We start from the raw sequence: 144179 nt of genomic DNA on the forward strand, positions 1-144179 counted from the left end.
AATTTTGGTTAAATCAATAATCAGTGTTTATATTTTTAAGGATATGTAAAAATAGTTCAACGATGAGCCAGAAGGGTATCATTACATGCCTCCCTCCTCCCCACTTTATATTTTGGCCACGCCATGCAGCATGCAGTATCTTGGTCCCCCACCAGGAATTGAACGTGTGCCCCCTGCATTGAAAGTGTGGTGCCTTAACCACTGGACCACCAGGCAAGTCCCCTCCCTCCCCTTTTTGATAACTTCTAGTTATTCTGCTAATGATTGCCTTGTATTTACATTTACACTGTTTTGGTTTTTTATAAAAATTTTTTCCTAAATTCTCCAACAGATCCTTCAAATACCTATCAATATAATATTTTCAAACCACTTAAATGCAGTGGGTCAACTATTAATTTCCTGGCATCCTCCTTCCCACAACCTCGTATCCTTCTGCTCCAACCTAGCCCTGCCACACATTCTGGGAATTCTTTTCCTGCTTTCCTGGGCTAGAATCCTTGCTTCCTAGATCACGTGTCTTCCTCTTTCTTGGTGTAGCCCCTAGTTTTGCAGAAGCACATTCTCCAGGGACGTGGCAAACACTAGTGAGGATGCTGGTGGGAGTGTCAGCTGGCGCAGCTGTTCTGGACGGCCATCTGGAAGTGTCCATCAAAGGAAGACTATGTGAACCCTGTGACCCAGCAATCTTGTTCCCGAGCACTCCTCCAAGGGAAGTGGTCATGTGGGCCCATAAGAGGATACACGTGAGGATGCTCACTGTAATGCCTTTGTGTATTTGTGCGTATGAAGTTTTCTGACCTCTGTAGATAATTTATACCCTATCACTTCACTGAACTCACTTAATAGCAGTTTTTTAGCTGATTCTCTTGGGTTTTCTAAGCATTTGATCATACTATCAACAAAGAGTAAATATTTTACTTCCTTTTTTCTAATTTTTTTTTTTTTTTGCGGTACGCGGGCTTCTCACTGCTGTGGCCTCTCCCGTTGCTGAGCACAGGCTCCGGACGCGCAGGCTCAGCGGCCATGGCTCACGGGCCCAGCCACTCCGCGGCATGTGGGATCTTCCCGGGCCAGGGCACGAACCCGTGTCCCCTGCATTGGCAGGCGGACTCTCAACCACTGCGCCACCAGGGAAGCCCCCTCTTTTCTAATTTTTATACATCTGATTTCTTCCTCTTGTCTGATTGCTTTTGTTAATACCTTTAGTACAATGGTAATGGTAGTAGAGTCGATGGCCATTCTTGTCTTGCCCTGACTTTAATATGTTTTATTTATTTTATTTTTATTAGACAATTGGATTTCTTTACTTTTTTTTTATTAAAGTAAACGTACATAAAGCGCTCAAATCCTAAGTGTAGAGCTTGATAAAGTTTTTCAAATGTACACACCCAGATAAAAACATAGAATTTCCAGCACCCCAGAAGGGTCCCTGTATCCTCTCTCAATCATTATCTCTCTCAAAGATAACCACTATTCTGATACTATTCATGAGTTTTGTCTGTTTTGTCTGTTTGTTTGTTTAAAATTTTATCTTATTTGTTTTGGTTGCACCAGCTCTTAGCTGCGGAAGGTAGGCTCCCTAGTTGCGGCTCACTGTCTCCTTTAGTTACGACATGTGCTCCTTAGTTGTGGCACGTGTGCTTCTTCGTTATGGCATGCGAACTCTTAGTTGCAGCATGCACGTGGGATCCAGTTCCCTGACCAGGGATCGAACCCGCATTCCCTGCATTGGAAGGCGGATCCTTAACCACTGTGCCACCAGGGAAGTCCCGAGTTTGGTTTGTTTTTAAACTTCATATAAATGGAATTATATAGTATGTACTCTTATGCTGGGTACTTCCACTCAACATGTGGGATTCACCCATGTTGTGTGTGTAACAGTAGTTATTTTTTCATTTGTGCGTGGTATTCCACAGAAATATATGAATATACCACAACCCGTTTAACCATTCTACTGCTGATAGACTTTGGGTTATTTCCAGTTTGGGCTATTATAAATAAAGCTACTTTAAAAATGTTCGTATACATTTTTTTGTTGAACATAGTATGCATCTCAATTAGGTCTAAACCCAGGAGAGGAATCGCTAGGTCATAGGACATATGTGTTTTAGCTCATGCTTGCGCTTAGTTTCGTAGATGTTGCAGAACCATCTTCCAAAGTGGTTGTAACCAATTTACACTTTCAGTTGTTCCATTTCCTCACCAGCAGTTGGTTTTTCAGTCCTTTTAATTTTAGCCATTCTGTTGCGAGTGCAAGGGTATTACGGTGCCTTTATTTCATATTTCCCTGATGAGTGATGACATTTAGCACCGTTTCATATGATTATTGGCCATTGGAATGTTATCTTTTGTGAAGTGTCTGTTCAAGTCTTTGGCTAATTTAAAAAATTGAGTTGTCTTTCTCTTGTTGATTTGCTCTGTAGATTTAAATTTTTCATAGATAATGTAAAATTATACCCCAAAAAGTTTAGATCAATTTACATTCCTATCGAAATTTATGAAGATGCTAGTTTTGCCACACACTCTCCAATGTTGGATATTATCAAACTTTTTAATGTTTGCCAATATGGCAAGGGTCAAATGGTATTTCATTATTACTCTATTTTTAACTTTTTAAAATTGTGGGATGATTCATACATGCATATATACATACAAAAGTGTGTGTGTGTGTTTAAAAGAATAAGAATAAAACCAGTCAATACTACTGTACCCATCACTCAGGTTAAAAACCAGAATATCTTTGGATCTTAGAAGCTCCCTGTGTGCCTCTCCCTGAGGTAGCTACCACCTTGTCTTTTGTGTTATCATTTTGTATTAGTTGGGGGATGGAGAGGATAAAGTGCTGAAATAAAGATATTCAACATTGCATTAAGAAATAAAGAAGTTCTGGGGACTTCCCTGGTGGTGCAGTGGGTAAGACTCTGTGCTCCCAATGCAGGGGGCCCAGGTTCGATCCCTGGTTGGGGAACTAGATCCTGCATGCAGGCTGCAACTAAGAAGCCGCAACTAAAAAAAAAAAACAAGAAAGATCCCGCAGGCCGCAATGAAGATTCCGCATCCCGCAACTAAGACCTGGCGCAGCCTAAATAAATAAATATTTTTTTAAAAAAAGTTTTTCCCATGCCAGTCCGATGTGAACAGTTCAGGTTGGTGGGGCAGCTCTTATTTTATGTGGTCATTCTGGGAACCTGATTCCTTACATCTTTGTTTTCCGCTATCACTAGGGCATTTCACCATCTGTATGGTTGAAGCTGTCACTGGCACTTGTAGGTGCCAGCGGCAGGAATGGTAAAAAAGATGGGGGCGGGGTGCCCGAAAGTCTTAGACCCAGACCCAGAAGCAGCACGTCACTTCTACTAGGCCCCATAAGCAAGACCGTAGTCACATACTTAGCACCTCAGAAATGCAGTCCACCTGGACAGCCCTGTGCCCAATCACAACTCTGTTACCAGGAGAGAAGGGGAGAACACGTTTTGTGATTTTATCACCTTGGTGCATACCTTGCAACAATATCTTCCAGTAAATAAAACAAAGAGAAAACTAAATGGCAAGAAGATACCTAGCTGTGTAAAGAAAGGACAATGTTACCATGATCCGATGGAAGGTTTCCAGGAAAATATAAACTAAAGAGAGGTTCCAGGTCATAGCCTGGCTTCAGCTTCCGGAATTGTTTACAGGAGCCCCTCTTGGGTAAGATCAGTGGGCAATTATGCAGAAAAGAGTTCACAGAGCAGGCCTGAGACTGCTTTCCTTAGAAAGGTTGGCCCTTGCAACGTTGACCCTTGGCCGGCATCTGGGAACTTGGATTTCAGGAGGGTTTCCACCAGTTCCTAAGTGATAAGTGTGGTTCCTTGTGCGTAAACTATTTATGCAAACAATATGGCTTGTGTTGAACACCAGCTTTCCTTCTGGGACTCTGGAAGTTTGGTGTGTGCTAGGTGGAGGGTGACTCCAGTCACGAGTCTGGGTACTAAGTCTCTGACGAGCTGCCATGGTTGACATGCTTCACATGCGCTGTCACAATTTGATGCTGGAGGAATTAAGGTAGCCTCTGTGACTCCACTTGGAGAGGACTCTTGGCTCATGCCTGGTTTCCTCTGGACTATGCCCATTCCTTTTTTCTTTTGCTGATTCTGCTTTGTATCCTTTTGCTGTAATAAATCACAGCCTCGAGTACGACATTATGCTGAGCCCTGTGAGTCCTCCTAGTGAATCCCCAAACATGGGGGTGGTCTTGGGGAACCTGACGCAGTAGGGTTATGAAAGTATGCTGGGAAACCCAAGTGTCACCGAGGTTGGAGCATCTGACTGGACTATAGGGTGGGTCAGTTTCAGGATGTCTCTCGTGACCGATGTCAAGATGAATGGGATTTGCTGTATTTTTCTGCTTCTTAGTTCGTCTTGGCCGACCTCCAACTCTCAGGAGTAGTTCAGAGAAGAGTATTTCTATGGAGTGAAATGAATGCTCTCAGTTCATTCAGGTGGCAGGGGATGGGAGGGAGGGCGGGAACTTCATCAGTGCATGGTCCAGGCAGCCAAGTACAGATAACAATCTGGGTCAAGATAACCAGAGCACTTCGTTCTCAGGCAAAATGGTACTACAATGGCAGTGGGCATCTCGGAGGCTGCTCCCATCTGAACTGGTTGTCCTTTACATCAGATGCAGAGCTATTCATCCTGGGATCTCTTTTCACGTCTTCCTAGGGGCTTCCCATGTCTCTCTCCCAGCGTTAGGTCTCCTATTTCCTGTACTGTTTGCCTTTCTATGGTTACTCTCTTCTTTTGGTGGACATATCCTCTCATTGCTTCCTGAGAGAGGGCACAGGGAGGGTAAATCCCATGTCCAAAAATGTCTTTATTCTGCTCTCATACTGGATTGATATTTGGCGTGGGTTTAGTTACAGGCTGGAAGAAGTATTTCCTCAGAATTTTGAAAGTATTTCTCCACTGTTCTCCTTCATTCAACACACTTATTTTCCGAAATATTTATTTATTTATCTAGGCTGCACTGGGTCTTAGTTGCAGCATGCAGGTTCTTTTAGTTGTGGCATGCGGACTCTTAGTTGTGGCATGCATGCGCGATCTAGTTCCCCGACCAGGGATGAACCCAGGCCCCCTGCCTCGAGAGCGTAGAGTCTTAAGCACTGGACCACCAGGGAAGTCCCAAAACATTTTTTAAAAAATAAATTTATTTCTTTTATTTGTTTTATTTTTGGCTGCGTTGGGTCTTCATTTCAGGCTTCACTGCAGGCTTTCTCTAGTTGCAGCGAGCAGGGGCTACCCTTCGCTGTGGTGCGTGGGCTTCTCATCACGGTGGCTTCTCTTGTTGCGGAGCATGGGCTCTAGGAGCGTGGGCTTCAGTAGTTGTGGCATGAGGATTCAGTAGTTGTGGCTCGCGGGCTCTAGAGCGCAGGCTCAGTTGTTGTGGCGCAAGGGCTTAGTTGCACCGCGACATGTGGGATCTTAGTTCCTTGACCAAGCATCTAACCCTCATGCCCTGCATTGCAAGGCAGATTCTTTAACATTGGACCTCCAGGGAAGTCCCTTATTTTCTGAAGTTTCTTACAAAAAAGGTCATCCTGGTTTTGATTCATGGATACAGTATCTATTTACCTGAGAATACTAGCATTTGTTTTCAAATTTCATCTCTTTGCATGACCTGTTTTCTCCAACAATGCTTCTTTTTGTTCATTTGTTTCTCGGATGTATGGATAATCCTTGGTGGTCTGCTCACGATTAAGAGACAGAGATTAAAAAGCTGGTAGGTCTAAGCACATGGTCTTTAGGACTTTCAGAGTTTGGGGTTCACTGCAGGATAATCGGCATGGGCCATTTCTTGGGGGAAGCTTTTATGCCTGTATCTCGGGAGCTGCCAGATTCTCCAGAAAAGAATCTTCTAAAATTTCTGTATTGAGAGTAAAGGCTTGGTGGCCAATATCCTGGGAGCCTAGTGGGGAGAAAGAGGGTTCAGCATATTCAGTAGTCACATGCTCACTTAATCCTCATATTCAAGACACTACTTGTGACCTTAATTTGGCTTAGAATCTCCTGTACAGAAACTCTTTGTTTTGCCTTTTCCAGAGAATAAACTTTCAGATTTCTGCTAGGAGGGGGAATCTAGATTTGCAAGGGTATATGTAGGATAAACTCCAAGAAGTGGGATTGCTGGATTGAAGAGTACATAAGTTTTAGATTTGTATTAGTCATTGCCAAATTATTCTCTATTGAGCTTGTACCAATTTACACCACGACCAGCAAGATATGAGAGTATCTGTTTCTTCAGACCTTGTAAACAGCAAACTTTTTCACTTTGAAAACAGATGGAAACTATTTTATCTATGCTATTTATTTATTATTATTTTTTTTTGTGGTACGTGGGTCTCTCACTGTTGTGGCCTCTCCCGTTGTGGAGCACAGGCTCCGGACGCGCAGGCTCAGCGGCCATGGCTCACGGGTCCAGCCACTCCGCGGCATGTGGGATCTTCCCGGACCGGGGCATGAACCCGTGTCCCCTGCATCGGCAGGCGGACTCTCAACCACTGCGCCACCAGGGAAGCCCTATCTATGCTATTTTAATTTACATTTTTCTTAAGTCTGAGATTATCTTTTCATGCTTGAGACATACTTCCATTTTGTTTCCTCTTAAATGTTTGCTCACATCCTTTTGCCCACTGGATTGTTAGCCTTTCTTTGATTTCTAGGAGCTCTTTACTTTTTCCAGTTTCTTGTTTGTTGATTTTGCTTACAGTGGTTTATCAAAAGGAAAACTTTTTTTTTTAAATAAAGCAAACACTTTTCTCTGCAAAGGTGATTCAGAGAATTCATATAAAGGCAGGAGAGGGGCAGCTGACCGGGAGGTTTCCAGTGCAGCTTGCGTGATATAGCCGTGGGATCAGGCACACCTGCTGGGCCTTCTGTTTTCCCTGGTGGGAGTGGCCGACTGGATGGGCAACCTCAGTCTCCACCGTGCCTGCCCTTCCCTAGGTGCCCAGTTAGCAGGGCTTTGGGCCTAGCCTGAGCTCTATCTATCACATCTGAATTTGGGGGTATTAGATACAGGGGGAGCAGAAGAAAACTGCCTGTGCTGAATCATGTCTTTCCTTGTTTTTTTTTCGTTTATTTTGTTTTGGAGGGAAAGGTCCCTGCAAGTCCCCTTCCTGGGCTGGGAAGGGACCAAAATGCCATAATAGCAGCAGGGATGACAGCGTCCACTACAGATGACCTTTAAAGAACACAGGTCTGAATTGGGCCGGTCCACTTATGAGATTTTTTTTCAATAAATACCTACTACAGTACTACACAATCTGTGGTTGGTTGAATCCAAGGATGCAGATCTGGCAATACAGAGGGCCGACTGTAAAGTTATACTGAATTTTTGACTGTGCAGAGGGTCAGCAAACCCCTGAATTGTTTAAGCGTCAACTGTATTGAGGGGGAAAAGCATTTTTTAATGTGGTCAAATTTCTTCTATGGCTTCCAAGTCTTGTGTCATATTGAGAAAGATCTTCTACTTCTGAGATTAAAATTGCCTCCCCTCATTGCTTCTATTATTTTTTCTTTCTTTTGGCCACACCTGACAGCATGTGGGATCTTAGTCTCCCAACCAGGGATCGAACCTGCGACCCTGCATTGGAAGCATGGAGTTTTAACCCCTGGACCTCCAGGGAAGTCCCTATTTTTTCTTTTTTATATTTTAGTTTTTCATCCATTTGGACTTTTTTCTCCCAGATGGCTACCCAGTTGTCCTAATTCTCTTTATCAAACATTCATCTTTTACTTACAGATTTTAAATATTTTTTTTAAAAACATACAAAATTTTTACGTGTATTTGTGTTTATTTCTGGAATTCTTGTTCTGCTCCGTTGATCATGTGCCTTGCTACATTATTTTATTATAGTTTTATCAAACTTTTAATATTTGATAAGGCTGATTCCCCATTTATTCTCTCTTTTAGAACTTTCATGGGTCTCCTTGTTTGGTTTTTTACTTTTTCCACTTGAATGGTGAAATCATCTTGTCTAGTTTCCAAATACAGTTTGGAATTTTGGAATCACATTAAATTTATAGATTAATTTAGGAAGAACGAATACCCTTATCATGTCGAGTCTTTCTGTTCAAGAACATTGTGTGCCTTTCCACTTGTTCAATTGTTCTTTGGAGTCCTTCTGTAGCATTTTAAAGTTTCTAACACAAAGATCTTGCAGTTCTTATTAAGTATATTTCTAGGTGTTTTATCTTATTCATAACTATTGTAAATAAAGCCGTTTATATCTCTGCTAACTGGTGTGGCTTGTGTACATAATGACTTCTGTACAGTAATTTTGTACCTAGCTACCTTACTGAAATTGCTTACTGTTTGTAATGGTTTCTCCATTCATTTTCTTGCATTTTCCAAACAAATATCATTTGTAAATAATGATAACTTTACCTTTTTCCCTAATTTGTGAGTTTTTCATATCTGAAATTCACTTGTTTTTAGATATCCTGATTACCTCTAGCATCTGTATTCGTCTCTTACGGCTGCTGCAACAAAGTACCACAAACTGGGTGATTTAAACCATTTATCGTCTCACAGTTGTGGAAGCTAGAAGTTTCAAATCAAGGTACAGGCAGGGCCATGCTCTCTCTGAAACTTGCAGGGGAGAATCCTTCCTGCCTCTTCCAACCTTTTGGGGTTTGCTGGCAATCCTGGGGTTCCTTGAATTGCAGCTGCAGCACTTTGCTCACTGCCTGTCTCACGCGGTGTTCTCCCTCCCCTGACTCTGTCTCTTCTTCTCATGAGAACAGCAGTCATTTTGGATCTGGGCCCACCCTAACAGTGTCATCTTGATTTAAGTACATTTGCAAAGGCTGTATTTCCAAGAAAGATCATATCCACAAGCACCGAGGGCTAGAACTTTAACATCTCTTTAGGGAGGACACGAGTCAACCCATAACAGCATTGAAATGTTTTCCTCTTTTTTTTTTTTTTTATAAATGCATTTATCTTATTTATTTTGGGCTGCGTTGGGCTTCCTCTAGTTGCGGCGAGTGGGGCTACTCTTTGTTGCAGTGCACCAGCTTCTCACTGTGGTGGCTTCTCTTGTTGCGGAGCATGGGCTCTAGGCACGCGGGCTCAGTAATTGTGGTGCAAGGGCTTAGTTGCTCTGCAGCACGTGGGATCTTCCCGGACCAGGGCTCGAACCCGTGTCCCCTGAATCGGCAGGCGCATTCTTAACCACTGCGCCACAAGGGAAGTCCTACGTATTTGTTTTTTAACAGCTGCTATGTATGGCATTTCCATATTTTATTTATCTAATTCCTTACTGATGGCTATTTAGGGAATTTCCAATTTTTCACTATTAAGAACAATGCTTCAGTGAAAATCCTAATATAAACTTTGCACATTTGTGCAGGTAAATTCCTAAAGTTGGAGTTGTTGAGTCCAATCACATAACTACAACAGATATTTTGATAGTGATTAACAAACTGTCCCCCAGATAATAGCAATCTACATTCCTACCAACGGCGACTATAAGTGCCTTTTTCTTAATAGTTTTGCCAACACAAAAATCTGTGGCAACGCTATTATCAAGTTTTTATTGATAATTTATATTTTCCAATGTGACAGTAAAGAAATTTTTGTTTTAATTTGCATTTCTTTCATTATTAGAAAAGTTGAGCATCTTGGAGCAGGGAAGTTCTTTCTAGGCATGACAGGAAACTCAGAAGTCATAAACAAAAAGTCTGACAAATGCAACTTTTGTGAATTGCTTACTTACGTCCTTTGCCTATTTTTTAAACTGTGTTATTTTTCCTTTCTCATTGACTTAAAGAAGCATTTTTATTTTTAGGGACATTATCCCCTTGCCATATGTGTTACAAATATTTTTCCCAAGTTTGTTATCTTTTTAAGTGGTGTTTTGCGCCATGCAAAATATAGAATAAAAATAGACTAAGACTTGTGAGTTTGGGGTGATGTTCAGACAAGACTTCCCTATTTCGCGATTACCAATATATTTATTGAAGTAGTTTCTTTTTGGACTCGTGGTTAATTTTTATATTTAAATCTTTGATCCATCTGGAGCATATTTTGGATTGAGGAAGGAATTAGGAATCCATATTTATTTCATTATAAATGGCTAGTTGGTTGTTCCAGTACCTTTTATTAAATTAACCCTGCCAACTCTATTATATGTCTTTTTTGTTGTTGTTGTTGTTGTGTTGGGTCTGCGTTGCTTCATGCAGGCTTTCTCTGGTTGCAGGAGCGGGGGCTGCTCTTCGTTGTGGTGCGCAGGCTTCTCGTTGCAGTGGCTTCTCTTGTTGCGGAGCACGGGCTCTAGGCGTGCGGGCTTCAGTAGATGTGGCACATGGGCTCAGTAGTTGTAGCACGCAGGCTCAGTAGCTGTGGCTTGCGGGCTCTAGAGCACAGGCTCAGTATTTGTGGCGCACGGGCTTAGTTGCTTCGCAGCATGTGGGATCTTCCCGGACCAGGGCTCGAACTGGTGTCCCCTGCATTGGCAGGCGGATTCTTAACCACCGCACCACCAGGGTAAGCCCCAAAACAGATTTTTAACTTAACAAATGCATCTTACTTCCTATCACAGGCCCCCAACCACTACTCTACAGAAGCTTATGGCGAGAAATCACTCAACTTTACTGGCTGCTTCTCAACAGCCCAGTAATGTTACCCCAGAGAGTAGCTCAGAAGTTCTACTAATCACGTATAAGCAGCTTGTTAATTTTTTCTTTACATACAGCATACCAACTCTTTTGTTTTCAATCTCCTTCTCTCTCTTTCCTGTTTAAGGTTCTCAGACAAAAAGTTAGAAATTGTTACTGAGGCTATTAAGCTTGAAGGTCCTCACTCTAATCTCTAAAGAGATAAAACCCACAAAGTTCATTGGGCTGCTTGGACAGGCTGTCATTGAATCTGTAACTGGAGGAGGTTCACAATGAAAAACAAAGCTAGCACAAGTTCTAGCCATGAAAAGCGATGTCTTAATTTGGGTGCAGTTCTAAGAATACTCTAAGAAATAATTCAACTGGTTCTGTGTCTGTGAGTGACAGAATGTCACAGCCTTGTGATGACCGGTTCTCTCATTCTCTTCCTATATTTCTTCCTTCATTACTATGGTTTGGAGCCCACATTTCTGTCTTATCTCTAGAGTCTAAGATAATTAAAACAGCACACATGGAATTGTATCTATATGAGGTGGGGGAGACAGCTGTGAGTCTTTTAAGGCTGGGAGTAGAGAGACTGGGCAATAGATAGAGGTGTTTCATTTTTAAGTGGAGAAAAAGAGCACTTCTGTTGACTAGCATTCCTTGCTTAGCACATTTGCACTGCATGGAAGGAAGCAGTGGAGCAGCAGTGTGGGAACTTGTCTAGGAGACAGGGAATATCACTGCTGAAGCATGCTGTCCTGGAGCGCACAAGAGGGACTCACTACCAGAGCATGGTGGAGAAATTTGTTTTGAAAAGAAGAGATGCCTCTTCCTTTGATTCTTGAAGAAAAGAGTAAGAATGTGTTCAGAGAGAGATAAAAATGCGGGTACAACTTGGAAATTGAGGGAGGTTCATGCCTCATGGCAGATTCCCAAATTTTCTTGTTTCTCAGAGCCCTTAACGTCTCAGTAATTTCTTCACGTCACCCCTAGACCAAAAGAACACCTAACAGTTCTGTTTATCGTTTATTAGATGTGTCCAAACAACCCAATACGTAAGTATTTATTCCTAATAATTTAGAGGCTGTTCGAAAAATAAACTGGGCCCTGTGTAGTTTGCTCTAGTTTTGATTTAATAGCACATACAACTCACTCATTTAAAGTGTATAGGGACTTCCCTGGTGGCGCAGTGGTTAAGAATCCGCCTGCCAATGCAGGGGACACAGGTTCCAGCCCTGGTCCAGGAAGATCCCACATGCTGTGGAGCAACTAAGCCTGTGCGCTACAACTACTGAGCCTGCGCTCTAGAGCCCGCAAGCCACAACTACGAAGCCTGCATGCCACAACTACTGAAGCCAACGCACCTAGAGCCCATGCTCCGCAACAAGAGAAGCCACCGCAATGAGAAGCCTACACACCACAGCGAAGAGTGGCCCCCACTTGCTGCAACTAGAGAAAGCCCGCGCACAGCAATGAAGATCCAATGCAGCCAAAAATAAAATAATAAAATAAATAAAGTGTATAAAATTCAGTGGTTTTTAGTATATTCAGAATTGTATGGGACTTCCCTGGTGGTCCAGTGGTTAAGAATACACCTTCCGATGCAGGGGACACAGGTTCGATCTCTGGTCAGGGAACTAAGATCCCACATGCCCTGGGGCAACTAAGCCCATGTGCCATAACTAATGAGCCCATGTGCCACAACTAGAGAGCCCACGCACTGCAACTAAGATCCCACGTGCAGCAACCAAGACCCGATGCAGCCAAATAAATAATTAAAAAAAAAAAGAATCGTGCAACGATTGCAATCAATGTTAGAACATTTCTGTCACTTTAAAAAGAAAGCCTGTACACATTAACAGTCAGTTCTCCTTCCCCCTCACCCTTCCAGCTCTAGGCAACGACTAACCTATTTTCTGTCTCTATAGATTTGCCTGTTCCTGACATTTCATATAAATGGAATCACATGATATGCGGCCTTTTGTGTCAGCCTTCTTTCACTAGGCATGTTTTCAAGGTTTATCCATGTCGTAGCATGCATTGGTACTTCATTCCTTTTTGTGGCTGAATAATATTCGACTGTGTGGATAGACCACATTTTGTTTATTAATTTATCAGTCAGCGGACATCTGGACTGTTTCTACTTTTTGGCTATTATGACCAATGCTGCTATGAACACTTGTGTACAAGTTTTTGTGTGGACATGTTTTTACCTCTCTTGGGTATAATATACCTAAGAGTGTAATTGCTAGGTCATTGGTAACTGTTTAAACTTTTGAGGAATACCAGACTATTTTCCAAAGTGGCTGCACTGTTTCACATTCCCACCAGCAGATATGAGGGTTTGAATTTCTCCACATATTCATCACTTGGTATTATCTGTCTTTTTTTTTTTTTTTTTTGCCATATGCGGGCCTCTCACTGTTGTGGCCTCTCCCGTTGCGGAGCACAGGCTCCAGACGCGCAGGCCCAGCGGCTATGGCTCACGGGCCCAGCCGCTCTGCGGCATGTGGGATCCTCCCGGACCGGGACACAAACCCGTGTCCCCCGCATCGGCAGGCGGACCCTCAACCACTGCGCCACCAGGGAAGCCCTATCTTTTTGATTATAGCCATCCTAGTGGGTGTGAAGTGGGATCTCATTGTGGTTTTGATTTGCATTTCTCTGATGACAATGATGCTGAGCATCTTTTCATGTGCTTACTGGCCATTTGTATATCTTCTTGGAGAAATGTCTATTCAAGTCCTTTGCCCGTTTAAAAGCTAGGTTGTTTTTCGAGTTGTAGGAGTTGTCTATACATTCTACATACAAGTATCTTATCAGATATATGATTTGCAAACATTTTCTCCCATTCTCTGGGTTGTGTTTTCTAGTTTTGAATTTTTTAAAAAAAAAACCTTTGAATTAAAAGAAAATACGTTTGCTAGAGAACAGACTTGTGGTTGCCAAGGGGGAGGGGGGTGGGAGAGAGATGGAGTGGGAGGTTAGGGTTAGCAGATGTAAGCTACTATATATAGAATGGATAAACAACAACGTCCTACTGTATAGCACAGGGAACTATATTCACTATCCTGTGATAAACCATAATGGAAAAGAATATAAAAAAGAATACATATAGATGTATAACTGAATCACTTTGCTGTACAGCAGAAATTAACACATTGTAAATAAACTATACTTCAAAAAATTTTTTTTAATTTAAAAATACATGTTTGAGGGGCTTCCCTGGTGGCGCAGTGGTTGAGAGTCCGCCTGCCGATGCAGGGGACATGGGTTCGTGCCTCGGTCCGGGGAGATCCCACATGCCGCGGAGCGGCTAGGCCCATGAGCCATGGCCGCTAAGCCTGCGCGTCTGGAGCCTGTGCCCCGCAACGGGAGAGGTCACAACAGTGAGAAGCCCACGTACCGCAAAAAAACCAAAAAAAATGTTTGCTTCATCTGAATTGCTATTCTTCCCCTTTTAGTAATGTATAGTTTAAAAATGAGCATATTGGAAAAAAAGAAAAAGAGCATACTGGGACTTCCCTGGTGGCGCAGTGGTTAAGAATCCGCCTGACAATGCACGGGACATGGGTTTGAGCCCTGATCCGGGAAGATCCCACATGCCGCGGAGCAACTAAACCCGTGCGCCACAACTACTGAGCCTGCGCTCTAGAGCCCGCGAGCCACAACTACTGAGCCTGTGTCCCAGATCCCACGAGCCACAACTACTGAGACCTCATGCCACAACTACTGAAGCCCTCGCGCCTACAGCCCGCGCACCGCAACAAAGAGTGGCCCCCGCTCGCTGCAACTAGAGAATGCCTGGGCACAGCAATGAAGACCCAATGCAGCCAAATTAATTAATTTTAAAAAACAGTATATTTTGTTACTTTACTCCAACAAGTTTCTCTTTTGAGACCTGAATTCGAATTTTGTTTCTGCTAATAGCTAACTCTAGGGTAGTAACTTGGACAAGTCACTTCATCACTCTCTTTTCTCACGTGTGGACAGGAGATAAGGGTACCTCCTTCACCAGCTTGTGCATGAAGACCAGAGGCTGCGTGAGCACTTGGCATAATACCCATATAGTAGGCGCTCCCCAAACGAGCTGTATTGGAAAACCCTAAAAGAGCTCTTTAAAAAGCACTTTTATTGCAAGACATGTGAAATATTAAGTATTGCATCCACTTAATAATGATTATTTAAGAAAGAATAAGATGCTTTATACAAGATCAATTTGTACATACCATAACTGAACAATCCCAGTGGTGTGTCAGTTTAACCATTCTGCAAATCTGAAGCAGAAAGCTGGAGTGCTCTATTAAGGACACTATATTATCCGATGTTTTCCAAATTTGTTTTCAAGTCTCACAATGGTGTTATAAGGAAGTACCAAGTCACTATGTACTAATAGAATAAACTCATCCAAAAAGATAAATCTGGGAGATTGGTTATGTACATAGTGAGTCAGTAAAGAAGTCGAATGTGGTTCCTAAAGATACCCGTCTATGTGGTTATGTACACAGTGAGTCAGTGAAGAAGTCAAATGTGGTTCCTAAAGACACCCGTCTATGCCCGTTTCTCTTTATAAGGTCACTGTGGCAAACACTATTTCTCTTCAAGGTTAAAAAAAAAAAAAAGCTTTTCAGCATCTTAATGAATTAATCTCTGAATCAGAAAAACAGTAAGTTTGGTCTAAAGTGAATACTCCGTATGCATACTAAGCTGCAAAAAAATCGTATTTTTTCATCAACAAATATTCCTCCTCTTCTCCTCCACCTCCTGGATTGTCCCACTGTTCCCACTCGCTCCCTTGGTGACCAGATCCAGGCTTTAGAGACCATCAGCTAAGGACTGCCAAATACTTGCCGGCGGGCCAGACTTCTCTCCAGACCCGGTTATTCAACTGCCTGCCGGACATTTCCTGTAAATGCCTAATAGACGCTCCACACCCAACACGCTCAAAACTGAACTCCTGGTCCGCCTTTCAAGACCTACTCTTCTCCAGCCTTTTCATCTCAGTTCATGGCACTTCCATCCTCCAGCTGCTTATGTGTATTGTGGAGTCACTCTTGACTCCCCCATTTCTCCCACGAGGTCTTCTGGGAAATTCCATTGGCTTTGGCCAACTACGATTCTCTAGCCCTTTTTCTGGGGGCCAGGGGGGGGGGGCGCGCCTGCACTGTGTGGCCTGTGGGATTTTAGTTCCCCGACCAGGGATCGAACCTGGCAGTGAAGCTCAGAGTCCTAACCACTGGACGGCCAGGGGATTCCTTCTTTAGACTTTCTTAACCTCAACTGCTACCACTCCCTGAGCAAGCCTCCATCGCCCTTGGCCTGGATGAACACCGCTAACCTCTGAAGTGGATTCCCCATCCACTCGTGCCTCCTTTAGTCTACACTCAAGCCAGCAAACAAATGGATTCTTTTTTATTTTTTTATTTTTGGCTTCGCTGGGTCTTCGTTGCTGCGCGCGGGCCTTCTCTAGTTGCGGCGAGGGGGGCTACTCTTCGTTGCGGTGCACGGGCTTCTCATCGCTATGGCTTCTCTTGTTGTGGAGCAGGGGCTCTAGGTGCGTGGGCCTCAGTAGTTGTGGCACACAGGCTCAGTAGTTGTGGTGCACGGGCTTAGTTGCTCCGCGGCTTGTGGGATCTTCCCGGACCAGGGCTCGAACCCGTATTCCCTGGATTGGCAGGAGGATTCGTAACCACTGTGCCACCAGGGAAGTCCACAAATGGATTCTTAAACCCTGCAATGGCTTCCCTGCTCACTCTGCTCTAGCCACACTGGCTGTTTCGCGATTCCTTAACATGCTATGCACACTCTTGCCTTGGGGGCCCTGGGGGGCTTTTTCCTCTGCTTGGTCAGCTCTTTCCCCAGATCTTCCCATGGCCCACTCCGTCACCTCTTTCAAGTCTTTGCTGAAATGTCACCTCTCAAGGAGACTTATCTTGGCCACCACATTTTAAACTGCGAGCTAGTCAGCACACTCCCAACCCCCCTTATCTCGCTCTACTTCTTTTTCCTAGCACAATCACGGCATGATTTACTTATTCATGTTGATTGTTTATCTTATGTCTTCTCCTTACAAGAATATAAACTCCATGAGTGAGGGATTTATGTTTTCTGATGTATCCCAAAGGCTACAACAGAGTGGCATACGTAGGCGCTCAAATACATATTCGAGGAGACAAAGAATTTTAACAAGGTCCCTCATATGTTGGAGTGTGCATAACAATCTTGCTGAAAGGCAGCAGTGCATCCTAAAAGATAAACATCAATACAATTAGCATATGTTGATAAGTACCAAAAGAAGATAACATTTTAGTATAGTACACAGGACAAATGAAAGCTCAGAGAAGTGCCAAAGAAGTTTAGAGTGGTAATTTTTAAATTTGGGGGGAAGGTGGTCACACCTCTTTGAAAATCTGATGAAAGCTACAGACTCCGATGATATAATGAACATGTAACAAAATTTTGAATACTATTACAAGAGGTTCAAACACTCCCTGATGCCAGCTATGAATCCTGAATGGAGAACCCTTGGTTTCAAGGATTGTTTTATCACCCAGGGCTTGGGAAAGGCTTGGTGAAGATGGGACTCAAACTAGTTCTTAAAGAATAGGCTATGAAGAGGAAACAAGAGGAAGGTCTTTTCAAGCAAGAGAAAGGGCTAAGGGTGATGGTAGAAGAGTCTGACTGGAATGGAGGATTCATGCAAAACGTAAGGACAGGCTGAGAATTGCTTGGTGTATGACTTAAATGACATGGATATTCAAAGTCTTTGAGAGTGTTTGGGCAAAAGAATGTAATGTCTAAAGCATTGTTTTAAGAAAATTAATTTGGTAGTTGTTTATAGGACGAAAGTTGAGAGAAAAAAGTGAAATTAAGGAAATACTCATGAAGCTATAATGATTCAACTTTGAAGATGTGGAAAGGGAACTGATAAGGTTTAGAGGCGGATGAATTTGAGGCACGAATCCATGTAGAAATGCCTGGTTTGAAACTGAAAATCAGAAATAAACTTTAGGTCAGGCCCAGTTATATAAATTTGGTGTTATTTATTGAATCTATGAGTGTGGGGGGGAAAATGACAAGAGAAAAAGTATTAAGAACAGAGATTATTCAGAGGCTTTGGACAGGACAAAGTGAACAGCCTATTATTACTGTGATCTCAATAAAATGTTAAATCTATGTAGAATAAAACCTTAAGAGAAGACTAAGGTATACAGGTATTATGGGTAATTGAAAGTTGGTAGTTAATTTGAGGGCTGCTAATATAATTTTTATGTTTTTGCGGTACGTGGGCCTCTCACTGTTGTGGCCTCTCCCGTTGCGGAGCACAGGCTCTGGACGCGCAGGCTCAGTGGCCATGGCTCACAGGCCCAGCCGCTCCGCAGCATGTGGGATCTTCCCGGACCGGGGCACGAACCCGTGTCCCCTGCATCGGCAGGCGGACTCTCAACCACTGCGCCACCAGGGAAGCCCTAATTTTTATGTTTTAATTTTTGCTTGCTGAGTTTTTTTTTTCCCTCCAAAATGTATTATTACGCTTTTTTCTCCTTGATAACTAGGGAACACAGCTGACTTATTTTTAGATGATTCAGGATGTCACTATTCCTCAAGGAGAGTATACACATTTCCAATGTAAAATAACATGGTTATAGGAAATTTGAATAAATCCATGGGACCGCAGAATACATCCTGGTCATTTTAAAAGGGTTCTGATATCTTTTTGACCTTTAGCAGAAGACAGATAACATCAAAACAACTGTAACACAAAATTTTAGGTGCTTTAGGTATCTATTCTTTTTTAAAAATTTACTTATGTATTAATTTTGGCTGCATTGGGTCTCCGTTGATGCGCGCTGGCTTTCTCTAGTTGCGGGCGGGGCTCCTTTTCGTTGCGGTCAGCGGTCTGGTTACTGCGGTGATTTCCTTGTTGCGGAGCACGGGCTCTAGGCGCGCGGGCTCAGTAGTTGTGGTGCACAGGCTTAACTGCTCTGTGGCATGTGGGATCTTCCCAGACCTGAGCTCGAATCCGTATCCCCTGCATTGGCAGGTGGATTCTTAACAACTGCGCCACCAGGGAAGCCCGTAGGTATCTCTTCTTTAAGTAGGATTTACTCCACTGCTTTTTTGCCAGCATGTACAAAGGATACAGGATGTTACTGTCAAATGCATTATTACATCATTGGCACAGTTTCCACTATCATTACCTGCTTATGTATATAAGATGTTTAGGATTCAGACTCCTCTTTAGAACCTACCTCCCTCTACTTCTTTTGTGACCCTCCAGCTATGATTTGTACTTAGAGGGATAAATCATTCTTGGTGTAACAGATGTTGGCTCCCCATCACCCCCACCTGAAATTCTATCAGGATGTTTCTGTCACTTTAGAAACTTTCGTATTCTACTGCAACATGCCAAGAAACCCAGCTACAAAACGGTGATTGTTTAATCTGCAACACGTGTGCCGGCCTTAAATTTGTTTTTCTGCCTTACAATCTAGACCTAGTACAGTATATCCACACAACTATGCCTAGTGAACAATTCTGCAGATTCCACTTGAGCCTTAAAAAAAAGAAAATCAACAGCCTCAAACTTTACTAAGAACTCTTCATAAACTGTTGAGCAAGAGAAGTGAACCATGCTTAGATTCAGCCTCTGGTTCCCAAAGCCATTTCCCGACCTGACCCGACCCTCCCTTCTCTAAACACCTGGTGGAGACAAACTTAAGAAACAGAAGCGCCAACACAACCTGCTTTCCTTAAAATTAGCCAATGCTCACTACAGATAGGTAGGTATTCAGATATTTGACTTGCAAACACAGATGCTGTGTAATCTATACGCTCCTCTCCCCTCCACCCCACCTTAAAAAAAAACCAAAACAAAACAGGGTGAAGCGGCAAACTGAGGTCCTTCAGTACCTTCTCGGAAATTGACTCGGGGAGGTGCACAGGGGTTTCCTGACCCGGGCATCCAGACGACTGTGCGGGGTGGCCGAGGGGAGACCCCAGAACAGGGGGACCGGCCCTCTCCCGGACTCGGGGCTCCCCCGCACCCTCCTGCCGGTGTAACACTGGGGCTTGAGCGCTCGGTTCACGGCACCCCACGTGCTGACCCCGAATCTGCGTTGGCAGAGGCGGCTCTCTCCTCCGCTCCTCGGGGTCCCGGGACCTTTCAGGACAGGGCACGAGGCAGCCGAGGAGGCCGCTGCGAGCTCCCTTCAGCGGCGCCGACCGCAACCCCGCTGCGGCTTCCCCTTGCCGGCTCAGCCCGGCCGGGGCGGCGGAGTAGGCGGCACCACTAGGCAGCCCTCGGACCCCGGACAGCAACACCTGCGCCGCAGCGGGGTGGCCCGGAGGCCCCGCCCGCGGGAGGAGCCTGCGGACACCCTGCAGCGCGGAGTGCGCCAGGTGAGCACGCCTGCGCAGTCGGGCCGTAAACAAGCCCGCCCCTTCTCCTCGCTGGCCTCCGCGGGGCCGGCTCACGGGTGGGAGGGGCCAGGAGGAAGGGGCGGGGGGGAGGGCGAGAGCCCGGGACGGCGCCTGCGCGGTGGGCGTGATCCGGGCACTTAGGGCAGGATGAACGCTGCTTTCCAAGATGGCGACGGAGGGAGGAGGGAAGGAGATGAACGAGATTAAGACCCAATTCACCACCCGGGAAGGTCTGTACAAGCTGCTGCCGCACTCGGAGTACAGCCGGCCCAACCGGGTGCCCTTCAACTCGCAGGGATCCAACCCTGTCCGCGTCTCCTTCGTAAACCTCAACGACCAGTCTGGCAACGGCGACCGCCTCTGCTTCAATGTGGGCCGGGAGCTCTACTTCTATATCTACAAGGGGGTCCGCAAGGTACCGACCCGGGCGTCACCGGGGCTCGCCAGCGGCGTGAGCAGAGGCCAGGAGCAGGGCGGTGACAGCGGGGGCCAGGGTGACCGATGGGCTGGCCGTCGCTCTTACTTTTGAGTGGGCCGGTAACTCCACTGGAGTGCTCCTGAGGAAGGGGGATTCGGGAGTGAGGAGGGTGGTGGCGGTGGTGTTTCGGGGGGAGGGGGTGGAACGGGACCGCGGGGCGCGGGGCTGCGGCTGGAAGGCCCCAGAAAGGGCCGGCTGCCGCCCCTGAGGGTCCGTCAGGCTCTGACACGGCCCGGGAGCGGGCCTGCGAGTCCCCGGAAGAGGTGGGGTGGCCGTCTGGTCTGCTGAGACCGCCTCGCCTCCCAGGAGGGTGGAGAGTCTCGCTCTGGGTTAGAGACCAGGGGCGCGGGGCGGCTTGGGAAAATCTGTAAGGCGGAACCGGGTCTGGGCAGCAGAGGACTTGAGACTAGGTCAGAAAGGACCTGCTCGGCACGAAGGGCTACTCCACCTGCTGCCACACTGACACTTCCTAGGAGCCTCTCCTTCTGGTGTTAACACTTTGTTTCCAAAAACATCCGAGGGAGGACGGCTGTCACTGCCTCCTCGAAGGGAACCTTCTCCTGAGAGAATGTTAAAGAGGGTCCTTCTGTTCCTTATAGGTATGGGAAGGGCTGAGTACTACTACAGTTAAGAGGTCCAAACGATGTTGCCAGTGGACTGGGCTGGTTCATAGGGGTTGTGTGTGAGCGTGCCCAGATCAGTCTTGTCCAACAAGTCAGACTGTGTCACAAACAGGGAGGGATATGCCTTAAAAGCTGCTTCACAAGAACCATTATTCTGGGCGGGCGATTTAACAGGAATGCTGTCAAGCATGTAATCATCCTTTAAAAATATCTCTTTAAAAGAAGCAACTTATTAGAGCTGTTCTTTCATTGGCTACGTAACTTTGTTCTCATTGAGAACTGCTTACTTCTGAGATATGTGGTCTTTGAGTTGACTCTTGGAAGAGTGAGGGAATTAATGCCCTCCACAGTACCTGGGCGTGGGAGAAGGTGATAACAGATTAATTTATAAATAGTCAGTTAGCGTGAAAATAAATTGTGTACATTGAAGAGTGGACATTTTCCAGGATTTACTATATCCAGAAGCAGTAGGTTTTTGCTTGGTTACAGGAACTAGGGATGTGACGGTGGTATCTAAATGTAACAAGTTGTCTCATTTGTTCGAGGTGAGTCTTTTTGTTAGTGTTTATAAGTGTACTACTGTGTTTGAGGTATCTTGACATAAATTACTGAAAGTAAATCTCTTGACTTCACTTTTTCAGAATTGGAAAAGTGTGAAGTAATTAGTAGTCCAGGAGCTGAAGTTTTAGTCCTATCCCCAACTTTGTCACTGACTTGTTCCGTGGCCTTGGAGGAGTTGCTTAACTTCTATCTGCAGCTCTTTAGAAAGAGAATATTGCGATGCACCCGTTGTGATTAATAGCATAATGACTGTAATGAACTTTAAAGCCCCGAAACACTCAGTAGATGTAAAATATAGTTAAAATAGTCATTAAGAGCATCTGTCAAACGGGAGCTGCTATCTTGACATTGATACAAGGACTGAAAGGATCAGCTTTTTCTCTGGTAACAAGTTTAAAATTTTAAGTTATTAAATGGATTTACATAAAAATTTAAAAGTGCATAAAAACTAAATATATTAACGATTACTAGTGTAGATGTTACCTTTTTAAACAAGTTTTCTTTTAAAGTATATTATTTCTGAAGCATTCTAGTGGCAAACCTTATCTGGATCTGGTAGCTCTGGTTTGCATCATAAAAACACGTCTCTTGCCTGGAAGGATCATAATAGTGTCCTCTTTTAGTGGGATACTATTGAATGAAGAATAAACTAGGAGAGCTTTTCAAAGCTACAGCAAAAAATTATTTTAAACAAGACAAATCTTAAACATGTAGATTTGCCTTCAGCTGCATAATTTACTTGAGCACATTAACTTTTTTGTAAAATTTCATGGTAGTATCTTGTAGATATATTTGCATTATATGGTGGACGTTTCAACTGTCTCCTAGCCACTGTAATTTTTTTAAAAATTCGTTTTCCATGAATGAGTTTGCATTTATTTTTTGTTATTTCTGAATACAAGTGATTGTTTTTGTGACTTTTTTTCTGATTTTAAAACAGCAGATACTTTTCCTTAATCAAAAAACCAAATTTTACTTTTTGGGGTTAGGAGTTATAAATCCGTTTTTGACATTTGGTCGTTTTGACTCTTTAAAATGTTTTTTTCTTTGGGGCATATAAAGTTTTACAACAATTAATCAGATTATTTAGAACATTCAGAAGGTTTAAATTGGATGAATACATTCAACTTAAATCTGCATGTGAAATGAGTGGAAACTAGGTCTTTTTATTCTTTTATTAAAGTATAGTTGATTTACAATATGATATTAGTTTCAGGTGTACAGCATGATGATTCAGTATTTTTACAGATTATACTCCATTAAATGTATAAGATAATGGCTATAATTCCCCATTTTATGCAATATATCCTTGTTGCTTATCTGTCTTACACATAATAGTTTGTATCTCTTAATCCCAGATTTAGGAGGTAGTCTAAAATCTAAGCTAAGGAGTGTAATCTTCGTCCCTTTAAAACACTTACAGGTCAGTTTCTAGAGCTAGAAGGCACCTTCAGTTTATGGAGTCTCACCCTTCAGAGAAAGCCAAGGCTAGAGAGCGTGTGCAAACCTGTGATGCAGTTTCTTTCTCATGGTAAAGAATTCATGGTAAAGAAGCACAACTGAATCTAAAGAACTGTCTTAGAAGAGACTGATCTAGCTTTTTGGTTACACAGATAACCGTATACTCCAAGCACTTCAGAATTTACCCCAGCGTTTTACCCTATGTTATCTCATTGAATCTTGCAATCCTGTGAGGTAGATGAAAGCATCTTCTTTTCTTTTTCTTTTTTTTGAATTTTATTTTATTTATTTTTTTATACAGCAGGTTCTTATTAGTTATCCATTTTATACATATTAGTGTATATATGTCAATCCCAATCTCCCAATTCATCACGCATCTTCTTTTCAAAACTGAAGTTCGGAGTAGGGTTTCTTGTGTGAGGACATCTAGTTTTGTGAATTTGTTTTGCTGAGCTAAAAATAATATGAACATTGATTTAATATGGAGGTGAACTCAGCATTTCAGCAAAGATTTGAGTGACTACCAAGGGGATGTGGGGTAACCAAAGATGAGTGAGACACTGCCCCTCCTCCCAAAGAACTTTCAGCTACTAGCTTTCAGATCTCTTTATAGCATACTTTGCTTTCCTCTTTTTAAAAAAGAGGTGGTTTTAGGATAAAGATGCCAAAGGTACTGGGCTTATTGTACCAACCCTTTCATTTTATGGAGATCTGTTTTTACGTAAATGCAAATGGCTACCATTCAGATCTAAGTTTAAACATCACTTCCTCAGCATGTCCTTCTTTGAATTCGCAGGCTAGATCAGTTTTCCCTGTTACACGTTTTTATAGCATCCTGTACTTTGCCTTTCTAGCACTTTTCTCAATTTGTAATTCTCTGTCTCTTCTGTAAACAAAGCTCCCTTAGAATAGGATGTCTTTTCTGCTTTCTCTGTCTTCCTAGTGCCCAGCACAGCATCCAGCATAGAGTAGACCCCTACTGTTAATTTTTTGAGTGAATGACTGGATAAAGCATCTCTGTCCACCTATGTCTTACTTTAAAAAGATCTTTAGGAGCTAAAAATCTGTTCAATTTTGGGCCCAAAAGTAACAGGTATTTTTAGTAGCTCACATCTTTTAAAAGACATTTTTATTTAATTAAAAAAAATTTTTTTTTGGCTGTGCTGCATGGCTTGTGGGATCTTAGTTCCCCAACCAGGGATTGAACCCAGGCCCCTGGCAGTGAAAGCACCAAGTCCTAACCTCTGGACTGCCAGGGAATTCACAAAAGACATTTAAAATTATTGGTAACAAATTTAGCTTCTTATAACTGGGAAATTATGTAGCAAGAGACAGTGAAGTAGTGGAAAGTAGGCAAATGATGAGGATTACTTTTGATCTACTTCTGTCAAACTGTGCTACCTCCCAGATCTATGTACTGTCAAACAGCTTTTCAAATTTAAAAAAATTGTTTTATTGAAGTATAGTTGATTTATAATGAATTCGTTTCTGGTGTACAGCAAAGTAATTCAGTTATACATATATATATACATATCCTTTTCATATTGTTTCCCATTATGGTTTATTACAGGATACTGAATACAGTTCCTTGTGCTATACAGTAGGACCTTGTTGTTTATCTATTGTATATATAGTAGTTTGTATCTGCTAATCCCAAACTCCTAATTTAACCCTCCATGACCCCACCTTTTTTTTAATTGAATCAAGAAACTTTTTAAAGCTATACTCAGAATTACTTAACATTCAAATCAAAGAGCCTTTACTTTTTTCCCCCCATCTTAACATTCTAGGCCACAAGTATACTGTCCAGAGATTGAAGCAATTCCTACAATAGATGAAAGGTAGAATTGGATGGTGTCCAGGGCCTTTTCAACCCTTAAGGTTGTATAATTCTGTGCTCAGTAATTTTTAAATGAAAATGCATCTTTGTACTGGGGAGATGTCTTCATGTCTTGGATTCTTTGCCTACTTCTCTGAATGGGAATTGGGAAGAGTGAGGTGTGTTGTGAAAGCAAGTTGAACACATAGTGACTCTAGGTCTTTGTGCTAGAAAAAGCTCGGGTACTCACCAGGCTGAGATGAAGCTGGGGCCAGAAGTCAGTTAAGAATAACAGCTAAAGGGCCTTCCCTGGCGGTCCAGTGGAAGCAGACTCCGCGCTTCCACTGCAGGGGGTGCGGGTTCAATCCCTGGTCCGGAAACTAAGATCCCACATGCCGCAAGATGCGGCCAAGAAGTAAATAAATAAAAATTTAAAAAAAAAATAGCAGCTAGAATATTTTTAGAGCTGGAGTTATCCAGGAGGGTAATGGGTTGACTTGAGAGAGAATGAGCATTCCATATAGGAAATATTCTGTCTCTTTATCAATGACTGCAGGACTACCTGTTGGTGACTGAGGGATTCATGCTTTGTGTGGGAGGGTGAACTTAAATGCCTTTTAAAGGTTTTTACCCACAGACTAGTTTTAGATACTGGATTGCTCCAGAGAGGATCATGTTCTCACCCTTCTCCCCATTTGTTATTTTCACATCTCTCTGCTCTCCATTTATTATTTAGAAAAAGGCTTAGAAGTCTAGAATTTTTTATATCAAATTTACTTTAAGAAATTTTGTACTTAATTTAGTAGGGCATATGTGGAATTGGATGGGAATCTGTTTTGTTTTTTGGTTTTGTTTTTCCCCATTAAGGGCCACTTAATGACTTCTGAAGTATTGATATAAAGATTCAGTTATTTGACTATAGCATCTTCTATACTGAGGGAAAAGCATGTTAATTTATCCCTTAAAGCAGGCTTGAGAAACTTTCATATGATACCTTGGTTCTCTTTACCTTGAAGAGGAGGATGGTGATGAGATTTTGAGAGACTCCATGGATGGATGTAAGCAATGGTAAACTCCCAGAGTGCGTCAGGGAGATCCATAGCTAGTCATGAATGTCATTTTTTCAGCAAATATTTGTGGGGCACACCTACCAGATATGAGGTACTAGATATGTTTTAGATGCTGGGTATAGACAAAGTCTTGCCCTCAAGAGACTTGTCACCTATATTTATTAACATTCAGTTAATCATCTAGTGCCTTTATTTGTTTATTGTGCTCTGGTAGAAAACTTGAGCAAGAATCAAAACATAGTTAGTGGATTTTGTCACTGAGTACTTTGGCTATATGCCTAAAGAACCTTATTTTAAAATTAATGTAGGGCTTCCCTGGTGGTGCAGTGGTTAAGAATCCGCCTCCCAATGCAGGGGACACGGGTTCAAGCCCTGGTCCGGGAAGATCCCACATGCTGCGGGGCAACTAAGCCCTTGCACCACAGCTACTGAGCCTGCCCTCTGGAGTCCGCGTGCCGCAACTACTGAAGCCCGCGTGCCTAGAGCCAGTGCTCCGCAACGAGAGAAGCCCGTGCACCGCAATGAAGAGTAGCCCCCAGTCGCTGCAACTACAGAAAGCCCGTGCGCAGCAACGAAGACCCAGTGTGGCCAAAAATATATAAATAAAATAAATAAATTGAAAAAAAATTTTTTTAATAAAAGTAAATGTAAAGATTTTTGTAGTTTGATATTTGATGTCTTAGAGAACAGTTTTATTTGTATTTCAGCTAGGTTAGTTTGTGCAGAAATATCAAATGTCCTATTTGTTTATTTAGGAATAGATATCAAAAACAGAAATAAATTGGCAGACATTCTCAGTTTTAATTTTCAGGACATTTAAAATTCAGAATATCAATGACAAGTTATCCTCTGAACATTTGGCATCTATTTTTCATAATAGAGTGCAAGATGCGTCTTGCTTTGAAAAAAGTAATCCTCATTCATTAAGTGTTTATTGCTGAATTGTTACATACAAGTTACTACTGTCTGCTGTGGGTGATGTGAGGGTAAATTAAGAACACTCCCTGTCTGTAAGGAGCTTGTATTTTTGTCTTGATAATTGTAAGGTAAAGTAGGTGTGTGCTCAGCACATGGCATAAGCAGTATAGGCATCAGGTGGAATTAAGGAGTAAAGGTGAAATGAAGAGGTATTTCTCTGCCTAGTGGAAGAATTTTGGGTTGGATTTCAACTAGATGATTTGTCCCAAAATGTTGTGTACAGATCACATTTTCGTAAATTTCCAAATGGGTAGCCTTGTATTTTTCTTTTTTTTAAAAATAGATTTATTTATTTATTCAGTTAGTTAGTTTTGGCAGCGTTGGGTCTTCGTTGCTGCCCGTGGGCTTTCTCTAGTTGCAGCGAGCGGGGGTTGCTCTTCGTTGCGGTGCACGGGCTTCTCATTGCGGTGGCCTCTCTTGTTGCCGAGTACGAGCTTTAGGCACACGGGCTTCAACAGTTGGAGCGTGGGCTCAGTAGTTGTGGCTTGTGGGCTCTAGAGCACAGGCTAAGTAGTTGCTGAACTCGGGCTTAGTTGCTCCGCAGCACGTGGGATCTTCCTGGACCAGGGCTCGAACCCCTGTCCCCTGCATTGGCAGGCGGATTCTTAACCACTGCACCACCAGGGAAGCCCAGCCTTGTATTTCTAATTTCAGAAATGTTTTATCTTCATTTCTGATTAAGCCTTACTTGGCAGTTACTCTTACCTGCCCCCACTTTCCATTTATTTATTTATTTATATTGGACTGTAGTTGATTTACAATGTTGTGTTAGTTTCAGGTATACAGCTAAGTGAATCTGTTATACATATATCCACCTTTTTTAGATTTTTTTCCCATCTAGGCCATTACAGAGTATTGAGTAGAGTTCCCTGTGCTATACAGTACGTCCTTATTAGTTATCTTTTTTTAAAATTAATTAATTTATTTTTGGCTGTGTTGGGTCTTCATTGCTGCACGCAGGCTTTCTCTAATTGCGGCGAGCCGGGGTTACCCTTCGTTGCAGTGTGCGGGCTGCTCATTGTGGTGGCTTCTCTTGTTGCGCAGCATGGGCTGTAGGTGCGCAGGCTTCAATAGTTGTGACTCGTGGGCTCGGTAGTTGTGGGTCACGGGCTCTAGAGCGCAGGCTCAGTAGTTGTGGCGCTTGGGCTTAGTTGCTCCGCAGCATGTGGGATCTTCCCGGACCAGGGCTCGAACCCATGTCCCCTGCATTGGCAGGCAGATTCTTAACCACTGTGCCACCAGGGAAGTCCTATTTTACGTATAGTAGTGTGTATATGTCAGTCCCAATCTTCCAATTTATCCCTCCCCCCAACTCTTATAGCATTTTTCTCAACTTCACAGCTTCTCTTCCAATTGGTAATTTGTAAACTGAGTAATGTTTTGCATTGTCAATTCTATTTGGTAGTATGGAATTTTTAAAATTAGGGTATATTGTACTAAAAACAGGCCAAATCAGTCTGTGCTACATTTTATCTTGTTTTGTAGCAGTAGGAAAATGTGCTTGAAACTATAGAATTTATGAGAAAGGAGCAAGAACCATTCACGAGGAAGGAATTTTTAAGGTTTTTGTATTTTAAAGTAAGAATAGGAATATTTTAATATATTTTCAAGTAACCAAATTGTAGGTTATCCCTGTGACCTTAAGCTGTTTTTCCTTTGGTTGGTTCACAGCCAGCTCACTGTTGGGCTGTGTGTGTTTTTTGTTTTCCCGCTACAGCAAAACTGGTACAGGTGCTCATTCTCTACTTACTTTGATCTTCGTTTCAGAGGCTCTGTCATGTCTTAATGATTCATTTAATAGATATTTGAGTGGTTTTATGTGAAAAGCAGTATACTAGACTATGGGAAATCGAAGAAGTATAAGACATCCCTGACCTTAAGAGGATATCTTCTAACCAAGGAGGCAAGATATCCACACACTCATTTATTCTACAAGATTCGAGTGCCTGCTCTATATTGTTGTTGAGACAGAATCTCAGCCATCAGGGAGTTCACAGTCCAGTAGAATAATAAATGGCTTGTCCATCCACCTAACATTTATTGGACCTATAGGCCTAAAGACAAATAAGACAGTCCCTGGCCTAAGGTGACTACAATCTAGTGGGAAGATGGATGAGTAAATAGTGGCGAGATGTACGGTGTCTGCTATTTTAGACAGTATTCACTTCTTAGGGCTTTTTTTTTTTTTTTTTTTTTTGCCACACCATGCGGCTTGTGGGATCTTAGTTCCCTGACCAGGGATTGAACCCGGGCCCTCCACAGTGAGAGCACCGAGTCCTAACCACTGGACTGCCGGGAATTCCCTAGGACTTCTTAATCTGATTAGAATTTAGGAGGTATGTCAACCTAGATGGAAAGAAATATTTTACATCCTTATTTTTAACTGAACTTCTAACTGAATTTTAACATGTTCTTCAATTATGAATATAGGCAACAAATCACAGTAGTAACAGACCTGTGACTTTATCACCAGTGAAAATCACAGATGTTTGCATATCACATTATGGTTGTTGCAGACATATCAAATATCATTTGTACTCATCACTGCTTTGAAATTACAGTAGTTAGTGGATCTGCTGCTAGAGCCTTTCAATGTGAAATAAACTTTAAAAAATCCTAAATTTGTTTAATGTAGTACAACTGTATTTTAATATAATTGATCTCCTTTGTATTTAAAAACATTATTTTGAGAAGGAGTCCATGCACAGAAAGTTTCAGCACCCTGGTTAGATGTCTTGGCTTACCTTCTTTAGTGTCATGTGTGTGATTGAATGCGAGGAGGGTAACTGTTTCTTCTGTCAGGTGAAACTTTTAGCTCCGTGGAGAGGTCTTTGTGGTGCTTGTGGTGGTGTAATATTTTACAAAGCAGTTGAATATGTAGAATTCTGAGTTGGTTGTGCCATGTGCTTCCTTTCGTTTTCCTCCTCATCATTCTTTGCCCTTGCTGTACTAAATAGAGGGAGAAATACAAGAACTGCTCTACCAGATTGACTCTGTGTTCCTTTTGGTTCAGATGATTGATTACATTGTAATGTTTGTTTGTCTCAAACGCAGTGGGAACTTAGGTTTTAACAAGGTGACCTTTGAACTGAATTCTTATGGGTGGGTGCACTGAAGGGGGAGAGGATTCTGAACTAGGGAACTAGAAGCCCAAGGCGTAAGGATGTGGCATTTGATGGCTCCTCCTGAAAGTCGTGAGCTGCTCTATGAGGTTTGAAGCTTGTGCAAGTCTTGGGAGGATAAGATTATCTTCCTTGGGGCTTCCCTGGTGGCGCAGTGGTTGGGAGTCCGCCTGCCGATGCAGGGGACACGGGATCGTGCCCTGGTCCGGGAGGATGCCGCAGAGCGGCTGGGCCCGTGAGCCGTGGCCGCTGAGCCTGCGCGTCCGGAGCCTGTGCTCCGCAATGGGAGAGGCCACAACAGTGAGAGGCCTGCATACTGCAAAAAAAAAAAAAAGATTATCTTCGTTAGTGGTGATCGTTTAACTGTTGGCTATATCCTAGCTTCTAAAACTTTCAGTATGATTTTTTAAAAGATACTTTTTAATGTATTTTCTTTCTTTTGGTACTACTTCTGAGGTGATGTACTATGTTAGTGTATTATCCTCCTTCAGGACTCAGCCTATCAGACTGTGTCACCACCACCTGTCATGGGACCCTCATCACTTTCCTTCAGTTCTCCTGCCACCCACTGCTGTCTCCAGCACACTCCTGTCTTAAATGCTGTGGCTAATCACTTTAACTTCCTTTGCGCACACTCTCTGTTCTAGCCCTGACTGAATCAAATTTTACAGCAATCATGTTGTTATTCCCTCCATCTTAAGAAAGGAAGGGAGAACCCTTTTCTGGCCCCCACCCACTCCCTACAGGTCCTTTGTCTGGGGCAGCTACTGCCCCATTTCTCAGCAGTTGCTTAGAGCAAAGCTCCTCTAGTTGTCTGGACCCTTCGAAGTGTGGTCCACAGACAAGCACCATCAGCGTCGTCACCTGGGAGCTTGTTGGAAGTTCAGAACTGGGCCCCACTCCAGACTTACTGAATCCAAATCCACCTTCTAGGAGGGTCCCCAGCTGACTCATGTGCTCACTAAAGTTGGAGAGGCGGTGGTCTTTACAGCTTTCTCTCTTTTACTGCCTCTTCAGACTTAATCCAGTCAAATTATTGTACCTTCCTGCCCTCTATTGTAAGTGTCCAATTCATTTTTTTTTGTTTAGTAAATTTACCAAGTCGTGCAACTGTTACTGTAATCCAGTTTTAGTATGTGAGAGATCTTTTTAGAGTTTAATTTTGTGTAAGTTCAGTTATGCTAGATGCATGAATTCTAGAGATCTGCTGTATGGCATAGTGCCTGTAGTTAGCACTACAGTATGTGTACATCACAATTTGTTAAGAGGGTAGATCTCTTTAAGTGTTCTTACTACAAAAAACAAAAACAAAAATGAAGGGACACAAGGGAACTTTGAGAGGTGTTAGGTATGCCTGTTACCTTGATTGTGGTTATGGTGTCATGGGTGCTTGCATATGTCCAGACTCATCACATCGTACACATTTAACATGTGCAGTTCTTTGTATATCATTATACCTTTATAAAGCTGTCAAAAATACATTTTTTGTGTGTTTTAATTATGTAAAACATTTATGTGGCTCTAACATCGGAACTATAAAACAAGGTGATATTCAGAGACCTCAAGTTTCCATTTCTGTCCGACCCCTCACTCAGTTCCCTTCCTCTCCCTGTAGTCATTTTATTTGTTTCTGACTCATCCTTCTCTTATTATAAGAATAAGATGATATTTGAGCAGAGATTTGAAGGAATTGAAGGAGCATACTGTGTATGGTATTTTGCATCTTCTTTTCTTCTGCTTAATGGTATATACTGAAGATCTTTCCATATTAGTAAATAGAGGGCTTCTTCACTCTTTCTTATAATTGCTTTATACTCCATGCTGTGCATGTACCACAATTTATTTAACCAGATGACTCTCGACTTAATATTCTTTAAATTACAAATAATGCTGCAGTGAATAGCTTTGCGTGTATATTATTTTGCACAGCAGCAGGTATATCTGTCGTACGTATTTCCAGAGGAGATACTGCTGAGTCAAAGGGTAAATGTGTATATGTTTTCAATAGATATCATCAAACTGCCCTCCACAGGGAGGGGTTATACTAATTTGTGTTGCATCACAGCCACAGCCTCACCAACAGTGTGTCACCAGACTTTTGCATTTGATCTGATAGGTGAGAAATTAGTGTAAGTTTGGTTTTTTCCTTGTACCAAATGAGATTCCGCATCTTTCTATATATTAAGAGTGAAACGTACTTCTTTTTCTATGAACTGTTTCGTATCCCTTACCCATTTTTCTGTTGGGTTTTTGGACATCTTGGGTGGGTTTTTTTGTTTTTAAGGAGCCCTTTATACATTAGGGAGATGAGTCCTTTGTGATAATGAATTAACAGATTTTTTTCTTCTCAATTTGTCCCCTGTCTTGTAACTTTGCTTAGGGGTGTGCATGTGTAGGTATGTTTGTGCTTGCTTGTTTTTGCTATGAAGAAGTTTCATATTTTTATAGTTAAGTTTATAAATTTGTAAATTTCCTTTTATAATTTTTTCATAATTTTGAGCCACAGTTTTATTATTTAGGTGTTAACCAGTTGCCCTTCTCCAAGGTTTAAATAAGAGGGAAAAGATTTACATTTTAAAATTTAGCCTTAACAGACTTCTCTGGAAGCAAGAGATGAACATTAGAATGTGCTATACAGCAGCTGGTGGGCAGTGATTCACTAGTGGTTTGGGGATTTAGCACACCTTGAATATATTATAATGTTAGGTATGTTTTGGTTTGCAAGTAACAGGAAACCCAACTCAAACAAGTTTAAACTTTATAGGGGATGCGTTGACTTATGATATTGAAAATTCCGGAGGTAAGGTGAGCTTCAGATGTGGATTGATTGTGACACCAGCTCTGTTTTGCTGAGAGTCTCCGGGTTTTGCTTTCTACTGTGTATCAACCTGTCTTCGGTGGCAGAATAGTGGTGGGGTGCTAGGCTTCACATTTCTGTGCCACTGGACCACATTGAGAGCCAGTACCCAGGATGAGAATGAACAGTTCTTCTAATCACTTTCTCAGAAGAATAAAGAAGATTGTTTCATAGAAGCACCCAGCAAACCTCCTTTGACTCATTGCCCCAAACTGGATTACCAGCCCATTCTTGTGGCCAAGGAAATTTGCAGTGTTTGACCGGGAGTCTTGACTAACCCACACCTTTAGCATGGGGATTGGATTATCTGATATCCTGATTGCTCTGGAGCTCATGCTGGAGCTGCAGTGTGGGTAGATACCAGCCCGGAGAATAGATCTGTAGATCAATACTGGGTGGGCAACCAAGAGATGCAAACTACCCTGAACGTCTTACACTGCGTTAGGTATTGGGGATCCAGACATAGTAGACACAGCTCTTTCCTCAAGAGAAGAGCTCATGGTGAGATGAATCAGTAAAGCAAGGAAGGAATACAGCACACTGCAGCTGCACACTGAGCACAGCTTGGGCTGAGTGGTCTTCTGCGTGGCTTAGAAACTTCTCTTTCCCTTGCTCTTGCTGTTGGACTATTATGAATGTCCTCCCACCTTTTCACAGTGTTGGAATTTTTTGTTTGAATCTTTGTCTCCTCCACAAAACGGTGAATCTTGAGGGCAGAAATCATCTTATTCATGTTATATCCATTGCAGTGCCTGTTCATAGTAGGCATATTGTGTTTGATTTTAAATGAATGAATTGGTTGAACTTAGAGTCCCCTAAGGATTTACTGGAGTAAATTCAGTAATCTCTCAAAATCCCTGTCACAAGACAAACATGGTTAGTGTTTGTTACTAAAGCTCATAGAGCTAGGCTTGCCAGCCCCTTTTCATTGGTTGAGAGGCTCTTAGAAGTTAGTCACAGCCTCAAATCTTGTGCTGTTAGAGTTCTTCTGGGCTAACCCAGGAGGCAGCTTCATCTGGTGTCTTGATTGCCTGGTGCTAGCTTTGTTCAGAAGCGACATCTTCCTTTTCCTGGTGTCCTGGAAAAAAGTGCTCAAACTCTCCCTTCCAGTCCCTTCTTACTTCCCACTTAATTCTAGGAATTGTACAACTCCTTACACTTTTCCCCCCTCTGGATTTTGGAATAGGTGTACATGTAGCTGGCAAGACTGAGGGCGATATTAGCTCAGCTAATTAAAAATTGGTAGGTGTTATGCTCAGGACTTTACTTGGTGTGGCCACAGTTTGCAGTCCCAGAGAGCTCAGAGGGCGGGGTGCGTGCGGGCTGCGCTGGAAAGGCTCCGCCAAGCCCTGACTACCACGCCGCACAGTGCGCAACAGTAGACAAGGAGTAGGTCCGCTTGCCACTGCTCCTGGCGTCCCTCTGGAGCCTCTGCCCTTAGACTCGTGCCACCTTTCTCTTTCTTCCTCACGGCCATGAGCCGACTTCCTAGCCACCTCTACTCATTGAACACCTTGGTACCTGCCTCACAGCCTTCCTTTCCACTCCAGTTCCTGCCACCGTCCTGGGTGGTTTCCTATCCACTGCATAACCCATCAAACACCTTGGCATCTCGATTTCTTGTCCTCCATGTCCACCCCAAGTGACCTCCTGTAGTCCACCTCTGGCGCTCTCTTCTCTGGTGACACTCTGGGTCTTGTCGTCAGCTGACATGGCTTCAGCTCCACAATTACTAATTCGGATGGAAACAGTTGTCCCCCCGCTCCAGTGTGTCCTTGGCTCCCACTGCTCTAATTTCTTCAGGATACAGGTCACTCAGCGTCACACTGCCAGATCCATTGGGCACCATGCAGCCCACAACTTCCTTGACCTCTCAGCAGCATTTGACACAGCTGATCATCTTCTCTTTATTGAAACCCTCCTTGTCGTGACGCTTTAACCTTGACTTCCTTTCTCCCTCTCTGGTCCACGTGCCTCTGGCCACTCTCTACTTCACCTCTGTCCGTTCCTTCTGCTCTACCTAGTCTGTAACTGGATTTCCCTAGGCTCAGTCCTATTCCCTTTTGTTTTCTTACTCCCATTATATGGAGTAGAGATACTCCTCTGTATCTGTATCTTTTGTACCTAACATTGTTTGCTTGTGCCTTTTCTCACCGCCCCAAAGGAAAAAGTATTTATTGCAGCAGATTAATCCAGCGGGTATTCCCCTGAAAGCATACATCCGTTTGTTAGGGCAATTAAAACTCACACTACATGCGCTCCAGCAAAGCTCCGTCTCTGTCACTGTCTGCTCTAGAGCTTCCTTCTTGATAGTGACTTTTGCCAGTTCCTTCTTCTGCTCCTGTTGTCTTTTGCTTTCTGGAGCATCTGTCAGCCATCATGTATGTGGCCATCTCTGGGTTGGAACTGTGGCCCCCTCTGCAGAGGGACCTGCTGTGGAGTCACTGGGACACTCATGTTTCTGCCATTCTTAGGCAGCTACTGGCCTCAGTCACCAGCTTGAGCTTCACCCCTCATTCATATTTTAATTTTTTCTTGAACAGACTTGTAAGAATTTGTCAATTAAAATTTTGTTTCACAGAATCAGCTGTTTCTTTGTTTTCTGTTTTGTAATATCTGTTATCTTTACTTCCTTTGTTTTCTTTAGATTTACTCTATTCTTTTAATAGCTTTCTGAATTGAAAACATAGGTTATTAGACTTTCTTGCTTTTTTTTTTTTTTGCGGTACGCGGGCCTCTCACTGTTGTGGCCTCTCCCGTTGCGGAGACGCGCAGGCTCAGTGGCCATGGCTCACGGGCCCAGCCGCTCCGCGGCATGTGGGATCTTCCTGGACCGGGGCACAAACCCGTGTCCCCTGCATCGGCAGGCGGACTCTCAACCACTGCGCCACCAGGGAAGCCCGACTTTCTTGCTTTTTAACGCTGTGCTCAAGGCTGTAGAAATCCCTCTTATGTATTGCCTTAACAGTCACCCATATGTTACACATGTGGTAATATCATTGTCATGAAGATCTAAATATTTTGTAATTTCCATTTTTTTCCCTCTTTAACCCTGAATTTCTAAACAAGCATTTTTTTTTGTTTCTATTCATGGTGTTTAGTTTTGTTATTGATTAACTTATTCACATGGTATGGTCATAGAGTATGTTTTTTTGATACCAGTTACTTGATCTTTTTCCTTGTAACCTAGTTAAAATGTTCCATGTGTTTTTTTTAAAAAAAAATTATTATTTATTTATTTTTTGAGCCACACTTTCATTTATTTATTTATTTTAATTAATTAATTAATTTTTGGCCACATTGGGTCTTTGTTGCTGAGTGCGGGCTTTCTCTAGGTGTTGTGATCAGGGGCTACTCTTCACTGAGTGCGCGGACTTCTCATTGTGGTGGCTTCTCTTGTTGCAGAGAACGAGCTCTAGGTGCGAGGGCTTCAGTAGTTGTGGCACGCAGGTTCAGTAGTTGTGGCATGCAGGTTCAGTAGTTGTGGCACGCAGGCTTAGTAGTTGTGGTGCACGGGCTTAGTTGCTCCGTGGCATGTGGGATCTTCCTGGGCCAGGGCTTGAACCGGTGTTCCCTGCGTTGGCAGGTGGATTCTTAACCAGTGCGCCACCAGGGAAGTCCTATTTATTTAATTTTTGGCCGTGTGGCATGTGGGATCTTAGTTCCCCGACCAGGGATCAAATCTGTGCTCCCTGCATTGGAAGAGTTCAGTCTTAACCACTGGACAGCCAGGGAACGCAACGGTGAGAGGCCCGCGTACCGCAAAAAAAAGAAAAAAAGGTTTTCTTAGAAGGAGAGTCTGCCGATCATTCAAATTACTAATAAGCTTGCCCTGTAGGAATTTTTCCTTCATTGGCAGCAGTAAAAAGGAGAGATTTTTTTCCTCCTTAAAGTTAAAAGTAAGTTATGTTTATGGTAGAAAATTTGGAAAATTCAAGGAAGAAAAAAAACCTGTATGCCACAGCTATTAATATTTTGGTGTTTTTCCTCCCAATCCTTTTATGGTGCTCAGTTATATAATTTAGGTCTCTAGTACCTAATACTGTGCCTGGCACAGTGTAAATGCTCATTAAGTATTTAGAGAATGGACCCAGGTGTATGTTCTATTTAGTATGTAGATAAGCATTGCTTTTTTTTTAAGCATTGCTTTTTGTTGATGGTATTTATAACCCATTTTAGAGTAGCTGAGCTTTGTATGAAGGTGTGACTTTTTTTTTTTTTAAATGAACCTATTAGATCATTGTAAAAAGTTGCTTGGGTAAATACTTTGGAGTCACCTTTGACTTCTTTCTTTTTCTTAGTCTACTTGCAACCGTTCAGTAAAGCCTGTTGGCCCTGCCTTAAATTATATCCAGGACCTGATCACTTCCCACCTCCACCCACTACCTTGCTAGTTTGAGGAAGCACCATCTCTCACTTGGATTGTTACAGTGAGCTCCATGGGCTCCCTGCATCTACCCTTGCCTCTTATGGTCTCTTCTCCTGATGGCAGCCAGAGGGATCTTTTAAATAATACAGGTCACAACACATTTCTCCACTGTTTAAAAATTTCTAGGGACTTCCCTGATGGCGCAGTGGTTAAGACTCCGCACTCCCAATGCAGGGGACACGGGTTCAATCCCTGGCCAGGGAACTAGATCCCACATGCATGCCACAACTAAGAGTTTGCATGCCACAACTAAGAATTTGCATGCCACAACTAAGGAGCCCACGTGCCGCAGCTAAAGGGGTCCGCCTGCTGCAACTAAGACCCGGTGCAACCAAATAAATAAGTATTTTTTAAAAAATTTCTAATGCTTTTCCATATCACTTAGAATAAGACCTAAATTCCTTATTATGATCTGGTACCTCCCGCCCGCCCCCAGTGAGATTTTCTGCCACGCTCTCTCTCACTCCCTCCATTCTCCTCCTTGAAGGGGAGTACATCCCACCCTCAGTGCCATTATGCGTGCTGTTGCGTGCATTATGCATTCCTTCTGACAAGAATCCTTTCCCTGGGCAGCCAACAGGGCTGGCTTCCTCACTGCTTCATATTTCTGCCGTGTGTCCCTGTCAAAGAAGCTTTCCGACACCTCTACCCAGAAAGGCTCTATAATCACCCTTCCACCTCAGTCCCACAACTCCCTTTTCCTGACTGAATTTTCTTCATAGCCCTTTCCACTCTGATGCTCAGTCGATTATTTGTTTACTGGCTGCATCCCTCCTAAGTCCATGAGAGGAGGGTTTATCTGTCTTCCCTGCTGGGATGCAGTGCCTACAACAGTGCTTGGCACACGTAGAACTCAATAAGTATTGAGTGGGTAGTGAAAGGAACTTATTATCTCAGGTAACCTAGTGAGAAAATCTTCATTTAGAACATAGGTATTATCACCCCAAAGTTCATAGCAGCACTATTCACAATAACCAAAACCTGGAAGCAACCTATATGTCTGTCGACAGATGAATGGGTAAAGAAGATGTGGTACATATATATAATGGAATAGTACTCAGCCATAAAAAAGAATGAAATAATGCCATTTACAGCAACATGGATGGACCTAGAGATTATCATACTAAGTGAAGTAAGTCGGAAAGAGAAAGACAAGTATCATATTATGATATCACTTACATGTGGAATCTAAAAAAATGATACAAATGAACTTATTTACAAACCAGAAACAGACTCACAGACTCAGAAAACAAAGTTATGCTTACCAAAGGGGAAGGGGGGAGTGGGGGTGGATAAATTAGGGGTTTGGGGTTAACATATACACACTACTATATATAAAATAGATAATCAACAAGGACCTACTGTATGGCACAGGGAACTCTATTCAGTACTCTGTAATAACCTAAATGGGCAGAGAATCTGAAAAAGAGTAGATATATGTATATACATATAAACTGAATCTCTTTGCTGTACACCTGAAACTAACACAACATTGGAAATCAACTATACTCCACTATAAAGTAAAAATTTAAAAAAGAACATAGGTATTCTGACTTCTCATAGGCATATTGTATTTTTTAAACAGGTAATACATGCATGTGGTTCAAAGTTCAAATGGCATGCAGTGAAACGTCTGTCATACCCTGTCCCCTAGCCACCCTGTAACCAGGGTTATGTTCATGTGTATATTTCCAGAGACAGGCTATGGTTCTACACATAAAATCACAGATATATTCCTCCCTCCTTTAAAAAAAAAATGTAAGTTTTAGCATCTGTACTGTTTTGTACCTTATTTCTGTTTTGTTTTATAAAATATATTTTGGAGATTATTCTTTGTCAGTGTGTAAAGAGCTCTTTATTTTGTGAATAGCTGCACAATATCCCATTGTATGACTGTACGATAGTTCCTTCTTTGATGAACATTGAAGTTTCCAGTCTTTAGCTGTTACAGACTATGCTGCAGTAAATAACCTTGTACACATATCACTTTGCCCTGTTGCTAGTATATCTGAGGAATAAATTCCTATGAGTGGAATTACTGCGTCAAAGGAATGTGCATTTGTACTTTTGATAGACACAGTCAGATTATCTTACACGGGTTGTACCAATTTATACTTCTGGCTTCTAGCTAACAGTGTGCTATTAGTTGATCTTTGCCAGTTTGATAAATGAAAAGTGATATAAGCATCATTTCATATATTTAAGAGCCATTTATATTTTCTGTGAGTTGTCAATATCCTGTGCACATTTTTCTACTAGGATTTTGGTCTTTCTTTCTTTCTTTTTTTTTTTTTTAACTTGTAGGAGCTCTCCTTTATGTAAATTAGCCCTTAATTTGTGATCTGAGTTGCAGACATTTGGTTCCATTTGTCATTTGTTTTCTGATTTTGCTCGTGGTGGTTTTTCCTAGGTAGAAATTTTATTTTTTAGAGGAAAACGTATTAGTCTTTTCCCTTTTGGCTGTGGGTTTGGGGTCATACTTATTAGCCCTTCTAATTTTATTTTTTAAAATCCTCATGGTTTCTTCTTGTACTTCTGAAGTTTCATTAGTTACATTTGACATCTCTGATACTGCTGAGATTTATTCGGGAATAAGATGTGAGATGGAGTTTCAACCCCCCCTTATTATTATTATTTTTTACAACAATCTTAGCTTTTTTTATTTCTTATGTCTTATGTGGAAAATAATCTGTCAGCAGTTTTCTGCTGAACTCTGAGTAGATCATGATGTCCTGTGTATTTTTTCATTATAAGTTATAGTTATCTTTTTTTTCTTTTTTTTTTTTTGTGGCACTGCATGGCTTACAGGATCTTAGTTCCCCAACCAGGGATTAAACCTGGGCCATGGCAGTGAAAGCACCAAGTCCTAAGCACTGGACCACCAGGGAATTCCCAAGTTGTAGTTATCTTTATCTTACCACTGTTGACTTAAAAATAATGATTGAAGTATAGTCTATTGGTGAGCATTGTTTTGAGATAAATTTTGTAGGATTTTCAGTTGGTAAATTAAGATTAGTTGGACATATATACACTACCAAATGTAAAATAGCTAGCTAGTGGGAAGCAGCCGCATAGCACAGAGATCAGCTTGGTGCCTTGTGTTCCCCTAGAGGGTGGGATGGAGACGCAAGAGGGAGGAGATATGGGCATATATGTGTATGTATAGCTGATTCACTTTGTTATGCAGCAGAAACTAACACACCATTGTAAAGCAGTTATACTCCAATAAAGATGTTTAAAAAAAAAGATTAGTAATAATAGGTATAATGATAGCTAATTAATATTATGTACTACACTAAAGGAACATGTTTAGTAAATGATATAAAACTAAAGAAATAAGAGATTTTACCCTCTCATTTGAGTGAATCGTGTTTGAGGTCTCTTGGCTTCCTTGATTAATGCGTGGCTGTGCTACGTTAATAAATAGGGTTTACTGGGGCTTGATTCTCATGTCTAGTAGGCTCCCTTTATGGGTGATCATCTCGCAGACTGAAGGCTCTGAAGGTCCTGGCTGTAAGTGAAGGAGGATGCTTTGGGATCACCTGCATAGACTCAATGGTGGTCCTTCACTGCTTTTGTTCTTTTCTTCCTATTTCTATGCCACCTTGCCTGGCCTTATCTATTGTTGCATCTCTGCTTGAAGTTGCCATTTTCACCATGTGGTTAACTTTTTCAACGTTTGTAAATGGCTCACTTTACTAAACTATCAAAAATCCAAGCTGAGCCTAGTAAGAAATTTAGCCTACCAATGGCCTCTTCAAAATCTTTCTGACAGTTCTCGTAATGAGATACTTAACTGGCCAAGCTGACACCTTGTTGTCCCTGTACATTTGTTTTGTCTGTCTGTCTGTCTTGGTCGTTTCTCAAGTGCCATCCCACACCTTTTTGCTCAACTATACCATTGCCTAAATATTTGACTTGTCACATTTTCAAAAACAGAAGGGTTCCTCTTCTCTCTTCTCTTACATCAGAGGTTCTCTTACATGTGGTCCTCAACTAGCAGCATCAGCATCTCCTCAGAACTTGTGGAAATGCAGATCTCTGCCCTCCCCCTTGACCAACTGAATCAGATACTCTAGGGGTGGGGCCCAGCACTCTGTTTAACTAGCAGGTGATTCTGATGTGCTAGTTTTGTTTTTTTAAAAAATAATTAATTAATTAATTTGGCTGCATCGGGTCTTAGTTACAGCATGCGGAAACTTCGTTGTGGCGTGCAGCTTCTCTCTAGTTGAGGTGCGCAGGCTCAGTAGTTGTGGTGCGTGGGCTTAGTTGCCCCAGGGCATGTGGGATCTTAGTTCCCCGACCTGGGATTGAACCCGCGTTCCCTGCATTGGAAGGTAGATTCTTAACCACTGGACTGCCAGGGAAGTCCCTGATGCACTAAAGTTTGAGAACCACTGCCTTATGGGATCTAATTCAGGGCTCTCCTCATAGCTTTAACACTCAGTTAAAGCTTATTGGCCATTTAATTTGTGGAGTATATTAATAGCCATTGATTAATTTGTTTATCATCACAGTTATCATTTATTGAACACCTACTCGGTGCTGGGCACTAAACTAGGTGCTTTCACATACATTGTCTCATCCTCACAAACACTTTGCAAAATAGGGAGTGGTGTTTCCCACTTTATATATAGATGAGAAAGGGGAGGCTCTGAGGAATGCAGTAACTTGCCAAGGCGGCTGGCTACACAGCTGGTAAGTGGCAGCGTGAGATTTCAGTGGGTCTGTCAGACTCCTAAGCCTATGTCCTTTCTGGCACATCACACTGCCTTTCATATAAAACCTTGTTCCCAGAGAGTACATGCGAGTCTGTGGCTGTCATGTCATATAACAAATGGTTGTAATACACATGATTCTGGACTTCTCCCCTCACATTCTTTTTTTTTTATATAACTTTATTTTATTTATTTATTTTGGGCTGCATTGGGTCTTCGTTGCTGCATGTGGGCTTTCTCTAGTTGTGGAGAGCAGGGGCTACTCTTCGTTGCAGTGCGCAGGCTCCTCATTGCAGTGGCTTCTCTTGTTGCGGAGCACGGGCTCTAGGTGCACAGGCTTCAGTAGTTGTGACACGGGTTCTAGAGCGCAGGCTCAATAGTTGCAGCGCGTGGGCTTAGTTGCTCTGCAGCATGTGGGATCCTCCCGGACCAGGGCCCAAACCTGTGTCCCCTGCATTGGCAGGCGGACTCCCAACCACTGCGCCACCAGGGAAGCCCTCCCCTCACATTCTTAACCCGATCTACTAAGCAACAACCTTCTAGCTTTTTTTTTTTTTTTTTTTTTTTTTTCGGTATGCGGGCCTCTCACTGTTGTGGCCTCTCCCGTTGCGGAGCACAGGCTCCGGACGCGCAGGCTCAGCGGCCATGGCTCACAGGCCCAGCCGTTCCTTGGCATGTGGGATCTTCCCGGACCGGGGCACGAACCTGTGTCCCCTGAAGCGGCAGGCGGACTCTCAACCACTGTACCACCAGGGAAGCCCTAGCTTTTTTTAAATAGAAACACAGACTTTTATTTCCTTTTCTTAATATTCATTTACTTAACAGTATATCAGAGAATTGGGAGGTAAAAGAGACTTTGAGATCATAGTCCAGCCTCTATGTTTTCACACATCTAGTCATTACATTATATGTGCTACTCAGTATTTTTGTCTCAGAAATCAACTTGTATTTTCGTTGAGGTATAAATTGGTATACGACACAAATCTGGCCTGTGCACTTGTATTATTTTTGCAACTTAAAAAAATATGTTACATTGAACTTAGAAAAATTTTAGTTGGTTGGGAAAAGTAATTTTGCTGGCTTTGCTTTAGTCCAGCTGTGTTAACGAAAGTGAAGTGAACACGTGTTAGCAGATTGAGCACCGCTTTGACCCAGGGGACAGCTGCCGTCTCTGGTGAGGGGAGAGGCCTTGTTATTTAGGCTCTGTTTGCTCCTCTCACCTCTTTGACCTTTGCTCCCTCACTTCCAAACCCCCACCCCTCCAAACACATTTTTGGACAGGCAGTTAAATAGAAAAATACATTTATTTTTAAAATTCCTACAAGGAATTAAGTGCTTATTTCCAAGCTTACTCACTGTACTTCTTGGTTTGAATGTATTTATCAAATGTGAATTGATATTATTTACTTAATAATGATAATAGCTAATACTTGGGTAGCTTTTTGAGTGAGCACTATTCCAGTCGCTTTACATATTTTAACTCCCTAATCCTCAAACATTGTATATAGTAGGAACTATTGTATTATCCCCATTTCCCCATTTTGTGGAAACAGTAGTGTGGAAAACTAAATAACTTGTCCAAGCTCACAGCGCTAGGAATGGCAGAACCCAAATCAAACCCAGGCATCCTAGCTCCGCAGTCTGCGCTCCTAATCACTCCTCAAAGTGTAGTGCAGGTTTTCAGCCAGAGCTTTCTCTGTAACATGTCACTTTACATTTTTGAAATGGTACCCTATTCAGTGTTTTTGTTTTCCTGCGTTAGGACCTGTGTGGAGGATGGGATTGATGTGTGAGCTTCCATAGAGAAATAATTTAGGCCCTTCAAAAATGTCAAATAATTGAGGTGTTTGCTAGGGACACAGGCAGAAGACCTGTGCTGAAGGCAGGTGGCCTTCTGGAGTGGGACACACCAGGCTTGAAAACAGTCTCCCAGTGCCTTTCTCAGCCTCGTCCTGCACCAGGACAGGCCCTGGCTGGCTCTCTGTGCTTTGCCATGCTCTCCCTCCTTTGGGGTCTTGAGTGTGCCGTGGTTTTTCGCCGCCCGACGAGCATGTATGTGCTTGAGGTCTGAGAATTTTGTGAGAACAGCACAAGTACTCAGACCTGCTGTGGACAACAAGAAAATTCGGGGATGTCATGTTACTGTGTGTCTCTTCTAAGTTAAAGACAAATCTAGCGGCAGTACTCTACATGGAGGAGAGATGAGATTTTTCCATACCACCCTGAAGACTGCCTTTTAGTTTATGGCCGCTTATAAATGCTGCTTATTGGACCTGCTGGTATTTGGAGCCTCAGCCTTTGTCATAACCATGGGTACCACCAAGCTGAGCTCCTGGCCTGCATTTCTTAGCTTTCAGTGTCTATGCAGCCTAGCTTAAAATTGCTGTCTATTTCTGCCATCCTTCTTGTATTTGCATACAAAATTTTGGTATATCCCTGCTGGCCAGAATTTTATTAGTGGGCATTTGGCCTGGCTGCAGAGGGAAGATTTTCTGGAAGACAGGGGCTTTGGAAAGAGCTGTGGGAGTGGGTATTGGCCTTAGTTGCTCAGGACACAGCAGCTCCAGAGCTTTGACTTATCAAGAGGAAAGCAGCTCCCTTTCTCCCTCCTCCCTTCTCAGCCTGGAGAAGGCTCGCAGCAGTTGGAACTTGGTGCCAACTAAATGAGCGTCATTTGGTTATGCTAAGCTTAATGAGTTTTGAGAAGTCTTGTGTATTTCTTCACTCTATGTTACAAATAATGTAATTTCAAGTTCTGACAGCTAGTTGTTACATCTGATGTAGAAGCAAGAAGACCACAGGTGAAAGGAAAGGAGACGGAAATGAGGGCTTTGGGTTAGGCTACTCTAGTGCTTTTCCTGAGTTTACTGGGTATAGAGCTCCACGTTCAGCTGCGGTATGAATTGATTTTGTGATTTTAGACAATTTACTTCCTCGGTCTTAAGTTGTAACATCTTGAGAGCAAATGTGACTTTTTTAAAGCTCCGCTCCAGCTGTTTGTCTGTCTTCTGATTCCGTGAATGTGAGACTTAGGTTACCTATGTTCACATAAGACCATTGTCTATAGAGATATGTTACAGAATTATTCATGCTGGGAAATAAATGAGTTGCTTCTTCAGTCCACTTCTTTGTGAATAGCTTCATATTTAACTTTTTAAGCTAGTAGGTGCAAGTTTTAAATTATGTTTTATTACGTGCGATGATGAATGATAGGTGCTTAGAGTGAAGCAGATGTGCGATTGTCGCCAAGTGCTACCTTTTGGATTATGGTTGATTTCAGGCTTCAGTTTGAAACTGCTTATTCAGCTGGTTGGCCTGCTAACCTACATTTAAAATGCAGTACTGTCCCCATGGAGACTACAAATACAATACTGTCCCTCTTGAGCCTAATATTTTTATTTCAGGCCTCCAGATTTTAAATGTTAAAATATTGCCGAATACCAAAGGAGAAATTCTACTGTGTAACCCTTTTAGCTATTTCTTCTGGATTGAGGATAATTTAGGGCCTAGAATCTCTAGAAAAGCATGGGATTGATGATAAATTTGCAGTTCAATTCTTGTGAGAAAGATGGGGATTCAATTTTAGACCTACATTAGAGGCAAAATTGGGAAGTAAACTTGGAACAGATTGAATTTCCCAAAGAGGACTCTGGGAAAAGTTATCTGTATTTGCCACTGTAGCAAATTAGGAGCACACAGTAAATGCTTCTCACACTGTAGTACTATTTGAAGAGTGAAACAATAGAACCAGCCACCGCCTCCTTATCTGTCCCCTGAATGGTTGGCTTCTTTAAAGAATTTTCCTGTCCTGTCTCATCTCATTGAGTGACATCACTGGTGCCACAGAAACATTATTAACAGACACCAGCAGTCGTAATTGGTGTGAAACTTACGATCTGGCCAGTTCAAAATATATCATCACCTCTTGGCGATATATCATCGCTGCTCATACATTTACTTCGTGTAACCGTAGGCTTCCTTTTATGGTGAATTTTACTGTTTGTTCACAAGGCATGTATTTTCCTGTGACTCTCTGCTAGGCCATGACATGCTTTTAAACTACCAGAATAATTTTCAAATAGTTTCAGTTGGTTTTTTGGCCTGTGTTTTCTTCTTTTTCTATTTAAAAAATTACACAAGTAATATATAATTATTGAGGAAAAGTTAGAAATTAAGATAGGCAAAAAATTGCCATCTAAGTACTACCCTCCCCTTTAATAACCACTTTTAATACTTTACTGAATATCTTTTCAAATTGTTCTCTTTGCAAACATATACATCTCAAACTGAATGAAACTTTTTTAATTACGGAAAATTTACAACTTACACAGAAGTAGAGGGAATGTCTCCCGGCTTCACCAGTTGTCGACATATGGCTAGTCTCATTTCATCTATTATCTCACCCTTACTGCATTATTTTAAAGCAAACCCCAAACATCATCTGTTTTCTTCTGTACTTTTTCTACAATTCATAGACTGGAGAAATAAAACCATATTTTCACATGTAAAAAATTTACATTCGATCAAAGTCTGTTCTTTGACAGATTCATAAATATTTTTTACAGTTGGTTTCTTGATACATAAGGATCTTTTAATTATTTTATTTATTTTTTAATTTGAAATATAGATTCATGGGAGCTGGCAAAAAATGTGCAAGGAGGTCCCATGTACCCTTCACCTAGTTTCCCCCAAATGGTAATATTTTGCATAACTATAGTATAATATCAAAACCAGGAAATTGACATTGGTGAAGTCTACAGAGCGCATTTGGATTTCACTAGGATCGTGTGTGTGTGTGTGTGTGTGTGTGTCTGTCTGTCTGTCTGTCTGTGTATATTCCATGCGGTGTTATCCCACGTGTAGATTCATGTAACCACTGCCACAAATAAGTGTTGTTTCATAATCAGTTTATTCAAATTAATTTTGTAATTGGTTTGTTTAAATTTGTTTCCAAGCAAGGACCACACATTGCAGTTAGTGTCCATGCCTCTTAAATCTCTTTTTAATAAAAAATTAGTTGGTTGTAATTTCACTTACAGAAAATGACAATCATAGTACAAAGAACCCTCAGATGGACTAATTATTTAAAATTTGCCTATTTGTTTTATCATTTGTATTTTCCCTCCCCCTCTTCTCCTCCATTCCTCCTCCCTTCCCTCCATGTGTATGTATGTACATATATAATATAAATCATTTGAGAGTAATTTGTAGACATCATGTCCATTTATTCATATAAACCTCAGTTTCTATTTCCCAAGAACAAGATTTTCTCTTACATAACCCCAGTACTGTACATTTATCAGAATCTAAATATAACTGATCTGATCTGCAGTTCACATTAAAATTTCACTAGTTATCTCCATGCTGTCCTTTAAGAACCATTTTCCCCTGGTTTGGGAGCCAGTCCAGGTTCACAGACTACAGGTAGTTGCAGGCTCTTTAGTCTCATTCAGTGTTCAGTAGTTTCTTCTTTGTTTTCACGACCTTGACGTCTTGAAGGGTTCAGACCAGTTATTTTGTAGAATCTCTCAGTTTAGATTTGTCTGATATTTTTGTGATTAGATTCATAGTCTACAGTTGGGGGGGGCACCACAGAACCACTGTTGTGTCTTTCTTGGAGCAGCAGGTCAGGAGACACAGGACGCTGCTTTGTTCTGGTCACAGTGGTGATGTGAACATTGACTAAGGTTGTGTTTGCTAAATTAATCCATGGTCAGGTTCCACTTTTCTCTTTGTAATTGGTATGTAATTTGTGAGGGGATACTTTGGGACTACATAAATACCGTTTTTCTCCTCAGACCTTTATCCACTAGTTTTAGCATCCATTGATGATTTTTGGCTGAATTGGTTATTACTGTATTACTGTGATGGTTATAAAATGGTGATTTTCAAACTCCATTATTTTTTCCTTCTACATTTATTAGGCGTTAGTCTACTGTAGAGGAAAGCTTTTTTTTCTCCCCATTTATTGATATTAGCGTGAACTCAGATTCTTATTTTATTCCATGATAATTCTGTAGTATTGTTTTTATGTGTAAATTGTCCCATCATTGACCAATGATAGTCCCTCTGCTTTGCCCCCTTAGTCTTTTTTTTTGGCCACACTGTGTGGCATGTGGGATCTTCCCCGACCAGGGATCGAACTAACGCCCCCTGCAGTAGAAGCGCAGAGTCTTAACCACTGCACCACCAGGGAAGTCCAGCCCCTGAATCTTTTGGACACAACTTCAGTAGTCTTTGATAGCTTTCTTGCTCAGCGGTACAGAAAGATGTTCCAGATTCATCTGTGCACTTCCTGCCCCATACCTGGTATCAAGTATATCGGAGCCTTGATGACTTTGAAAAATAGCATTCGTGACACAGTCTGGGCACTAGGATTTCCTATTGTCATTTGGTCATTGCTTCTATACATTTAATACATCTTATGTGGAAAATCTGAATTCCTAATGACATTCACATAATTAATTTTTTGTTTTATTCTACAAGACATTGAGAATGACAATATACTGGGACTTCCCTGATGGTGCAGTGGTTAAGACTCTATGCTCCCAGCGCAGCGGGCACGGGTTCCATCCCTGGGCAGGGAACTGAGATCCTGCATGCTGCACGGCACAGCCAAAATAAAAGAGTAACAATGTACTCTTATTGCTAACAATATGATTACAGTATGAATACAGTTTTAAGATTTCTTTATAACTCTTTTAATCTTTTGAATCCTATTTTTTTATTGTTGCATTTTTCACTTAATGCTATACCATATAACATCCTTCTTTGCTGGTAAGTAAATGTCTTCATTTTAAATGGCTGCATGATATATTTACCCATTTCATTTTTCAAACACGTAAGATGTTAATAATGTTTTGTTAGAAACAAAGCTGAGTTGACTGTCTTTGTATGTGTGTTTGATCATTAAAATTATTTATTTATTTATTTATTTATTGCGGTACGCGGGCCTCTCACTGCTGTGGCTTCTCCCGTTGCGGAGCACAGGCTCCGGACGCGCAGGCTCAGCGGCCATGGCCCACGGGCCCAGCTGCTCCGCGGCATGTGGGATCCTCCCGGACTGGGACATGAACCCGTGTCCCCTGTATCGGCAGGCGGACTCACAACCACTGCGCCACCAGGAAAGCCCAAAATTATTTTTTAACTTAAGGATAGCATCCAAACAAATGTGTACAAATGTGAAGTTCTATTAGTTTTTCACAAAGTAGAACCAACCCCAGGTTAAGAAACAGCATTCCTAGCCACCTGGAGCCTCCCTGTGACCCCTTCCCACACTCCTGAAGGGGTAGCCACCGTCCTCACTTCCAGCATCACATGAGTTTTCCTTATTTTTGAACTTTATATAAGTAGAATTATTTAGTATATGCTCTGCTTCTTTTATATCTGGCTTCTTTCACTCAAGATTATTTTTTGAGGTTTTTCCATGTTTTTTCTCAGCGCATGTCTTCCATGGGTAGTATTCCATGTATAGCCTGCTATTCACCTAGCCTACTGTGGATGGGCATTTGTGTTGGGCCAGCTCTGGGCTATTACAGATAGATTACACAGTTGGAAAATATTTTCTAAGGACAGATTCCTAGGCGTTGAATTTGTGTTTAAAGGAAGGGAGGCTTTTGCTCCGTGCTGCCGAATTGCTCTGCATGAAGGCTGGCCAGTTTACACTCCCGTCATAGTTAGGTGAGGCCTGCCCCTCCACATTCGTGTATGTGCTAGTCTTAACTGGTCCACATTTTGAAACTCGCTGCTATTGCATTACTAGTGCTGTACCAGTGCATGGTACATTTCAGGTGCCTAAAAAGGCATTTTTAATCTGGTAGGGGAAGAAACATCAGAAATGCCTGAGTGGCTGTCATTGAGGTAGCCTATAAGACAGTTAATGTCCCCCCAAAATTTGACTTAGCTGGGGAGATAAGACATGACAGAATGACAAACAACAGAAGTGCCAAGTGAACAGTAGTTCCAGTGATACTATAAAACTTTAGATGAAGGAAAGAGCAAAGCTTTTCTTCATAGTAGTATTTAGAAATCGGTCAGCTCTCTGTAACTGTCATTGAATTGAGTCTGCTTTCTTCACCTGAGGCCTGGCTGGATCAGAAAATAACTATTTGAATTACAGAGGCCAAATCCAGTGTTTTGGCCGTCGATTTTAGTGGCTGGTCTCCTTTCATTGTAAGATAAGTTTAATGTGCTCTCTGGCTCTCTTGCTTCCTATTTGAAAACCCAGCAATGTACTGGCTCCAAAGTACTGTCATTTGGTGTAAAATTACTGGTACACATCAGTGCCATTTTTTGAAATTTCATATATTACAGATTCAGTAGTTCATTGTTCCACCTGAAGTTGGGTGATTGAAAAGGTAGCAACTTGATGTGACTGAAAGCACAGTTCTAAGGTCTGTGCAACCTTGGGCAGATCACCACCCCTCCCTGGGCCTCAGTTTCAATGTAGGGTAAGGAAATGAGTGTCAGAAAATTGCAGGGCCTCTACACAATTGGAGATCTAGGGCATTTCCCCCTTCGAACGGGATCTCCTCTGCAGAGCGCTGCTTGTGTTGCTCAGCACCTTGATTGAGAAAATTGAAAAATCATCTGTGTGCCGCGCCAAACATAATAAGCTCATGGGCATATAAATGCCAGGAAGGCAGTGGGATAGCAGCTAAGCAGCATACAGGAACTACTCACTGCCTTGGAGTGGTCTTTACTTTACCAGTGTTGTCACAGCACTTTTAGAAGGTCACAGAATTTCTCCCCACCCCCACCCCTTTTAGGGAAAACTTTAAAAATACCTATTTTCTAAGAATTTGAAATGAGTATCTTTTGCAGAAACGAAAGCCCCTTGCCTTTTCTTCCACTTGAGATGTTGGTATTCCCTTGGGAATAGGAATGCATATGTCTGTGCATATTTAACAGAAGGGTTTAATAAAAATAGGTCATTTGAATATGTCAGCATTTTAGTGGGGTGAGATCTGGTGTTAGAATGTGTGCAAATTGATTTTATCTAATGTTTATTCATAGTTTTTCTTTAATGAAGAAATCAGTATCTCATTAGCCTAAATGAAGCACCAGGACAACCATTTGTAGCGTTTTGCATTGTGATAAGAGCCTTAACCTGAATGTGGAGTGCAACATAAGAAAACGAAGAGATGGCGAAGATGTTGCAGTTTAGTAGCTTATCAAGTTCATTTTTGAAAAATCACTCTGGGGGAAGAGGAGTAGAGTTTACATAGCTAACAGTTTTTAAGTAACAGACTGCCTTGGGAAAAAATGGCATGTGATAACAACAGAAGTTTATTATTTCAGCAGACACTTGGCTGACAGTGCTGGGCCAGGGGAGAAGAAGACGCTTCACATAATCTCAGCCCTGCTTCCTCTGGGTGGCTGCTCCCACCCCGCCCGAAACAGAGTTCCAAAGGAGGAGCCTTCTCTGGCTCCTGTGAGAAGTATTTCTTTGGTGAACAGTATGCAATTCCACAGATCGTTGCTGTGAATGAACACATTTTATGCATTTTGTGACTATGCATCTCTTCCCATTTTGGAATGACCTAAAGGTGGCGCCCCTCGCATTTTACGTCTTGTTATTTGCCTGTATTCTGATGGTGGATGGCATTGTTCGTCCCTTCTCTCTCCTTGGAGTTCCCTGCCCCACTTCTCATGGCCTTGCTGCTGCTGTCGTGCACAGGAGAGGAGCTCTGGAATGTGAGCGCTGGGTGCTCATTCGGGGGTCAGGACTGGCAGAAGACTGCTGGCAGACGACTGACAGTTGTTTTCGGTAAAGGGAGTGGGTCTGGTGTGCCAATGCAAGTGTGGGCGTGTGCTAGTATGTCTGACAATGAAGGAGGAATAGAGACTAAGGAAGGGAAGGTACTGTCTTGTTTTGGAAAATTATATTGGAAGGAAAACATGCTCTAAACTTGGCTTCTGCTGTTTTTCTCCGGGAAATTTAGGGCAGGAAGAAATATCCCTGTTTTTCCTTATTTAGATTTCTTTGAAAGTATTAACGAATGATGAGGATTTTCAAAGCCTCTCTGATAAGCAGCAAGTCCTTATGTATTCAAAAGGAGAAATATGAGTTTTCACTAAGTTTTCTAAAGTGCCTTTTAAGTGTCAGGTATTATGCTTGGGATTATCTCCATTTTAAGAAAACGGCCCTGCAAGGCAAATGCGTTGAGAAGGTGGGTCTGGAATCTGGGCCAAACTGAGCAAGGCTGGAATATTCGATTGCCACTTCAGCAAGGATAGGAGCATGGAGTCACACAGTAATAGAATTTTAGACTAAGTGCTACCTCTGATGTTATCTTGTCAACTTCCTGTCATAGCACCATGATGCAGTAGAAGGAACACAGGGGCTGGAATTTAGAGGCCTAAACTCCACCACTTGCTGCTGCTTGACAGCTGATTCTGTTTCTCTGTTTATAAAATGGGAGTGGCCATAGTTCTTATGTGCACAGGTTCGTAATGATGGTCAGAAGAATTGATGCTTGAGGGTGCACCCTCTTGAGGGTGCTCTGTAAACCGTCAAGTGACTTTCCGGTATTTGCTAATGGAGGTTGTTTTCTTTCATAGATGGGCGCCCAAGAAGGCATTAGTTGTTAGTTAGGCTTTTGGTCAGCAGAAGGATTATATATTTGCTTTTATATATATGTCTGCCTCTGAGTTTCTTCTGGTTCCCATCACTTTACTTTTCTTTCCTGTTTTCGGAATTGTTTCATTTCTACGGCAGATACTTAACAACGTCTTCTGTGTGTCGGGAGCTTTATTAGGCATTGGAGGTAGAGTGGCGAGTAAGACAGACATGCTTCTGGCCTTTTTGAAACGCTGGAACGGTACAGTTGAGTGACCTTTTTTTTTCCTACTGGGATAAGTTATCCCAAACCTGACTTCCTAATACCCCTGATATATCTTTTTTTAATGTGTTAGACTCTAAATACCATTAATGCCAATTATGCAGCTATTTCGAATGTAACTATTGAACTGAAGAAACTATGAGAAAGATGAGTCGTGGGGCTATTTCACAAGATTAGCCTGGTTTTGTGTCTACTTCAAGGGCAGGTGGCTTGGACGGTGGAATCAGCATCTGTGCAGTGCCTTACAACTGACTGTTACCTGAGTGTTAAACTGCTCACCTGGGCAGTGAAGATGTTTGAAAATCACTGTTTGGTATTTTGGTCATTAGAGCCCCAGGTTATTTTCCACTGTGCTGAAGAAGATTTGTATTAAATAGTACCTTGGTCTTTGTTCACAAAGCAAATACCACAGCTCAGAGTGGTCTGAGTCTCATTTCATTCACTCTTGTGACCGGGAGGCGTTTCCCCAGGATGACCAGCTAGGTGTGGTCCAGCCCCAGGCTGTGGACAAATCCCTCGCAGGCATTAGAAACCCCACGCCTGACTAGGTTAAAAGTCTCCCCCAGGAAAAACTGTGGAACAGTCTTTATAATGTGGTTTATTCTGGATCCCAGGTCTTGAGATAGGACTCCAGTTGTTCCTCCTCTTTCCAACTCGGTGATCTTCTGGGGCACTGGGAAGTAATCCCCTGTCCACTTCTGGCTCCTGTTTTGGTTGTCTGAGATGTGGTCAAAAGGAACGGTAAAAAAGAAAGCACTACAGCAGTTCTTTTTTGATTTTCAAATGGCATAATGGAGACCTTTGATGCTCCTGGAGCTGCTCCTGCTATTTTGGGTTAATCCATTCAGGCAGTCAGTGACTGAGCAGCCTCCTGACTTTTTTGTTGTTTTTGAAAGGACTTTCACAATATATGGAGTACAGTTCACATATTACCGCTAATAAATGTGGCACATGGGGATAGGCACTCAGTGGAGGCCCAGTGAAAGCCTGCCTCCCGGGGTGAGATCAGGAGGAAATGACACTGGCGCTGCGGTGAGCAGCATTTGTGTGATGGAGGGGGGAGGGGGAAGGGAGTATTGTAAGTGAAGGGGGAAATGTAAGGAAAGGCAGGAAGGTGCAAAGAGCGCAGGCAGCGTGTGAACACGTGCTGCCCTTGCGGGTAGTGTGTGTGAAGGGGCAGGGGATGGTGAGGCCTGTAAGAGGAAGGCCTGTGGATGCCAACTTAGCAGTTTAGCCGTCGGTACGGCCGGGCAGAGCCGAGGAGGTTTGGAGTGGGAGAGTGACCTAAGTCTTCATGAGGATTAATCTGGCAAGTGTGGGGGAAGAATGGCAGGTGTGTAGAAATGGGTGGAAGGAGCCTGGTGCTAAACCCATAAGCTGCCCCTAGGCTAGGAGGGGGCCTGGAGGAGGACAGGCTGCTAGCAGGGCTCTGAGCTGGCATGGGGGGTGCCAGGCGGGGGACCCAACCAAGGCGACAGGCTTAAAGCTCGGGAGAGGGGCTGCGGAGGGAAGAGAGTGATTTCTGGTGTAGACGGGGTGAGCTTCTTGTCTGGGTGGACATTTGGCAGCTTTTAGATAGACCAGTAAAAGGAGTCTCTTCTGGCAAGTTCTGTGAGACGGTTCTCTCTGAGGTGATTCTCTAAAGGGGAGGGAGAATGTGACATTTAGGGAAAATAAAGCCCCCCTTTAGTACCTACATGCCTCCCACATACCATCATCTGGCATACATTTTTCAGAAGAGGTCTTTCTGAGATTATTTTCCACATCACATCAAATGCTTCTGGGCACTCAAGAGTATCAAGTAGCAGGTTCCCATGACAAGGGCTCGGCCCGGGCCCACCGTGTGCCTTCTCTGAGCTCCTGGAATGGCTGTGACAGGGCGCCTGTGGGAGCCCATGCCCTACTGGTTCAGTCCCTCCTCCATGTTCCTGTCGGCTCACCAGCATTCCCTGGGACCGGGCAGGGATCTGCGGTGAAGGTGTGAGCTGCAACAGCTTGGTTTCTTTTGCAGACCTTTGTGATAAATGTTCGTTAATTCCATGCTAAACCCACCGAGCTGACTTCATGTCTTGACAGTATTCGTCATGAAGAGAATTCCAGGGATTTTAAGGATCAAAAGTCCAAGGAAAAAAGAAACATGACATTTTAAAGTTTGTACTTATTGACAGGATTTTGGTTAACCAGCTCTGTTTCTGTAGTAGGAATTTTTAAACCATCATTTAAATTTTTTCTGTTGAGAATGAGACATTGACAAATTAATTGTAATCGTAACTCCTTATGCAGAAACTAATGAGCATAATGATGAAATTTAATTGAAAAGTTTGGAACAATCGCAGTTTCATTTGTTAAACAGATATTGAGCATTTATGACAAACTGGATGCTCTGTGGGGCTGGATAACCAGATATTCTTACCAGTTCTTAAAATTCTTGTCAATTCTTAAAATTGGTAAGACTTTTAAATAAATTGGTTCTGCTGTAAATTCACATTTAAGAATTTAGATAATTGGCAATAATTAGGATGCAAAAGCACTAAAAAAATACCAAAGTGTCTGTAGCCTGTCTATGCAGGATTTACCAGAAAGCTGAGAAACAGAAGTAGTTTTGTGGAATAACAATAGTAACTGTTTAATAAAGAAGTTCTGCATTTAAGGAAGTTTCTGTTGTAATTTTAGTTGTAATTCTAATTGATGATAACAGACATAAAACAATACTGTGATCACGTAAGTGATTAAATACTAAATTTTGTGCAACGAACTAAGTACTTGAGAATTGTGTTAAAGGAGCCAGCTCAGGAAACGGTAGTTGGGAAAATGCTTGCTGGAGGTGGCGGGACTTGAACTGATGGGTAATACTCCTGGGAACAGGGGCAGAGGAGACTATCCCAACCAAGGGGGCGACTTAATGAAGCCAGGAAGAGAGGACGTCTGCCTGCAACAGACTCAACACACCTGGTTGGAGGCGAGGATGGGTGGGACGGTAGAACAAGGTGGAGTGGTGGGACATGGCCCTCGACCCCTTAATTCCTTCCCAGGTTCCTCAGCCGTAAAACATGGATGGTATTAGTGCCGACTCTGAGGGGCGGACTGTGAGATTAAACGAGATGATAAGTGTGAACGTCCTGGTGCATAGAAAGTGTTCAACGGACAGAAGTTGCTGTTGCTGTTAGGGGAGATGGCTGGGGCCCAACCACGAAGGGCAGGACTGCTTGGGAGTTGTCCTGTTCTGATGTGATGGAAATTAGGAAGCCACTGAGACATTTGCCCCCAGGTAGGATGTGACAGGGATAAATTAATAGTGGTAGCTACCGTTTGAGTGCTGATGCGTGCTCTGTGCTTTATATCCATTACCTGCGGGCCTTTCCGTGACCCTGCAGTGGAGCTAGGGGACTTTGTTCTCTGCGGCTCTGGGAGAGGTGACAAGCACCTTGGCCAGGGCCACCTAGCTACCAAGAGGGAAGGCGAGGTTTGAACCCAGGCCTGCCTGGTTCCAAAGTCTGGGCTCTTTCTCCTCCTACCAGACTGCCTTGACCTGGGAAGCCATCTGTCAGGGGGCTGACGACCCCACGGGGAAGGAGTGGCTGGCTCAGGTCGTTGTTACTGCTACTGAAACGGGGGTGGGTTCAGGATTCCCAGTGGCACACCCCCACCCCACCTCCTAGGAAAATAGGAGGAGGAGGAAGAGGAAAGAAGACAGCGGCACAGCAATGGAAAAAGAGACAGGACTCGGTGATTGGCTGTAAAAGGAAAGAGGACGAGATGAGCTGGAGGTGACGGTGCTGTTAGAAATGAAGGCAGGCACTGGTGGACCCACCTTTCCCTGCACCTGGGGTCGGGCTCCAAAAAGCCCAGGCACCGCTGGGGGAGTCCCCAGGCTTCTCGGAAGAATAACTTCCTGTGGGTACACCCCTCGCAGTCACTACAGGGCTCACAGTAGGTCTTGCTGGGTGTAAGTGGCATGTTGCTTGGCTAACGTTCTGCTCTTGTAGTGCCATCAGGGCCATTGGGGGTTTGCGGGGGAAGGAGTGACCTTAGGTAAGAGATATTTTTGTGTTCCTTGGGCCTAGGTCTACTTTTATGCCTTCTAGGACAGTGTTTCTCCCACCAGTACTGAAAGACCAGTTCTTAAAATTTCCAGTCTATCTGGGCTGATACTTTTGTAAAATAAAAGAAGGATTACTAGAAAACCTGAAAAAGACATGGAGAATGCAAACTTGAATTTTTTGTTATTGGGTTCAACAGGTATAAAATCACTCTGTCACGTTGCCGTAAAAGTTTCTAAATGCGTATTCTCAATCTGTGTACTTAATGTGTGTGTGTGTGTGTGTGTGTGTGTGTGTGTGTACTTAATTTTGACTGCAGGCTAGCAGACTGTTCATGGTCTGGTACACCTTGAGAGCAATGATCTAGGGAGAAACTTTGTTAAGCAAATTAGTAACAGGACGTTTTTGGAATAGATACATGATTCAAGAGTAAAAATTGTCTTTCAGTTGGCATTTAAAATACTTTAGATGTGTGTTCCTGTGTGATCCAATGACATCTGTGACAAATGACATCTTTTCAGTAAAGTTCCATATTAGGGGGCAGGAATGTGAAAGAAATATACCAAGAACTGAGGCTAACATTGTTATTGTAAGGGATCCATAAGTTTAAAACTAGTAGCAATAATTGGAAAAATTGGTGCTTTAAACTTTCTCTGTTGTTCTGAGAATCGTTGTATTTCTTTTGCTCATTTAAGTTATATTTGTTCTCTCTATTAATGTTTGGTTTGCCTTTGAATTGATTTTTATATTTTGGTGCATAATTTTATGTATATTCTTTCACGGGGTAGTTTCTTTTTTTAATATAAATTTATTATTATTTTTTTCGCTGCGTTGGGTCTTCGTTGCTGCGCGTGGTCTTTCTCTAGTTGCGGTGAGCGGGGGCTACTCTTGGTTGCAGTGCGCGGGCTTCTCATAGTGGTGGCTTCTCTTGTTGTGGAGCAGAGGCTCTAGGCACATGGGCTTCAGTATTTGTGGCACACAGGCTCAGTAGTTGTGGCTCACGGGCTCTAGAGCGCAGGCTCAGTAGTTGTGGCGCATGGGCTTAGTTGCTCCGCCGCATGTGGGATCTTCCTGGACCAGGGTTCGAACCCGTGTCCCCTGCATTGGCAGGTTGATTCTTAACCACTGCACCACCAGGGAAGTCCACGGGGTAGTTGCTTAAGCAAACTAAAAAGAAAAAGTCTCGAGTTAACATATGCCGATATAGAGATCATATAATAATTTAGTTCATATTTCAAATTTGATTTTTGACTCTATCTTATATTTTGAGCATTTTTACTTTCGCTGCTGTTTCCTTGCACTGAGATCATTTGCTGTGTTGTTCCCTTAGCCTAGACTTCTCTTTCCCTGCCCTTAGGGCCCAGCCCAGGAGCTGCTTCCCTCCAGGCAGACTGTCAGCAGTGAAGAGGCTCCTGTCTCTGGCATCCGACTTCTGCTGAGTACCCGCTTCCTTGCCCACTGTCCCTTTTCTCCTTGCTCCCAAGTCAGGACTTCCTTTTGTTTTGCATCATACTATATATTACACTTTTCAAGGCTGTTTCATGTATATGTTCTCTTATTTCATCCTCCAGACAGTACCATGAGGTTGGTAGAACGGATTCTCATCCCCATTTTAACTGAGGTGAGGCAGGGAGAGTGTCCACATGGCATGAATCTTCATTCCTTTGCCAGGGCTCCCAGGGTCACTTGTGCCACTCAGGTCCAGACTGCCAAATGCTCAGGTTTTGAGCCTGTCATTTTGAGGTCCTCTTTTTTTTTTTTTTTTTTTTTTTTTTGCGATACGCGGGCCTCTCACTGTTGTGGCCTCTCCCGTTGCGGAGCACAGGCTCCGGACGCGCAGGCTCAGCGGCCATGGCTCACGGGCCCAGCCGCTCCACGGCATGTGGTACCTTCCCTGACTGGGGCACGAACCCGTGTCCCCTGCATCGGCAGGCAGACTCTCAACCACTGTGCCACCAGGGAAGCCCTTGAGGTCCTCTTTTTTTACACTGTACTTGTTATCTGAAAAATCTAGAATTCTCAGTGCAGTGTCACAGGCCTCTTTGGAAGAAAATAATCTTCAGAACCTAACCCTGGGGATGGTCCGTAGAGAGCCAGAGCTGTGAACCCAGGAACTGCACACAGGGCCAAAGTGGGTGTTTTAAAGGATGTGTTCAGTTGTCTCCACCTGTGATTTTCAAATGACAGTGGGAGGTGTTGGGTTTCCTTTATTTCAACAATAACAGCCAGCCCAGCATTTTGGATTGCACAGAAGGTTTCTCATGAAGAGAAGATCCTGCTTTAAAAGGGGTGAGGCACTTTGAAAACTCACATTTAGCCCAAGTCAGGAGTCAGAATTTGCAGTGTGGGGGGTGTTTCCTCCCCATCCCTTTTACGGTAAAACCGACCTGTGTTCCAGATCCAGCCCTTCCACTTACTAGGTAGGTATGGTGACCTCGGCTGAGTTATTTAACTTCCCTAAACTTGTTTTCTCATCTGTAAAATGGGGAAAATACTATCTATTTTGAAGGATCATTGTAAGGATTAAAGATGATGCATGTACCAGACTTGGGGTGCGGGCTCGACGAGTGAGAGTTACTTGGAAGCTGGTGCAGAAGAGAGAATGTGACCCAGTACAGGAGTCACTGCCTGTGTACAACTGGCCATAGTAGTGGTTCTCAGCCTGGGTAGGTGTCAGAATCACCTGGAAGACTGTTTTAACTACAGCTTGCTGGGTCCACCCTGCCTGCCCCCTGTAGTTTGATTCATTTGGTGTGGTGTGGGCCTTGAGAATTTGCATCTCTTGAGTTTCCAGGTGATGCTGCTGCTGCTACCGCTGGTCTGGGGACCACGCTTTGAGAATGACTGGGCTGCAGGTGAACTCACCGATGAGCATTTAGGTGCTGTAGCTGTATTTGAAAGCCGAGCTTTTATGTGGTTAAAGTTAACTTTGTTAGAAAGTGCTCGGAATGCATTTCGCAAATACTGAATTTGGTATCTCAAGGATTTTTCCTCCTGAAGTCCAGGAGTCTTTGTTAAATATACTTGAAGAAGAATAAGTTACGAGAGTAACAGTTATAAACATATTATGGATAGTCAAACAATACCAGATTGGCTGAGGTATGTGAAAGTGCTTTTATAAAATGCTAAAAACCGCAAAAATATTTTAATACTTTTTATTTTTAAGATTGAACATCATAATGGAGTATAAAATAGTGTAACTTAGATTTCTCATCTCAACGTGCTGTTTACCGTGTGTATTTTTCTCTTTCTCCTCCAGGCTGCTGACTTGAGTAAACCAATAGATAAAAGGATATACAAAGGAACACAGCCTACTTGTCATGACTTCAACCACCTAACAGCCACAGCAGAAAGTGTCTCTCTCCTAGTGGGCTTTTCCGCAGGCCAAGTCCAGCTTATAGACCCAATCAAAAAAGAAACTAGCAAACTATTTAATGAGGAAGTAAGTAGCACCCTGTCTTAGCTGTTAAGAATCCCTTTAAGAATGTATACGTTCTTACCGAGGGTAGTGGGCCTTATTTCACACTGTGAGCGAAGCCCGTTTTCCATTCTCAGATGTCCTACCTAGTATTACCCAAGTTTAAATGTGGTGCGTTACCTTGTTGACTTTTACCTGTTCTTCCTTGGGCTAACTGTTCTGTGCATTTTTTATGGAGATGCTCAGGTGTCTATAGCAGGTGCTTTAAAAATTTTTTTATAATGGAGATAGGGATGAGACTTGTAGCTTGATATTTATAATTTAAATAAGAAAATAAAGAATTTATTCACATCACCAGAAAATGTCATGAAGATCAAAGAACTTGATAATATTTCCTTAGGTTGCTTCAGTTGTAGCTAAAATTTGGTGTGTATGTTTGACAGGCGTTTGACTGAGAATTTGTTCCCTTGCTCTTGTAAATGTTTGCTATTAAATCACCTTTGACATGGTTAGAAATCCTGGCACTTAAAATTGGATCCTATGACATAGCTTTTGCCAGTGTTGTAGCATGTGCTGGGGTTTCTAGTGTCTTCAGTTTCATTCTGGCAGGAGCCTGAGATATCTGAGCTGTCCATTCAGGAACATGTCAACCATTAAACATAGTAGATGTAAGTTGCCAAATAGATTATATTTTTATAAGCGATTGAAGTGGCTTTTCAGCCCCAAGTATTGCCATTACATATTTGACGTACTTCCTCCTCTGTGTCTGTATGACTTTCCTAGTAAATGGAAGAGATGAGGCAGTCTTGCTGAGTTAGAAGCCCTGGGTTGCAGTCTACTTGTGACCTCAACCCTGGTGTGACAAGGGCCAGGTCACATGGATTCCTCTCAGGAAGGGCAAGTGGTTTTGATTGTTGCATGGTTTTAAAGTCATTAACTTGGAACAGAAGTGCATTATAAATTCTGATTTTTAAGAAATAATTTTGCTTGGGGAAGAATACTCCACAAATTGCAGTTAAAATTCTGACTCTTTTTGCAGTCCCCGTGGTATATGCTGTCCATGCATATCCAGTCTCCAGTCACAGTGCTCCTGGTTGGCATTGCCAGTGGATTTGGTGAAATCCTTTGAACCGTGCCATCTCTTCTTCTAGTTTCATCTGGGTTGACTGGAAACAAAACTTGCCGTCTGGATTGACAGAAGTATTTAAACCCATTTTCTGTTCAAAAAAAAAAAATCTTAAGCAGAAAATTATTCTATTTACCTAAACATTTTATTAACATCATTTGACGGAGTGACTTCTAAGTAGCTGGACGATCTTTTTGGGGGGTAGTGGTGGGGGGCGTGAGGGCACAAAACTAGACTGCTCTGCATTCTTAATAGAAATTGTGAATTTGGCGTCACTGTGGGGTTTTATTTGTGGTTAGGTAGGGGACGTGTTTTTGAGGGGGAAGGGATTGGAGCCATGTAAAGGGCTGTTGGTAAACAAGGCCGGGAGGCTGATCGCTGAGGACGGCACAGAATGCCACTGAGAACAAGGAGGGTTTGTGTGTCGTCGCTGGGGGAGGGCGCAGCAGAGGCCGCAGGGCCCTGAGAGCGCGCGGACGCATCAGCTAGACCCATTCCTTACTCGGGACAGCTGGGAGTCACGGGCCGGAAAGCAGCTCCTCACTCTTAATGAGTGAAGCATGAGTTACCTCCTACTCTTTTTACATTTTATTTGAAAAATGGCTGTTCACAGTTCTAGGATTGTGTATGGTTTAATACCAACTTGGCATTTACAACTTGGGGCAGACATGATTGCCCTTCGCAGTAAGGACATTCTTTGGCTTGTATGGGTAACATTCTCATCGGATTTTGCTCAGGATGTCTAAGAGAAAGGGTCATCAGGGGTTTGTTTCTCAGAGAGTGCCAGGGATGGTGGTCGAAGCTGTCGTTAGGCTGTGCTTTGCATTGGTATGGGACGTGGAGGTTTCAAAGTGTTTTGTCTCTTTCCTCGGCTTGGGAGGGTGGGTTGCTGTCTCCATTGTGCACAGATGAGGAGATAGTCAAAGAGAAGGTACGTGAATCGTCCACATCAGGTAGCAACTTGATGATGGAGCTGGATCCAGAAATTAATTCCACGAGCTCTTATTGGTCATAGATTGTAAGCCCCACCATGTGTGGTTGCCAGATGGGCTCTTGCCTCCTCAGGAGCTCACAGTTTAGTGAGATGGACCGAAAGGATACTGGAACGTGTGTTATCCCAGTGTTATGAACAGAGTACCAAGGGATAATGTATTAATTGCATTCCTCAGTGTGTATCAAATATCATAAAATAAAAACAAAAGTTAAGTTCAGTGGGGACAGTTCGAGAAAGCTTCCAGAAGGTGACATTTGACCTGGGTTTGAAAGATGCATAAGAGTTGGAGGAGGATGAGAAAGGCCTTCAAAGCTGGAGAAAACAGCTTAGCATGTGGAGGCCAAGGGTGGCCACACCACAGCATGTGGGTCTTGGAGTGGCAGAAGTTAAAGCCAGACAGATGAGCTGGAACCAGATTGTAAAAGCCCTTTGATTACATGCTGGGAGATTTGGATCTGACACTGGATGCTGTGGGGGACCTTTGGGCTTTCATTTAATCAAGGGAGTGACAGGATTAAATGTGTTTTTTTAGAACTCTTGTCAGCACTTGTGGAAGGTGGATTGGAATGAAGAAAGAGAGAATGAAGGTAGCAAGACCAGTGAGGAGGCTCTAGTAACTGTCCAGGTGAGAGCTGAGGACTTGAACTAGGGTTGTGGCCATTTTCTCATCCATTTGACAGACCTTGATAGCCTACCACGTGCCCGGCACTGGGTCTGCAGCGGCAGGTAACAGCTGCCCTGTGTCTCCCCTCCAGAGAGAGGGGAGAGAAGTGTGAACAGCACCACACACACACACACACACAATTACGGCAGATGGCGGTGACCTGTTGTGATGTCAGAGGAGATAGAGGGCCTGAAGGAGAGGCAGACATGGAGGCCTGCTTTACGGGGACGTGGGGAGCGTCCGTCTCTCGGAGGAAGTGAAGTGCTTTGAGCCTCACCTCGCCTGAGGAGGCCCCCAGTTAAGGAGCTGGAGGTAGAGAGTCCCTGCAGAGGGAGAGCCGGTGAAGGCCCCTGGAGGGAAGACCTTGGGGCCAAGAGACCTGAGAGAGGACGGTGGACCTGGGAGGGCGTTGTGAAGTGAGAGGGCATGAGTTTGGAGGCCCTGCCACTCAGGGCCTGAGCCGGGTTTGCTTCTTCGAGCCGTGGGATCTCACAGACGGGAGCAAGAGGTGGTCAGATCGATGTTTTTGAAAATAACCCTGGCTGCTTCTTGGAGACGGAATTGGAGAGACGAGGGAACAAATCTTGAGATTCTGGCTCACTTACTACACTGGGTAAGGTGGGGAAGGAGCAGGTGCTGGGAACAGAGGTAAAGATCAGAGTTCCGTTCTGTACTTGTTAAGCTTGAGAGGCCAGTAGGTGGTTGGATACATGGATATGGAGCACAAAACTAGAGGTGAATTTTGGGAGCTGTCCGCATATAAATAGTAATCATGTCCCTGAGATTAGATGGCAGGTCTGTGGAGAAGGCACAGTAGAGCAAAGGCGAGTCTTTGCTAACTCCTAGACGTGTCTGGGGCTGAGCCCTGTTTATACTCCAAGATTCTGGTCATCTGCTCATGGCCCGCAAAGGAGCACTTACAACCATCAGTGTATTACCATGAAATTTACAGACTCCCAGCCCAGTGGCTAAGAACATAGACCCTTGAACCCGAATGCCTAGAGCTCAGACACCCTTCTGCCACTTACTGCCTGCAGGATGTGGTCTTTACTTCATCTCTTCTCCTCAGCCAGAAAGTGGATAAGGGCGGTCCCCGCCTGGAGGTGTGGTGAGGATGAGATGTTAGCAGAGGGCCTGGAGAGCAAGCCCTGGGGAGAAAAGTTCCAGGTGGAGGGGAAACTCAGAGGGTTTCTTTCACTAGGGGTTGGAGGAAAGGCTTCTTGGGAGGTGAGATACCAGCAGTTTTGAAGGAGAAGCACAAATGATTTTCCAGGACAAGAAGGTAAGAGCACGGCAACCCAGACAGAGAAGCAACATGAGTAAGGCAGACGATGGGGACTGTTTATCATGACTGTTTGGTGTCTGTCTGTCTTACTCACCAGAGAGCTCCTCAGCCTCCCATTACACACATGCACGTGTGCGTGCACACACTCCACTATTGATTACTCTGACCTTTGCTCCTTTTTGGAGGTGTCTGGTGCATGAAAGTATAGTAAATGTTTGGATGGACGGATAGGTGGGTAAGTGAATGGAAAAGAAATTATAAGTTCCAGAAATCCACACTAGACCGAAGATAGGTGAAAATTTCTATCTGGGAATAGAGTGTATCTTAAAAGGTGATTTCCCCCCCCCCATTGATTAAAAAACTTAAAATACTTGTTTATAGAAAAAATTGGGACATAGAGAAATGGGACAAAGAAGATGGGAAAACATCACCTAGAAATCCCATTGCTCACTGTTAACTTTATTGTCTTTGTAATTTTTTATGTTTTTAATGAGGCAGAACTGTCAGATTCACACCTTCCATTAGAGCTGCTGGCAACCTTCACCTCCTGGTCTGGCCCTCAGTCCATCCAGTTCATGTCAGATAGCAGAGGCGAGCCCTGCTCCCCGGGCCGTCCCAGTCATACTGAGACCCTGGCCGCTGCACCAGTTCAGCCCCGGAAGAAGGCTGGTCCTTGCTAGCGTCCCTTGGGGAATGATAGCCTAGATCCCCTGAGACACTGCTTTCTCTCAAGCCTTAGAGTAGACTTGAGGTCTCTGTGTGTAGTGTTCTGTATGTTTTATGCCCTTGATGGTATCTAACGGCACATCTGATGAGCTCCCAGACCGTGGAGCCTACCTTCATGGTAAGGGTCACCAGGGAGGGAGAGGTGCCCTGGTCAGCACCCGGAAGGGGTGAGGAGTGCACTTTTCATCACTAACGGTTACGATGTACTGGGGAGAAAGTCATAAAGGGGCAGTTTCTGTGTGGTAATGAACTCAGCCTTGTTTGCCTTTGTAAAAATTCTGATTATATCTGGGTTGTATCCATAGAACAGTAACTTCAAAGGATTTTTAGGTATGTTTGGTTATTGGGTGGATGTAAAATCTAAGAAGAACTTGTCGTTTCAGCTTCTTCATCCCTGGCGTGTAATGAGCCCCCCTGTTCTTGACTTTCTCCTCTCTCGCAGGCTGTGAGGCCAGGGCAGCGCACTGGGTAGGCTGTAGGCTCCTCGTGGACGCCTGTCCCTGCTGCTGCCTGAGGCTGTGTCTGCTCTTTCATCCCAGGCTGCAGGCTCCCTCTGCACGCAGCGCCCCCAGGAGTGGGGAGGAGAGGAGGCCCAGCTTCGCAATATTCTGTCTAGTCCTCTAAGGAGAGAGTGGCTCTGGGCATCTTGTTAGTTTTGTTTTTGTTGTTGCTTTTTTTAATCAAAGGAAGGAAATGAGCACTTAATGATCTACTCCTTAAAGTTTTGACATTGGTAAAAATGACATCTGATCCTCTTTCACAGGGCTTTGAAATACCTTTCCCTAATACTTCCTGAGGGAAGAAGCAGCTGTCTTCAAATGCCTTTACAGAATCAAAGCCCTTAGTCACCGTTTTTGCTTGTGGCTGCATTACTCTGTGGCTGCATTACTTTGTGGCTACGTTACTCTGTGGCTACGTTACTCTGTGGCTGCGTTACTTTGTGGCTGCGTTACTTTGTGGCTGCGTTACTTTGTGGCTGCGTTACTCTGGCTGCGTTACTCTGTGGCTGCGTTACTCTGTGGCTGCGTTACTCTGTGGCTGCGTTACTTTGTGGCTGCGTTACTCTGTGCCTGCGTTACTTTGTGGCTGCGTTACGGCTTTTCCAGCAGCTGCTGTGGTTTTGGAATTGTGTGTTTTTAGTACTTCTGTTGTAAATTAATATCTGCATTGTAAAATGCATACCCAGCGGCCCCCCAAGAATTTTTTCCTGCTTATCATGTTGATAGCAGTGAAAAAAAGAAAATTAAAAAGTATGTGCTTTGGAAAGCTTCATTTTAGCAGTGGTGCTTTAATGTGGTTACGGATTTATTTTTATTCTTGCTTCCTCTAAACTAGTTTAGTATAGTTAGAAAGTCTTGTTTGTGAATGCCATTAAGGACGGTAGTTTTGGTGTTTGTTGGACTTTGACTGGATTGATGTTAGAAATGAGGCAGTGTCTTCTGCATTCAGAAGGGGGAATGTGGGAGCCATGGTGATTACCAGGGAGAGAAGTGGGTGTGGGAGCCCGCTTCCTGGGTAGGTGGCTTGACGTACAGACCTGGCATAGTAATACCCAGATTTTGGTTTTGGTTTTTATGGAAGTGATTTTAAAAGTAGGCCTTTGAGCGTTATGGAATTTCCCTCTTTAATGGAAAGCTCAGTGGTCCTGCCAGATGACCTGAGCGCCTGTCTTTCCCTGAGACCTGCCCCGCTCTCCTCTCCTTGCCCTTCCTGCCAGGGCGGCCTCACCTCAGCCTCGGAGCAAGGGGCTTTCTTCTCCTGGACCCCCGCCCAGCTCCCTCACTGCCTCCCCTCCTGGCCTGTAGCACAGAGCCGCCCCCAGAGACCCTGTGACGGGATGGAGGGAATCGTGATGCAGGGAGCAGAGCCCCTGGCCTGTCAGACATTCACTCAGTGTCAGTTCCTTCCTCTCCTCATGGGACTTCTGGCTGGTTTTCTCGGCTTTCCTTCTGCTTTCCTGACTCTTGTCCTGCTCCCTATAAGTAATCTTTTCCCAAAGTTGCACACTCTCCTCCTCTTCCTTGTACACCTTCTGCCTTGGAGAGCTCAGGATGTCACAGATCTGGCTCTTACTGTTCACAGCCCATTTCCTCGTCTTCCACAGTCGTTTTCATCGGCTGCCTACTCGATGAGGACACTTGAACTTCTCCCCAGCATAGTCACCCCTCCTCTCTTTTCTGTCACCCCCCTTCCCAGTCACTCAAGCTCAAAACCTAGGAGTCTGTTCACACCCCTCCTTCACCCCCACCCCACCTCCTACTCCATCCAGCCTAGCCCACTGTTAAACAGTCCATCCTGCCACACCACCGCTGGTCAAGTTTAAGACCTTTTTGTCCACGGACAATTGTCATAGCTTCCTAACTGGTCTCTCTTCACCCGCACCATTCTGTACCTGCTGACGGGAGACTTCACTTCATTCTGTTGCTTCCCTTTTCAGAAATCTTCAGTGCCCCTACTGTCTGCAGCAGTACAGCCAGCAGAAATATATTGTGAGCCACAAATTCAATTTAAAATGTCTAATAGCCACATTACATCAATTTAAAAATAGGTGAAGTTAAGATACTTTATCTTGGGACTTCCCTGGTGGCGCAGTGGTTAAGAATCCGCCTGCCAGTGCAGGGGACATGGGTTCAATCCCTCGTCCAGGAAGATCCCACATGCCGCAGAGTAACTAAGCCCGAGCGCCACAACTCCTGAGCCCTCGTGCCACAACTCCTGAAGCCCGTGTGCCGCAACTACTGAGCCTATGCGCTGTAACTGCTGAAGCCCACGTGCCTAGAGCTGATGCTCCGCAGCAAGAGAAGCCACCACAATGAGAAGCCCGCGCACCGCAACAAAGAGTAGCCCCCGCTCGCCGCAACTAGACAGAGCCCGTGCGCAGCAACGAGGACCCAACGCAGACCAAAAAAAAAAATGTATTACTTTATCTAATACATCCAAACATTATTTCAACATAAAATCAATATAAAATTATGAATGAGATACTTTCCATAATTTTTCAGGTCTTCAGGATCTAGTGTGTAATTTACACTCACAGCATGTCTCACTTTGGACCAGTCACTTTCAAGTGCTTGGGGCTGTGGGATTGGTCAGCACAGGGATCCAAGGTCACAGCCCAGACCCCTTAGCCTGGCACTGCATGTCCTTGAGTCCCAGCTCACGATTCCAGACCTAATTTCCTGCCCCTGCTCAGGGGCTCCAGCCAAAACGGTTACCGTGCACACCCGCAGACCCGACTGCACTGTGCTGAGCCTTGACCTGGCCGCCCGCCCCCAGCACAGGCCCGGCCCCACCTGTACTCGGGAGCTCCTCAGGGGGCCTGGGCTTTCGCCAAGGGTGTTTTTTCAACATACTCAAACGCATCATCCAGAGCACGGCCCCACTGACACTGGAGAGGTCAAGCCCGGCGGGGAAATCCTGTTAGTTAGCTCTGAGAACTGACCAAGATGCCTTATTTTTTTATTAGACATTTTCTGGAACAAAAATATACCCTTATGGTGCAGAAAGTGGTTTGCATTCTTTATATTTATTGAATAAGATGTTCTAGGTATTTGTTTTTTAATTTCTGTTCTCTAACTTTTTTGCTAAACCCAAACCAAGTGATAGCCCAGGGCAGTTTACTTCAGTGACTCCGAACTAGCTCTGAAGTTGTGCCTCCCACTGCCCGGGGTCTGCAGGAGGGGCGCCCTGGTTTATTGACGTTTGTCGGTGGCACAGAAGGCGCCTTTGGGGCTGACGGGCCTGTGCTGGGTGTCATCTTACCCGCTCCATTCCCCTTGCACCAGTGCCTTCCGTGTCTCTAGGATGAAGAGCGTTTGGTTTGCTCCCCCATCAGCGCCCCCACCATTGTCCCCTCTGTGAGGATGCTCTGACCTGCTTCCTCCCAGCCCGCTTCTTCTGCTGCCCCTTTACCTCTTTGCTCAGCGCGCCCTCATCCCAGAGATAGAGGCCTTTCTAGGCCTTCCTCCTTGAGACTGGAATCACTCTAATCCTCCTGCCCTTTGTCTTCTTTCCCTGGTTGGGGTTTGCTCACAGTACAGCACTCCTTACCGTCAGATCCTGTCAATTTCACTACCTTTTCATCCCACTTGAACATCAGTTCCACTCAGGAAGGGATGTCTGTCTGTTGGTGCTGTCAGTGCCTGGCGTGTAGTGTACATTCAGTAAAGGATGGAAGGAGGAATGAACGAAACATGAGTGAGTGGTGAGCGGGAGGGACCACAGGCGAGTTTGCGGACCTCTCTGATCCTGTTTCTTGGTGGGTAACATGGCAATAACACCTACCTTCCTATGGGGAAATGAGCACACATACTTACACTGCTGGTGGGAATATAAATTGTTACATCCTGTATGGGAGGTAATTTGGCGATATCTATAAAAGATTATAAATGTATGTACCTCCTGAGCCAGCTATTCCAATGGGAATTTATCCTGCAGTTATATTTATACATGTGAAAATTGCCATATGCGCAGGTTATTCTTTGCTATACAATGTCCTTCAGTGGGGGACTTCTCAAATAAACCACAGTATATCCATATAATTGAGTACTCTGCAGCTGTAGAAAAGAATGAGGAAGCTGTCTTCATACCAGTCCAGAGAGACGCACGTGTGTGACTGCATGAGAAAGCAGAGGCGCAGACAGTGAAAAAAAGGAGTGTGGATAAACTTGTATCTGTGTTTGTCTTGTCCACACAGGAAGACACTTGCAGAGATGAACAAGAAGCTAATGACAGTAATTCTGGGGGCAAGGGATCTGGGATGGAGGAAAGGGGTGTGAGTGAGGCTTTCTACTGGATACTTTTATTAATATATATGAATTATGACTGTATTACCTATTAAAAAACTAAAAGCTTACGTTGCGGGGTTATTTTGAGGATGAAACAGCATGTGTGCAGAGCCACTGCTCAGTGCTTGGCCACAGAGTAGATCCTCAGGTTGGAAGTTAGCACGGCTGTCCTGATATGCCTGCCACGTACCCCAAGATGAAGCAGACGTTTTCCCTGCACTTGAGCACACAATCTGGTAGGGAAAACTGATGGTGTAGAACAACTGAGAAAGCCTTCCCACGCTAGAGTTGGATATGTGGTCCGTTAATGGTTTTGGTTTGCAGTTGCTTAAGCTGCTGTACCTGCTTCCCAAGTGCTGAGGTGTGACGTGTCTACGTGGGGGCCCCAGCAGGGGCACAGAAGGTGGGCTCAGGTTTTTGTCCGTAAGTTACATCCACGTGTCTACTTACAGCAGGCTCAATGCACCTTTTGAACGTGGAGTAAAGTCTTTAAATGTGTCTCGTCACCCCAGTAACATGTATTTTAATAATGGTGCTATGATTATTTATCTCCATTCCTCACAGTTGCAGGGAAATACCGTTTTTACTTGACAGTATTCCAGTTTTGAGTTCTAATGGAATTATTTTTGTTTTGCCTTTTTAAGCCAAAAATAAAATTTTTCTCCTAACCATAGTGCTAGTTTTTATGTCCATCCTTAAAATTTTCCACACATGATAGAGTAACGGTGGAGAGCTGTTGGGAAAATTGAGATTAGATTTGGTTGTGGTGAAATGTGAGGTGCAGGGGTTGAAAGCCACACACCGTGCCAGGGCACGGCCAGCAGCCTGGCTTCTCAGCCTGAGGTCGCTTCTGTAGCCGCCCAGTGAGGCCACCAATGGGGGTGAACCGGCACCACCCTTGGACACTAGGCCAGCAGACCAGTCCCGGTTAAGGGATCAGGAGTGCTGGGGCAGCCTGAGCCCGGTGGGTACAGCAAGGTCTGCTGGGTGGGGGTAGGCTCCCCCAAGACCAAAGCCCTGACCTGGCCTCGTAAGGTGCCTCTGACCTCTGTGGAAGAAATGGTGACGGTCTCGTGGAAACCCTGACAGAGCAGCGCTGGGCTTCCAGGTTGTTGGCGTTAGCATAGGTCAGCTGCCATATACAGGAAGGTCACCGGGCAGGAGAGGAAAGAGGCAGGGGGTGACAGTGCGGCTGTGACACTGCAGAGCGACAGCAGTGACCCCTGCTGCTCAGTAACCCTTGCCGGGCCCGCTAGCCCCGGGCCCTCATGCCGGGCAGGGTCAGGCCTCTCCACTCCTCCCTGGCTGGGACCATTGTTGGCCACCTCCCTTCCAGGGCCTAATTTTCTGCAGCAGCTTGCATGGTTCATCAGTCTCTTTGAAGAAACCAAGTGTTTTCATTTTCTGTGACTTTCTGTAAAGATGCAGCACACACAGCAGACACACAGCGCAAGGCCGACAAGGCAGGAGGCCCTGTGTCCCGGTGGGCTTCCCGTCCCTGTGGCCCGTGGCCCTCTGAGGCTCGAGTCGGGGAACCCCAAGCACGTGAGGGAAGTGGGAGCGTGTAGCTCACCGAAGCCCGCCGGGCTCCCGAGGCACCCGGTTGCCCGGCTGGCAGTGGAGAGCGTCTGGCAGCAGGACCTGCTGAGAACTCAGGGGTCTTGGGAACTCCCAGATGGTTTCTGGTGCTGTGATTTGGGGACCAGGCAGCCTCATGGAAGCCGCTGTGCCAGTGAGCCCCACGAAAGGTCTGCAAGCAGGGAAGCGTACTCGGGGGGTGGTCGTCCCTTTGGGGGGTTTCTCCTTTTGCCTTTTGTTCTTTTAAAGGCAAGACTCCCGACCTGTGCCTGTTAAAGAAACAGTTGGTCAGTGGATCAAAAATAAACGTGGAGTAGAGTGGCAGTGATTAGGCACATACTCCTGAGTGTTAATCGTCTGTTTATTTTTTTAAACACCACCTTGTTCCAAAGAAGATGGAGGAGTGGCTTCTAAAGATACACACATGACAGCGACCCTGAGTGAGGAAGTTGCAGTGCATCGGGGCCGAGGCAGAGCCCAGGGAGGTGTGCGTTGCTGTCCTGGGTGCTGCTGGCTGCACGTGGACTAACCACCCCCACCCCCGCCCCAGCAGCCGGAAGAGGCAGGGGTAGTCAGCACGGGGCACGCGGGGCTGATGCAGTGCAGAGAGCCCCTGGGGGCCCAGGGCTCCCGGCCGTGGGGACTGCGAGACTTTCCCGGGGACCTCGTAGTGAGGACCCTGTGCAGGTGCAGGAGTCACGGGCCCAGCCGCTCCTGGCGTGAGACGTGCGAAGTGCCCGGGGCTGTCCCTCTCCCCGGTGTGTCCCGGCGCCTCGTATAGTATCTGTCGGGCACATACTAGGCTCTCAACAGTGTTTGCTGAATGACTGACTCGGTGAAACCCAGTGGCCTGACACCCAGGTGCAGTTCTAGAAGGTAATTCCACAAGGGGCCAAAATGCCTTCGCTGGCCTGACCGCGGGATAGGATGTGGAGTGCCTGGATGGACGCGTCCCTTCTCACTGAGAAGCAGACAAGTTTTCTTGCTGGAAAAGTAGACCTTTAAAACTTCTCCATTGTGATAACTTGTTCTCCTTTGTCTTCACAGAGACTAATAGACAAGTCACGAGTAACCTGTGTCAAATGGGTTCCTGGTTCGGAAAGCCTTTTCCTAGTAGCCCATTCAAGTGGGAACATGTACTTGTATAATGTGGAGCACGCTTGTGGCACCACAGCTCCCCACTACCAGCTTCTGAAGCAGGGAGAGAGCTTTGCCGTGCACACTTGCAAGAGCAAATCCACGAGGAACCCTCTCCTCAAGTGGACGGTGGGCGAGGGGGCCCTCAACGAGTTTGCTTTCTCCCCAGATGGCAAGTTCTTGGCGTGCGTGAGCCAGGACGGCTTCCTGCGGGTGTTCAGCTTTGACTCAGTGGAGCTGCACGGCACCATGAAAAGCTACTTTGGAGGCTTGCTGTGCGTGTGCTGGAGCCCGGACGGCAAGTACGTCGTGACGGGCGGAGAGGACGACCTTGTGACCGTCTGGTCCTTTGGAGACTGCCGCGTGATCGCACGGGGCCACGGGCACAAATCCTGGGTCAGCGTGGTGGCGTTTGACCCCTACACCACTAGCGTGGAAGAGAGCGACCCTATGGAGTTAAGTGGCAGCGACGAGGACTTCCAGGACCTTCTTCACTTTGGGAGAGACCGAGCAAACAGTACCCAGTCCCGGCTGTCCAAGCGGAACTCGACCGAGAGCCGCCCCGTCAGTGTCACGTATCGGTTCGGCTCCGTGGGCCAGGACACGCAGCTCTGCTTATGGGACCTCACGGAAGACATCCTTTTCCCCCACCAGCCCCTCTCCAGAGCAAGGACGCACACGAACGTCATGAACGCCACGAGTCCTCCTGCCGGAAGCACTGGCAACAGCGTCATGACCCCCGGCAACTCGGCGCCCCCTCCCCTGCCGCGGTCCAACAGCCTCCCGCATTCCGCCGTCTCCAGCACCGGCAGCAAGGGCAGCATCGCGGACGGGGCCATCGCTTCCGGGGTCAGCAAATTCGCGACGCTCTCACTACATGACCGGAAGGACAGGCACCACGAGAAGGATCACAAACGAAACCATAGCATGGGACACATCTCTAGCAAGAGCAGCGACAAACTGAACCTAGTTACTAGAACCAAAACGGACCCAGCTAAAACTTTGGGGACGCCCCTGTGTCCTCGGATGGAAGACGTTCCCTTGTTAGAGCCGCTCATCTGTAAAAAGATAGCACATGAAAGACTGACTGTATTAATTTTTCTTGAAGACTGTATAGTCACTGCTTGTCAGGAGGGATTTATTTGCACATGGGGAAGGCCTGGTAAAGTGGTAAGTTTTAATCCTTAATGCTGCACCAGATCTAGAACTTGAATAGGTAGTGATTTTTTTCTTGCGGGAGGGGCGGGGTGTACAATGAATGTGAATGACACTTCTTATTCTTAATGTAAATCTAAATGCATCAGAGCCATAATTTTGGATACTGCATGCCATGTAATTCTGAATCATTTGATAATTCACCTTAGAACGTTTAAAAAATATAATCAAACTAATGGCCAGCCAAGTCAGTCACCCTCCTGGGAGTATATAGAGTCCCAAGGTTAGCGCTCCTGTATTAGACTATTTCGATTTTAGGAAAATCATGACAGTGTGGGGAAACAATGACTTTAAAATGCTAAAATTAAAATTTCTGCTTTAACTGGAATATTTTTGCTTAACTACTCAATTAGAATATTGTACACCTGATCAGAGTGTGTGTTCAATACGAACGGCCATTAATTGTCATTTATAGTCCAACTTTTTATCTTAATCATCAAATGTTTAGGAATCTATGAAATTTAACTTTAGGAACAAAGTGTTCAGCAGGGTTGATTGATATTATTTTTACATCGTTCTGGCAATCCACAGAAAGAGAAGAGCCTTAATTTTTAAAACCCATTTTAGTCATTTTATGACAATTAAAATTGTTTAATAAACATCTTTTTTCAAAGAAGCAGTTTGTAGCACTTTGATTGAGACTCTGTGCACTAAATAAAATACCCATGTTTCTCAGAGCCTGGACAGTTACCGCGAACTGCGGGCTGAGGGCGCCAGCAGTGTTGTCAGAAGTGCCTCTTGCCACACAAGCCAAGATCTTTTATGGTGGATGTGATTTGCTTACGTTTTTTCCAACAAGGGGAAGGAGCTTTTCTTTTCTTTTCCTTTTTTTTATTTTTTATTTTTTGGTGTGGGTTTTTGGTTTTCGGTCAAAAAGGCACATGACCGTAGGCCCTAGGCAGACTCCTCAGCCTTGTTTGTGAAGACTGATAGGCCCCCAAGGTTCAGAGAACTTGAAATTTTTCCCTCGTTTGGGTTTTGTGTTCCCACCAGAGGGGAAGGGCAGGTGCAAGTTGCTCCTCTTCTCCTTGGAGGGCAGTCGTGGTCCCGGATCTTCCGGATCATTCTCGGGATGCCCTCGGCCTCTGTCTCAGGGACCCCATCCCCTACCCCAGCGCCTGCCCCTGGGGGCCTGTGGCTGCTGGGGGCAGGGCTGGCTCTCCCTCTGCCCAGATGGCTGCGACTCTTAATTCCTTCAGATCCTTATCAGCTGTCAGACGAGTTGCTTTGCAAATTCTAGTTTTCACAGTGGATGAGAGGGCTCTTTGACCCATATGTTTCGTGTCAAGATGATAATGATCTCATTTGTTAGCTCACTTAGGTTTGTTTTTCTGTTGTGCACGCCTTTGTAATTAAATATAGAGATACTGATAATTTATACCGGTTTGAGTAGTGAACGCGATCCAGCAAAGTGCCGACCTGGAGGCTTCAGTTTGTCGGGGTGCGAGACTCTGGTTGATGGAGCAGCTCCGTGCTCTTAAAGCCGCCCTCCCGGGAAGGCCAGGCCAGCTCCCCGCTCCACACGCGTCCGGGCCGAGCCGTTCACTCTGTGTCCCCCGTGCTCATTAGTGTGGTGGTTTCTGCGACCTGTGACAGCGGGGGTGTGACCTGTGACAGTTCTTCCACGTGAGAACCTCGGGCCGGTTCATGCATCACGGTCCATGGGGATGTTAATGTCCCGTCTGCCTTTAAGATATGGTCCTTTGTTCCTAAATGTTAACTGATCTGAGGTAGCAAAGACAGCCATGCTTGTGGACTGTTTCAGCTTTGGAGGCTAGGAAATTGGGCTGTCAGGTGGAGAGCAGGAACCAGCACTCCATGTGCAATTTTGTGTACCTGCATAGTTTTAGAAATTCAGTTTCAAATGCTTCTGAGGCATTGAGTATGCAGTTTCAAAATTCAGGACTTTGTAATTGGCCCAAGTGGCTGAATCCCAGGTAAGTGGCCTTTACGGGGGAGTGTGTCGCGCACAACCTTCCAATTCTGAGCGCTGTGCTCCTTCAGTGCGGGCAGGAAAGCCACGGGTGGGGCCCGTGTAGCTGATGCTTGTGCGACGGGGGCCCTTTCTGGTTCCTTCTGTCCTTCAGCGTCCGCTGGGGCAGCTTACCCAGGGCGCGGTCTGTGGGTGGGAGCGGGGGTGGGAGAGGCAAGAGGAGGGTGTTACTGGCCCCTTAAAAAACAAGCCCCGCAGCGCGCTCGTAGAAGCCGGGCTCCATCTCCTCCACGCCGCCCCCACATTAAACCACCGTGGTCCCTGCACAGTTTGGGGTTTGGGGCTTGGTCACAGTCTCGGTCTTCCAGCTGCTGCTGGTGAGTGTATCCTTGATGTCTGGCTGGGGCCCTGGCTGAGTGTCAGGTGCCGGGGAGGGGCTGCTTGGCCTGGCCCGGCCCGGCCCGGCCCGGCCCGGCCCGGACACGGCAGGGCGACGCTGCTTCCGCCCACTCTGCCCCTCTGATGCCTCCGCCCTTCTGTGACAGCCAGCAGCACCCTTTTCCTGCAGTCAGGAGGGCAGAGCGCGAGGTGCTCTCCAAGACCAGGACTAAAGTCGCCGGCAGCTTGAGGAGAGGGGGCACAGGGGAGGGAGGGAGGGGACGGACGGGCGGGCCCCTCCCCTCCACCCTCGGGTTTGTTTCGGGGCCGCCAGGGCTCCTGCAGACCGGGGTCAGGAGGGGGGTTGCTTCGAGGGGTTCCAGGGCGCCAGTCGCAGGAATATAAGGCACCGTGGCCACTAAGGGAAATCTGGGGAGTGTTTTTTTGTAGTTTTCTCCCCACATTTTGGAGCTTCCTCATTGAAACTTTTCAGTTTTTCAGCTTAAACGTTATCCTGAGCAAGAGTATCTTTTCTAACCTAACCTCTGGAATAAAACAGCTTGTGGCCAGAAGAGGTTATTTCTACTCGCTCAGCACGATTTTTCCACCATGCACTGAGACGCATCGATGAAAAGCAGAGAAATAAAGTGCTCAGGGTAGCACGTGAGCCGAGCTGCTCCCCCCCCCCACAAGAGGTGGCTCTGCCCGCCTGCGGCGACAGGACCCCTCGGAGGGCACTAGCCAGGCTGTGGGGTCTTCTCTGCCTGCCCTGCCCTGGCTCGCCCCTTAAAGCTTCTGGGAATTCCAGAGCTGGGCTTGTGTTGTGACCTGGGCGATGCAGGCTTCTGAACCCACTGGCTGCCCCAGCCCCAGCCCTTCTCTGTTTCTCCTCCGCTGGGAGAGCTGGGGTGGGAAGCCTTTGGAAAACCTGGCCTCTTATTTTATTTTTATTTTTATTTTTGGCCTTCTTTTAAAGGCAAATGTGGAAGAGGGAGTAGGCAGACTCTTTAAAAATAACCAGTAGCTTTGGGTTCTAAATTGATTTAAATAGTGGTAAAGAATCTTAATTTTGTTTTTTGTGCTGACTGGACCTTCTCACATTTTTGAAGGGTTCTCCTGTGAGCCGTTGGCTTGGGACTAAGGATAAATGCCTTAATGGAAGAAAAAGAGAGGAGTGGAAATACAGGGATAAGCTATGACAGTGATTATTGCCTCAGACATCCAGAAACGATGAGGGACAAAAGGCCCTGAAGCTTTCTCAGTTTTTACAGGCGTGTAACACGCGTGCCCCCAGTATTCTGTTCCACCGCTGGCCCCACAGCCAAGTGCAGGCTGGCAGGTGGCCCAGCAGCCGTTTCCCCCCGATTCCTCCACTTCCTGTGGTACATCCTGAATTTTTAAGAAATTGTCAAGTATTGAACTTGTGCTGAAGTTGGTGAAGCAGCTTTATCGATGTCCGCACCCGTGTACAAGGTTCTCGTTACCTCCTGCTTGGGAGGGAGAGCTTTGATTTCCTGGTTGAGGAAGCTCAAAGTGTGAGGGGAGAGCCAAAGGGCCGGGGAGCACCGCGGAAGGAATCCTTTGAAAACCCATAGGCCACGTTCGTGGACCTGTCTGTCCGAGGAGGAACTAGAAGCAGAGGTCGACCGTGGTTTCCCAGGAAAAACACACGGCGCGCCGCATCCCGTTCTCTGCGGGAGGGCTTGGCCCAGGGTGACCGGCCGCGGCCCCTGCACGGAGGGGAACGAGGGGCAGCGGTTGGCCTCCTGTGCGGGTCGTCCCGCTGTGCCGGGCGTGTCCACTCCTGGGGCTTCCTTCCTCCGCATTCACGTGTAGGCCTGGTAAGTGACCCGGAGGAGAGGTCCGCCTCGGGCACCACGGCAGGGAACAATGGGCAAAGGCTCCCTCCTTGTCCAGAGCACACCTGTCACGCTGGGCTGCTTGGGACTGTCACCTGTTCAGGTAGTCAGGGGGCTCAGCCCCACCACCCCAGTGCTGGCCAGTGAGAGGGGCGGTCTGGGAGGGTGGAGTCCAGGGCTCCTCTTGCAAGGCACTTGTATCCACCTGTTCCCTTTGAAACTCAGAGCCAAGTTCAAACCTGTGTGTAAAAGCCCCTCCAGGAGAGGGAAGCTGTTCCACTGGTACTTTTTATTCATTGCTGCATCTGTTACGTGGACTTTGTGTCATGGTCACATCGCTGTTGCTCGAGTTAAATATGTAAAAGAAAACTTTTCTGCATTTTTGATTTCTGTATACCTAAGTTTATTAAAGGTTACTGTGTTAGGTGACACTGTATAAAATTGTATGAATATTTACCCTTAATGAAAATCAAAACTCATATGTATTTCCTTTTTTACATTCTCATCTAATTTCTTGAAAACTTGAATAAATTTCATAAAGAGCCTTCCTAACATGAAATGTTGGTAAATTAAGTTCTTAACTGTTGCAATAATTAATGAAGCTTTAATACCAGTATTGTTACTTTATAATTTTAAGAAAATCGTGTTTCTGTTTCACTGCCTTGGTTTTTAGCTGTTCCCTTGTCACTGTCACAGCTAGAGACTTACTACATACTTGATATTCTGAAGAACTTTGGGGTTGTCCTCTGTATAATGACGTTAAATAAACGCGTGAATGAACTGTAAATGTAGATAACTTTTCAGTAGTCACTTTCACATCAGAGCTTTAAAAAAATCTCAGTGAACCAAAAAAGAAAGCTTCTAAATGCTGTAAAATCAAGGGCCTTGTTAATGTTTATAGAACAAAGAGCCCCAGGAATTGCTACCTCTTATTACTGATGCTGAGTTTTTCCGAATTAGAAGCTTTCTAAGTGAGATGTTTGTTCTGAGCACGGGAGGTATTCACTGTTTTTTGTGACCTTTCTCTGAGCCAAGTCCCATGTGGGGAAGGACCGTGGGTTGGCTTTGCGGCCGAGCTGGTGCCGGTTCTGTGTGGAGCGCGTGCTGAGTTCCCAGGCGGTGGGCAGGCGACGCTGTAGCAGCTCTTCTCCTGGGGAGGGTTTGTCATTTTCTTTTTCCCGGAGGCGTTGTCATCGCCGTGGAGGTGGTCCTGCCTCGCGCCCGGGCCCCGAGGCTCCGGTGCAGGACGAGCCCCGTGAGCAGGGCAGTGGGAGCCGGTCCTCCCGGGGCGGGAAGCAGGAGCGATGTGCACTGTCCTGCTCTGGACCGCCCCTCGCTCTCGGCAGCGCCGGCGCCTCCGGCCCCGAAAGAACCTTCATGGCAAGAGTTCCAGGCCTCGGCCCGCACGCTCAGCCCGGGGCTCGTGGGGGCAGCGGTGAGCAGCCCGGGACAGAGGCCTTGTCAGGCCCTGGGGCTCCCACTCAGCCGCTGCGTCCCTGCTGTTTCGTGAGACGCCTGGGCCCGGAGCTCGGGGCTGGCAAAGCCTCTGGAAGCCCCTCCTGGCCGCCTGTCCTTCTCGGTGGACTCCAGAATCTTCCTGGCCGCGCTGTCCTCCTGAGCCGCCCGTGCTGCAGGGTGTGTGGGCTCTTGCCTTTGACTCGAAGCTGCCAGAGCAGAAGAGACGGTCCGATACTCCGCCCTCAGAGGGATCTACTTGGACTTTACTACCACAGAAGCTGCACGTTTTCTCCTTAGCGCTCGAGGGGATTTTAAGCCCTGAATGCTATAGGTTGACAGGAAGTCTAAAAAGACGCACACATGCACAGCATTTTGATCTTTTAAAGATAACTAGTTTGTACACCTTGAAAACATAAGTCCATTCTCCCACGTGTGGCTGCCTTTTGAAACAGTCGATTCTGGACCAACAGATCTCTTGAAAGGGACAGAACATCTAGGGGTGCTCAGCCCCGCCCCTCTAGTGTCGGTAGCCTCTAAACCAGCCTTCACGTGGATGCCCCATGACGGGACTCAAGCTAGAAGACACTGGAGGTCCCGGCCTGCAGAGAGGATGTCAGAGCCACAGCGGGTCACCCGGCGGGAGGGTCTGCAGGCCGTGGGCGAGGCTCTTCCCCAGCACGGTTCTGGTTCTCGCAGGAGCCCTTGACTGGTTGTGCCCTAAGAAAACACCACGATCGTTTTCCCTGGGCGACTTTTCCCAGGTTGAGTGGCCTCTTTGGGGAAATGTGTCACCGCCAGTGTGGCCAGTCACCGGGCAGGTCAGGGCCGGCCAAGGGGCAGCTGCCCAGTGGAGCCAAGGTCCCAGGCCACGGTGAACAGTGGGTCTGGGGCAGGGAGGGGTCCAGATGCTCAGAGAATGGCTCAGAGTATGCGCCGGTGGAGTGGGCCCCTCCCAGCCCGCACCCACTTCCTAAACTTGGCTCACTGAGTCCGGGCCCTCACGCGCCTTGATGAAATGGGAGGTCCTCTGTCCAGCTCTTCTACGGTTCTTTTATGCAGCAGCCTGGGCAGTGTGAGTGGCGGGATTCTTGTGGATGAAATAAGGAGAATGTATCCATAGCTAGAAGCGGCCCTGAGGAAGTTAGCCGGGTGACGGTTCTCATCGTTTGTGTACCGTCTCTAAAAGGGCCTCACTTCGCAAATATTTACCTCTTAGTCTCCGAGTGAAGTGAGATAATTCGGGGGAGCTCCTGGCAGGTTGCCTTGAACCGGAGCCTCCAGGGTTAAGTGCTCTGTGGCAGGTGCAGGGCCACCCCTCCAGGTGAGGCTGACCTGGCTGAGGGCCGCAGCAGCGCTGAGCTCCTCCTGTAGCACTTCTCTGCCGGTCTCGAGAGGCTGCCAGTCTGCTGCAAGACCTGTCCCGGGGCCAGTGTGCACGTCACTTTCGTCTGGGGTGAAGAGGGTGATTCTGGGAGTCGACTGACCAGGCTTTGAACAGCACCAGATGCCCATCCCATGACCACTCTCTCGAGGGTCTGCGGCATCACACGTTTCCAGACGAGTCCATGGTAGCTGGGGTCGGATGGGGAGGCCTGCCGTGGGCCCAGCGGGACTTCAGGACGAGGCCGTTCTCTGACGAAGGCCTCTGAGACCCTCACGGTCTTTTCTTGCTGTCAGGGTCTCTGATCTCGGCAGCACCCACGAACAAAGACATGTTCCTTTGTTGTAAATTGTTTTTTAGCCGAAATATTACTTTTTCTATATATACATTCTTATGAAACAAGGTTTAATTCTGTTAGTATTATAAATTATAACCAAACCCAAACTAAGAGCTGGGGTATTTTATCAATTTTCACATGAAATCTCTAGCAGGAATAAAATGGCAACTCTGGTGAGAACAGAACAACCTATTAAATATTAGATCCAAGAGCTGCCACTATTTCTGTGATAGGCTTCCTTCCTGGAGGGGTAATGGGACATTAAGCAGGTTCTTGGCTGGAGAAACCTTTTGCTTGAGTGATATATGTAAAGCCCTCGTTTGCCAGCTGCCCGGCGTCAGGTGGAGAGACCAGCAGCTACCATGCTGCCGGGACAGCTGGAAGCCAGCAGGGTCGCTGAGGCCAGGCGCTTGATCCTCCCCGAGAGTCATCAGGGAGGATGCAGTCAGAGGGCAGGCCGCCCTCACGGGCAGCCACAGCGGGGCAGACGGCGGCGGGTCCTCCTCGCTGAAAAACCGGCCCCAAACTGTGCCCTTAGGTTAACGTGTCCAGCCAGGCTTCCCCCTAAGAGTGTTCTGGAGTCTTCGATGGAGGCCTGCGTGTCTTCCATCTTTCTTATCATCACCCAGCAACTTCGAAACTAAAGCACAGGCTTCCAGAAATAAGGTTACTCTTCACATTTTCTTTTGAATAGTGGTGTTTCCCCCGATGCCTCCACGGTGTGTCTGTCCTGCAGAACAATTCCGTCTCTGGGAAGAGGACAGGGGTCAGGCCTCGCCCCCCGACAGGCTCCTGGCCTGCGTGCCGGGCACCGAGCAGATCCTGAGGCCTTGCTCTGCTCACCCTGGGGAGCTTAGTCCCGGGCCGCCCTCTCCTTGCTTGTGGCTGACCCGCAAAGGTCAGAGTCCCCTTGCTTCAGACACCTTAGACCGGATGAGGTCATCTGTGATGTTACAGGCTTCTTCCCTCCAGACTGTCCGCGATGGACAGGGATTCGGGCCTGGCGGCCTCACTGCAGCTCAGTTCAGACTCGGGGGGAGCGTTTCTCATCACTTGGCCAAAGGTTCCCTTCATCACCGAGGCGGTAAACCAGCCGTCCTCCCCTCTGTGGACTGGGCCGGGATGGGCACAGTGTCCAAAAGAGCTCCTCCTTCCCGTTGGGCCAGCCAGAGCTTTACCTCTTCTGTCAGGCTCCATCCACGCCGTCTTGAGGGGTTTGAGTGAGAAGCTGCCCGTCGCCGTGGAGATCAGACAGGGCTGTGTGCCTTTCCGGCAGTAACTCCAAGGTCAAGGAAAAGCACTCCTGTAGATTCTGAGCGGGGGCGAGTTGCTAAGTTCCATTCGTCCCTGCTTCCTGATCTTGCCTAGGTGAACAGATTTCGGGTTTAAGGTGAGAAACGAGATAAAGTGACTTGGAGCAGGACCGCGTGCTTCCCGGCTTCCCTCCAACAAGGCGTGGGCGAAGCTGAGGGTCAGTTTCAGATCATCACCCTTCATCTGTGCCAGCCCAAGGCCAGGTGTGAAAACGCAGCCATGTTTGCTTAAAGGCGTGTCCTGTGTGCAGCATTTTGGGGGACAGCTTAAGGATGTTTGTGTTCACAGAACTGAAAATTTGTAGCTTCAGTGTTGCAATACTGTAACCTTAAAATTATTCTTAATAAATGAATGCCGACCTGTGCTGGACTACGTGCATCCCAGCAGATGCAGGGAGATGTAAGTGCTCTTTGCTGTATAAGAGGTAAAAACGCTTTCAGGGTTACCTAAGCTCACGCCTGTATTGCAAGAGATCCGTGACAGCCTCCTGCCTCTCCGTAGGAACCAGCCCAAAGGGACAGACACCACCCCTTACTTACCGCAGCCAAGCGGCAGCCTTTTTGTCCTGAGCCTCCCCACCCACATGACTGGATCCTGCTTTCTCTACCTGCTGGGCCCGGTGGGCTGGCGCTAATGCCAGAGGGGCACCACCATCACACCACCCATCAGAGAGAGCAAAGAAAACGCCTCTTCAAAAATGCCACTAGACTCTGTCCTTGGCGGCCACCCCGGCCCTTGGGGGACTGGGCGTGCAGCTGTCTGGCCTCACTGGGCGAGCTGGCCTCGGAGCCGGGGGGACCCCTCTGTGGCCCAGAGCTGCAGCCCTTGGGGAGGGCAGTGAACAGCCCCCCTGGGAGGTGCCCCTGGCCTTTGGGCAGTGATGCTCCAAGGAACCCTGGCCCTGAGAGACCACTCTCTCCCCCAGGCCAGCCCTGCCCAAAGCGTGACACCCGAGGTGCGGGGGCAGGGCAGGCTCAGGATTCCGATGTTAGGAATTAAGTAGATGGACACGGAGGGGCTGTTAAAACCCTGGCTTCCAAACCAACAGAAAGCTAATTGTGCTCCTGTGAAACTGCTGGAAAGGATGAGTGACTGACTTTCTTCGCGGCCCCGTGTTTTGCTGGATTAATGTAAACTGCTTTGTTTGCAGGGTTTAATGTCAGCCCCAAACCAGGCCAGTTCTCCAGGTGGGACTATAGTGTAGTGAGCCCGCTCCCGCTCGGAGGTTCTCACCCCGGACCGGGTCTTGAGGGAGCGACGACGGAGCCCAGGGCCGCACGTGAGCCACGTGGGCATCAGGCCCCGGCCGCAGGCAGGCATCGCCCGCGTGGAGAGCAGCGCGGAAGAGGAACGCGGGGCTCGGCGCCGCTCACCCAAAGAAGCTGTTTCCATTTTTAAATCGTTCTCTTGGGGCTGCAGTAAAAAATAAGAAATGAGATTTTCTTGCTTTTTACTCTAAAACTCAATGTAATAAAAATGTTATATATATTTATGTAATATATACATATATACATAGTGTGAAATAAAATGTTTCTTGGACAAGAAATCCCCTTAAATCCAACTGTTAAAAATAGTACTTCACTCTGTTTTTGCTGATTTTCTTTTTAACACCTTAGGTGTCAGAAGACAACCTGGAATGCACTCATCAAGAAAGTTGTTACTTTCTGGCTTAAATATGCAATTCAGGAAGACGGATGCTGCGTGCATGGGTTTTTAAAAATTGTTTGCACTTGAAATAGTTTAACGCTGTTAAAAAATAACTTTGAGGGCTTCCCTGGTGGCTCAGTGGTTGAGAGTCCGCCTGCTGATGCAGGGGACACGGGTTCGTGCCCCGGTCCGGGAGGATCCCACATGCCGCGGAGCGGCTGGGCCCGTGAGCCATGGCCGGCTGAGCCTGCGCGTCTGGAGCCTGTGCTCTGCAACGGGAGAGGCCACAGCAGTGAGAGGCCCGAGTACCGCAAAAAAAAAAAAAGTAATAATAATAATAATAACTTTGAGTATGGTTGTAGTGGGCCTCCAAGGTGTGGCGTGAAGATGCCCTTTTTAATCTGTTAACATTTAACACTCTTGTTCCAATGCAGTCGGCTCTGTATTATATGTATAAATAATGTCATTCTGCAATTGGGGAAATGGTCGCTTCAGTAGTACTTTTCATCTTCCAAGAGTGATATTTCTAATTCACAAAAAAATATTAAAACTTTCTTGAATAATTAATATTAAAACTTGCTTGAATATACCATTTGTTTATCTTCTGTTAAATTGGCTCAACTTTTACTGTATTGTTTTTGTTGAATTAAATGTTTACACCATGTCCCTTGCAGCCCTGATGTGAGGCAGGCTCTTCAAGACCGTGGCTCGTCCGGAGAGCCCTGCGGTTCTCTGGCCCCTTCTTGCTGTCTCCCCATCTTCGGCCTTTGTGGGCAGCTGCCCATGCGTGCGGACTGCGGTCTCAGGGAGCAGTTTTCTCCTTACAGCTTCAAGTCCACGAGTCCACCTTCTGTTGTTGGAAGATCACACACGACTCTGTATGGTGAGTGTGAAAGTGCTTTGTTAGGGATGCAGAGAAAAAAAGGCTGATGACAATTACATGGGCTTTTTATCTGGCTGAAGCCAGCTGGTGAGCATCTTGGTCATGCCCACGCCTACTTGTAGGCGCTACAGGGGACTAGAATCATGACAGTGTAGCTGCCAAGTACAGGAACTTTTCTCAATTGAAAAAAATCATACACAGTTGAACCCTTTGAAGGCCTTTTTATGTGGTCAGACTCTAAACCACGAAGTGCCTAAAACACATTTCTCTAAGTGATCCCAATAAACTGGGGGCGCGTCTAAGTGATTTTAGGCTAGAAAAGACGTGTCCACGCTCCATTTCCATCATTTCTGTGAACGTAGCAACAGGATAATGTTACTGTTGCAGAAAAATTCTCATCAGCCTGGGTCTTGGCTTCCTTCTCAGAGGAGAGGAGGGTCAGGGAGCCAGTTCTTCACCAGCCGCCGGGCCAGGAGGGCTGCGCCACAGGGAGCCTCCGTCACAGGGCAGGGGAGCCTTCGCGAAAGGTGGAAACCACCACACACCAGGACACCCTCTCGCTGTAAGTGAAAGAAGCAGGATTTATATGTTGGACACATTCAGAATGCCCTTCCTATGAAAACATCAGCACGTTTTAGATAGTTTGGTATTTGTCATCCTAGTCAAAGCACTGGTCTCTAAGTGCTGTCCATCACACTGAAGGCCTACGAGGAAGCCACGCGTATTTCTGGAGATCAGAAAAGGCCGCCTTGGAACTCGAGTCCAGAATCCTGAGCCTTGCGGTTCTTCTGGGTCGACTCCTTTTCCTGTGAACTTCCTGCTTGTTTGTAGGAAGTGACGGGTGGGTACCTGGTGGCCCCAGGACAACAGCAGTGTGAAAAGTCCGAGGACCCAGGGCGCGGCCCAGCTCTCGGCGCCCCCAGGCTGACGTCGCTCCGGCCCTATTTGCTCCGCCCACCGCCCTCCGTGCGACTCTGCGGTGCAGTTTGCGGGATTCATCCGTGCTGGGAACGCATCTTTTTCTTTTATCGGCTGGTCCCTGGCCAAGTGGTCCAAGATGGCTTCCAAAATCGGCCGGCCTCCAACCCGCCCCCGCCCGCCCCGCCAGCACGCGCCCCGCGGCCGCAGGCCCAGGGCAGAGGGCCCCCAGGCCGGCCCCCACCCCTCCTCTCGGAAGCCACGGAGGGTCGGCTTGGCGCACCCGGTACGCTTCGCCGGCTCTTACTGCTCGCCTGGAGCGCCCTCATCCCTCGGCAGCGTCGCCCCTGCTCTGTCTTCTCGGGAGCAGGTTTACATCAACAGCCGGCAGGGCCGGGCTCCTTGGACTGGGGTGTCCGCCTGCGGCCTCTGCCCCCAACCTCGGCCCCAGCTGCGTCTCAAACGTGGACGAGGGCGTCGGTCGGGGTGGTGATGAGGGAGCTCCCTTGCTCGGGTCTGTGGAGACGGGCCCTCCAGTGGCCCCGGGGAGGCTGAGATGGCCCAGCCGCCCGGCCTCGCAACCGGTCAGGTTTGGGGTGCACGGAGACCCACCAGCGCTCTGGCAGCAGGGCCCGGCGGCCTCCTGTGCCCCCAGAGCCTGGCCAGCGCCCGCCCGTCGCCAGGCCCACGGGGCACAGAGACCTGGTGGACGCAGGGGCCCCCTGTGGAAAGCGGACCCGCCCCCTGAAACCGAGGCGGAGGCCCACAGGGCCCAGGGCACCACGCCCGCAGGGAGGAGGGTGCCTTCACAAAAAGGTACAGCGCCGAAGAACTTTAGAGAGGCCCTTCGCGTTTATATACTTAAAGGGGGTGACGATTTCCCTAAATTGTCCTTGCACCTGCCCTCACTTGGAGCCGCGCTCAAAGCGCGGGCCTGTCCCTGGCCTCTCCCGAGTTCGCCGAGCCCGCAGCGCCCCCGGGGCGCGGCGCTCCCGGCCCTCTGCCCGCCCCGCCCCGACGCCACTTCCACCCGGGGCGTCCCCGAAGCCCCCCACGTCTCCCCACGTGCACCGAGGCTCTGCCCGCCCTGGGCCCGCACGCGCCCGCGCCCATGGCTCCCCCTCTCCCGGGCACCGGGAAATGCTGGCCACGGCCTGCCCTCCCCCCCCCACCCCCCCCTGTCCCGGGTCCACCTCCCCCAGCCCCTCGTCCTGTTCCTCCTGGCCCCTTGCCCTGCCCCTTCCGGCGCCACCGCTGCTCTGCCACCTCCCCTCCCTCCCCCACGGGAAACAGGTTTCTTCTTGTGCCCGCTTATTGCTGGCACCCCAGAAACGAAGCTGGGCGCGCCCGCAGGCCATCGGGAAGCAGCGGCCTCTACTCACGGAGGAAGCTGGGCCTTGGGAGCTGGACCGGCGACCTGCCCGCGGCCCGCACCCGGGGTTTCCGAGGGCCGAGCGCCAGCCCGTGTCGTTCCTCAGTGGACGGTCAAGTGAACAGTGAAGCTGCACCGAAGTCTCCCCAACAAAATCAATGCGCCTGATACGCTCCCAAAAGTCAAAATAAAGGAACGGATAATCAGGACACATGTTTAACTCAAAATACATCAAGGTGCGACACTGTAACGATAGCTTGTTGTTTAATAGAAATCGGGGTCTCCAGTGGCACAGCCGGGAAGCCAGACGTGCTAGGCCACTGCTGGTGATGGATGCACTAAGGAAGGCACCGTGTGCAGAGCCCTCGGTGAAACCGGGCCTAAATAATCCATAACGTATAATTTCTGTTTTGATTCATATAAAAAATTACAAAATATTCCCTGCCCTAAATTCTCCTGTTACGGAAAGGAACCGAAACCCTAGAATGAGGTGATTTTACAAAGGTATGAGACTGGAACCTACAGTACGGCTGCCTTTAGGATGCAAGCAGCCTCGGGCCGGCGGGCTCCAAGCTGAGGTGCTGGTGCTGGTCTGGGGGCAGCTCTCCCGGGACGCTCGCTGGGGCCCGGCCGGGTAGGAGCCGCCCCGAGCAGGGGAGCCGCAGCGCCACTCAGTAGCCTCCACCTCTCCGCTCTACTGTGGGCCGGCGGTACTGTTTCAGGTTAGGCTGGATGTCCTTCTGTGTGTCTGTCTGTTAAAGAAAGTGACAGACACTCAGCAGAGGCCGGGATGGGCGCGAGCGCAGCGCCAGGGGAACCGGTGGGACGCCCACCTTCTGGTTCAGGCCAACACACTTCGGGGGTCTCAGCACCGGGAACTTCCGGGTCGCTCCGGGGGCAAACACTGACTGCAGCGCTGGGCTGGAGTACGAGGGCTGCTTGGTCACTCCCGATAGCTTGAGCTTGGGCAGTGCCATCACGTAGGCTGGTCCGTGTCTCCTGGGATGGTCCTCCTCTTGCTTTAGGGGCTGTTTCTAGAAATAAAGCAAAGGTCAGATGAACATACAATGCTTTCCCCTTTGTGGGAATTAGGAAAAGCAAAAGGGGCTCTTTTGTACTACTTTTGCCTCACACAATTTCTTGACCGTGAGGTGTGACGGTATGGTGACTGGACAACACGTACCACGTCCCAGCCCCCTAGAAATGCGGTGGCCGCTCCCTGGGCCGGGGCCCGGGCGGACAGCGGGGGAGGCCGCGCTGATGCATGTGCAGCTCCAAGGGCCGAGGCCACGGTGACGCTTCCCGCTCGGATTCCCTGAGGTCGGCCAAAGCGGCCTGCAGCCTGCTTCTGCGTGGCCAGTGCGCTAAGAATGGATTTCACATCTTCTAATAGTTGAAGAAAGTTTCACGGCATGTGATTATGAGACTCCAGTTTCAGGGTCCACGGTTTTATTGAAACCCATCCCCACCATTCGTTTCTTTTTTTTTTTTTTTGCGGTACGCGGGCCTCTCGCTGCTGTGGCCTCTCCCGTTGCGGAGCACAGGCTCCGGGCGTGCAGGCTCAGTGGCCATGGCTCACGGGCCCAGCCGCTCCGCGGCATGTGGGATCTTCCCAGACCGGGGCATGAACCCGCGTCCCCTGCATCGGCAGGCGGACTCTCAACCACTGCGCCACCAGGGAAGCCCCCCCACCATTCGTTTATGTATGGTCCGCGGCGCCACCGGCCAGAAGAGTGGGCAGTCGCGCCAGACGTTATGCCGGCACAGCCTGAACCCTCACTCCGGGGCCCTGGCAGACAGCGTGCGCCTCGGCTCTGCCGCGGGGGCACCCGCGGCAGGTGCCAGCAGGAGAGACACCGACAGCTGACCAAGAGGGAGAGGAGACCCGGCAGGGAGGGCAGTTAGGGGCAAAGTGAGGGAGGCTCAGCCGGGGGGCGGGGGTGCGCTTCGTCCCCCGTTGGCGGCCTGAGCAGCTGAAGGGGAGCCGCCTTCACCCGCCCTTGAAGGGAAGGCACGGGGAGAGAGGCAGGTCTGGGGGGAGAGACAGGAGATCGGGTTTGAACAAGTCTGCCTTTTGGACATTCAGCTGGAGCCATCAAGCAGGTGTCTGGACACGGGGGTCCGGATTTCTGGAAAGCAGCCTGGCTGCAGGTATACCTGCGTCCTCGGCTCCCAGCGCAGAGTGACATTCAACAGATGCTGGGCTGAGTGAGAAACGATGGAAGGCCACGGTTACCACAGAGCTCGGTGCCAGCCCACAACTGTAAAACTGGGGGAGCCGAGCAAAGGGGGGCCCCGCGGCACATGAAAGGGGAAGCTATCGCGGGATGCAGCTATGCTTTCTACACCAAGAAGCGTGCGAGGCCACCTCTGTGCCAGGCGCAGTGCTCCTCTGGGGCCTGCTGCTCTCGCAGGGGCTCAGCAGCCAAGTGGGGACGGTCACCTGGGCCAGTGTTGGCTTCCCTGTGCCCCGGCTAGGGTCCTCTGCGGGCACAACGTGCTTGGGCACCGGCCTGGCCCTGCGGCTGGGAGGATCCCAGCCCCGCGACACTGTGGACCTTAGCTGGGGGCGCAGAGGTGCCACCTGGTGTGGCGGCAGGTCGCCGACGGGCACACTTTCCAGGCAGATGTAGCACCTCCCCAGGTGGCATCTGCGTCAGAGAGACACGGGCCCCTGAGGGTGTCCAGTCCCAGCTCAGACGGCCTGATCGCTCAGTACCTGCTTGCTGCCCTCCTGTGCTGGCTGCCAGTTGTTACTGAGTAGTTCCGGTGCCACCGGCCGCTTGGGGCAGAGAGCGGAGGCCTTCCTCCTGGGCCTGGCTGGAGCCTGCTTCTCAGCTGCCCTACAGGACGGAAGGGGCACGGGGCGCCTCTGCTGAGAACCTGGCTGCCACAGGGCTTGTCGGCCTCCTCTGTCCCCAGTGTGGGCTTGTGCCTGTCGCCCCTCCTCTCATCCGAGGAGCTTTTCTTTTCCTTTCCTGTCTCAGCCTGACAGCCTCTGGGCTCTGGAGCCGTGGGACCACCCCTGCCCAGTGACTCGAGGTTCGGGTCAGACGTCACCCCCACGTCACACACGCACAAGGGGACAGAGGGGTGGAGTCCGAAGCCCTCAGGGCAGGTACTTCCAATGGCAGGTGTCGCCCAACGCACGCGCCCTGGAACCTCACAGCGAGCGAGCTCAGCCCGCTCCCCCCGCTGTGTGCCACGTGGCCCTCCGGGGCTTAACACCACAGCCTTGGCATCAACCGCAAAGCAGCCACAGACCCTCCTTCCACCCTGCCGTGATGCCACTAATCGCCTCCTTTTGGGGGAAGATACCAGAAAGGAGCAAGGTGCGTGTTCCCAGAGGGACCGGCACTGTTCCCGGGAACCAGCCACCCATCCGCGTGCCCCATGGGAACCCAGCAGGGTGCCTACCTCTGTTCTTGGAAGTAGGGGTGCTGCAGGGCCTGGTGGGCAGTGATTCTCTCATCGGGATCATAGGCCACCATTGCGTGCAGGAGGGAGAGGCATTGCGGGGACAAACTGGCCGTCAGTAGAGGTATTCCTGATCCCTTTTTAAAAGTAAAATCAAAACTCATAGCTCTCGACCTGTATTGAAAGCCCAATGATAATAAACGATCATGCTGTCATTTAGAGCACGTGGCCGGTCCAGCATCACGACCCTACAGGGACCTGCACTGACGGTAACAGCTTACAATCTAAAAAGGGCAGGGGGCAGGGGGGCATAAAGCCCATAGAATACAAGATCCTCGTGGAAACTGTGGACTTTGGGTGAGAATGACGTGTCAGCACAGGTTTGATGATAGCAGACATGCCACCCTGGGGCCGGTGCTGGTGGCCGGGAGGCTGTGCACTGCGTGGGGCCGGGCGGTAGAAGGGAAATCTTTGTACCTTCCGCTCAGTTCTTCTGTGAACCTAAAACCTAGAACTCTAAAAAAATTAAGTCTGTTTTTTTAAAAAGGGTGGGAGGTCGTGAAATCTGTTACGCTGTAAGTGTAAGAAAACATTTTCTTGAGAAGACTAATACCACATTCCCACCAGAAAAGAATGAAATAAAGTTTTAAAAAAAGAAAAAGAAGGGCTTCCCTGGTGGCTCAGTGGTTGAGAGTCCGCCTGCCAATGCAGGGGACACGGGTTCGTGCCCCGGTCCGGGAAGATCCCACATGTCGCGGAGCAGCTGGGCCCGTGAGCCATGGCCACTGAGCCTGCGCGTCCGGAGCCTGTGCTCCGCAACGGGAGAGGCCACAACAGTGAGAGGCCCGCATACTGGAAAAAAAAAAAAAAAGAAAAAGAAAAAGAATCCAGCATGGCTGTCATCTCCTTACCTCCCTAGGGTTCTGGGAGCTGCTGGGTGCTGCCCATGCCCCCGAGTCCCCCTCGAGGGGTCAGGGTGGCCAAGCTGCCGGCTCTGCAGGGTCTGTGCGTGCAGCCTGTGCTGGGGAGCCTTTCCTACCCAAAGACCTCTGTGGCCTGAGTGAACATTCCCGGGACAAAACCCGCGTGCCGGGCTCGTGGGACTGTGAAGAGGCCCCTGGGGGCGACAGAGGCAGGGCGGGTCCGCGGTGGTGGGGCGGCCTGTGGGCTGCACTTACCGTTTGAACTTGGTGATGGTCTTCCCAGTAGGTGTGCCAATGACGTCGTGGATCCTCGAGATCTGGTCCAACTCGTTGGCTCTGGGGAAGAGGGGCTGTAGGCTGGGCGGGCGGCCAGGGCTGTGGTCAGGGCGGTGGCCTCCCAGCAGAGGGACCTCCAGCCCCCCCGCCCATGCTTGGGCCTTCCTCCTCCTACTGTCCCTACGGGTCGGTGTCTTTCTAAGGGACAGGGCCACACTCCCGTATCTGCACAGCAGGTGCCTCTGCCGGCTGAGAGGTGAAAGCCCCCAGAGCCTCCTTACGGCCCGGGGAGTTTAACTGACAAAAATTCAGGCTGGGTCAGGTTGGGCTGTGTAGACAAATGAGGTCCAAGGAGCACTTTGGTTTTGGAGCAGTCATGGATTTGGGAATTGTGGATAAAAGATTTTAGACCCATACACATTACAGGCCACAAAGAAGAGTTTAAAAACGTAGCTCTGGGCTTCCCTGGCGGCGCAGTGGTTGAGAGTCCGCTTGCCGATGCAGGGGACATGGGTTTGTGCCCCAGTCTGGGAAGATCCCACATGCCGCGGAGCGGCTGGGCCCGTGAGCCACGGCCGCTGAGCCTGAGCGTCCGAAGCCTGTGCTCCGCAACGGGAGAGGCCACAGTGGTGAGAGGCCCGCGTACCGCAAAAAAAAAACAAACAAAACAAACAAACAAAAAAAACGTAGCTCTGACGGTAAGATGACTTCTATTCAGGGAAAACGGCAGGAGCTCAGGCCTCAGGGGAGAATAGGAAACGCAGAGGAGCTGGACGCCTCTGAGGTGCGGCAGGCCGGGCACAGAGTGCAGTCAGCGAGGCTCAGCGTGGGCTGCCCAATGCCCTGAGTGGATGCCGCCAGCACCAGCGCCTCTGACATCCCTCCAATCTGACTCAGGGATTTTAGCACGGGAGAAAAGATCATTTGTTGGTACTTTAGTATCAGTGAAATCACCACTCTCCTTTCCAAAAATAACAGTCACTTATCAATATGAATGATCTAGAATCAGAAGGCGTGTCCCGAAGGGCCCAAACGTCTGTATTTATCAAGGGGTCAGTTGAGCAGGCGGGACTGGACAACCCGGGTCCTGCCTGCGCTGGGCTGTACCATCCTGACGTGCGTCACCCCGAGGTTAAACCCACCCACCCGTCCTGCATGACCCACTACGAGCAGGTGCCGCCCCACCTCCTCCCGGGGCTTCTTCCACCCAGTGCGCCTGCCGCCGGTGGACGGGACAGGCCCTCCTCCCTTCCCGGGCCTCTGCCCTGGCCCTGCTGCGCCCAGCGGTAAAGCACAAAGGCTGGGGGAGGGGAGGACGGTTAAGGCTGGGGCTTCCTGGACTCCATCCAGCTCGCCCTCACTCCCGGGGCCAGAGCACCCCACCCGAGTGACTGCACTCTGAGGGTAGACCGGGGGGCACCGCTCGCACCCTGCCCCCATGGCAGGCCCCACGAGGTGGCAGTAAGCACGCCTCGACTCTGCTCCTTCACTTGGCTTCATCAATCCTGTCGCTCGCTGATGAGACCGAATGGAGAGGCGCACCGACCCAGGGCCGGGGCGGGCCAGTGGGAAAGAAGTAACTGACAGTGTTCTTTCCTCCACACCCAGAAAGCAAGGACAAGCGCTTGACACCTTTCCTGTCGAGTTAAAAAACCACCACGACACCAGGACTGTAAACTCGGCAGCGCAGAGGGAGGGACTGGCACGAAGCCACCGGACGGCCGAGCCCCGCGTGGACCGGCCTCAGGGCCCTGACGCAGCCCCCCTAGCCCAGCAGCAGCTGCAGCTCGGGCACCACCTGGCCATCGCCATCTCATAGAGCACGCAGCCCGCGCTCCACAGGTCCACCTTGTAGGTAGAGAAGCCGTCAGTGAGGAGACACTCTGGGGCCCGGCACCAGCGGGTGGAGATGTATTCCGTGTACGGCTGCTTGGAATAGATACTCCGGCAGGACCCAAAGTCCCCTAATTTCAGGACATCCTGCTGCAAGGGGGGAGAGAAGCAGGGACAAATAACATCTCATCAAGCAGCAATTGTAATACAAACCATTTCAAATATTTATGCACCAACGGGAAAATCCCTAGCACCTAAACTAGCTTGTAGAACATAAAGTACTGGCTTTATAAGCACCTGAAATAGCCTGTAGCAGGTGAGGAAGCGGTATTTCTCTTCAGTGGAACACATTTACGAATATTCTGGCTATGTTTAACAGACATTTCAAAATGTCTACAGGTTTCGGAAATTTTTAAGTCGCAGCGTAAGTCTACAGATGAACTATACAACCTGGTCACACGCCCTGTTATGCCTCAAACTCCCCACCGCGTCCAGTGCTTCTGGAAGCTTGGTTCCCATTCGGGGGAGGCTGGGGGCCTGGCCTACACCACGTGGGATCCTTGAAGGAAGTCAGACAGCCCAGGGAAACAGGTTTCAAGGTGTTTCTTCCATCTTCTCTACCTCTCACATTCAAGTAATAAAATTCATGCCGTCGATAAATTTGAAGCCTCTGGCACCTACAGCCAGAGCAAACATTAAACAGCAGTTCTCTTAGCCAGATTACCAAGAAACCTACCCTGACAGCCTTTTACCTCTGTTCCCATTCCCCAATACGTTCAACAAAAATTACAAGGCATATTAAAAGGCAAGAAAAAACAGTCTGAAGAGACAAAGCATGCATCAAAACCAGACTCAGATATGGTGCAGGTTTTAGAATTTTAGAATTCCCAGACAGGAAATTTATAATAACTATGATTAATTTGTTAAGGGCTCTAATGGAAAAAGAAGACAGCATGCAAGTTCAGATGGGAAACGTAAGCAGAGCGATGGAAACCCTAAGAAAACATCAAAAGGAAACACTAGAAATAAAAAACACTGTAACAGGGACTTGCCTGGTGGCACAGCGGTTAAGAATCCCCCTGCCAATGCAGGAGACATGGGTTCAAGCCCTGGTCCAGGAAGATCCCACATGCCGTGGAGCAACTAAGCCCGTGAGCCACAACTGCTGAACCCACGTGCCTAGAGCCCGTGCTCCGCAACAAGAGAAGCCACCGCAATGAGAAGCCCGCGCACCGCAACGAAGAGTAGACCCCACTCGCCGCAGCTAGACAAAGCCCGCGTACAGCAACAAAGATCCAACACAGCCAAAAATAAGTAAATTAATTTATTAAAAAAAAAGAAGACACCACAATGAGAAGCCCGCGCACCACAACAAAGAGTAGCCCCCGCTCGCCACAACTGGAAAAAGCCGGCATGCAGCAACAAAGACCCAACGCAGCAAAAAATTTTAAAAATTAAAAACAAACAAACAAAAGACACTGTAACAAAAATTTTAAAAGACTTTGATAGACTCAACACAGACAAGGAAAGAATCAGTGAGCTTGCAGATATGCCAATAGAAACTTCCCAAACCGAAATGCAAAGCAATAGAGGAACGTCAAAAACAAAACCAAACATCCAAGAACTGTGGGACAATTTCAAAAGGTGTGGCACACACACTACAATGTGGATGAACCTCAACATAACGATGCTGAGTGAAAGCCAGACCAAGGAAGAGTATGTGCTATGTAATTCCATTTATAGAATGTTCTAGCTCGTCTTTGCCTGGGGACGAGGGACAGGGGGCAAGGATTACCAAAGGGCAAGAGGGGGCTTTCAGGGGCTTTGGATTTGTTTGTGAAGTTGACTGGGATGATGGATTTGTGGGTGTACACATATGCCCAAACGGAGCAAATTGTACACAGGCATACTTGAAGGGCTTTCAAGTGAGACATATCAGAGCTCAAATCCTGCCTCTTCCACTTCTATCTTTAGAGTGCTTAGCATGATCATTTAAGCGCAGTTTATTTTGTATATAGTATAAGAAGGGTGCCTTCTTCCAGATGTACAGTTATGTGGATGGCATTTATTAAATTAACCATTTTTTCCCAAACTGGAAGGAAAGAACCAAACATGTTATAACAAACATGGTATCCACTGGGATTGAAAACATATCCAGGGAAAAGTTTTTATATTCTACCTTTCTTCTGATATCAATTTTTCATATAAAAGTTCTTACCTTTATTAATATATTTTCTGGTTTTACATCTCTGTGAAATATTCCATTTCTGCATTCAATATAAAAGGAAGGATAGAATTAATTGTGCCTCATTCATTCAAATTCTTTTATACTATATTCTTAATGAACGGTAATACATTTTATTCACTTGAAAGCTGCCAAGTCTCCAAGTGCCTACCTGTGCATGTGATCAAGGGATTTACACAACTGGTACATATAGTGCATAATTTTTTTTTCTGATAATGGGTGTCTTCTCCCTGTGCAATCAAGGAAATAGCCAAATATGGTTACCAATGATCCGTATCCCCTTTTTTGAAATGAAAGATGGAATCCATTTTTATTTAGCAATGTGTGAAAATCTAACTTCCTCAGTGAAAATAACCTGGAGTAGTTCTAGGAAATGTCTAGGAGTCTATCTACAAAATATGCCATTTAGAATTCTACATACTGGCATGATTTCATTTAAAATCACAGAGCGCCAGGCCTTCTGATTGCAGTCAGAACAGTGCTGAGCGGATCACCGCAAGGGCAGCTCGGTATGGAGGTCCTAACACAGCCTCGGGTGGGCCTCCAGGGCACCCCCTTTCACGCTGATTATGAGCTCAAATCCAGGGTTTTCCTCGGCTTTCTGGCTACGTGGAGATCTCCGTCTTTAAGGGGATGGATTACGTTTTCTTAACCCAAGAAGACCAATGGCTGCTCTCACTTGCACAGCCGCCCGTTCCTCTCTCACAGAAGGAAGCAGTCACTGGGCGCCGGCTGACAGCGCCCTGCAGCAGCCTGTAATCTACACCTTCTCCCCTCCTGCAGCTTTCAGGATGCTCCAAAACTCTTAATACCACACTCCAGCATCAGAGCTGCCCTTGTTCTCCAAGGTGTCACATTTTACTTGATTTTAATATCAGAGGTATGTGTTTCTAAGCCATTAGGTTTTAAATCTGCAAAATACCCACTCTCACCTAACAACTCAGAAAACCACTTTCCCCTCCCTCCGTGAGCACATATCCCTCTAGACATTTTTCATCCTAAGCTTGCAATTTCTGTCAAAAAATTAATGTATTCTTTTTCTCGCATAACAAGACTGTTTATGTTAATAATAGAAAGTAATTTAAATTACAAAGCGTCTAAGTGCAATGAAGTTTTTCCATGGCATACTATAATCTTTTTATTCTGTTTCACGTAATTTATCATCAGTTTTCCAGAATTTAAATTGAAAGAATTAAAACTAAGACTTTGTCAGCTTCCCCCCACTTGAGGAATTTTATCAAATTATTATCTATATAAAGGTGAAAAGAAAGTAAAATTTCTATTCTCTGTCACATGCGAGGCTGGATGAACCTTCGTGGGGCTCGGCCCTCATCAGGCAGGAGGTCTCGCTGCCCACTGACTAGCCCGGCTCTCCAGACACCCCTTGGCAGACTCCCTCCCAGCACAGGGCTCTCAGGACCCAGGAGCACCCGAGTCCCCGGGGGCTTGTGAAGATACAGAATGCCCCATCATCAGCCCCGGCACTCCTGGTTCAGTAGGTCTGCGGCGGGGCCCCAGAAGCTGCCTTTCCAGCAAGTTCTCAGAATGGGCCGCCAGGCCTGGTCTCTCCCCTTAGGAACTGCACCCCATCACATCCTGCTTGTTTATAGAAGGGTCCAGCCACATTCACTCGGGGACATTTCTGCACGCCCCCAAAGCTCTCCTGCTGCATCCTGTACTCACGCTGCTCTGTTCCTAGAAGCACCCTTCCCAGCCATGTCCACACGTCCACATCTTGTAGCGTACAACTGCCATTACAGTCATCTGAACTTGAACTCAGAAAAGGTGGACTCTTTTAGGAAAAGTCTGATCCATCCAATCTTCATAAGTACCTAGGGAGCTTTGAAAAAGTAGATTCCAAGGCCCAAACCTAGACCCAGTGAATCACAAATCCAGGCAGGTGGGCCAGGAATCTGCATTTTGGCTGCCTTCAGTCCCCAGTGGCGGAGGACTCTTGGGATGCCTGCCCTTCCTTTCCTCCTGGGCCTCCCCTGCTCCCCCCATTCACAGCCGTGAGGCAAGGCCACGACTCCCTCCCCTGTCCTCCGTGAAAGCGCCTGCCTGCACACGGGAGCTCCAGGCGGACAGAGGTGCCCTCATGAACCATGTGGGCCACTGGTCTGAACCATCGGAGTCCACACCCTTGACAAGGAGGGGACTGACCGCTGACTTTCACACTGTTTTCCCAAAACAAGATCCTAACTCGCCAGGCCCAAGACTGCACCTGGCTCCCACCAGATGCTTGCTCACAAACACCTTGAAACAAATACACATAGTACAATTAATGAACCACTCTGAAGTTCCTGGTGTGACCCTTTAACTGAATGCCCGCAGACTGCAAACAGTACTTCTCTCTTTTGCCTCTCCCGACCAAATTAATTTTCCCAAGTTAATTTTTACCCAATATTCTCATTAAGAAGGTACTAAAAATGTCATATACAATACCAGCAATGTAAAAAATCTGAAGTGAACACAGTGATTAACTATGGCATTGGCTGTCAGTACTAACAGAAGGAAGAGGGCCTCCAGTGTAGCCAGCACTGTAACAGAATATCCAGCACACTGCCTTCTCACAAGAGACCCTGTACCCAGGCCTGCGCCTGGCTTTCCTGGTCAGGCTTGGGGGTGCATTCTGGATCCACCATGGCACAGCCAAATGCCCACAGTCTACACTTGGGCCCAGAAGCTATGCCCTGCGGCACCGTGTTTGCCATCGGTGTTTTCCAAAGGAGAGCCTTGCCTGATGGCACACTGTTCTGAGAGAAGTTACAGGGTAGCAGGTGGGGTGTCAGGCTCAGCATGGAGCTGGAGCCATCACCAGCACCCCTCTCTCAACAAGACAAAATTCCAGGAGGGGTCCTCCCAGTTCTGCTCTTTGAAGCTGGCTCGTCTCAAGCAAGTGCTCTAAGTTCTTGGAAGTTCAATTGCCTCACCTCTATAATGGAGTTGAGCTCACAGAAATGGGTAGAGCAAATGCAGGAACACAGAGCAAGCACACTATAAAATGTAAAGTCATAACGATGATGATGGTAATGACAGCAGCTGACCTTGATTGAAGGCTATGCAAGCCAGCACTGCGCCAAACACCTCACACATATTATTACTCCTCACAACAACCCTAAGAGTCAGACACTATGATTATCCCCATTTGATAGACAAGGACTAAGGCTCCAAGAGCCTAACCAGGACCGACCATCATGAAATGCACACAGCACTGGGCATGCTCTACCCAGTGTGTTGACGTGGGACATCCAAGCTGCGTCAACACAGCCAAACTGGAACGGCCCTTCCCAGAAGCACCTGCATTAAAAGTAACAGGATGGGCTTCCCTGGTGGTGCAGCGGTTAAGAATCCGCCTGCCAAGGCAGGGGACACGGGTTCGAGCCCTGGTCCGGGAAGATCCCACGTGCCGCAGAGCAACTAAGCCCGTGAGCCACAACTACTGAGCCTGCACGTTGCAACTACTGAAGCCTGCACGCCTAGAGCTCATGCTCCGCAACAAGAGAAGCCACCGCAATGAGAAGCCCGCGCACCGCAGCGAAGAGCAGCCCCCGCTCGCCTCAACTAGAGAAAGCCTGTGCGCAGCAACAAAGACCCAACGCAGCCAAAAATAAATAAATAAAATAAATTTATTTAAAAAAAAAGAAAGAGAGGGCTTCCCTGGTGGCGCAGTTGGTTGAGAGTCCGCCTGCTGATGCAGGGGACACAGGTTCGTGCCCCGGTCTGGGAGGATCCCACATGCCGCGGAGCGGCTGGACCCGTGAGCCATGACCGCTGAGTCTGCGCGTCCGGAGCTTGTGCTCCGCAACGGGAGAGGCCACAACAGTGAGAGGCCCGCGTACCGCAAAAAGAAAAAAAAAAAAAAAAAAAAGAAAGAGAGAAAGGAAGTGAATGAGCACTCTGCAATACAGGGGACTTCATAAGAATGCGAACAGAAGGAGGTTCCCTCTCAGAGGGATTATCTGAGCAGGGAGCCCTGCCTCGTTCTGAAGCATAGAGTAGAATGTCAAGCAGCAGCAGAGCCGGGAAAGATGCTTGAAGGGGACAGGCTTGAGGAAGGGCTGAGCTGCCGCCACCCTCTGCGCCCTCCTCACCACGTCACCCAGCCGGCCTGGACGCCTCGTGGCTTTGCTCATTTGCAGCTGAGTTCTGAGCAGACAAGACTGCCAGAAAAACACCTCCCATGAATACTGTACGTGTACAGCCCAGTACCATATATTTAGATGAAATTACTGCACAAATGATTTTGAGAACTAAAACAAATATATGGGAACTACAAGCTCTAAAAGACCTTAGATTAGCTTTGAAATTATTCTACGTACCTCGTATTAGTTCATAAATATTCATGCAAGAGAACCAGATTTTCTGTCACTGAAGAAGAAAGCAGGTTTTTAAAATGTTTTTTTTTCTTGTCTTCATCAGAAAAAATAATCAAATATTTAATTCATTTGTAAACACTTCTGATAAACACAAAGCACTCCTACATCAGACAAAGACCAAAGTATAATGATTGAAACAGCAGAAGTTTTGATTTTTAATCAACGTTTCAGGCAAAAATAATTTAAATAATAGTAAAACTCTACTTCAGGCGAAACTTCTAAAAGCCCCCCTCCCCAAGATTTTTAAAGAGAAGTGTCTGGAAAATCGAAAAGTTATCTATCAGCAGAAAGAAGAAATGAGGTTTGAGGAGTTGTAGAAGCAAAACAAAGAAGTAGGATTTGATTCATGCTCTGTGGCTGCAAATTTAGTTTTAATTTACCTAAACTACTTCCATGTGATTGGGATACATCCCAGTGCAGGGAGCAAAACCAAAAATCCAGCCGAGGCAAAAAGGAGGAAGGTGAGTCACATCACACCCCTGCAGTGTCACCCCCGGACCCTGCTCCAGGCGCCCCTGGTGGGGCTGGAAGGGGTCCCCGCTGTCACTCAGGACTGTCAGGAGGCCCACGTGCAACTGTGCATGGAAGTGCTTTGCAGAGTGCACATAAGGCACCCTCTGCACAGGCAGTGCTGTGACCGCCACACGCAGACCGCGGTCTCTGGATCTGGCCCCAACTGACAGCTCAGAGCACGCGGGCTAGGACGCCACACAGCCATGACAAGACATTGCATTTTGAGTTTAGAACTGTTCAGCCTCCTGATTAAAATCTCCTGCACTTTAAGGGTCAGAGGCTGCGGTTTCTCGGCTGGTTGTACAGGCCAGGCTTCCTGCCGAGGGGCGCCTTCTCAGAGCTCCAGGCCAGGACCCCAGCCCCAGCCCCTGGCAGACAAGCCCCTCCAGACAAGCTGTGCTCTGCCTTCTTGATCAACAGGTAAACCTTACGGAAGCTACTCTATAATTAGAAGAGAAATTAAAAGTCCCCTGAAATTATGTCAATTGTAGTAAGAAAGGCTGCATGAGACCACACAGAGATGGCAAGTGGCAGCAATAAAGTGCAGCTCCTGAAAGAGGACAACAGGGCCTTTCCCAGTAGGTCACAACTCACAATCGGATGCCCAGGGCCACCACCGTCTACACAGAAGCCCAACTGCTACAGGAGAGGAACCATTTGAATGTTGTTTTCTTTTATGAGGTGGAGTCACTGAAATGAAGGCCTTTCCACGTTAGGACTCAGATACAGACACTGGTCCAAATAAGTAAGTGACTTAAGGTAAAATAAAAATTATTATTCTCTGAGCTACAAAGCAAATATTTAAAATGCCTACCATGGTTTTCTTTCTTAAAAAGAGATTTAATAATTATCATCAAATTTAGATAATGTTTAACGGCCCAAATATACTTACAAAACCACTTCGTGCAAGGTAAGAATGTTTGGGTGTGGATTCAGGTGCCTCAGTGCTTGTATCTCTCGTAGATTGTTCACTTGCTCAATACTATGGTGTAGGTAAAAATAAAAAACTAATTTATAATTCAGGTCAACTTCAGGTCAACTTCAAGCCCCCCTGGTGAATTATTTTAAACATTTAAGAAAGAAACACTCAGGCTTCCCTGGTGGCGCAGTGGTTAGGAATCCACCTGCCAATGCAGGGGACACGGGTTCGAGCCCTGGTCCGCGAAGATCCCACATGCCATACAGCAACTAAGCCCATGCACCACAACTACTGAGCCTGCACTCTAGAGTCCGTGAGCCACAACTACTGAAGCCACGCGCCTAGAGCCCGTGCTCCACAATGAGAGAAGCCACCACAATGAGAAGCCCAGGCACCACAATGAAGAGTAGCCCCTGCTCGCCGCAACTACAGAAAGCCCATGCACAGCAACAAAGACCCAACACAGCCAAAAATAAATAAAATTAATTAATTTTAAAAAACGAAAACATATAACCACAAGAAGTCTTGTGTAAAGTTATATAGCAGATTTATTCAGAGCAGTCCAAAACCAGAAACCCAAAAGTTCCTCAGCAGGAGACCAGGTAAACAAGTTGTTCTGTAGTCACAGACTGGAATGAATACTACTCAGCAGTAGGAAGCTGGGAACTGCGGTACGACAGCATGGATGAGCCTCAAGGACTTTATGCTGTGCTGAAGGAGCTGGACACAAGGGCACAGACTGTGAGATTCCATTTAATATGAATTTCTAGGGACTTCCCTGGTGGTACAGTGGGGAAGACCCCGCGCTCCCAGCGCAAGTGGCCTGGGTTCGATCCTGGTCAGAGAACTAGATCCCACATGCATGCCGCAACTAAGAGTCTGCATGCTGCAGTGAAGATCCCGTGTGCCACAACGAAGACCCGGTGCAGCCAAAATAAAATATATATATATATATATTTTAAATGTAGACATTTGAATTTCTAGAAGAGGATACAGGGAAACAAAACAAAACCCAGAACAGTGGCTACCTGCGATGGGGATGGAGAACTGAGTAAAAAGGGATATGAAGGAATTTTTGAGGGTGACAGAAATGTTCTATGTCTTGATTACATGGAGATATCTACTTGGCAAAATTATACAGTTAAAAAACGTGCATCTCTGGGCTTCCCTGGTGGTACAGTGGTTGAGAGTCCGCCTGCCGATGCAGGGGACATGGGTTCGTGCCCCAGTCCGGGAGGATCCCACATGCCGTGGAGCGGCCGGGCCTGTGAGCCATGGTCGCTGAGCCTGCGCGTCCGGAGCCTGTGCTCTGCAGTGGGAGAGGCCACAGCAGTGAGAGGCCCGCTTAACGCAAAAAAAAAATGTGCATCTCAACATATGCAAATTTTGCCTTTAAAAAAAAATAAAATTGTTGGGACTTCCCTGGTGGTCCAGTGGCTAAGACTCTGCACTCCCAATGCAGGGGGCCTGGGGTTTGATTCCTGGGCAGGGAACTAGATTCCACATGCCACAACTAAAAAATCCTGCACACTGCAACAAAGATCCTGCGTGCCGCCAACTAAGACCCGGTGCAGCCAAATACATAAATAAATATTTAAAAAAAAGAATTGTATAATAATAACCAAGTGGGGAAGGAGACTGGATGGAGGTATAGGTTAAATAAAAATCACAAGGGCTTCCCTGGTGGCGCAGTGGTTAAGAATCCGCCTGCCAATGCAGGGGACACGGGTTCGATCCCTGGTCCAGGAAGATCCCACATGCCACGGAGCAACTAAGCCTATGAGCCACAACTACTGAGCCTGCGCTCTAGAGCCCGCAAGCCACAGCTAGTGGAGCCCACATGCCACAACTACTGAAGCCCATGCGCCTAGAGCCAGTGCTGTGCAACAAGAGAAGCCACCGCAATGAGAAGCCTGCCCACTGCAACGATGAGTAGCCCCTGCTCACCGCAACTAGACAAAGCCTGCACATAGCAATGAAGACCCAACGCAGCCAAAATATAAAGAAAGAAAAAGAGAAGTTTATTAAAAAAAAAACAAAAACAAGAAAAACAACTTGGTCGTGTTGCAGACCTTACACAAGTAACTAACTTCATTATCTCCAAACTAAGACTTTGAGCCACTGAGGAAAACGGTCCTCAGGAGCTGAAAGCACGCCTCCTGACACAGTACTAATGAACTGGTTTATTATACCTTACCCGGACTTCATACGAGCAAAGATTACTGCAAAAGCCATCAATTTCTGGGAGGAGGTGGGGTCAGAGGCTCCAAAACCAAGCTCCTCCGGCCTGTGTGACTCAGTGTGCTTTTCCCGTTACTGACTCTTGTTTCTCACATCACCCACACAGCGGCACGAGTTGAATGTGAGGGTTCAGTTAGGCAACGATAAGCAGAGCAGAAATGGATTTTTAAAGGAACCTAAAATTATTCTTCAAGTGAATAAGATTAAACTGTTTTATAGTGATGATAGATACTCTGGAACTCTAAAAGCTAGAGATATTATTTTCACAGTTGAAAAACAAAAATAAAACCAAAGAACAGCATAAAACTTGTGGATCAAGGATCAGTGACACTGGACCATCCAATAAATTATTAGCAATAATATTCCTAGAAATGACACCAAAAGCAGTTGTCTTTCTTCTAGAACTTTCTTCTAGAAACTATAAAGTCATTTCTTCCTGTAAATCAGAAATAACAGCAATACCCTTTTCAACGTTAGAAGCTATGTGCAATATGACTCATTCCAGATCCTCTATGGTCATTTTCTGTTTGTTTTGATTTTTTTATATAAGTTTATTTATTTATTTTTGGCTGCGTTGGGTCTTCGTTGCTGCATGCGGGCTTTCTCTAGCTGCGGCGAGTGGGGCTACTCTTTGTTGCGGTGCGCGGGCTTCTCGCTGTAGTGGCTTCTCTTGTTGCGGAGCACGGGCTCTAGGCACGCGGGCTCAGTAGTTGTGGTTCACGGGCTCAAGAGCGCAGGCTCAGTAGTTGTGGCACACAGGCTTAGTTGCTCCGCGGCATGTGGGATCTTCCCAGACCAGGGCTCGAACCCATGTCCCCTGAATTAGCAGGGCTAGAACCCGTGTCCCCTGAATTAGCAGATTCTTAACCACTGTGCCACCAGGGAAGTCCTGTTTTGATTTGTTTTTTACTTTTAATTTTGAAATTATTTTAGACTAACAGAAGAGTTGCAACAATAGTAAAGGAAGTCCCCTTCACCTGGCTTCCCCTAATGTTAACATCTTACATAACATTTATCAAAACTAAAAATTAACATTGGTACAAATCTATTAACTACACTAGACACTTTATTTGGATTTCCCCGGTTCTTCCATTAATGTCTTTTTCTCTTCCAGGATCCAGAAGACCACACTGCAATTAAGATGTCACGTCCCCTCAGTCACCTCCACTCTGTGACAGCTCCACAGTCTGTCTTTGTTTTTCGTTATCTTCACAGTTTTGAGGAGTACTGGGCAGGTATTTTGCAGAATGCCCCTCAATTTGGTCTCTTCTGATGTATTCTCATAATTCCGCTGAGATTATGGATCCGTGGGAAAGAACACCATGGAGGCGACATGCTCTTCCCGTGCCGCTTTATCAGAAGGTACATGATATCAATATGTCTTATTACCGATGATGTTAATCTTAATCATTTAGTTAAGCTGGTATCTACCAGGTCTCTCATTGTAAAGTTACTATCTTTCCCTTTCTATTTTCTATTCTTTTTCAGCAAGTCAGCAAGTCCAGCCCACAGTCAAATGGAAGGAAATTAAGCCCCACCTCCTGGAGGAAGGAATATCAAACAATTTGTGGATATAAGTTAAAACCACCACAGTTATTAATAAATATTTGGGAGGAGATCACTCGAGGCTGTGCAGAAATTCCGTCCTGTTTATTTATTTAAACTTTTTTTGGCCACACCACAGGGCATGCAGGATCTCAGCTCCCTGACCAGGGATCGAACCCGTGGCCCCTGCAGTGGAAGATCGGAGTCTTAACCACCGGACCACCAGGGAAGTCCCAGAAATTCTGTTCTCTTTAAAGTTTCACCTTACTAATTTTAGCATTCATGAGGTTATCTTGCCTGCAGAAATTATTACTGTGTATTCTAATGATGATTTTCCATTTCCCTCATTCCTCTGTATTTATGAATTAGAATTCTTCTGTAAGGAAGAATTTTCCCTTCATCCCAATTTGTTTATTCATTTGGCCATTTATTTACATCAGTATGCACTCATGGTTATTTGAATGAAGAGGGAGAGAGAGAGGTGCACACATGGGTTAGTATACATACACACTAGCTCTGTCTGCTCAGAGGACCCAGACGTGCTGACTTTGCAGGAGCAATGAGCATACCTGGTGCCAAGGCCTGATTTTCTAAATACCTTTCTCCGATAAAAGGGACCAAAACTCCTTTGAGAAATGGAAGATTCTAGGGGCAGGGAAAATACAAGATGAGCTTAGAGAATCTTGTAGTACCAAAAAGTAAAGAAGTGTTAAAAAAAAAAAAAGAAAATGCTGGGTGATGTCAAAGGAACATAGGAGCCAACGTGAAAGTGCTCCCCACAGCCAGAGCGGGCTCAATTTTAGCTGGAACAATTCTCAAATAATGATAGCACTGGATTGTAATCGCCTATAGTTTTGGATATGTGTATCAAGAGCAAATGAGAACTCACAAGAGGAAACCCAAAATCCAATTCCCCATGGGTTTAGATTACACAGGCTAGCAGACACCTATCAGAACTAAACTGGAGACTCCATCACTGATTCTGGACATCAAAGGGCCACAGGCCACCACCAGCTCAAAGTGCATTTCCTTTTAAGTAAAGGAAATATGTGACAATGGTTGACAACAACTCCCCCCCAACACACACACACAAACTTTGAAAAAAAAGTAAAGTATCACTGATTCAGTGGTATTTTATTTTAAAATATCTTTACTTATTATGGGATTTTAAAAGAAAAATATGTGTTCTAATCAACCACTTTTAAAGTTAAGACAATGAATTGTTTCTGAAATATGACAAACAATCACACGTCCTGTAATGCAGGCCACCATCTACTGAGTGTCTATCACGTGCCCCACGTCGCCAGCTCCTGTCTCCTCACTGCCTTGGTCAGTCCTCCAGCGTCACACGACAGGAAGCCAAGGCTCGGGAGGACGAGGCACTTCCAGCATCGGGGACCTGATGGATCCAGGACATGCTTCACTGCTAGGAACCACGTCCCTCAGGTAACTCCACATTCTCCCCAGGGATTCAGGTTACCCGAAGGTACTTTTCCAGATAAACTGAGTGTTTCCGCCTCCCCAGGGAATTGCCCTCAAAGCATTCTAATCTTCTTTCATGGGAACATTTCTAAAATGTTACAGATCTCTCTACCTTCCTGAAGGCACATCGGTGACCCAGTATGACCTCTCCTTGACGGCTGGCTCAACAGAGCGAACCCGACTGTGCATCGTTCTGACACAGCAACAATCCCAGGAGCACCTAAAGTCTGCAGGCTGTATGTCCGGTCCACTTTTGTATTTATCTCTTCACCAAAATAGCACCTGGCAAGTCCTGCTGTCTGCAAGTACATCTACCCCTGAGCCCGACAGCAGGAGGGACAGGGATCCGGGCCTCTCCAACGGCACAGATGCATCACACCTGCCGCTCAAAGCCCCTTCTCGGCTCTGCTGGGTTTGTGGAGCATTTCTCCAAGGCGGCTGATTCAGGCAGTCTGCTCTTTGGATATGGGATCATCAGAACACTGTGCGTCAAATTCTCTACCACGAGTAGTTTAAAGGTAAAGACGGAATGTGGGCGGGGGGAGGCGGGAGATAAAGAAGTACAAAGAATTCAGAATACACAGAGGAAGCCATGATAGAAGAGAGGAAAAGCAGAAGCCCCCGTGACTTCAGAGTCTTGGCAGTGGTAGGTAAACACCATATGCTTTGGCCTGGCTCTGCCCACCTAGTGACCTAGAGTGACAACTCTCTAGTAACTTCACATCACTAACCACCTTTCCTCACGTGATTACGCCTACCGTCTGGGGATGTCACGAGGATGACATTACTGTTCTCCATGCTCCCTGACACGGTTAACTGGCCTATACTCCTTCCTGATCTGAAAAACTATCTTTCATACTAAGAGTTTGAAATCAAGGTCTATACCCCAAAACACTTCGGAAGGCTCTACATCAATGTAGGGCAATTACTGTGTTTTTTAAAAACTTTGCTTTAGATATTTAGAGGCTTCAATTCCTTTGAGATTAAAAAAAAAAAATTGAAACCAGAGTTTCAAACCTTTTCTTTTTTTTCCCCATTTTTTTTTTTTTTTGGCGGTACGCGGGCCTCTCACTGCTGTGGCCTCTTCCGTTGCGGAGCACAGGCTCCGGACACGCAGGCTCAGCGGCCATGGCTCACGGGCCCAGCCACTCCACGGCATGTGGGATCTTCCCGGACCGGGGCACGAACCCGTGTCCCCTGCCTCGGCAGGCGGACTCTCAACCACTGCGCCACCAGGGAAGCCCCAAACCTTTTTATTGAAAAGTTTAACAGTTGCAGTGAAGCCATCGTTTACTTCATTATTCTGACAGAGTTTCCTAAACACATCTGGTCTTGGATTCCTTAGTGTGACACATGTGAAGAAGCTGTAAGCTCAAGCACTTTAGAAGGCTGCTCTGTGGGAGAAGCCCCAGCAGTCTCAAAGGGGCTGATCTAGAACCGGAGAGTTGCCCTCTCCACAAACTGCAACTGGTCACTCCCAGGGAATACATTTCTCTAACCCTATCTGAAACTTATTTTTCAATATATTCAATAGTAACTGATTTACAACTAATTAAATCACAAGGACCTCTAATATCTTTCTTTTTAACTTTATTCTTTTTTTTTTTTTTTTGACCACATGGCATGTGGGATCCTAGTTCCCCGACCAGGGATCGAACCCGCGCCCCCTGCATTGGAAGGGCAGAGTCCTAACCACTGGGCTACCAGGGAAGTCCCCGGACCTCCAATGTCTGAAATCTAAGGTTTCAATTATAAAAATCCAACATACACACAACTCTTAGGAACATATAAACTGTTTAAAGTGAGGCATACTTCTACCGCTTAAATTCTTTGTGAACATCAATCATTGATATTGTAGTAAACTTGGACATGAACAAACTCCAGTACGATAATATAAAATTAGCCTATAATCCTCACTGCCCAAAGAACTCTGATATGACATGTTATCACATGAATACAATTTCCCCATTAAGTTGCTCTCATCGATTTAAACCTGTGTCTGCAGATGTAGAGAACAAACGTATGGACACCAAGGGGGGATGTGGCAGGGGTAGTGGTGGTGGTGGGATGAACTGGGAGATTGGGATTGACACGTATACACTAGTATGTATAAAATGGATAACTAATAAGAACCTGTTGTATAAAAAAATAAAATAAAATTCAAAAAAACGAAAACCAAAACCTGTGTCTGTATTTAGTCTCAAATAGGTCTCACGTTGCCTACCTTTCAAAGTGCTGCTTCATTTGTTTACATGCGTAATAGTTTCCATCTCTCAGGTTCTGCATCTTCACAACTTCAGAAAACGTTCCCTCTCCTATTTTGCCAATTGCTTTATAGTCTATAAATGAAAACAATTATAAAAATAAAAGTTTATTTATGCATCTGTTTTGTACTCACTTCCAGATAGCAGACGTCTTTATCTGTAAAATAATCCAACGGCAATGTATTGAGGATACTTCGCCTATGTTTTCTAAGGTTCAGTGTTTCCCTCATTTCAAGAGAGACTGGGTTGTATGTTGGCAACACGCAGTCTCTGCTCCCCCTCGTGCAGCGGGGGACCACATGACCTGAATCCTGACCAGCGAGGAAAGGCTCAGCTCCCCTACGAGATGCTCGCAGACCAAGCACCCACTGAGCCTGTCGGCCCAGGGAAAGTGGCGGGAAGAGTCAGAATGACAGTGTGTTGAACACTACTGACTGCCTGGGCAAGAGATCTCAGGACAAAAGTGAGCTCAGGAGAAAACAGCTACTTTCCAAGCAGAAATGGAAGCAATGAGAGAAGCCCAGAAAGCAAAAGTCTCTTTGGGTTGGAAAAGCTTCCGCAGCCCAAATAATAGGAGGATAAAACCAAAAACATCTTGACAGAAAGCAGCTGTGAGACTTGACAAACAACCTAGTCAGCCTTGCACCAAGGTCACGGGAAGGCAGCCACTCCCCACCCAACCCAGGCGCTTGCCTCAGAGAGGAAGGAGGCTCCTGCAGATTGAGACAGAGAAGCAAAGCAGCAAGGCCCCAAAGAAATAAGACAGGCTTGAGAAGAATGTTTAGAAAAGAACCTTGAGTGTGGAACTGACCAGAAGCAAACAGATCAGAAACCTATTAAACAAACTTGGACCAAAAGGAGCCCATCACCTTTGGGTCCCAAACCGACATCAACACAGAGCAGGCTTTTAAAACTGTCCCCGCTCCAAAGGAGGGCCTCCCCTTCAACACCTCTTTTAGACAGAGCACATTTTTAACACCTTGTGTGAATTCTGATTTGAACAAACCAACAGAAAAAAGGCACAACTGTTTTTAGAATAATGTTTTTTAGAAATGATATGTTTAAAGATTTTAAAAGTCCTTATCTGTTAGCAAGAAGTACTAAACTGTTTTAGGATGAAATGATACTACGTTTAGATTTGCTTTAAAAGTCTATACATTCCCATTCACTTCTGCCGGAAGTATAAACTGGTATAGTCATTTTGGAGGGCAGTTTGACAATATCTATTAAATATTTTAGATGTGTATATCCTTTGACCCAGCAATTCGAATTCTACAACTTATCCTGCAAAACATACTTGCTCAAGTATATGTGAGATGAGAATGTTAGCGTAACATTACTTAATAGGGAAAAACTAATGCCCCCAAACAGAAAACTGTATAAATTAAATACGGTTTATCTATATAATGGGATGTATTGAATATATTTGAAAGAATGACACAGATACACAGATCCTTAAAAATAATGTCCTTAAAGGCAATACACATACACACACACACACACACACACACACACACACGAGTTTGTGGCTGCTCTGAGGGATAAGGTTGGAGGTATTTCACTATCTAAGTCAGGTATATTCCATAATGAAAGTACTATTTTATTTAAAAAACAACAATAAAAAATAAAGACTCCAGGAAAAAAAAGTGATGGGGGTAAAAATGACAAAATGTTGATCACTGTTGAAACTAGGTAACAGATACACAAGAGCATTCACTCTACTAATTTCTCTACTTCTGGCATGCTTAAAAGTTTCCATGATGAAAAGTTAAAAGAAAAGGGCAAAACCTCCTCCAGGATCCTCCTTGTCAATGTCCCCTTGTGACTAGCCAGAACAGAAATGACCTCCAGGAGACCTTGGGAGTCATGACATAAAGATGGTGGAAAAGCCACCAGGAAAGACTCTCAAACAGGAATACCCACGTAGGACATTCATACGAACAAGAGAAATACCTTTCTGGTATAAAGGCCATGAGAATTGGGGGTTTAACCATAACAGCACCTAGTAAGCATTATCCTAACATACTAATATATAAATAAATGTCATAATTTACAAAACATATAGAACAGTAGACTTTTCAGAATTTGTATTTGCAAGATTTCACTTGTTTATATTTGTCTGAGATTTTATCCCACTTGTAAGTTACTATCTTAGCCTGCCACTGTTTCATGGATGCTGGCAGAAGACACAGCCTCTTGGGTCAGCGACAAAGGACTTCATTTCTCATAGTACAGCAACATATATGAGCATCAGCATATTAGCATTGGTTCCCGTTGCCCCGAAGTCCCACAGGGGTGACAGGATGGGCCCAGGTGACACCTGCACACGCAGTGGATTGCTTTACAGGAGAGGAATCTAGGGCCAATGGCCCAGCACTTTTTCAACAAGCAGTAAACAAGATGGATAGCCCTTGCCATCTGGCACACCCAGCAAGAACACGCAGGGAAGCTCAGGGCCTGAGGCAAATTGTTTACCCAATGGTTCATTACAGTTTAATACCTACATTAATTAACCAGTTTTGCTGATACAGGGTACTTGGTATGGTATTACTCTTATAAAAATTCATATATAGGTAATATTGATTTTAATGCTGTTTTTTTTTCTTCTTTTTTGGCTGTGTTGGGTCTTCGTTGCTGCGTGCAGGCTTTCTCTAGTTGCGGCGAGCAGGGGCTACTCTTTGTTGTAGTGCGTGGGCTTCTCATTGCTGTGGTTTCTCTTGTTGCACAGCACGGGCTCTACAGCGCAGGCTCAGTAGTTGTGGCGCACGGCCTTATTTGCTCCGCGGTATGTGGGATCTTCCCGGACCAGGGCTCAAACCCGTGTCCCCTGCATTGGCAGGCGGATTCTTAACCACTGAGCCACCAGGGAAGTCCCTAATGCCAATTTTTTTTCTTTTTTTTTAGCAGATATTCATTTTTAATTATTATTTATTTATTTTTGGCTGTGTTGGGTCTTCGTTTCTGTGCAAGGGCTTTCTCCAGTTGTGGCAAGCGGGGGCCACTCTTCATCGTGGTGCGCGGGCCTCTCACTATCGTGGCCTCTCTTGTTGTGGAGCACAGGCTCTGGACGCGCAGGCTTAGTAGTTGTGGCCCACGGGCCCAGTCGCTCCATGGCATGTGGGATCTTCCCAGACCAGGGCTTGAACCCGTGTCCCCTGCATCAGCAGGCAGACTCTCAACCACTGCGCCACCAGGGAAGCCCCCTAATGTCGCTTTTTAATCTTACTAAAAAATAACAATTTCAGTGTACATTTTCATATATACTAGATTCAGGCCATGCAAAATAAGAAAATCCTATTTGTAATCACATATTTGTAGAAATTGGAAAAACTACTTTTCCCCAAAAACAGCATCTAACCATGTTATTACCATTCAAAATACTGTATACCACTACCAGTCTGTAGTAACTGTCACAGGAAGAAAGAAGAACCTGTAACTGCTGTGCATATGGTAGATGCCCAACAACTCCTGAAGAGAAGGTTTGAAGAAAATAATTCTTAAAGCTTTACACAGGGCTTCCCTGGTGGCGCAGTGGTTGAGAGTCCGCCTGCCGATGCAGGGGACACGGGTTCGTGCCCCGGTCAGGGAAGGTACCACATGCCGCAGAGCGGCTGGGCTCGTGAGCCATGGCCGCTGAGCCTGCGCGTCTGGAGCCTGTGCTCCGCAACGGGAGAGGCCACAGCGGTGAGAGGCCCGCGTACCGCAAAAAAAAAAAAAAAAAAAAAAAAAGCTTTACACAAAAATTTATTTTCCAAAGATGATTTCTAGGGAGGAAAATAAAAGCACTGAGAGTGTGAAGTGTGTTGAATGGTGGTCCCCAAAACGACATGTCCTTGTCCTAAGCCCCAGAACCTGTGAATGTGACCTTATTTGGAAATAAGGTCTTTGCAGGTGTGATTAAGTTAAGGCGCTTGAAACGAGAACGTCCTAGACTCTCTGGGTGGGTCCTAAGTCCAATGGCAAGGGTCCTTATAAGAGACACACAGAGAAAGTAGAATGGTGGCTCCAGGGGCTGGTGGGAGGGGGAAATGGGGAGTTGTTACTGAATGGGTACCGAGTTTCAGTCATGCAAGATAAAAAAGTTGTAGAGATTTGTAGTACAACAATGTGCACACAGTTAACAATACTATACACTTAAAAATTTATTAAGAGGGTAGATCTCACGTTATGTGATTTTTACGACAACAAAATAAGAGAGACACACACATGCAGACATAGAAGAGGAGCCCGTGTGAACACAGGGGCAGAGACTGGAGGGACGCGGCCACAAGCCAAGGGACGCCCGGAGCCACCGGGGGGTCGGGGTGGGGGGTGGAAGGAGGGGTCCTGCCCTGGCGGCCTCGGAGGGAGCGTGGCCCCGCCCACACCTTGATTTCAGGCTTCTGCCTACAGAACTGGAGAGAAGAAATTTCTGTTGTATTAAGCCACCAAATTTGTGACAAAGTGTTGCAGCAGCCCCAGAAATTTAACATAGAATGTAACGGATATCTTTTTTAATCTAAGGAAAACATTCATTTTTTTCACTAAAGGAAAAAGCCTTTCTAAGCATAACGAGGTAAGAAGTCACTCAGAAGAGGCTGATTTATTTGACTACATAAAATTAAAAAGTCTAGCACCTCAAGAAACACCCGAAAAATGGTTAACTAAATTATGAAAAAGCCATACAAACGACTATTATATGGCAGATAAAGAGGGGTAAGGCAGCTCTTTAGCTTCTGACAGGGAACATCCTTTCAAGATATAGTATTAAATGAAAAAGACAAATGAAAGAACGGTGTGTAAACCGTGTTAACATTGCTTTCAAAACAGTTTACACACTGTATCAGGCAGTATGACGGCGCCCAACAATGTCCATGTTCTAATCCCTGGAGCCTGTGAATGTCAGGCTGCGCAGCAAGAGAGAGTTAACGGCTAAGACTGCTGAGGAGACGGCCTTAAAACAAGGGTATGATCTTGGATTTACTGGGTGGGCACAATGCGTCAGCCACAGGGAGCTAGCTCATCAGTGGCAGAAGGAGGCAGAGGAAACAGAATCAGAGACAGATGTGAAGACATGACGCTTTGCAGACGGAGGACAGACGGGAAGATGTGACGCTTTGCAGACGGAGGACGGACGGGAAGATGTGACGCTTTGCAGACGGAGGAGAGGCTACAAGTCAAGGAGCACAGGTGGCCTCTGGAAGCTGGACAAGACCAGGAAACAGATTCTCCCCTGGAGCCCCCAGAAGGGACGCCACCTGCCAGCAACTTGATCTCAGTCCAGGGAGAGTCGTTTAAGTTGTGTGGTTTTAAGCCGCTGAGTTTGTCACAATTTGTTATAGCAGCAATAAAAAACTTATACACACAACACTCACACATTTATGCTAACCTATACACAGAAGGAGCACAAGAAAGTGCCACAGTGGTTACCTTGCGGGGGAGGGTCTAGATGGGTGGGAGGGCAGGAACGGAAGAGAGACTCACTTTTCACTATATATAAATCTGTGCTTCTTTTTGTGTTACACTTTGTATATGGATTTTTTATTTTTTTAATTTTTATTTTATTTTATTTTATTTTATTTGCGGTACGCGGGTCTCTCACTGCTGTGGCCTCTCCCGTTGTGGACCACAGGCTCCGGACACACAGGCTCAGCGGCCATGGCCCACGGGCCCAGCCGCTCTGCGGCATGTGGGATCTTCCCGGACCGGGGCACGAACCCGCGTCCCCTGCATCGGCAGGTGGACTCTCAACCACTGCGTCACCAGGGAAGCCCATGTATTAATTTTTTAAAGTAATTAAAAACAATTTTTAAAGGGTGAGAGAGATTTTCTTTGTGATTCCTTTAAGGAAAATGGCATTTGAGATTAAAAGCTAAGTATATTTATTTTTATATAATATCATCGTAAAGAAAGTGGCAATTTATGAGATATAAAGAATTGACAAGAAAATTAAAAACAACAAAAACGTAAGACACCACTTCACACCCACTAGAATGGCTAGACTCAAAAAGATAGATAATAACAAGTATTGCTGAGGATATGGATAAGTGAGAACTCTCACACATTGCTGGTGGAAATGCAAAATGGTGCAGCCACTGTGGAAAACAGTTTAGCAGTTCAAGATATTAAATGGAGTCCCACATGACTCAGAATTCCACTCCTAGGTATATACTCAAGAAAAATGAAAACATATGTCCAAACAATAACCTGTACACATATGTTCACGGAAGCATTATTCATAATAGCCAAAGGTGGAAACAACACAAATGTCCATCAGCTAATGAACGGATAAACAAAATATGGTCTATCCATACAATGGACTGTTACTCAGCCACAGACACATGGATGAACCCTGAAAACGTTACGCTAAGTAAAAGCAGCCAAGCGCAAAAGGCCATTTACATGAAATGTCCAGAAGAGGCAAATCCACGGACACGGAAGTAGATTAGTGGTTGCCTAGGGTGGGTGGGGTCTGGGGGAAACGGGGAACCGATGCTAATTTCTTTTGGGGATGAAAGTGTTTTAACAGATGATGGTGGTGGCTGCAGCCCTCAGTAAAAGCACCTAACCTCACTGAACTGTATCCTTTAACTGGGTGAACTTTACAGTATGTAAATCGTATCTCAATACAGCTGTTAAAACAAACAAATCTGTGGTGCCCGCGTCAGAGCAGCGGTTACCCTGGGGACCTCCAGGACACAGGTAACGCTCTGTTCCTTGATCCTGGAGCAGGTTACACAAGCAGGTTCACTTTCTGAAAATTCACCAACCTGTACTTGTAATCCGTGCAGTTTTCTGGATGTATGTTATACTCCAATATTTAAAAATCGGAAGAAAAAAAGCAAGCCAAAGTTAGGAATAAGCAGGAAGTATGAGGAACAGAAAAGATATACAATAAAGAGTATATTCAAGGAAAGGCCCAAAGAAAAACAGATTCAGATCATATTAGTGTCGGAATAATCACATCCACAAATTCCCACTGCTGAGACCCAACAAGGAGCTGCTTTCACCACGGTTCTGGTTCCCAGGAGGGCCAGGCCTTCCTGCTCTAGAGTGTTCCTGTTCTCAAGCTCACCCTTAATCGACTGTTATAATTATAATACACTTCCATATTGTGAACTGTAGTCTGACTTACTGGTCTTCACAACTGAAGCAGACTAAAACAACCTCTTGAATGAGAACAAAGTTTAGGGGCCACGTATATTCTTCAACAGACCCCCCCCAACGGGGAGACTGGTTATCCTCTGCCATGGTTAGCTTCAGAGAGCCTCTTCTGGTTCCCTGCAACAGGTCTCCATCCTATTTCCCAGGCGGCTCCTTTGTCCTAAGTGAAAACCCTCTGGGAAGGACTGCCAGCCCCAGCACTAACATTTCTTAGTCCTGGCAACTAACAAGAGTTGGAGATAAACTACATTGCACCAAGACAAAGAAACACACAAAAACAACAGCAGAAACAAAGAATGCTTGGGGCAATGGAATATGATTTTAGTACTAAGACCATTCCATTCATAAGTAAGGAAATCTGTACACTACAAGCCACAGCCCTCAGCAAACACTGCGATGGAAGCCAAGCCTCGTGATCGCCTGTGCTTTGTGTGAGAAGAGGGTGGGCCATCACACCGGGAGGGGCCTCTCTGCACGTCATCAGCAGGGAAAACCACCTGAGGGTGCTGAATCTCTAGACTAGCATTTTCTGAATTGAGTTCCTCAAAACACTAGTACCCCCCAAACACTAATGGGTATTCCACAAAAGGGGGTTCTATGAGCAAATAAATCTAGGAAATGCAGGGCTAAATAAAGAGAAACACGTTTGACTACAGACCTCAGTCCTTCTCTCTGAAAAGGCAGTGTGTCTCCAGGGCACCAAGCAGCACACAGGAGGGGTGTGCTGTGTGCAAGCAGACATGTCTCCCAAGAATACCAGTTAATACCCCAGCGCTGCTCTATGCCCGCAGACTGAAGACCTTTAAACTAAGCTAGCAGAATCCCTCTTAACCACGTCTTCCCTGAATAAAAAATTAACTGATCTAGTTCCCAGCAAGGCAGGATTTCAGAGCTATTCTGCCAGTTTTACAGTCCTCCCCGCTCGCCCTCTAAGAGAAGTTGGCTAGAGCAAGGCAGGGCTCAGCCCTGGTGGAGTCTTCAGGACTGAAGTGTCAGATCCCTGCTGATAAAACTCAGAAGCTGTAACTTGCTTGACAACCACAGCTTAAACTGAATCCCAGAGCCTCTCTAAAACAGGTAACCTGCGCAGTAAGTCCTGGAAACAAGACAAGTAAGATTCTTGGGTGAATCTCCCGAAAAGCTTCTTCAAAACAAACTGAACAAAATACAGGCCCTGTGGCTTACCACTAATCTGTCCAGTTTGGAACTTTACAAAACAACTTTGACCAATTTCTCAAGGAGCCTCCAAACTTGAAATTCTGCGGGAAAATTCAACCAGCTGGACCCTTTTACTGAGTCATACATCCTCCTGCCCTCGAGAAGACCCACCCTGAGCTGCCTAACCCCACTCTCACTCGTCAAGCAATAGCCAGGGAAGAGCTGCTGCTTGTTAAAACAACACCAACCCTTTCCCTTCTCTTGGATGGACTAGACTGGAATGCCCAGAAATTTCCCTGAAAGGAGACACAGTCTATTACTGTGCAGAAAAGAGCTCACATGGCAGGCCTAAGACCGCTCTCCGTCTGCTTGCAAGGTTGGCCCTTGGGCAGGGTTTCCACCAGCCCCTGCACAATAAGAGTGACCCACTCCGACTCACACCGTCGGAGCGAGAAATGGGGTTTACGCTGAATCTGCTTTCCTCCTGGGAGCTGGGATTTGCTATGTTCTGGGCAGAGGGTGCCTACGTTACCAGCGCCCAATAAAAATCCTGGGCACTGGGGCTCTAATGAGCTGCCCTTATAGAAAATATTTCACACGTGTTGTCACAGTTTGCTGTTGGAAGAACTAAGCGCGTCCGTCCTGTGTGACTCCGCTGGGAGAGGACTCTTGGCAGCTTGTGTCTCGTTTCCTCCAGACTTTGCCCCATGTCCCTTTCTCTGCTCATCTCGCTCTGTACCCTCTCATTGGAGTACGTCGCAGCCATGAGTATGAGCATATCCTGAGTCCTGTGAGTCCTCCGAGCAAATCATGGAACCAAGGGGTCATCTTGGGACCCGCCCCCCCCAACGCAATTTATGCTGTACTTCAGCCTAAATGAATTAAACATCCCTGGTGGTATGACTACATCATTGTGGGTGTCAATAAAGATTTATTAGCATCAGCTATGCACTGTGCCATGCACTGAAGACACAAAGATCAGTAAGACACAATCCCTCACACTGAGGACTTAGAGTGTGTTCCCATGCCCCCAGAGAGGCAGGGGAGGGGCTTCCCTGGTGGCGCAGTGGTTGAGAATCCGCCTGCCAATGCAGGGGACACGGGTTCGATCCCTGGTCTGGGAAGATCCCACATGCCGTAGAGCAACTAGGCCCGTGAGCCACAACTACTGAGCCTGCGCGTCTGGAGCCTGTGCTCCGCAACAAGAGAGGCCGCGATAGTGAGAGGCCCGCGCACCGCGATGAAGAATGGCCCCCGCTTGCCGCAACTCGAGAAAGCCCTCGCACAGAAACGAAGGCCCAACACAGCCAAAAATAAGTAAATAAATAAATAAATATTTTTTAAAAAAAGAGAGAGGCAGGGGAGAGAGCCACGCTCCTGTTTAGATAATATTAAAGGCCAAATTAATGAGTACACGGTGTCCAAAATTGAGTACATGGTGCTGTAGATTCTAATCCCCCAGGACCAACCCGGTAGGTAGGCGTTAGAGCAGATGTTTTTCCACCTTCTGTATGTACCCTGTCCTCTGTCACAGACTTGCTCATGGTCTGCTTTGCACCTTCTCTCCATAGGGCCATAAGCCTCTTAAAGGCAAAGTCTACTATCTATTCTCTTTCGTGCCCTGTACATACTCAACAAATGAATCAAAAAGGAAATGTCAGGTCACATGCCCCATAATCTAATATTGCTATAATACCCTGGACATATACTGCAGGGGGAACTTTGCTGACAACTGAATCACAAAGTTATTACTATTGACTAATTGGCAACCAACACTTTTTTATTCATCTGTCTTTAAATATTGGGTATTTCTGATCACAGTGAGAGAGAACTCTTGTCCCTTAGGTTACCTCCTTTCCCAGATCAGACCAGCCACATAAATGTAACAGTGAGATTAGAAGGGTAAGAAGAATAAAACGACTGGAAGGATGCTATTTAAATTAACTTCATAGTCCTCTTTTATAAATTTATTTATTTATTTTTGGCTGCGTTGGATCTTCGTTGCTGCGCGCGGGGTTTTCTCTAGTTGCGGCGAGCGGGGGCTACTCTTTCGTGGCGGTGCGCAGGCTTCTCATTGCGGTGGCTTCTCTTGTGGAGCACGGGCTCTAGGTGCACGGGCTTCAGTAGTTGTGGCTCATGGGCTCTAGAGCGCAGGCTCAGTAGTTGTGGCGCACGGGCTTAGTTGCTCCGCGGCATGTGGGATCTTCCTGGACCAGGGCTCGAACCCGTGTCTCCTGCATTGGCAGGCGGATTCTTAACCACTGCACCACGAGGGAAGTCTCCAAACTGTCTTTTAGAATATGTTTTCATTAATATTAGTATGGATCCATGGATATTTATTTTATACTTTGGGATAATCTAATACTACTTTATCTTGTTGCTTTAAATTGTTCCAGCTTTGGCCTTAGGGAGCTCTTTCAGTTGGCTCCTTTGTCCCTTTGACATGCTCCCATCAATAAGGGGTTTGTTTCTTTTTCAGTACTTTACTTTCTAGCACTACAAAATCTTATGCATTTCCTGCTTCAGTCCTAGGATAAGCCGCTTCACCAAGGAGCCCTGGCTCCTTCTCTCGGAAAAAGATATTTATTAAACACCAAGATCTGAACACTAGGTACCAGGCACCATTTTTCACTTAGTCATCTCAAAAATCCCATGCAGTAGGCATCCCATTAACCCATCTTACAAACGAGGAACTAAGGCACTGAGAGGTCAGGTAGCCTGCCCAAGGTCACATCAATAAGCAGTAGGCTTTAAACACAGGGAGTCTGACCCCAGAAGCATTTCCCAACCACGCTGCCACTGCTGTCTTCCCTGAGCAGAACACTGCCCAGGAGACACAGATAAAGTCACACAAATGTACTTATAAGAGCAGTGACCACGGTAACAGATCCTTTCCAAAGTAACTGGCTCAGCTGACAAGGTCCATGACAAAAGCAGAATCTGGGAACCCCACTGCCAATGACATAGGGACACATTCTTCGGTGTGAGGAGCAGAGAAAGCACAGCTCCAGCTGGGAGTGGAATAATGATCTCTGGAGTAGGGAGAGGGGGCTGACTGCAAAGGAGCACAAGACAACTTCTGGGGGTGACAGAAAGGTTCTATATCTTGTTTTTGTTTTTCTGGGTTTTTTTTTTTTTTTTTGGCCACACGATGCAGCTTGCTAGATCTCAGGTCCCTTATCAGGATTTGAACCTGGGCCCTCGGCAGTGAAAGCACAGAGCCCTAACCACTGGACCGCCAGGGAATTCCCAAAGGTTCTATCTTGACTGTGGAGACACTACTGTCTATATTTGCCAAAACTCATCAAACTATACTCTTAAAATAGGTGAATTTTATTGGGTGCAAATTATACCTCAATAAAGCTGATTAATCTGGAGATTTCACATTTAAAAATTCAAGTTAGATCCTTATTCCACAATACACTTAAAAATTGGTAAATGAGAATTCCCTGGTGGTCCAGTGGTTAAGACTCCACGCTCCCAATGCAGGGGGCCCAGGTTTGATCCCTGGTCAGGGATGCTGCCTGCTGCAACTAAAATATCCCTCATGCCGCAACTAAAAGATCCCGCATGCCGCAACTAAGACTCGGAACAGCCAAATAAATAAACTAAATAAATAAAGATTTAAAATAATAATAATAATAATAAAAGCTGGAGAGGGTGTGGAGAAAAAGGAACCCTCCTACACTGCTGGTGGGAATGTAAGTTGGTGCAGCCACCATGGAGAACAGTTTGGAGGTTCCTCAAAGAACTAAAAATAGAGTTACCATGTGATCCAGCAATCCCACTCCCATGCATATATCTGGGGAAAATGTTAACTCGGAAATATACATGCACCCCTATGTTCATAGCAGCACTATTCACAATAGTCAAGACATGGAAACAACCTAAATGTCCATCGACAGATGAATGGATAAAGAAGACGTGGTACCTATAAACAATGGAATACTACTCAGCCATAAAAAAGAATGAAATAATGCCATTTGCAGCAAATGGATGGACCTAGAGATTATCATACTAAGTGAAGTAAGTCAGAAAGGGAAATACAAATACCATATGATTTCACTTATATGTGGAATCTAAAATATGACACAATGAAATTATCTATAAAAAAAAAAGGCTCGGGCTTCCCTGGTGGCACAGTGGTTGAGAATCTGCCTGCTAATGCAGGGGACGCGGGTTCGAGCCCTGGTCTGGGAGGATCCCACGTGCTGCGGAGCAACTGGGCCCATGAGCCACAACTACTGAGCCTGCGCGTCTGGAGCCTATGCTCCACAACAAGAGAGGCCGCGATAGTGAGAGGCCCGCGCACCGCAATGAAGAGTGGCCCCCACTTGCCACAACTAGAGAAAGCCCTCGTACAGAAATGAAGACCCAACACAGCCAAAAAAAATAAATAAGTAAATTAATAACTTCCTACCCCCAACATCTTAAAAAAAAAACAACAAATAGGAAACAGATTTGTGGTTACCAAGGGGAGGGGGTGGGGGAGAGATGGATGGGGAATTTGGGATTAGCAAGGTCCTACTGTATAGCACAGGGAACTATATTCAATATCCTGTGATAAACCATAATGGTAAAGAATAAGAAAAGAATATACATGTGGGCTTCCCTGGTGGCACAGTGGTTGAGAGTCTGCCTGCCGATGCAGGGGACACGGGTTCGTGCCCCGGTCCGGGAAGATCCCACATGCCGCGGAGCGGCTGGGCCCGTGAGCCATGGCCGCTGAGCCTGCGCGTCCGGAGCCTGTGCTCCGCAACGGAAGAGGCCACAACAGTGAGAGGCCCGCGCACCGCCCCCCCCCCCAAAAAAAAAATATACATGTATAACTGAATCACTTTGCTGTACAGTAAAAATCAACACAACATTGTAAATCAACTATACTTTAATAAAATAAATTTTTTAATGATGCTTTCAAATAACATTTAACAATATAAGAAATTGTTCACCCATAATTTAATATTAAGTGAAAAAAGGATGGTAGTGATCATACAAATACATATACATGCAGACTTGCTTTAAAAAAAAAAAGTCAACTCTGCACTTTATTTATTTAGGCCAAGCCCCACAGCTTGCAGGATCTTAGTCACCGACCAGGGATTGAACCCGGGCCACAGCAGTGAAAGTGCCGAGTCCTGACCGCTGGACCACCAGGGAATTCCCAACTCTGCATTTTAAAGTGGTTTAAGTACAAACTCCAAGTGTGCGCCAGCATTCCAAGCTGGCTCCAGACCATCATGACCAGCCAGCAATAATTGGAACCCATGGCCCTGGAGATAGCCGCGGGGGATAAAGAATTACTTGTTTCCTCCATGGTCTTCTAATAGACAAAGGGTCTGGGTGTAACAAGGATGAAAGGCAGGGAAGAGAAAAAGAGAAACACCCCTATGAGAAAACACTTACTTAGGAAAAGTATCTTCCTATTCTCTCCAACAGGATGTCGCATATTTTCACAGGCCTTTACTGTTAGATAAGAAACATTAAGATGAACACAAAGCACAACACAAAGCTGTGAAGGATATAGAGCTATGCTAGCAAAAACAATCCTGCCCCACATCAACGGGAATAGAGAGAGTAAACAATCACTAAAAAACAAACCAACCAGAAAATCACCCAGACGCAAGGACAAAGAAAAGTTTAAATAACATAGCTATATGACAAGGGTAGAGAGGGACTTCCCTTGTGGTCCAGTGGTTAAGACTCCGTGCTCCCAATGCAAGGCGCCCAGGTTCAATCCCTGGTTAGGGAACTAGATCCCACATGCCGCAACTAAGACCCAGTGTGGCCAAACAAGTAAATATTAAAAAAATAATAAAAGACAAACTCAAGGGTCAAGACCTAACAAAATTAATACTTTTTAAAACAGGGTAGATAGAACAAGGAGGATAAATAGGTCCGTTCATATTAATTAAGATTCTATTCATTTTTACCAAACCAAGGCTTGTTTAAGTGGAATTTAAGCCTTATTTAAAGCATGAAAATGGAGTTCAGATTCATTTTTTGTGAAATTCTAAACCTGTCACACCCAAATCCAAATATTTGTATTCAAACACTGCTTCTAAAGATTTTAATCAAGGCAGGTGATAAGCATCAGAACGATGGGGCTTCACCAGTGGAGGGGTGAAAAGAATTGAGGGAGGTTAATTAGTGAGTATAACCCTCAACTAGAGTTTAAAAGGAAGAGGATTCAGCTTGTAATTCCCACTCTCCCTGAGAGATTAAGTAATTCAAACCAAATCACTAAAACAAGGTCAGGAACCTTCAATAAAGAAGGCTGTGCCCAATTAATGACTTGCTGTAGTGTGGAAAATTGTGACCTGAATTACCAAACATAGTGAAAACACAAAAGGATGTAAAAGTATTCATAAACTCATAAAAATGGTGATCATTTTGTAGTGTGCAGAAACACTGAATCACTATGCTGTGCATCTGGAGCTAGCATAGTGCTGTAGGTCAATTATACTTAAAAGAAAAAACTTAGACTTTAAAATTTAAACTGCACCCTTTAACCCAATCAATGTACACCACTGATAAACATGAATTACTCAAAGGTCTATGTTCAAACATCCTCACTGAAGCATCGTCCTAAGAGGCTACAGTACAACATATCTAATATAATCACGTCTAATTTTAGAACAAATACCTACATATACACACACACACCCACACACAATATGCACAGAAAATGTATGGACGTACATCTAAGAAAATGTTAACCAGGACGGACTCTGCCCAGTAGGGAAGGGTCCTGAGACTAATTTAAAACCTTTCACTGCTTGAATTTATCACAAAGCTACGATCATTTTTCCTTAATTTTGTTTTATTTAAAGAGAAAAAGTTGCTAGTTGATGCATCTATTTATAAAACAGAAGGTGATATGCACACTAGGAAGGAGAGCATGGAACAACATTATGTGAAGTACCTTGCAACTTTGATTCTATAAAAGTACTGACATAAATTGTTACCGAACCAAACTTGGGTCCCCTCGCCAGTTCGCAGTAAAGCCAGTCTATTGACACCAGGTTGTGGTCAAGGAAAGCACAGCATTTATTGTAGGACGCTAGATAAGGAGTCCAGGAGAGCTAGTGCTTAAAATACCTGAACTCTCCAATGGGTTTAAATGCACAGCAAAGCATTTAAAAAAAAATTTTTTTTTTTAAATTTCTATATATTTATTTATTTATTTATTTTGATTTGTCTGCACCGGGTCTTAGTTGCAGCATGCGGGATCTTCCTTGTCATGTGTGGTATTTTTAGTTGCGGCATGCAGGCTCTTAGTTGCAGCATGTGGGATCTAGTTCCCTTCAGGGATAAAACCCGAGCCCCCTGCATTGGGAGCGTGGAGTCCCAACCACTGGACCACCAGGAAAGTCCCTCAGCAAAGCATTTTTAAAGGCCCAGTGAGGGAGAGGCGTCCCAGGGTATGTGATCAGCTCATGCACAGTTCTCTGATTGGTTGATGGTGATGTAACAGGGTGATGTCACAGGGGTTAACATTATCAATCCTTAGGCACCAGTAGGTCTGGGAGCTATTTGTTTATGGTCATCAAGTAGTTAATTTCTCCCACTTGGTGGTGGTTTTAGCACCTGTAAAACAACTCAGGAAATGTGAATCAGATACTCTTATCTGGGTACTTCAGAGCGGAGCTAAAGCAGAGGACATGGGGGAGGGGTCTGTTCTGGGAAGGCTCCATAGGGTCCTGCTCAGTTACATTATGAGGGACAGAAAGCTTAAACCTCACTGCAATTACAACAGATAATTTTTAAAACTCTCTCTGTGATATAATAGCAAACTGTTACCGCCTTCAGAACATGTAGTTTTTTCTCTTTTTATAGATACATTTTGAATAATCCATTAAAAAGTACAGACAGGAAAAAAATTGATACTCCCATTAGATTAGGTAAGGGTAAGTTTTTTCAAAGTAAGGATCTGACTGATGTTTGCCATTCTTTCCCCTTTTACATCCTTGCCTGCCATCCACTGGGATAGCAAATGATAACTCATTCACATTTTACCATGTACCAGACACTATGCTGTAAGTTTTACGTAGATTATCTCATTTAACTTTGAAACAATCCTATAAAATAAGTATTATTATGCCTGTTTAAAGATGAGTGTGGAAGGTTTTATTTTCCAAAGATGGCAGCCTCTAGCTATCCCATGCCACATGCTCATCTTACTATGTGTCTTTGTCACTCCTCCATCAAGAGGTGGGATCTATGTTCTCTCCTCTCAAATCTGAGGGATGCAGAAGTAACATTATGCCACTTCTGAGGCTAGATCAGAGAACGTAATGCTGCTTCCACCTCAAACTCTCGGGATGCTCATTCTCAGAACACAGCTGCCATACTGTGAGGAGGCCCAAGACACATGGAGATTCTGAGTGTTATGTTCTGGCTGACAGCCCATGCTGGGGTCCCAGCTGATAGCCAGCATCAACCACCAGACACTTGAGTGAGGAAACTTTTGAGATGACTCCAGCTCCAGCCACCATCTAACTGCAACCACATGAGAGACTCCAAGTGAAACCTGCCTCGTTGGGTCCAGGCAACTCACAGAACCATAGGAGAGAATAATGATTGTTATTGTAAGCCACCAAGTTGGGGTAATTTGTTACACAGCAACAGAAAACCAGAATGATGAAGAAAAATCAGCATAAGAAAAGAAAGGTCGGTAACCTGCCAGAGGATACCTTGTCTGCCTGGCTCCAAAGCCCACACTCTTAGCAACTAAGCTGTGTTACTCCTTGGTCCCTACTACTGCAAATGATGCAAAGCAAAAAAGAGGTGGTCAGGAATAATCCACAGAATGATCAATATGTCCCCAAGCACTCGGTCATTGCCTGGAAAACAAATAAGAAAATACATCTAGGGGCTTCCCTGGTGATGCAGTGGTTAAGAATCCGCCTGCCAATGCAGGGGACACGGGTTTGAGCCATGGTCTGGGAAGATCCCACATGCTGTGGGGCAACAAAGCCCACGCAGCACAACTACTGAGCCTGTGCTCTAGAGCCCGCAAGCCCCAACTACTGAGCCCATGTGCCACAACTACTGAAGCCCGTGCGCCTAGAGCCCATGCTCCACAACAAGAGAAGCCACTGCAATGAGAAGTCCGTGCAACAACGAAGAGTAGTCCCCACTCTCCACAACTAGAGAAAAACCCGTGTGCAGCAACAAAGACCCAGCACAGCGAAAAAAATAAATAAAATTAAAATTAAAAAAAAAGAAAATACATCTAGAAAACCGCAAAATAAAGACCAGCATGATAATCTAGCACTCCCAGCCCCACTCAATGACCTCAAGCTACAAGTCCAATTTCACCATTACACACTCTTCCTGTTCATTCTAATTCCAAGACTCTGTGTCTGTGACTTTCTGTTCTGGAATATTCTCTCCACTGTTAACTATTTGTTCAGTATTTAATGATCAGGACTTAAACCTGAAGGACAATAGGTTACACCAGTTCTCAGACTGGATTTTAAGGTAGAAAGAAGGGAGAATAAAGATGCATCACTAAACCAAGTAATTAAAACTACCAAAATGGCCATCTAAAAGAACATATCAAGTAATATCTAATATATATTTTTAAAACCCCAGAAGTTTAAAGGATATAAATCATAAAATGCAAATGTTAACATATATATTAATGTATATATATACATGTGTGTATATATATAAGTGCTAACATCAGTATTTTTAAAAGAGGCTAGATACACAATAATTTACGCATACACACATATATATAGACAGACAGGAAACTGGTAAGAGTGGTTGACTCTAGGAAGAGAAGCATGAAGCGTCTAAGAGGCAAAGGTGAATAAACGGAACGATCAAATGATCAAACCTAGCTTCAACAAAACTAAGACACGCTGACATCGGACACTCTAGATGGGACACAGTGACAGGGACACGACTTCATCTCTGACATATTCCTGACAAAAATATTTAAGCTAAAGCTAATCATGAGGTTTAGAAAACCGGAAGTGCTCATGGCTGTCATGCAAACCTTGTCCTCCGAGCCTAGCACGAGTCACAACCACTAGCTGTTTGCTTCCTAGGGCACAAGGACCGTCGCTGCTACCTTCAAACATCTACCTTAGTAACATGCTTGTGAGATCTTGGCTCCCAGGCCGGACGTCAGGCCTGACCTCCTGTGGTGGGACCTCCAAGTCCAAACCGCTGGACTAACAGAGAACCTCAGACCCCAGGGAATATTAATCAGAGTGGGCCTCCCGGAGGTCCTCATCTCAGCACCAAGACCTGGCTCTAACCAACTGCCTGCAAACTCCAGTGCTGGATGTCTCAGGGCAAACAACCAGTAAGACAGGAAGAGAGTGCCACCCATCAAAGAAAATAAAATGAAACACAAAAAAATACGTTACAGATGAAGGAGCAAGGTAAAAACCTACAAGACCAAATAAATGAAAATGAAATAGGCAACCTACCTGAAAAAGAATTCAGAGTACTGATAGTAAAGATGATCCAAAATCTCGGAAACAGAATGGAGAAAATACAAGAAACATTTAACAAGGATCTAGAAGAACTAAAGAGCAAACAATGATGAACAACACAATTACTGATATTAAAAATACTCTAGAAGGAATCAATAGCAGAATAACTCAGGCAGAAGAACGGAGAAGTGACCTGGAAGACAGAATGGTGGAATTCACTGCTGTGGAACAGAATAAAGAAAAAAGAATGAAAAGAAATGAAGACAGCCTAAGCGACCTCTGGGACAACATTAAATGCACCAACATTTGAATTATAGGGGTCCCAGAAGAAGAAAAGAAAAAGAAAGGGACTGAGAAACTATTTGAAGAGATTATAGTTGAAAACTTCCCTAACATGGGAAAGGAAATAGTCAATCAAGTCCACGATGCACAGAGAGTACCATACAGGATAAGCCCAAAGAGAAACACACCGAGACACATATTAATAAAACTATCAAAAATTAAATGCAAAGAAAAAATATTAAAAGCAGCAAGGGAAAAGCAAAAAATAACATACAAGGGAATCCCCATAAGGTTAACAGCTGATTTTTCAGCAGAAACTCTGCAAGCCAGAAGGGAGTGGCAGGACATATTTAAAGTGATGAAAGGGAAAAACCTACAACCAAGATTACTCTACCCAGCAAGGATCTTATTCAGATTCAATGGAGAAATTAAAACCTTTACAGATAAGCAAAAGTTAAGAGAACTTAGCACCACCAAACCAGCTTTACAACAATGCTAAAGGAACTTCTCTAGGCAGGAAACACAAGAGAAGGAAAAGACCTACAATAACAAACCCAAAACAATTAAGAAAATGGTAATAGGAACATACATATCGATAATTACCTTAAATGTAAATGCTCCAACCAAAAGACAGACTGGCTGAATGGATACAAAAACAAGACCTGTACATATGCTGTCTACAAGAGACTCACTTCAGACCTAGGGCACATACAGACTGAAAGTGAGGGGATGGAAAAAGATATTCCATTCAAATGGAAATCAAAAGAAAGCTGGAGTAGCAAGCCTCGTAGCAGACAAAATAGACTTTAAAACAAAGACTAGGGCTTCCCTGGTGGCACAGTGGTGGAGAGTCTGCCTGCCGATGCAGGGGACACGGGTTCGTGCCCCAGTCTGGGAAGATCCCACATGCCGCAGATCGGCTAGGCCCATGAGCCATGGCCACTGAGCCTGCGCGTCCGGAGCCTGTGCTCTGCAACGGGAGAGGCCACAACAGTGAGAGGCCCGTGTATCGCAAAAAAAAAAAACCCACAAAAAACAAAAAAGACTATTACAAGAGACAAAGAAGAACACTACATAATGATCAAGGGATCAATCCAAGAAGAAGATATAACAACTGTAAATATTTATGCACCCAACACAGGAGCACCTCAACACATAAAGCAAATGCTAATAGCCATAAAAGGGGAAATCGACAGTAACACAATAATAGTAGGGGACTTTAACACCCCACTTTCACCAATGGACAGATCATCCAAAATGAAAGTAAATAAGGAAACAAAAACTTTAAATGACACATTGAACAAGATGGACTTAATTGATATTTATAGGACATTCCATCCAAAAACAACAGAGTACACCTTCTTCTCAAGTGCTCATGGAACATTCTCCAGGATAGACCATATTTTGGGTCACAAAGCAAGCCTTTGTAAATTTAAGAAAATTGAAATCATATCAAGTATCTTTTCTGACCACAACACTATGAGACTAGATATCACTTACAGAAGAAAAACTGTAAAAAATACAAACACATGGAAGCTAAACAATATGCTACTAACTAATCAAGAGATCACTGAGGGAATAAAAAAATACCTAGAAACAAATGACAATGAAACCACAACGACCCAAAACCTATGGGATGCAGCAAAAGCAGTTCTAAGAGGGAAGTTTATAGCAATACAATCCTACCTCAAGAAACAAGAAAAATCTCACATAAACAACACCTAAAGCACCTAAAGCAATTAGAGAAAGAAGATCAAAAACACCCAAGGTTAGCAGAAGAAAAGAAATTATAAAGATCAGGTCAGAAATAAATGAAAAAGAAATGAAGGAAAAAATAGCAAAGATCAATAAAACTAAAAGCTGGTTCTTTGAGAAGATAAACAAAATTGATAAACCATTAGCCAGACTCATCAAGAAAAAAAGGGAGAAGACTCAAATCAACAGAATTAGAAATAAAAAAGGAGAAGTAACAACTGACATTGAAGAAATACAAAGGGTCATGAGAGATTACTACAAGCAACTCTATGTCAATAAAATGGACAACCTGGAAGAAATGGACAAATTCTTAGAAAAGCACAACCTTCCGAGACTGAACCAGGAAGAAACAGAAAATATAAACAGACCAATCACAAGCACTGAAATTGAAAATGTGATTAAAAATCTTCCAACAGGGCTTCCCTGGTGGCGCAGTGGTTGAGAGTCCTCCTGCCGATGCAGGGGACACGGGTTCGTGCCCCGGTCCGGGAAGATTCCACATGCCGCGGAGCGGCTGGGACCATGAGCCATGGCCGCTGAGCCTGCGCGTCCGGAGCCTGTGCTCTGCAACAGGAGAGGCCACAACAGTGAGAGGCCCGCGTACCCCAAAAAAAAAAAAAAAAAAATCTTCCAACAAACAAAAGCCCAGGACCAGATGGCTTCACAGGCAAATTCTATCAAACATTTAGAGAAGAGCTAACACCTATCCTTCTCAAACTCTTCCAAAATATAGCACAGGGAGGAACACTCCTAAACTCATTCTAGGAGGCCACCATCACCCTGATACCAAAACCAGACAAAGACGTCACAAAAAAAGAAAACTACAGGCCAATATCTCTGATGAACACAGATGCAAAAATCCTCAACAAAATACTAGCAAACAGAATCCAACAGCACATTAAAAGGATCATACACCACGATCAAGTGGGGTTTATCCCAGGAATGCAAGGATTCTTCAATATACGCAAATCAATCAATGTGATACACCATATTAACAAAATGAAGGATAAAAACCATATCATCATCTCAATAGATGCAGAAAAAGCTTTTGACAAAATTCAACACCCATTTATGATGAAAACTCTCCAGGGACTTCCCTGGTGGCACAGTGGTTAAGAATCCGCCTGCCAACACACGGGACACAGGTTCGAGCCCTGGTCCAGGAAGATCCCACGTGCCGTGGAGCAACTAAGCCCATGTGCCAGAATTATTGAGCCTGCACTCTAGAGCCCATGAGCCAAACTACTGAGCCGGTGTGCCACAACTACTGAAGCCTGTGCACCTAGATCCCATGCTCTGCAATAATAGAAGCCACTACAGTGACAAGCCCGTGCACTGTGATGAAGAGTCACCCCCACCTGCCACAACTAGAGAAAGCCCATGCCCAGCAACGAAGACCCAATGCAGCCATAAATAAATAAATAAATGTATTAAAAAACCCCCAAAACTCTCCAGAAAGTAGGCATAGAGGGAACCTACTTCAACATAATAAAGACCATATATGACAAACCCACAACCAACATCGTTCTCAATGGTGAAAAACAGAAGCCATTTCCTCTAAGATCAGGAACAAGACAAGGTTGCCCACTCTCACCACTATTACTCAACATAGTTTTGGAAGTTTTAGCCACAGCAGTCAGAGAAGAAAAAGGAATAAAAGGAATCCAAATCAGAAAAGAAGAAGTAAAGCTGTCACTGTGTGCAGAGGGTATGATACTATACATAGAGAATCCTGAAGATGCTACCAGGAAACTACTAGAGCTAATCAATGAATCTGGTAGAGTAGCAGGATACAAGATTAATGCATAGAAATCTCTTGCATTCCTATACATTAATGAGGAAAAATCTGAAAGAGAAATTAAGGAAACACTCCCATTTACCTCTGCAACAAAAAGAATAAAATACCTAGGAATAAACCTACCTAAGGAGATAAAAGACCTGTTAGCAGAAAACTATAAGACACTGATGAAAGAAATTAAAGATGATACAAACAGATGGAGAGATATACCATGTTTTGGATTGGAAGAATCAACATTGTGAAAATGACTACACTATCCAAAGCAATCTACACAATCCCTATCAAACTACCAATGGCATTTTTCACAGAACTAGAACAAAAAATTTCACAATTTGTATGGAAACACAAAAGACCCCGAATAGCCAAAGCAGTCTTGAGAAAGAAAGACGGAGCTGGAGGAATCACGCTCCTGGACTTCAGACTACACTACAAAGCTACAGTAATCAAGACAGTATGGTATTGGCACAAAAACAGAAATATAGATCAGTGGAACAGGATAGAAAGCCCAGAGATAAACCCACACACAGATGGTCACCTTATCTTTGATAAAGGATGCAAGAGTATACAATGGAGGAAAGACTGCCTCTTCAATACGTGGTGCTGGGAAAACTGGACAGCTACATGTAAAAGAATGAAATTAGAACACTTCCTAACACCATACACAAAAATAAACTCAAAATGGATTAAAGACCTAAATGTAGGGCCAGACACTATAAAACTCTTAGAGGAAAACGTAGCAGAACACTCTATGACATAAATCACAGCAAGATCCTTTTTGAACCACCTCCTAGAGAAATGGAAATAAAAACAAACAAATGGGACCTAATGAAACTTAAAAGCTTTTGCACAGCAAAGGAAACCATAAACAGGACAAAAAGACAACCTCAGAATGGGAGAAAATATTTGCAAATGAAGCAATTGACAAAGGATTAATCTCCAAAATATACAAGCAGCTCATGCAGGTCAATATCAAACAAACAAACAAACAAACAACCCAATCCAAAAATGGGCAGAAGACCTAAATAGACATTTCTCCAAAGAAGATATATAGATTGCCAACAAACACATGAAAGGATGCTCAACATCACTAATCATTAGAGAAATGCAAATCAAAACTACAATGAGGTATCACCTCACACCAGTCAGAATGGCCATCATCAAAAAATCTACAAACAATAAATGCTGGAGAGGGTGTGGAGAAAAGGGAACCCTCTTGCACTGTTGGTGGGAATGCAAATTGATACAGCCACTATGGAGAACAGTATGGAGGTTCCTTAAAAAACTAAAAATAGAACTACCATATGACCCAGAAAACCATAATTCAAAAAGAGTCATGTACCACAATGTTCATTGCAGCTCTATTTACAATAGCCAGAACATGGAAGCCTAAATGTCCATCAACAGATGAATGGATAAAGAAGATGTGGCACATATATACAATGGAATATTACTCAGCCATAAAAGGAAATGAAATTGATTTATTTGTAGTGAGGTGGATGGACCTAGAGTTTGTTATACAGAGTGAAGTAAGTCAGAAAGAGAAAAACAAATACCGTATGCTAACACATACATATGGAATCTGAAAAAAAAACAAAAGGGGGCTTCCCTGGTGGCGCAGTGGTTGAGAGTCCGCCTGCCGATGCAGGGGACACGGGTTCGTGCCCCAGTCCGGGAAGATCCCACATGCCGCGGAGCGGCTGCGCCCGTGCGCCCGTGAGCCATGGCCGGGAGGGGCCACAGCAGTGAGAGGCCCGCGTACCGCAAAAAAAACCACAAAAGGTTCTAAAGAACCTAGGGGCAGGACAGGAATAAAGACGCAGATGTAGAGAATGGACTTGAGGACATGGGGAGGGGGAAGGGTAAGCTGGGACGAAGTGAGAGAGTAACACTGACATATATACACTACCAAATGCAAAATAGATAGCTAGCGGGAAGCAGCTGCATAGCACTGGGTGATCAGCTCAGTACTTTGCGACCACCTAGAGGAGTGGGATAAGGAGGGTGGGATGGAGACGCAAGAGGGAGGGGATATGGGGATATACATATGCATATAGCTGATTCACTTTGTTATACAGCAGAAACTAACACAACATTGTAAAGCAATTATACTCCAATAAAGATGTTAAAGGAAAAAAGAAAAAAAAATAAAGCTAATCATGAGGAAATTATCAGACAAATCCAAATTGTGGGACATTCTGCAAAACACATGGCCTGGATTCTGGAAAAATGTTGTCATCAAAGACACAAAAGGCAAGACACTGTGCCAGCTAAAGGACACCAAAAAGATATGGCAACAAAGTGCAATTTGTGATTTTTGACTGGGATCCTGGAAAAAATAAAAACACCTGTAATGGATATTATTGGGATAACTGGGAAAATGTGAGATATAGACTGCATATTACATAACAGCATTGTATCAACATGTTATTTGTACTGTGATTATGTAGGAGAATGTTCTTCTTCTTAGGGGATACTTGCTGAATTATTAGTGGTGAAATGTAATGACATCTACAACTACTCTCAAAAGGTTCCGCGAAAATAAATACATAATTGAGAGAGACAGAGAGAAAGAAAATGCCAGAGCACAAGTGAGATGGCACACAAACATAAGGCAAAATGGTGCACCTAGGTGAAGGGTGTATGAATATGCAGTGTACTCTTCTTGCAACTTTTCTGTAGATTCGAAATTTTTCAAAATAAATAGTTGGGAAGGAAAAGAGGAATACCGTAAAAAATATGTGTATATAAGTCCACACTTTATGTTGGTATATGCCATATACCAACTACCAACTGACAATTAGAATACAATGCAAATTAAACATTATAACTACACCTAACATAATTTAATCTTTTCACAGCAAGAGAGGTCGGAATTTTTCTGCACCTCTGGCTCACAAGCGTAAATGACAATTATATCTGTAAAGTAATGTAAAAAAAAAGAAGACCGTTCTAGTTGTTACACATGGATTGTCCATAATCCACAAATCGAAGCACAGGTAAATGTCTTACCCCTACCTCATTTCACAACTTCCCAGTACACTCTTTCACTAAAGAGTTGTTTCAAAATTTCTATAAGGAAGTTCCGATAAAAACACTACTGCTTGACCCAAAAATAATAATAAAAGAAAATATACACAGCCCAGCTTTCCTCTCAATTGTCCACTAAACCAATGTCAATAAAAGGCAGGTAGCCACACAGTAACCGCTCACTACATTACTGCCGAAAGTTCAAGAAAAGAATCTCGGGTTCAATCCAGCCTTTTAAAAAATTAAAAAAAAATTTTTTTTTCAGTCATCTCCCCAGACTCTAACATAACCTCGCACCAAAATAAGTCTCATCTGGACTCGGGTCGGCGCTGTGGGACCCCTCACGGCCCCCAGAGCAGCCCCGAACCCCTCGGGCTACCCCAGCAGGCTGGGGTTTCGAACAGCCCAGGGAGGTTTGGGGTCCCCACCCTCGGTGCCTCCCACCGCCCTCTGAGCGGCTGCGGAAGCCGGCCCCCGTCCCGCCGCCACTCTCCCTCTCGTCCCGCCCCTCCCCAGGCCCACTCAACTCTTCATCATGGATGCGGAAGCCGGCGACAACCCCTGGCCGATAGTGGAAGGAGAAGAAAGGGACAGAAAGGGTGGCCCTTGGCTTCCACTCCTTTGAGGCAGGGTCCCGAACTAGGACCTCCACGGTGGTCCCTAGATGGAGAGCTTTAGGATCCGGCCGCCATGTTGCATTCCTGTCACCCTAGCAACCGTCTGGCCCTGAACTCCTCGAGGCCGTTAGCCCGCGCGTGCGCAAAACGCCCTGTCCGCGCCCGCCAGGCCTACGTGTACGCGTGCGCACTGCGGCCCGCCTCCTCCCTCTAGTTGCTAAGCAATCCCCGGTAGCTTCAGGCAGTTCCCTGCCTAAATTATTGTGTAGACGGCCTTCCCCGGGATCGCTCACCGCAGCGGTCCTGAGAATTTAGCGATTTGGGACCTAATGCCTGGACAACAGCCTTGAGCTTTAACTGGGCTGGGACACACTAAATAATTGTCAGTTGATACCTGTTCTTTGCAGGTATTGTTCTCATCTTACTATTGAACATCCACTAACTTTAATATATTAATATAAAATAGGTAATACATTCACATGATTCAAGATTCAAAAATAACAAAAACAGAGCCAACAAAGTGGAAATCCTCCCTCCCACCCCTCTGTCCGAAGTTCCTCTCCCCATAGGGTAGATCTCCCCAAAGATCTCATGTTATATGAGATCTTTTATTCCCTTTTTCTTACACCAACGGTAGCATAGTATAGACTCTGCTCTGTTTTGTATTTTTTACTTGACCCTTTAACTTGGAGATTTTCCCCTACCAGTACCCAAAGAGCTTTATTATTTTATTTAATGGCTATACTAGTTCATGGTTGTACCATCCCTTATTTAACTTGTCCCCTACTGATGGTCATCTAGATTGCTTCTTTTTTTTAAATTTATTAATTTAAATTTTATTTATCTTTGGCTGTGTTGGGTCTTTGTTGCTGCGCGCGGGCTTTGTCTAGTTGCGGACAATGGGGGCTACTCTTCCTTGTGGTGCACGGGCTTCTCATTGCAGTGGCTTCTCTGGTTGCGGAGCATGGGCTCTAGGCGCACGGGCTTCAGTAGATGGGGCATCCAGGCTCAGTAGTTGTGGCTCGCTGGCTTAGCTGCTCCGTGGCATGTGGGATCCTCCCTGACCAGGGCTCGAACCCGTATCCCCTGCATTGGCAGGCAGATTCTTAACCACTGCGCCACCAGGGAAGCCCTAGGTTGTTTTTAATAGCCTGATCTTTCAAACACTGCTGCAGTGACCAGCTCTGAATATGCATCATTTCCTATACGTTTACGTGTACCCATAGGAGAAATTCCTAAAGTGGAGCTGCTGAGTCAATGCATATCTACCTTGATTTTTTTTTTTTTACTTCTTGTGAGTCAAGGGCTTCCCTGGTGGCGCAGTGGATAAGAATCTGCCCGCCAATGCAGGGCACACGGGTTCAGTCCCTGGTCCGGGAAGATCCCACATGCTGTGGAGCAACTAAGCTGTGCTCCACAACTACTGAGCTTGTGCTCTGGAGCCAGCAAGCCACAACTACTGAGCCCGTGTGCCACAACTACTGAAGCTCGCGTGCCTAGGGCCCGTGCTCCGCAACAAGGGAAGCCACCAGAATGAGAAGCCCATGCACCGCAACAAAGAGTAGCCCCCGCTCGCCGCAACTAGAGAAAGCCTGCGTGCAGCAACGAAGACCCAACACAGCAAAAAATAAATAAATAAAAATAAAAATTATAAAAAAAAATGTGAGTCAAAATTCACATAATGTAGAATCAACCATTTTAAAGTGTGACATTTAGTACATCCACAATGTTGTGGAACGATCACCTTTATCTAGCTCCAAAACACTTTCATCACCCCAAAATGAAACCCTAAACCCATTAATCAGTCTCAAAAACATGATGCTGAGTGAAAGAAGCCAGACACTAAAGGCCACCCTATTGTATGATTTCATTTACAGGATATTCCCAGACTAGACAAATCCATAGAGACAGAAAGTAGATTAATGGCTGCCAGGGGCTGGGGGAATGGGTGTGAATGCTAACAGGTACGGGGTTTCTTTTTGTGGTGTTGACAATGTTCTGGAATTAGATAGTGGTGATAGTTGCACAACTTTGTAAGTCTACTAAAAGCCGCTGAATTGTACATATCAAATAGTTAGAATGGTATGTTATGTGAATTTTATCAAGTAAATTGAAAAATACAAAGGGTGGTTATTGCTGGTATTATTATTGTTGATGGTACTGTCTTTGTTGGCTCTGAAAAGCCACATCTAATCTCTCCAGATCACTGGAATTTGACTTCTCTCTTCTTACCTCCTTGTGGTCTTTCCCCTTATGTGGGGACTTGTCTTTAAGTCACATTTATCTTTCTCTCACTGTCTCTTTCATGTTCCTTTCTGCCACCCAGGTAGGTTCTAAGCTCCTTGGGCAGCCCACCCACCTGTCTTTCATCTCTTCTGGAGGCAGAGCCAGTTTCTGGATATTCATTGAATACTTGTTAAACAGGCGAATGCAGTTAGCAGGTGAGCCCCTGCCTCATCGATTCCAATGTGCATTTTCTGTTCACCTTCACTGTGGACAAGTAGTAGTGAAATCCTAAAGAAGACCAGGTGGGTCCTGATCCTGAGGAGGCGTTAGAGCAAGGCGCCCCCTGTAAGTAGACGCAGCGTTGGTGTGCCTCCCCAGGTGAGCAGGGGCTAGTGGACTTCAGCCCTCAAGGGCCACGCAGACTGCACCCTGGTCCACAACCTGCACTTCGTACCTGGAGGCCCTGGGAGAGGGAGCGTGGAAGGGCCTCCGGAATGGAAGATCAAAGGATACAAACAGGGACCTTAGCAGGAAGACAAAAAGGGAATTGGTGCGAGATTTTGCCCAGAGCAGTGGTTTTCAATCTTTAGCCTGCACCGAAATCACCTGCCTTCAGGTGACTCTGGATTCTGCAGGGCCCCACACCCAAAGCTTCTGAGTCTGTCATTCTGGAGTGGGGTTTGAAATTTCCCGTCTCTAACAGAATCCCAGGTGATGCTGCTGCTGCACTTTTTTTTTTTTTTTTTTTTGCCGCACTGAGTGGCTTGCGAGATCTTAGTTCCTCGACCAGGGATTGAAACTGGGCCACGGCAGTGAAAGTGCTGAGTCCTAATCCCTGGACCACCAAGGAATTCCCAGCCTTATTCTTTCTTTAATTCTAAATAGACTAGGAAATGTTACTTCGAAAAGCAATTGCTAAAGAAGGTATCTCCCTATAGTTTATAGACAGAGGGGTCAGCCTCCTCGGGTTTCAGCTGTGTGGCCTGGTTAACCTGCTTCCTTAGACCACTCATGCCCTAAATGACAAAAGAAAGTGGCAGATGAGAAATAACAGGCTGTGAGCTCCTCCAGGGAGGGCCCCGCCCTGAGCCCCTTGCCCGCCCAGCGCACACAGTGCCAGCAGCCAGGCATATATTACGTGCTCAAAAGATGCTTGTGAAATGGAGCCAGCCTGCATCCTAGGAGCTCTGCTTTTAAAACTCTGCCTGAACACTACCTAATTATAGCCACTTGCACTTTTGACTCATTCTAAAACTGTTCCTCAGACAGTTCATCCTGTATCCTAGCATTAGCTTTTCCCTAATTCCCAATGTCAAGAGATTCAGCCATTAGGCTATGTTTAGCAGACAATCTGTTTCTGCTGAGCATCTTAATTACGTTCAAACCAGGAAATGGGCAGAAGTTAGAAAGAAAAATTAGGAAGGACAGAAATTTCAAACATGTTAACCTTGGTAAGGTGGGTAAAATGCAAATCTACCTACAGATATTAGAAATTAGATTCATTTTAGAAAATAATAGGGGGTTCCCTGGTGGCCTACTGGTTAGGATTCTGGGCTTTCACTGATGAGACCCGGGTTCAATCCCTGGTCGGGGAACTGAGATCCCCCAAGCCACGCCACACAGCCAAAATAATAGTAATAATAATAATAAATGTATCTTAGAAGAAACTAAGCATGAGCAGGAATATGAAATAAGAGCAAGGAGAACATTAGACATTCAAATTAACACGAAGAATCGTGGTTAACCAAACACTATGAATGAGATGGTGGTCTAGTGTGGATGCAAAAGAGGCCCAATGTCAGGCTAGGGAGACATCTATGCACTTTTCTTACAAAAAGGCACATGGAACAATAGATTTTTTTTTTTTTAACGCAAGAAAAGTTTTCCTACAAGGAGAATAGAAAAGTTCTTAAAATGTGGACTTCCCTGGTGGTACAATGGTTAAGGCTCAGTCCTTCCACTGCTGGGGCACGGGTTCTATCCCTGGGCAGGGAAGTTCTGCATGCTGCAGGGTGAAGCCAAAGAAAAAAAAAAGTTCTTAAAGTGCTAGGGGAGTGAGGATCGCACTGGGTGACCCCAGCCAAGTTATAGGACCACTGTTTCCTCATTTCATGTACAATGAGGATAAAAATACAGTCTCCAAACAGTGGTGGTGAAGATTAAATACCATGTCCGTGGTGCACTATACAATACTGTTTGATTTTTGCCCAGAGTCTGAAACTGACTAGGACCCTGTGGGGCTCCAGGGCACAAAAGTCTTTCTGTGTACCCCATTTCTTGTTTGCAGGAAATACACTTCATTCAGCCTCCACGACCTTCCCTGAATTACAAAGGGGAGGTTCAAACAGTTGCTAATCGGGAAGGGAGGGGACTCAGAGAGGTGCGGGGTGGTCTGGGAGTTTGGGACTAGCAGATGCAAACCGGTACATATAGGATGGATAAACAAGGTCCTACTGTACAGCACAGGGTACTATATTCAATATCCTGTGATAAACCATAATGAAAAAGAATATGAAAAAGAATGTGTATATGTGTATAACTGAGTCACTTTGCTGTACAGCAGTAATTAACACAACACTGTAATTCAACTATACTTCAATAAAAAATAAATTTAAAAAAAGAAACAATAGTGCAGCCTTGGGGGCGGAGTCCTGGTTCCCCCTCAAGGGACATACATAACAATATCTTGGGCTTCCCTGGTGGCTCAGTGATTGAGAGTCCACCTGCCGATGCAGGGGACACGGGTTCGTGCCCCGGTCCAGGAAGATCCCACATGCCGCAGAGCGGCTGGGCCCGTGAGCCATGGCCGCTGAGCCTGCGCATCCGGAGCCTGTGCTCCGCAACGGGAGAGGCCACAAGAGTGAGAGGCCCGCGTACCGCAAAACAAAAACAAAACAATATCTTGAGCCGTTTTGCAGTTACTGAAGCCCCCACCAGCCGGGAAGTTAACTGTCGGCTGCCCGAAAGCACCAGTTGGAACCAGAAGGTTGATGATGCCGACACCCACTTACCTCACCACCAACCAATCAGAAGATTGTCCACTAGCTGATCACGCCCTCTGTGAACCGTTACTAGAAAACTACCCTCTCCAGGTTGGGACACACAGTTTTGAGGGCATTAGCCTACTGTGGCTCCCTTTGCCTGGCAAAGCAATAAAGCTATTCTTTTCTACTTCACCCAAAACTCTGTCTACGAGGTTTAATTTGGTATCAGTGTACAGAGGCCAGATTCGACAGCAAGTCTAACACAGGCCTGGCACAGAGCAAATGTTCAATAGATGTTGTTGACTAATCAAGAAACATCATCAACTGTCACGTGCTCTGTCATTCCGCTATGACAGGGGCAAGGGGATTTTCACTGATTATTGAGCATCTAGGACAAACCTTAATCATTGATAGGGAAGAATGAAACAGGCAGACTGACAGGGTGTAGAAGCCATGTGGCCTGTTGTTGGGGACCCAGAGAGGGGAAGGGCTTTGCCAAGCTCACCCACTTGCTGGTGGCCACCCGGGGCTCTGACCCGAGTCTTCAGCTTCCAGCTCCCTGTGCCTCTATAGCTGTCTCTCGTGTCTAAAAGAGACCTTTGTAAAAGCTTTGCAATGACTGTACATACTCTAAGGAAGTACATTTTTTTAAATTAATTTATTTTATTTATCCTTTTTTTTTTTTGGCTGCGTTGGCCATTGCTGCACGGGGGCTTTCTCTAGTTGCGGCGAGCAGGGGCTACTCTTCGTTGTGGTGCACGGGCTTCTCATTGCGGTGGCTTCTCTTATTGCGGGGCATGGGCTCTAGGCGTGCGGGATTCAGTAGTTGCAGCATGCTGGTTTAGTAGTTGTGGCGCACGGGCTTAGTTGCTCCACAGGGTGTGGGATCTTCCCAAACCAGGGATTGAACTGGTGTCCCCTGCATTGGCAGGTGGGTTCCTAACCACTGTGCCACCAGGGAAGTCCCAGAAGTGCATTTTTTAAAGTCCCCGGAACCAACTGATTTGTTGTAGCAAATTAGAAGCAACATCTGAAAAACCCTTCTATTTTTTGTCTATTTTTCTTTTGTATTGTATAACAGCTTTGACATAGTACATATTGTACAATGAAGCATTTCATTTCTCTTCCCCCCCCCTTCCTTTCCTTTTTTTCCAGAATCAACTGGCAAGAAGTGAGCTTCAATAATGAAAGTGTTTTGCTTTCTCCTTGTCTGTGTGTACCAGGGCCCCGAGTCAAAATAAAAATGTAAAAAGAAGGTTGAAAAAAAATTCAAGGAAATTGTCCAGGAGACAGACAAAAGAGAGAAGAAAATTAGAGAATCAACCCAGAAGGTCTGACCTCTGAAGAATGGTGTTCCAGAAAAAGAAAAGAGAGCATATGAAGTGAAGGAGATGGTCAAATCTCCTTCAGGAACATTCTTCATCAGAAATGTTGCCAGGACGAAAGGACATATTTCCAACTTGAAAAGTCCCGTGGGATGCTCAGCACAATGAATTTAACATTCATTCAACAAATACTTATTGAATACGTCCTACGTGCCTGGCACTGTTGTAGGAAGTTGGGATCCATGAATGGAGGCAGAGATCAGACTGATGCTTCTACAAGCGGAGGGACATCAAAGATAGCCAGCAAACCACCAGAAGCTGGGGAAGGGGCATGGACCAGATTCTTCCTCAGAACCTTCAGAAGGAACCAACCCCAAGGACACCTTGATCTTGGACTTCTGGCCTCCAAAACTGTGAGAGTATAATTCTGTTGTTTAAGTCACCCAGTTCGTGGTATTTTACTATAGTAGCTCTAGGAAACGACTACAGTGTGCCTTTATTTTCATACCAAAGGATCCAACTTATAAGCAGAATGACAAGTTTTATAAGTTGAATTTAAAGCAAATGACTATTTAAAATCCAAGGTAGCGGCATGAGCCAAAGTCCCACCCTCGGACATTTAAAAACCCGAGTAATAATACTCAATACCGTTTAATTCTGATCATGTATGTTTGCGTTTTCCTAACTCAAAGAATGAAAATTGGGGCTTGTTTGTCTTGGAAGTCCTGTAAGGTGGAGTGAGAATAGCTGGACGAGTTCAGAGACTTTTGGAGAATAGCGGTGGGTAAAGGCCCAGCCCTCCGTCAGCACCGGGCTCCGAGGAGCCCGGGCGCCCAGGTGCGGAGCTGACTACGTAGATCTAGGGTGCCCCCTGCCGTCTATATTCAGTCACTGTGTCTCCCCAACCTCGGGTCTTGGCCTTGGAATATAGACTTGGCCAGGAGCGCCCCGCCTACTCAGGACACGCGGCTGGAACACCAGGAAGGAGGGTGATGGTGGCAGAGGGAGTGGGGGAAAGGAGCTGGTTAGGTGGGGACTTTCAAACGGCTGTTACTGTGGCTGCGGGATGGACAGATACGGTACAGGATGCCCAGTTGAAGTTGAATTCCTGATCAACAACTAACAAGTATGTCCCAAATATTGCATGGGACATACTTACTATGCTAAATTAGTTGCTAAATCTGGCAACCCTATCGGGGCTGGGCCAGAAGGGGAAGGTGTGAACAGAATAAAATAACTTTATCTGACTTGCTTTTTTGTTGTTGTTTTTGATGTGGACCATTTTAAAAGTCTTTATTGAATTTGTTACAATATTGCTTTTGTTTTATGTTTTGCTTTTTGGCCCCAAGGCATGTGGGATCTTAGCTCCCTGAACCTGCACCCACTGCACTGGCCGGTGAAGTCTTAACCACTGGACCACCAGGGGAAGTCCCTATCTGACCTTGCTTTAAAGTGTAAGATAATTTTGGAATTAGCTATTTCATCCATTTTGTAACTGAGCACAGCCCTATGGGGCCTTCCCGGAACAGACCCCTCCCCCATATCTTCTGCTCCAGCCCCTCACCTGGCCTTTAAAAATGCTTTGCTGAAACCCTTCGGGGAGTTGGGGTATTTTGAGCACTCACACTCCTGAATTCCTTGCTTGGTGCCCTACAATAAACGCTGCACTTTCCTTCACCACAACTGGGGGTCAGTAGATGGGCTTTACAGTGAAGGGGCGAGGGGACCCAAGTTTGGTGCGGTAACAACCTGATTCCTATTTATTAAACACATATTATTGCAGACAGAGTGCTAGGCTCTGGGCATTCAGCTGTAAGCAAAATGGACAGGATGGCTGCCGTCACGGGCAGCTCACTCTACCGCCTTGGCCTACATTTATCTGTCCTAGTCAAGTGT

At 45.8% G+C, this 144179-nt stretch overlaps 2 protein-coding genes across 11 annotated transcripts; one reads left to right on the forward strand and one right to left on the reverse strand.

Moving 5' to 3' along the window:
• The first annotated feature begins 20168 nt into the window (after window positions 1–20168).
• Window positions 20169–83263, forward strand: WDR20 (WD repeat domain 20). 10 transcript variants are annotated; one of them, XM_029237551.1, is made up of 5 exons: window positions 20169–20485; window positions 60330–60512; window positions 72696–73955; window positions 75002–75006; window positions 82633–83263. In XM_029237551.1, the coding sequence occupies exons 1-5, from the start codon at window positions 20237–20239 to the stop codon at window positions 82712–82714; spliced, it is 1779 nt and encodes a 592-aa protein (XP_029093384.1). In that variant the 5' UTR covers window positions 20169–20236; the 3' UTR covers window positions 82715–83263. The 10 variants fall into 9 exon arrangements, with proteins under 10 accessions (XP_029093384.1, XP_029093383.1, XP_029093382.1 ...); XM_029237550.1 differs by lacking the exons at window positions 75002–75006; window positions 82633–83263 and adding an exon at window positions 76479–77020; XM_029237549.1 differs by lacking the exons at window positions 75002–75006; window positions 82633–83263 and adding an exon at window positions 63141–63233 and having other exon boundaries at window positions 72696–74619.
• A 4401-nt stretch (window positions 83264–87664) lies between these two features.
• MOK (MOK protein kinase) lies at window positions 87665–135857 on the reverse strand. Its single transcript, XM_029238844.1, is given in 13 exon segments — window positions 87665–88232; window positions 88314–88514; window positions 90200–90323; window positions 90898–91071; window positions 92076–92177; window positions 93895–94079; window positions 96148–96196; window positions 96326–96404; window positions 100497–100523; window positions 100526–100545; window positions 101959–102048; window positions 109478–109592; window positions 135659–135857. Coding segments are annotated over 13 exon segments (1257 nt in total). The 5' UTR covers window positions 135669–135857; the 3' UTR covers window positions 87665–88151.
• Window positions 135858–144179: the final 8322 nt, after the last annotated feature.

The sequence above is a fragment of the Monodon monoceros genome, unplaced genomic scaffold (genome assembly GCF_005190385.1).
Source record: "Monodon monoceros isolate NGI ecotype Baffin Bay Population unplaced genomic scaffold, NGI_Narwhal_1 Super_Scaffold_21, whole genome shotgun sequence".
Taxonomy (NCBI): Eukaryota; Metazoa; Chordata; class Mammalia; order Artiodactyla; family Monodontidae; genus Monodon; species Monodon monoceros.

Coding starts and splice junctions, on each gene's coding strand:
- WDR20 (XM_029237549.1), top strand. CDS start 20,237: ATGGCGACGGAGGGAGGAGGGAAGGAGATGAACGAGATTAAGACCCAA. Junction 60,513..63,140: donor GCAAACTATTTAATGAGGAA/GTAAGTAGCACC, acceptor GTGTTTTTTTAG/AACTCTTGTCAGCACTTGTG. Junction 63,234..72,695: donor AGGCTCTAGTAACTGTCCAG/GTGAGAGCTGAG, acceptor TTGTCTTCACAG/AGACTAATAGACAAGTCACG.